General features: G+C 34.7%; 4 protein-coding genes and 1 non-coding gene across 5 annotated transcripts; 3 read left to right on the forward strand and 2 right to left on the reverse strand.

Moving 5' to 3' along the window:
* The first annotated feature begins 5,247 nt into the window (after positions 1-5,247).
* On the forward strand, positions 5,248-72,473 carry LOC132560872 (titin-like). Its single transcript, XM_060225576.1, is given in 13 exon segments — positions 5,248-5,603; positions 26,171-26,374; positions 33,037-33,280; positions 45,645-45,867; positions 53,701-53,858; positions 54,107-54,905; positions 57,181-57,348; positions 58,584-58,883; positions 63,124-63,255; positions 64,773-66,245; positions 66,248-66,277; positions 66,279-66,442; positions 67,839-72,473. Coding segments are annotated over 13 exon segments (4,293 nt in total). The 3' UTR covers positions 67,881-72,473.
* A 6,107-nt stretch (positions 72,474-78,580) lies between these two features.
* Positions 78,581-91,347, forward strand: LOC132560873 (mucolipin-3-like). The gene is made up of 14 exons (XM_060225577.1): positions 78,581-78,794; positions 78,888-79,060; positions 79,597-79,788; positions 81,004-81,160; positions 83,627-83,717; positions 84,398-84,494; positions 84,974-85,074; positions 86,005-86,104; positions 86,284-86,454; positions 87,548-87,658; positions 88,259-88,381; positions 89,770-89,976; positions 90,231-90,321; positions 91,289-91,347. Exons 1-14 carry the CDS (start codon positions 78,581-78,583, stop codon positions 91,345-91,347), a joined length of 1,887 nt encoding a protein of 628 aa, XP_060081560.1.
* A 5,975-nt stretch (positions 91,348-97,322) lies between these two features.
* Positions 97,323-97,515, reverse strand: LOC132560877 (U2 spliceosomal RNA). Its single transcript, XR_009554675.1, has one exon. It is a non-coding gene; the product is annotated as a U2 spliceosomal RNA (small nuclear RNA).
* Positions 97,516-101,238: 3,723 nt separating this feature from the next.
* LOC132560853 (partner of Y14 and mago-like) lies at positions 101,239-103,411 on the reverse strand. The gene is made up of 3 exons (XM_060225557.1): positions 103,315-103,411; positions 102,392-102,488; positions 101,239-101,930 (listed from the first exon to the last, which is right to left on the reverse strand). The coding sequence occupies exons 1-3, from the start codon at positions 103,367-103,369 to the stop codon at positions 101,453-101,455; spliced, it is 630 nt and encodes a 209-aa protein (XP_060081540.1). The 5' UTR covers positions 103,370-103,411; the 3' UTR covers positions 101,239-101,452.
* Positions 103,412-103,575: 164 nt separating this feature from the next.
* LOC132560852 (SAP domain-containing ribonucleoprotein-like) lies at positions 103,576-119,648 on the forward strand. The gene is made up of 11 exons (XM_060225555.1): positions 103,576-103,624; positions 106,685-106,787; positions 107,983-108,047; positions 109,266-109,342; positions 109,926-110,013; positions 111,782-111,852; positions 113,280-113,334; positions 113,893-113,964; positions 114,192-114,263; positions 116,106-116,186; positions 117,292-119,648. Exons 1-11 carry the CDS (start codon positions 103,577-103,579, stop codon positions 117,331-117,333), a joined length of 774 nt encoding a protein of 257 aa, XP_060081538.1. The 5' UTR covers position 103,576; the 3' UTR covers positions 117,334-119,648.
* The last annotated feature ends 24,531 nt before the right edge of the window (positions 119,649-144,179 follow it).

Consider the following 144,179-nt stretch of genomic DNA (forward strand, 5'->3'; position numbering starts at 1 on the left):
AATGAAAATTTGTATTGCACAGTTACTTATTCTCACCTGTTTACCTCGAAATCATATATGCAAGTTGTATGTCAATTTTTTTTATCATCTACCACAACCTCAGTAGTTGATAAACAGCACACTCAATCTTTCAAGAATTCGAAGTTTTTGCAGTGAAGTTTTAAGATTGCAGGTTGCTGACAAGATGACTGTCATTTAATTGGCTTTTTTTTGTATGAAAATTACTCAAGAAATTGTAAGAGGTTTGTTTATCATGTCATGGTTGTGTAACTCCATACCTGTAGTTATAAAATGTCATTTTTACCTGTGTATTTGTTGTTTGTAAGTTAATATCTTAATTACATCAGTAAGAGATCAGGCACCCAAAGATGCTGACGAAAGGTGGATTCAGTTGTCATACCTCCGACAGTGAACCACATATTTATTGTTTACTTAATATACTGACAACTCAAATATATCTACATGGTGGGTACAACCTGGAGTTTATTTACAATATTTTTTTCCTATGGATAGGTCACAATTCAATGTAGTTTCCATTAGGTGCAAACCTCAATGTAACCATGATATGAGACATGTCATAATATCGCCATGTTACACCCACAGTATCACAATGTTACACCCACAATATCGCACCATGTTACACCCACAATATCACCATGTTACACCTGCCAATGTCACCATGGTACACACACAATGTCACCATGTTACACCCAAAATATCACACCATGGTACACCCACAATGTCACCATGTTACACCCATAATGTCACCATGTTACACCCACAATATCGCCATGTTACACCCACAATATCATATCACCATGTTACACCCACAATATCATATCACCATGTTACACCCACAATATCATATCACCATGTTACACCCACAATGTCACCATGTTACACCTGCCAATGTCACCATGGTACACCACTCAATGTCACCACAATTCTCCACTCAATGTCACCATAGTAAAACACTAAATGTCACCCTCGTTCTGTTCAGTGCCACCCTGCTACTGTTCAGTGCCACCCTGGTACACCTTCGATTTACCAATTATTTTGGTAAAGACTATATACATTTTCAATGACACTGTTTGAACCCTTGTGTGTGTGTGTTCAGAAAAGCATGGAACTAAACCTCAGTGATGTGGGCACTTGTATACTTAATCTCCAAACGAGCATCTAAAACATTAGTCTGAGTTAAGTTTATACTAACACAAGCTATAGTGAAGTATTGATTATCATAATCAAACTTATATTGTTTGGTGATTTTATGTGAACTATATCAAACAACCTGCAGTTGGATAGATGTCTTTTGGAAGCTGGTGCTGTTCTTTGATGGAATAGTCTTTGCCGCTGAAGATCAGAAAAGCTTCCAACAAAGTCTTTCTTTTGTTAATGTCTGGATATGACAACCGCTAACCAGCCATAAGAGATGTGAGAAATGTATCCTCCATCATCACTGCATGTCGGAAATGATATGGAGTCATTAATCAACGTGACAGACCCTAGTTTGTAGAACTAGCGCCATGCTTACTCTCAAACAGTGATATCTAAAAACTTTTAAAACTTTCGTCAGAACTTCATTGTAGAAATATCTCTGTGGGTTTTTATCATGAGGCAGTATACTTCAGCTACTTTACTAGAAATGGAGTTAGCAACTCAAACCTGACCCCTACATTTACAGTGTCAGCATTAATACTATGTGTTTGTCTGGTCCAAGTTGTACATGTATATAGTTTTTCTGTTTGTTATGGTCTGCATTTCCAGCCATTTATCTTAAGTGCCTTCCTACACAGGAACATGAGTATACTGTATTTACCCAACCCAGACAATGTTATGCTCCTCTTTATGTCGATGACTAGTTCTAATACCAGATCTATATCTGGCAGTGATAAAGTTATTGTCCTGTAATAAGCCCACCCATATGTATATCTGTTTAGTAGAATTATTAACCAATGCTATTTCATTGTCCTGTAATAAGCCTACCTATACATATTACTGTTTAGTACAATTATATTCCAATGCTATTTGATAAATGTCATTGTAATAAGCCATATATATTGCACCCATATATATCATATATATGTTTAGTACAATTATTATATACCAATCCATATATATTGCTGTTTGTACAATTATATAAATGTCATTGTAATAAGCCCACCCATATATATTGCTGTTTAGTACAATTATATACCAATGCTCTTTGATAAATGTCCTGTAATAAGCCCACCCCTAGTCATTGAGTGAAAATTAATGTAATGCCCCCCTGGGCTTATTGGAGGATGCATACAATATACAGTCCTTTCTAATCTTTTATTTTCCCTTTAACGACAAGATGAAAAAGACAAAAAACTTACCAAGGTAAAAGAGATGAAATAAATGTTTCAAGGTGTGTTAAATATTGCTCTGTGATAGAGAAACAAAAAAATGAATACACCTCTTCTAAACTTCTCAACCGTTATATTTATATCATACTATAAATTTTAGGTTTTTTGTTAGCCTGTGGCATATAAGATATATCAATTTATTCAAGAGCATCATAATTAACACTCTTTAGATTACGCTAGTCAACGAAAGATTTATGCCAAATATGTACACCAAAAAAAACTTAATTGTATACACATGTGCATAATTAATTAATATTCAGGATATTAGCCCTGAGAGAATGTTGGTTTATAAAAAGTAAATGTATGCCATTTTATAGTTAATGATTTTTTATAACGGTAAGAATTGTATATAAATAGGACATTGTTATAGATAATTATATATACATAACGTGACAGAATTTCACGTATAGATAGACAGTCGCCTGACATTCCTTCACAGATCTGGCTTACTTAATAAACTTGTGACCACACTCCATCCCCATACTGCTCTCCTGCTAATGATGATTTTGTGATTGGACATAGACACCATAACACAGTTATTGGCTATGATGGGTGTGGCTGTATCTGGTACTTAACACTACTGCATGACCTCTGTACTATATATATATCCACAACATCTGTTTGGTATGTCTTCTGAGTCTGTTTGATGACCTTGAATGGCAAATGCTGATGATGTTTTAACATTTTTTCCATAGATGTCAAAATCCAGAATAAATTCTACAATGTAGTTTCCATTTTATCAATGAATTTACAAATCAGTTGTACGATTTGAATTACAATGTTTCTATAGAAAACATCGGTTTGATCTTTTATGCAGTGACTTGTTATGATCTTATTACAATAAGTACAGGTAATCTGATCTTTGTTTTTACTTACATGTAAACATGCATATATAGGTACAAATTTATCTACAGTTATGTATTTTGTCTCTGTTGGCAAGGTTACAGTAGTTTTCTCTCTGGTTTGACTTTGCATATTATATAGCAAAAACTTGAAATGGATGTGCGTGAAAAGAGAGTGAGAGGTGGAGAAGGAAAGCCACAACTGGTTTGTGGCTACATTTTTGTACTGTTCTTCGGTACATTTTCTTTTTTTTTTGAAAAATTTGATGTCGGTTAGTAAACTTTTAATTCCAAATCAGCGTGGGTTCAGGTGAATATGGTCTTGGGTAATATGATTTATGTTTAAGGCCTCCAACAGATCAATGCATTAAATTTTTCTATGTCATGTCTGCTTACAAGAAACAGGGAAAAACCAAACACTTCACTTAGCTGTCCTACTAAAATTTAAACTTGGTCATTCTTCCTTTTTTCTGCCTCATCGTCACTGGACACGGTCTTTATATGACCCTTGTTAGGTGTGAAAATCGTAGACAAACAAGCTATTTATTAAGATATGTTTGAACTAAGGACGGGTTTATCATAATGATGACTTGCTAACTATTGACATTCTTCAAGAATGTATTGCTGAAGTCGTTTTTCTTAAGGATAGATCGATGAAGAAATTTCAAATTTTGGAAACATGTGATCCCTTCAGCTGTCAATAAAAGTAAATTTACATGGTATTTATAATGAAATGAAAACATCAAACAGTGAATTGGAGCTTCATTTAATGTTCTACCTGACTAGAGGAGAGATATTTGTGGACAATGAATGAAATTGTATACATACACCTGTGGTTATAATCCACCTAGATTTCTATTGGCAGGAATGCCTGAATGACGGACATTGGTCAGTCCAGATTGTTACTTTACAATGAAACATGATTATGGTAAATTTACAGGTGATACCCAGTGTCAGTTTCGTCATAAACGAGGTATTGTAGGTGTGGCTATTTTGAATAAAAAGGAATATGCATAGTTTGGCTGATGTAGTGGAAAAGATTGTGAGGTGGATGTGAGAGAATGATGAGTTTGGATGAGTTAATGGGTGGATGGTTGGCAGACTTGTTACCGTAGTTATCCTTCAATAATACCAGGATGTCAAACATGTCCTCTCACTCCAAGTCAGGGTGTGTGGGCTTATCAGAATACCATGAAATTTGAGTTTGTTTTCAATATGTAATACTTACCATAACTTTAGTATGCAAATACAGTAACTGTACCCATTTTTTTAGCCCAAAAAAATGAAAAGATTCAAACATCGTGCCCTCTCTGACGTCATGTGAGCCATAACCAAATGACAGAGACAGAGTGATCTCCCTTCCCTCTTGCCTTTATGGGGCTCACTGACTCTTGAAATTAGTATATGTAGGTGGGCTTAATACCAGGCATAGGGCTACAGCTGGATATACAGTAGATAGATTGGAGTTGTGATGGGTGCCAGTTTAGGCAAAAAAGCGTTTGGAAAGGTGCACATTGACTATAATACTTGAAATGGATAGGAGCTGAAACAAATAATAGTTGTGTTGGATATAGAAGTTGAGGTGAATAGGAGTTGGAAGTGGATAGATAGAAGTGGATTGGAGTTTAGATGGATGGGAGTTGAAGTGGTAGGAGTTGGAAGTGGATTGGAGTTTAGATGGATGGGAGTTGAAGTGGTAGGAGTTGGAAGTGGAGTGGAGTTTAGATGGATGGGAGTTGAAGTGGTAGGAGTTGGAAGTGGATTGGAGTTTAGATGGATGGGAGTTGAAGTGGTAGGAGTTGGAAGTGGATTGGAGTTTAGAAGGATGGAGTTGAAGTGGTAGGAGTTGGAAGTGGATTGGAGTTTAGATGGATGGGAGGTGAAGTGGTAGGAGTTGGAAGTGGATTGGAGTTTAGATGGATGGGAGTTGAAGTGGTAGGAGTTGGAAGTGGATTGGAGTTTAGAAGGATGGAGTTGAAGTGGTAGGAGTTGGAAGTGGATTGGAGTTTAGATGGATGGGAGGTGAAGTGGTAGGAGTTGGAAGTGGATTGGAGTTTAGATGGATGGGAGTTGAAGTGGTAGGAGTTGGAAGTGGATTGGAGTTTAGATGGATGGGAGTTGAAGTGGTAGGAGTTGGAAGTGGATTGGAGTTTAGATGGATGGGAGTTAAAGTGGTAGGAGTTGGAAGTGGATTGGAGTTTACATGGATGGGAGTTGAAGTGGTAGGAGTTGGAAGTGGATTGGAGTTTAGATGGATGGGAGTTGAAGTGGTAGGAGTTGGAAGTGGATTGGAGTTTAGATGGATGGGAGTTGAAGTGGTAGGAGTTGGAAGTGGATTGGAGTTTAGAAGGATGGAGTTGAAGTGGAAGTGGTAGGAGTTGGAAGTGGATTGGAGTTTAGAAGGATGGAGTTGAAGTGGTAGAAGTTTAGGTGAATGGGAGTTATAGTAGACAGATGAGATAGCTAGGAGTTGAGGTTGATGGCAGCTAGATGAGGTAGATGGAGTTTTAGAGATAGGAAAGGTTTTGATAATTTCTTAAGAAGGCAAATATATCTCTGTTAATTTGTTGTTTTAGAGACTTTAAAACATCTAAAATGTAGAATTTTATCAGGTGATTGCTGCTAACGAGTTTTCTTACGCAGATGTAAATGCAACGAAGTCTATATAAAACAGTGACAACACTACCTCACTTACATATTGATGGGTCTCCTAGGTATTTAAAGTGTTTCATACCAGGAAAGTGAAGGTGTGATATCTGTAAATGTTTTCACCTCCACTCAAAGGAGAATTCAAATGTATAAAAATGAGGAGTCAATAAGCGTGAAGCATTTCCCGTCAGTCGCCACAACAACCTCGTTCAGTCTCCTGGACCAGGTAGATATGGAGCCACACCGCGGGCGACACACAGCGTCAAGTGTATAGGGATGAATTTCAAATGAACACATCAACTGAAACCTGACACCAGGTTAATTAAATAGGAATTTCCTAGTTTTCAGTTGGATTGTAATCATTTCGCTCAGGTAGGCAACGATATTTATACCTGAAGACAGTGATAAATATATAGATATAACTTCATAAGACCAGTGTGTTCATGATAAACAGCTCGTTGTATTGCTCGGCTAAATAGGCTCTATACAGCTAGCTAGAGGCTATATAAGCTTTGTGTTTACAGTCGTCTCTATCTAAATATGGCTGTAATTTCACTTCAGGTTTCCTATTGGACTGGAATGTATATATACCTATACGTACAGTGACCAGTTACTAGGATAATAGAAACTGCAGATGTGTGGAGTAGTAATTGTTCCTAAGTTGAAACTGTAGTACAAGATTTTGTGTTCTTGCTATAATAGGTGGACAATTTATGACAGTCGATATTGTTATGTGGTGATAGATGACGGTAAATTGGATTTGTTATGGGCATTTGTGATCCAAGCTTTTGTGATATTTTTCAATAGTTGAGGTAAGTACATATTATTTGCTGACATGATTTGGAATGAAAAAAATATTGATTTGTGAACTGAAGAGTGTTTTCATGTACTGTCATCAAAACAAAAACATGTTTTATGCATCGGGTATACAAATATTTGCTCATTAGTTAAATATTAGTTGAAAAATTGGCGATAATACAGTCTTTAAGAAAAAAAATATAACTTTTTAATTAAATTTAAATTCAAAAGAAGGCAAGAATTTCCAAGTGTTCCTTGAAGGCAGATGTCATTCTAGGCATGACACCATTTACAAGAGGTGTCATTACCAAGAACTATTTCAGGCAGGTTCGTTCATAACACTTGTCATATTAATGATCAGGATCCTCATTAACATGAAGAATCCTCTTCAAGGAAATAATTTTAAGGTCTTGTTAATTTAAAGTGTCTTGTTACCACCAATTTTACTCTTTTAGGAAAATGTCTTCCTAATAAGATGATGTTTGAATGAGGTTTTCACCCTTTCTAATAATTCTTAATTACAAATTCTGGTGTCCTTGGTTAGCAATAATAATTAACTTGTGGATAATCAAGCCAACAATTTAGTTTGTACAGAAATACAAGGACAATACATAAAGGGGCTTTTTATTATATTTATGAAAGATACATTATTTGAAAATTGATTCAACAAATATTATTTATTTTGCCTGACAATACTAAATTGATTTCTCTTTGGTTATTCATAGCTATCCCTGAGGCTATTCAAATGAAGGTCAGAGGTCATTGGAAATCAATAAAAGTCAAACTCAGAGCTTTAGACTTGAAACAGTGTTTGTTTATTTGTTATTGATCAGGGATATTGAATTAAAAGTGTTGTGTTATGAAACTTCTGTGTATTCACACCTGTATTGAGATATAGAATTCCATGTTTTGAAATACCTGTTCCTCAGAAGTGCTGATAACAGGTTTGTATTGGTCCAAAAGTTTCATTGAACTTACAACAGATTTCATAAATCTGTCAAGTTTTCAATAGACGTTTCCGCGCTGCATACATGTTGATTTCAAACCCAGACGGCTTTGAATGTTAGGTTTATCAGAGATTTTCAAACACATTTTGAAATATTTGATACCAAAGCTTCAGAAAATATTGTTGATCAACATCGCAGAGCTCGTTATCGTTGTAATTGTGATGTATTTTATAGAGGAATAATAGAGCTTTCTGTTTCTTTACTGGGGTTATTGATCAGTGTCAACAGTCAAGGTCATTCTGAGGTGGGGTCACTTTGTGGTTACCTCACTGAACAACATCTGGAAGGCCTGTCACATGTCATTCTAACCAATTAGGATCAAGTGACAAGTCTTTGCTGCAGCAACCACCTCAGCAAAGACTGGTCTATTTCACGGCTTCCAGATAAAATGTAAACCATGACAGGAAGGTAGTGTTGATTATTTCACATCTCAACTTTATATTGGAGGTTGAATTGTTAAACGATTTGCTTATTGGGCTGTCAGCTTCGGTAGAGTAAATTTGGCAAAACAGATACCTCTTTATATCTTACTGCTAAGAATTTGCACATTTATACCTAGAAATTGCATTCTATAGAGAATAATTGATAAAAGTTTTACAAACAGTTATTTAACACTTTGAGCTGGAAAATTGTTCGCTCATTTGATAATTAGAATCTAAATCTACCGCTGCAGAGGGATAATGTACAGTTTATAGTATATATTGTTATTGTCATGTTCATCGTCTGTTATTTAATTTCATTCCAAATTAATTAATTAAACAAATTTTGGTTCCTTAGTTTCTCAGAAATGTAGATTATAATCAATTGTTGAAATCTTATCAGTATACTGTGGTATTGCTCATGTTATTTCCTGTGTGACTTTCGTAGGATTTCATTATTCATACATGGAATGTAATATTGACAGACTGTCTCACTACCTGGTGGGTGTGAACAAAAGAATCTATACATCTACAACTTATAAATGGTCAAGGTTATTTACTGTTAAGTCAAAGACATCAACAGAACAGGATGTTAAATAGATCTTAATGGGTAAAATCTCGGGTATACACATCAGGTACAGGTAGGTCTTAATGGGTAAAATCTCAGGTACACGCAGGTCTTCATGGGTAAAATCTCAGGTATACAATCAATCAATCAATCAATATGTTTTATTTGAGTGTCACATATCACAGTACATAGTAATAAAAACAATATTGAACAGTTATTAATAAAAGTGATACCCAGCTGATATCGGCTTATGAGACACTATATAGTTAAGCATTAAAGTTATGGTTAAAACAATAAAAGTTACGATTATAATGTCCTGTATTGATAATTACATGTAGACCTAGTCAAAATATGTTTATACACATCAGGTACAGGTAGGTCTTAATGGGTAAAATCTCAGGTACACGCATCAGGTACAGGTAGGTCTTAATGGGTAAAATCTCAGGTATACACACCAGGTACAGGTAGGTCTTAATGGGTAAAATCTCAGGTACACACATCAGGTACAGGTAGGTCTTAATGGGTAAAATCTCAGGTACACGCATCAGGTACAGGTAGATCTTAATGGGTAAAATCTCAGGTATACACACCAGGTACAGGTAGATCTTACTTATAGATTTTATCTATGAGACAATAGATCATTTATGTATAGGTTTGTACAGGTAAATGTTCACATAGGTTTGATCTATTAGGTATGTACAGGTAAATCTTCATATAGGTTCGATCTATTAGGTATGTACAGGTAAATGTTCACATAGGTTTGATCTATTAGGTATGTACAGGTAAATCTTCATATAGGTTCGGTCTATTAGGTATGTACAGGTAAGTGTTCACATAGGTTTGATCTATTAGGTATGTACAGGTAAATCTTTATATAGGTTCGATCTATTAGTTATGTACAGGTAGATTTTTTAAGTATTGATCTGGTTACAAATAAGCCTCCATATCAGGACTCACCCCAGGTAAACATAAATATTTCTTAGTTTGTTTTGTAGATCTTGATCTCTGTAATACAGTGAGGTAACACAAAGGTCAGATTTAATATATATTATACACAGATTGCAATTCTCTGAGTCACAATTGTCAATCTAATGTTTGTAAAGTTTGTGGTTAAAATGACCGGTGGTCAGTATACTTTTAACAATAGACCTGTGTATATAGTTTGTGTAGTCGGTTAGCAGCCTTGTATTAACAATCAGAGACACTTTTTGTACCATTTGTAGACCCTAGATCATTAGACTATCCTTTGTTGACTTTTCAGATTCTTGAGTTATTTAAAATTTGGAAAAATAACCTACATAATCAAGGACTTGTGACTTTGAAATTTAAGTGTTTGATGGTTATTTATAGACATGACCTTGACCTTCACTTCATCTTGCAAGTCTTTTCATGTGATGACTTTTTGTACTGTTCAGAACAGAGCAGTCATTGACCTTTGAACTTTTTGTCTGAATAGCATGAAAAGTTTGATCTATATGTATGCAAGCTTTCATCTTGATATATGTGAGCGTATGCAAAAGACACAATGTGGCCAGAATTGTTTTGTTGTTTGGGTAAAGTTTTTCTGTTACCGTGACTCTTACTCTTTCTAGGCGTTGTCTCGACAACAAACATCCTTGTTCTAGTGACATGCTGTTAGACATAACTCAATAATGAATCTGAACGAATAAGTATTATTGTGTACATTTTAAACGGTATGTAACACTGTTGTGTGAGAAATAACTGAATTAAGTGATTTTCGTTCATTTTAGTGAATTAGAAGTAAGCATTTGGGGTATTTAATTGTTTAACCATAGATGAACTATATAATATGCAAATATATGGAATTGGAGAGGATTGGGCCGTGTCGTCATGACTCTGGGAATTTCAACATTTTGTTTTACAATATACTTAGGGTTGATTGGGTCTTTACTCTTTGAAATCTGAAAACGGCATCAACTGCAAGAATTGTTGAAACCTTGACATGAAAATAAGTTACAGGGATATCAGTATGACCGTCAAATTACAAAAAGTATACATGATGTATTCACACCTGAGATACAGAATCTGCTGGGATTTACAACAAATCTCAAGATTTATATCGTGTGGGAAATCTACAAAGGAAGGTCAAATCCCTTTTGTTAAAAAGTTTAAGCTATGTAGGTTAGAATGTTTGGAATGTCTGCACCAAGGTTCATGGTAAATCTCTAGTTTATTGTCCATAATCTTGTAGGTGACATATATTTTATGTTTCTAAACAATGTATAAAGTTAATGTTTTTGTCTTTGCTGTAGCATGCTTAAAACACTGGTAACAGCTTTCAGAGATACGAACATCGCCATTAATGTTGCTTATTAACCAAATATACATCTATTGATTAAGGGTTCAAGATTCCTGGTTGCCAAATGAGAAGCTAATGGGTACATGGACAACTTTAAATTTACATATATATTTTTCAGGAATTGAACAATAACAATATTTTATTCGAATTTTTACATTGTAAGGCCATCAGTGATGGATATTTCCTCTGGTCGTTAAGCTAACTTGTGAGATATATTACAGGTAGATACCATCTGTTTCCTACACTGATCAGGCATGATACCAGGAAAATCCTAGCCCAGGAATCCTATTATAGAAGGATTAGGTTTAGGTCCTGAATCAGGCTCATTGTTAAAGTCTATATACTGTATTGTACTGGTAATATAATGGGCTGTCTACAACTCCACAGCATCAGCGTGATCTATCAGGTCAGGATAACGCCAAAGATGTCTAAAGGTCATTCATACAGTCTATTGTATATACTTCATATCAGGATAGAGTTAGTTTGGGTATAATTGTTACATTGGAAGGAAATGCCTGATATCATAAAAGAGGATTTTTTGAAAAATATTTTTCATCCTTTTTTTATCTGGAAGAAAAAGAAGATCAGACATATAAAGAAATTGCTTTATAGTATAGTATAGTGTAGTATACTGGTAAAAACAAGCACAGATTTATCTAGTTAAGACTATGTTGAGTTTCGTTGTGAAAGGGCAGATATGGCCAACTCATGGCCGGAGAGTGGGACAGACTCATTGATATTGGATAGATACTGTGACAACTGGAGAAGTAGTGGCTGTAATATAACTAGGACAACTCAATAAGTAGTGGCTGTAATATAACTAGGACAACTCAATAAGTAGTGGCTGTAATATAACTAGGACAACTCAATAAGTAGTGGCTGTAATATAACTAGGACAACTCAATAAGTAGTGGCTGTAATATAACTAGGACAACTCAGTAAGTAGTGGCTGTAATATAACTAGGACAACTCAATAAGTAGTGGCTGTAATATAACTAGGACATCTCAGTAAGTATTGGCTGTAATATAACTAGGACAACTCAATAAGTAGAAGAAATAGGAAGAGTCACAAGGCAGAAAACCTGTAGCCAACCAAACAAACTTGTTAATAATGAATTACCTCCCCTGTCTTCCTTATTGTTAATTGTGATACGTGAATTAGAGTATTAACATAATCATCTGATTCACAATGGCGAAAAAATGTTTTCATTCTTACGGTTAAAGTGGTTTCGTAGGCTAATTAACCAAAAGTCCATTAACATTAATTAAGAAACATTTTTCTGTCACAGGAAAGCAAAATAACTTTTAATTTATTGTCGGGCCGGTAGCAACCAGAAGTGTCTGTTAGGTCAGCAGGTCTATTCTTTATTCTTAATAGTAGTATTTTAGTAAAACTACATCACTTATAGTGAGGAATCCGGAAACTTAAAAAATTAGTAAGCCTTTTCCTGCTTTGCTGTCCCATCCTTCTTGACAAACATTTGATCTTCACATAAATACATTTTAATATGAAGAACAATTTTCCTGCCAATTATCATTAGAATGTAGACTTTGTCACAGATAATTCATTTTCATTCAGCTAGATCTGATTGAGAGATGGTGATATGAAAATAATGATAGTCTAGAATCTTTGTTTTGGTGCCTGTGCTTGACTTGGAAGTAAAATTAGAATTGTTAAAGGTATAATATAGAGTAAGTTATACATATTGTTTGCACTGGTGTTACAGAGAGGCTGTTTTGATTAGTCAATATCTCCAACCTGTTGTATAGATTCTCACAGGTATTAAAAATGTTGATTAAATAATAGTTATAGTCTGGTTGAGGAAAATTCTTACTAAATGTGAGATTCATACATGTTTATTTGGTGCGACGAATTCTACACCTGGTTACCTCATCCTCCTGGCTCCCTCTCACCTTAATTACAGGTATCTTTTAGGGGTAATTAATTATCTAGATTTAAACTACAATCCATCACAGGTAAAAAGTACATGGTAGATATCAGTCTGGGCATTACAGGTGTTTGTGGTTGTAGTATGTCGCAGGTGTCAATCTGGGAAATATACAGATATGTTGCAGGTGTCAGTCTGGGAAATATACAGATATGTTGCAGGTGTCAGTCTGGGAAATGTACAGGTGTGTTGCAGGTGTCAATATGGGACAAATATATATATATATATGTCACGGGTATCAATATGTGAAATATACAGGTTTGTCACATGTGTCAATATGGGAAATATCAAAGTGGGTTACATGACTATCAGCTGTGTCAGCTTGGGAAACATACAGGTATGTCAAAAGTGTCAATATGTGTGATATACAGGTTTGTCACAGCTGTCAATATAGGAATATACAGGTATGTCACAAGTGATAATGTGTCTATGGGAAATATCCAGGTGGGTCACATGACTATCAGCTGTGCCAGTATGAGAAACATACAGGTATGTCACAGGTGTCAATCTTAGAACTAAACATGTGTTTTACAGGTGTCAATCTAGAAAGTCTGCAGGTATGTCACAGTTCCTTTTTTTGGAAATAAACATTTTTGTCACTTACAAATTGTATGTCACAAGGGTCTGAAGATATACTGGTATATATCAAACAATAAACAGGTAAACATGTTAAAAATAACAACATTATGCATATATCCTGAGATATTAGTTGTGAAATGTGTAAATGTTAAATATATCCCAGCGTATCCCTTCGTCTCCAGCTGTGTGTGATGATGAGGTCAAGTCAAACAGCTTGTTGTTGACCTTAATCCTGTCCTCTTCATGTTTCATCGTCTTGCCTGTTCTCGTCAACAGTGCATCCGTGATAAATCTCATGATATGCTAGAAATTTGTGAATATATTAATATTTACTGAATATTCCATAAAAATTCTTCATCTCTGTTAAAGATTTTATCTTTTAACGTAAACCTATAGGATGACATCGGAATGATTTGAAACTGTAAACAATATTTTGAAGCATTTATTATAATCATATCTTGTTCGGAATGGAAGCAAGAGGTTTAGGTATGGGAAGGCCATTAGATCAAGGGGCAAACTCAGCGATGGTTCAGGTAGGTGACCCTTAACACTTTAACATCTTAGCAAGTAAACAATACCTGGTTGCCATGCTGACCACTCTTAACAGATTTGTAGCTTGTATTTATCATAATTACTTTAACAGCGTGCATTAAATCGAGAATTGAGGAAATGAAGAAACAAACTATTTAGATGTCTAGATATTTTAACAAATTTCTAAACTTTTGATGAATGGCATCACCTTTTTTGTCTTTGTAGTGCTTTATGGCCCATCAGCAATTATTCATACAGGGTTAATCAACACATTAGAAAACACGCAGAAAAAATCTACATATCGCTCATAAAAAAGTGAAATATTTTTGTTTTCTAATTAAATTTTATACAAGAATATTGTAATTGTTTGGCTCACAACACACCATTGTATAATGATACAGTGTCATTGACCAATGGCTCTGAGTCGGTAAATGACCCTTCAACGAAACATTGACCTCTTCAATGTCAATTTGTAACCTGTGTGTCTACCTTAGTGATATACACATGTCTCCGAGAGGATATAAAGAAGGCAGGAAATGTATCACAACACTCAAACTGGTTAATTAGATGTAAGCTGGTTAATTAGGTGTAGAGTAGAACATTTTTTTATTTGAGAGTCACACAGAAAGTAAGCTGGTTAAATTTGATGGATTTTTTTGTTGAGTTTTAGGCCAGTTATGACAGCTCCACAAATTGCCATTTTGTTATCTTGCCACAGTAAGTGGCATGGCATTTATGAACTGGTAACTTTCATCAAGCAAATTAAAGTATATAAACTGCAACACCATTAGAAAGTTTGTATTAACCAACAATAAGCTTGGTAATTAGCCCGTTAAGGATTGGTAATGAGCCTGTCCATGTCTGGTAATAAGCCCACCCATGTCCTATTGCTGATCAGTGGATCAAGGAGGAAGAAAAAGTTTAATTAGAGTTTGAGTTGCAGATCAATTTCAATATCTTTGATAAGTTTGCTAATACCCAACAAAAACTCTACTCCTACACAAGGCCCTCCAGTTGTCTTTTTATAAGGTTTATACTGTGGAGGAATCAGAGGTATATAAACATAATTGCTAGGTTGATTGAAACTATTTGACAAAAAGAAGAAATGAAATACAACCCTGAAACTTCATGTTTTAACCAGACTTATGAGTGCTATGGTGGTTACCTAAGTCACTACCATGTCCAATAAACGCCTCTCCTACATGTATTAGAATATATATTGTGAAGTACCCGTCAAACACACATTAGTGTTAGAGGTAATGAGTAACAGTCAGATATTGTCTCTGTGGTTGCTAGAACTACCTTCTTGACCTTTTTCTGTCCCACTTGTCGCATAGAATTAAATTAAATACCTATATATTATAGCCAGTGTTGATATAGTCCTCAAAAGGTTACTCTGTAATTGCTTTCAACTGACTGATTTCCATTTGTGTCCAAGTCAGTGAAGCAGTGGATGATGGGACATTGATAGATAGTCAGAACGACAATTAAGATGTTGATTAAATCCGAATGTGGTCAAGTGCTGGTCAAGGTGCCCGAGGCTTAGAGGTCAGTGTTGTGTAGGTTGGTCATTATATCCCAGATCAGGGCAGATAAATCTATATCTTAGATGTAAAACAGTGTTAAATTTAAAATTCAGTTTTATCTCGTTTTGATGGTATCATTACAGAAACCACTGTCAGCCACTTTATTCAGTCCAGGTGCCCTTGACCTTGTTCTGTGAAACAATTTAAATGGACGCACAATTTTAAAAGTTTTCATCCTTGTGGATCATACCAGTAAAATAACTTGGGATTTCTTTAATGGAGATTGTGCTGACATCAAACCTTAGAAAATACTGGATTTATAGACCTCAATCCTCATTGATAAATTATTTCCTTAAAACAAGATATTAAACTGTTTACCATTCTAATGAACTGGTTTTATGTTAAAAATTATGAACATTTTAGTACATTTATACTGATGATCTCAAGTCTAAAAGTTTGGGAGCCAAAATTGACGTACTCTCCACCTTTGTGTTGGAAAGATGGAAAGTGCAATATGACAAACAACCATTTTCATGGAATGATGAGCACCTGTTTTTGTTAAAACAAAATTACATCTTTTTTGTTCATTATATGACAAGGTTGTGTTGAGCTTCTTGGACTCTACCTGTTAGAAATAGTTGGATTTGTATTGTAGAGACAGCTAGGATCTCTCCACGATTCAGGGACTCAAGTGAGAATAAAAAAATCTGCAATGAATGTAAATATGGTTTCAACTTCAATTGATTCCTCAACATAAGCTTGTTGATCTAACAAAACAACTTGATCCTCTCCTAGCAGCCCACAATTACCGCTGTCACTCAACTCCACCAATAAATTGAAATCTGTTCTCTTTATTGGGAAGAGCTGGCAAAGTATTAGGCAGAGCCCCCTGACCTCCATATTAGGTGGGTATGACCTTGACCTTAATAACTTGGTCTTAACCCAGTACTTGTTCTGTTCCAGTTCTTCTGTCAGACTTGTTATGGTTTACATGTCAGTATCTGTTGACAAGATTTCAACATCCAATTTCTGCCGTCCACTGTATGGTATGGACATCCATAACCTTATACTACTCCCTGCATAAAAATGCTATTACAGAGAAAATTTCACTTAAGGAATGAATTAACCAATGAGAAAAGGGGTTAAATCTGTCTTTTTTTGTTTTTTTTTTGTATTTTTGGTTTATGATTATACAAAAATGGAAATATTAATTATAAGCTATTGTTCTAGTTAGGAAAAGACTAGTGAATATAGGTATCCCATTGAATGATGCTCAGTAGTGGTCACACATCTTAAATCTAACAGACTAAAATGTTTTGATGTACAAGTATGTATAGATACACAATAACACTTCGGGAATGTTATACTTAAATACAATGTTGGGAATATCTCCACAGGAAATAGGTGCAATATTATATGCAGACCTATTTTGACGGTATATTAAAATACCATTGACTTTTCTCCCTCAGTCAAGGGTAGGTTTTTAGGTTTACCGGAAAAACCGCCTTCATCGCCCTATTGAATTTAATTTAATTCCCGACTATGACTGAGGGCTGATCAAACTCTTTTCTGGGTATCACGGATCTCCCTGTTAGTGGCTGGGTCAGTGTTAAAGGGTTGATTCAGAATTTCTGTGAATGGGGAATGTTTCTGGTTGGGGAGCTATCAGGCAGTGTATTGATTAGTCTCAGGTGGGCGTCGCCTGGATAGATCTTCATGAACAAAGTAAATAGGCTACCATCTGATGGTGGTCATATAAAGTTTTACTGTGTATAGCCGTAATGAATGCATTTCCTATATGTGACTAATATCTTACAGGTGCGTTTCGGAAGTAACAAGAGACAGGTAACAATTCTAAATTACTGAAATTTTTTTACAAATTTCACATCGGTATATTTAAGTTTTACAGTCACCTTAATGTATCAGCAATGAAGTATTTGATATGGCATGAGTGTGAGTTTGTTTTAGTTACTAAATACAGATGTAAAAGAAGGTATCTATTTCTGTCAAATTCAAAATGTTTTGTTATATACATTTTGTAGAATTATAGACAATCATTTATAAACAGTTCCTATTACTGCCTGTATCGGTGATATGACATCAAATCTAGTCAGAATTAGATGAATTTAATGTATTGGCCTGATTTTTTTTTTAACGAATATTAAGTAGATTTCATTTTACTAACAGATGTATGTTTATATGTTGGTAGTTTAACGATATCAAAGATCAAAATTGTTGTTAAAAATGAACAAATTCCTTACCATTGAATTTAATAAGTTTTAAAAAAAAATAGTATTTTGAAGACTTCTTAAGGTTGTGTGTATGAAATACCTGTTAGACAGGTGTCTGATTCTGTACTTGGTGACCTTCCCTTGACAGACGCATTCAGTCGGAACTGATGGGGACTGATCAGATATCGAAGTTTGATTCCTAGACAAATTTATCATAGGACGGCAAGTGTCCTGAACATGTAAAGTGTGAAATCTAGCCGCCATGTTTTTTTAAGGATGATTGATAGCATAAATAGCCCAGACATGCTGATGTGATACACTTGTGATGCTTTCTTTGTGGTATTCAAGTTTTTAGAATCTCTGTTAAAAAGTGGGAAACTAAATTATATTTAAGACTCAGCTTGTTAGCTTGCTGTCAGTATGAGGCACTGTTAACACATTCCTAATAAAGTAATATTGTGTGTTCTTTCACTTAAATATATGTTAAGTCATATTGTACTTTTGAAAAAAAAAAATTTTATTTTTTCTTTATTTAACTGAAAATATTTATAAATTTGAATAGTAAGCAAATTGGACTGTGGAATTTGTCAGGTTTATCACCAGCAAACAATAAGGGCCTTTTTCAACACAGAGTCCCTTTATACTGTATTTCTGTAAAACGAATGGGAGATTTGTTGCATTCCGTCCAGAGAAAAGTACCCATGGACATAACCAGATGCTACCATGTCATCAAAAACCACTGTTTCTCAGATTCCTGAGAAACACAAACTGCCACAGCTATAATGGGCGTCAAAAAACATTTCAGATCTTCATTCGAGGTTAAGTCGGCCAACGCTTAAACTAACTGCACTATTGGTGCCCCGACATTTGGTTATTTTGGTGCCCCTGAACGATGTACTAAATCACAATGATAGAATTATCGTGTAATTGACAGAGCAATATTGTTATCAAGTTTCCAGTAAGTTTGTTTTTCACGACAACATAATGATGTAAACACAAGTTATGGTAAAGACATTGGTACGAAAATTAGAACAGAATACTGGAAATGTTTTACACAACAAATATAAGTAACGCACTTCAGCCTAGTCCAGCTTTCATTCATTTTCTGGGAAAGGGGTTATGTCCAGTGTTGTTAAACTGGACTAAATATGTTGGTACATTGCGAGACCTTTCAGCTCTCAATCTTTGTTCATGATATATTTATCTACTTATTAGCTAACATTTAAGAACAAAGGTGGTTTATAAAACATTTTGCATAAATACAGAACTTACAAAGATAGGTTTACATAATAGCAATTTGCTTGTATCTGTATCAAATTTTGTTGTGCTCGTAAATGGTTTTACATTAGAAAATTTGATGTTTTATATAAAAACAATCTGTGTCAATGCATTCAATTTGGAAATTAAAGTCCATGCCTGGTAATAAATGCAGTCACATCTAGTGCAACTTCAGGTAAAAAGTAATTATTGTCGTCTTCGGGTTAAGAAGTCTACTTTCTTGTCGAACATTTTGATAATACACTCGATACTCTAATTCTAAATTTGGTTGATCGGTTTTACATCCACTTTCACCTGTGTAACCAGTGTAACTATTGAGCAGGAGCTAGGAGATAGCTATGTTGAATATTCCAGGGCTGTGTTCATTCAATGCTGCAAGGATAGAATTAATGCAAGTCTCGGACTGGAAACAGCATCACTCGGGAGTCCGGGGCTGTTTGGATCTGGCAAGGCAATTCGTGATTTGTCATAAAAATGCTAGTCCAGAATCTTTACCAGAATGTATATATACCTAGATATAGCAGGGCCAGAACTGGCCTTACCATACGACTCTCTATATTTACCAGGGACCTGTTCATTATAAATCTACAGAACTGATTCCGCCATGTAATAACACACGGCCAACAGTCAGCTGTTTGATCAGATTTATTTTCTGTTTATTCAGCAGATAAATGTAAACTTGATGATTCGTCCGACGTGTATATAGGTCAACTTTACAGAACTATACCTGAGGTATTTTCTTACCTTATATATACCTGAAGTCAGATCTACCAACAAAAATATACTTATATCATTGTTGATACGGAAGTCTTAAATGCTGCATTGCACGAATATTTGTTTGGCCGATTGTATTCTGCCACTTGACAGAAAAGTTTGGAGATTATACTCAAGCCTTCTGATACAGTTTCTGCGTATTTGTGATTTCTTCCAAGGATCTTAAGTGATTCTGCCCGCAGACACAGGAGATTATCAGAGTTTTCATGTGGCCGTTTACCTTTATATACATGTTTTTTTCCATGGATTGTAATTCTGCCTGCAGACATGACATCCAAGGCTGATAGTATTAAACAGATATTATCTGTAATCGGGTCATAATCTTGTCGATTTTCTCCATCCTTGGTTTGCTGGATATTACCTAAGAACGGTATTCAGTTTACCTGTAAATATCTCATTAAGGGGCCTTGTGACCTGGACAGGAATGTGAGACTGTGGTAATTAAGAACAGGTAATTAACTTATTATTGGCAAGTGCTGTACATAGTGTGTTTCCCATTACAGGTAGAGTGTACAAATATGTATACCTGGCCTTGTAAGAAGTGACAATGATTTGTCCAGGTAAATGATTGTTTCCCTAAACAATATCTACTTTTTTATTAATACAGTCACGATTTACTCGAGGGAATGAAGGTATGTAAAATTATTTGCATTTTTTTTTTATTGTTTTTTTTTTGAGTGAAGGATGCCAGGGGATGGGGGAAGGGGGTGTGTGTGGAGGGATGAGTCTACTAATTTTCTGTTGTGAAGGATGCCTGGGGATGGGGGAAGGGTGTGTGTGTGGAGGGATGATTCTACTAATTTTCTGTTTTAGAAAATTTTTTGTTTTGGTTGAATTAATACCTTAGTTTGTTTTGTTTTAACACAATATCTACTTTTTGTTTTTGTTTCAAGTGTCTCATTTGTTTATTGGTTGGTAAAAAAGCAGTATTTGATTGGTATTTATCCTAATGGAAGAAATTGATCTTTTTAATGGAAAATTGTATCATTTTAAAACCGAAAGCTGCAATTATAGAAAGAAGACTTTATTAGTGTTTGAAAGTTCATGATTAAAGTAGTTTCTGTATAATAATTTACATATTTTATTACACACTAGTATGATAGAATCCTTCCCCTTTTCTAAATATAGTATTAACCATAAAATCCCTGGCCTACTTTTGGAATTGATCTGATTATAGTAGAAGTATTAAGTGTATAATGAAATCTGTACAAATGATTATGTGTGTGCTGCCCGAGTTTCTACCTATTGCCCGAAACATTGCCTTAAGTAAGTCAGATTCAGGTGTGGTTGTGACCTAGCAAGCTACCTGATTTACACCCTAAATCAATTTCCATCTATAATGTATAGGCACTGTACCAGACATACTGTCTTAATGCTGTACCAGAAAAGTTCTCTCATATGTTCCCCTGAATCTATACCTCCCCACACAGAAGATGGAACAGTTACTTACTAGAACCAAGGGACGGCCATGTTTAGGTGAAGTCCATGGGCATTTTTTGGTTGAGAAACAGTCGTTTTGGGGTGAGGTCCACAGCCATTTTTGTTGAGGAAAAGTCGTTTTGGGGCGAGGTCCACAGCCATTGTAGAGGAAAAGTCGTTTTGGGGCGAGGTCCACTTCCATTTTTGATTGAGCAACAGCCGTTTTTGGTTCAGAGACAGCCATTTTGGGGTTAGGTCCACAGCCATTTTTGGTTGAGAAACAGCAGTTTTGGGGTTAAGTCCGAAGCCATTTTGGTTGAGGAACAGCCATTTGGAGTGAGGTCCACAGCCATTTTTGGTTGAGAGACAGCCGTTATGGGGTGAGGTCCACAGCCATTTTTGGTTCAGAGACAGCCACTATGGGGTGAGGTCCACAGTCATTTTTGGTTCAGAGACAGCGGTTATAGGGTGAGGTCCACAGCCATTTTTGGTTCAGAGACAACTGTTTTGGGGTAGGTTCACAGCTATTTTTGGTTGAGAGACGGCCGTTATGGGGTGAGGTCCACAGCCATTTTTGGTTGAGAGACAGCTGTTATGGGGCGAGGTCCACAGCCATTTTTGGTTGAGAGACAGCTGTTATGGGGCGAGGTCCACAGCCATTTTTGGTTGTGAGACAGCTGTATCTATGTTTTTGTTTGATCAGATGGATCCGAGGTTTATTATCCTGAGTGGTCTTGTTGTGCTTTCTGATGGCCATTAGGCATGCGTCTCTAAATCTGTACACCCACATCAGTTACTCCTCTGTAGGTAGTACATTCCTTTCTTCTGATCACTCTTTGGAAAGTTTAACCTGTGATTTTGAAACTTATCAAACTTAATTAACTCAGATTTTTATTTCGTATCATTAGGTGAAATACCATTATTCTATCCCAAATATTCTCTCAAAATCTGCATAATATACTATAAGTCATAAGAAAAGCGAAAATACAAAATTGATGTTTACTATTTACAACACACGCCTTTAAAAAAAATATGCTTGTATCTTGTATATATTTTTTCCCTGTTGAAACTGGGTTTCTGTTACAAGGAAGATGTGATGTAACGTTTAAGTTATTAGTCAGGAAATATGATTTATGCGTACAAGGAAATTCCTTTTCTGTAAAGTAAAAAGGGGGAACCAAATTCTTAGCATTGAATTTCTTTAAGGACAATTTGATTCAGAAAATTGTGAGGAAGTATTCTATAATAACATTCAGCCTTGTAAGAGTGGTTGTGGATTCTTCAGTGTAATAATTACCCAGGTTGGTGTTGTAATCGCTGTGAAAGGATTCCATTCAAAAGATTTCAAGTGACCACGTAATATTGAACTGTATTTTTACAAGACTTTTATTACTTGGTGCTTTTACACATGCAGTAGTTATATTCCGTAAAAAAGGCCATACAGATTTTATCATTAGTAAATATCAATTCATCATACAGGTAAGTATATATAGGTATATACCACAACATTTCAAACAGTATTTCTGAAGTTTGATGTCGTCATATAGATATATTTGTTATTGGTGACTAAAATGCTAGATAGAGTACTTTAAAGTAGAAAAAAATTTAACAAGTCATATAAAAACATGCAATTTCATTATGGATTTTGTTTTTGTTTCTTTTTTCTTACAATTTAATTAATTCCATTTTAATTTTAAAATCATTGCTTTTAAGATATCTGAAATAGTAATGACTGCAAAGGATATAATATAATGTATTGTCTGTAATGGTCTTCATTTAAACTAAATTACTTACACTGTTGTTGATTATATAGACAAAAATCCTTAGATATTCAAAACACAACTTGTATAATGATGAATAGTTTACTTTTAACATGTGTATGTTTCACAGGTAAAGGAAAACATCTGTTGATGTTGTTTTAAGTTAAACTAATGACAATGTCACACCTGAGATTTGATTACCTTTGTTAATGTGTGCACTGATTTAGCTGTAATTATAAAAGTTTACCTGGTATGTAGTGTAACATTGCTTGTCTTGCTGTGAGAGCTACTCACTGCCATCCAGGTGTTCAAGTTTCAGGATCAGAGGGATCAGGTATATATACATATCTCAAAATTGGAAATGTAATGAAATATTTATGTACTCACTGGATGAAAATTGGGTTCTGACAGCTCAGTACTCAAACAGTTTTTTCTGGGCATATTGATTCCAAAGTTGGGCGTGGTAAAAAGTCTTCAGTGCATAAAGAGAGGCCAGAGTGTTGTGGAAGCTAGGAAACAGCTAGGAAACTTATCACTAGCTCCGGAGATTATTTCAATTCTAAAACTGTTTATCATTACATTAAGGGCCGTTTTGCTCCTGAACAATTCCTCTGGATGGTTTGGTAGGTAAAACGCTAAAGTATTTTATCAAACTTACCTATCAGCTGATGAATGCTAGCTGTGTTATATAAGATTAGTTAAGTAAATAACTGGGGTTTTTTTTTTTGGTTGTGAGTGTAGTGTATAAACGAAATTTAACTTGTGTTGACATGTCTGTTATAAAAAAATTGCACACCTGAAGAAATAGTGATTCCAGATAAAGATGTAAACATACTCAAAAAACTTACCTGTCAAAGTGTTCAGAAAAAAAATGGCATCGAAACAAAATTTCTGACAATGAATGAGAAACCGAAGGAGTCATTCTGAAGTCATCAAGGACTTAATAAGAACGAGAAAAGGACTTTGATATAAAGTGCAAATCAATATCAGGAATTCATAGGAATGAGATAAGGACTCTGATTGGAGATAAGATTTTAATGCCACTTCTCAATAGTTTTCCTTCCTTAATCCAGCAAATGTTACCTATTTCACCATATTGGGCCCATAAAGTATTGAAGGCTCCACTTTTTTGAGATGTCTGAAGCTGGGACTTAGAATAACGCTAGATTTATAGATTAGATTATATAACAATTTTGATGTACTGGTAATTAGTCTAAGATGACTGGAAGGATCCAATCCTTTCATCATATATACCGTTTTATACTAGGAAGAAAAAATCAGCCCCTAATTATGTCAAATTTGCAAATTAGATAAAAAATTGCTTCCATTATTTCTAAATGATGAGTTAGAGTATTATGATTATCAGACAGTGGTCGATGCCTGTAACAAATTTGATGTGTTCCTTAGTGGTCGTTAAATCAATCTGATATTATCGGATGATGAATGCAGTATATTTGGAGTAGATTGTATCATGAGATGGAAAATTACCTTGCTTTGATGTAATTTGCCCCTTTACAGTTTCACTGTTTATTGAATAAATAAGGAAATTATTTATGATATATTGAAGGACATTTTTGTTTTACGTTACCAAATATCGATGGAAGTTTTTGTCCTACCAAATATCATTGATATTTTGACTGATAAAACATTTAGCAAATGTTGAAAATATGTTGTTTGATATCAGTTTAAATGGCACTGTAACTCTAAAACATTTTAACTCAATTAACCTGAATTTCAACTATTTGATCAGGAAGGAGAATGGATGACAGTTGCGGTAACTAACTTGTATCCACTCAGTCTGTCTGATTAACGATTTATGTATGAAGAAACACTTCGGGGATATAGAGGATTTCATATGTAAACTGTTATGTGATGTTTAACATACAAACTGCTTAAGGCTTTACATCGGCCTTCGATCCAGTGGAGTGGAGGTGCTTGATGGACCTTTATCTTATCACTGGTTAGCTTGAAATACAAACTCCGGTACTGACCAAAATAAACCTTTAAGTTGCCTATGTAATGCAAGCTGTATACCTGATAGAATTTTGAAAAAGAAAATTAAAAAAATAAATAATGCATGACACCAATCAAACATCAAATGATTTTACTAAATTATCTTTATGATAATATTTTGCTTAATATGGATTACATTTAAAAAAGAGCTGCATGTTTCCAGAATTTTTGTATTTGTATACAAAAATTCGGTGACAACTATCTTCTACACATTTTGACAAAAAAGGCATGCAATTTTGTCTGGTCAGAAAAGTGATAGGTTCAGTAAATATGTAGACATTTGCACGCAGGATTACAGAAAATGTCTAGATTACAGAGATTTAGAGTATTCAGGATTATGGCAATGTTTATTTTGACAAGTAGCACTTTGATGCATTTTTACAAGCGCTGGATTCTCATGGTGCACAAGCAATGTTGTGATTGTAATTACACGTGTCTCGAGCACATTTGTCATTTAAGGTGTCTGAATCATTGGGGTTGGTGTTTTGTTTATCGTGAGGGTGTGTGAATTAACACCATTTCCCTTATCAAAGAAATGCGTTCGACAGTAATGCCACCTCAAGTGCTTTGTTTAGCTTGTGTTGAAATCATCTTTATCAGCTAACAGAGAAATGCAAGGGGGATAACTCTGTTAGTGTTGGAATTATCTCCTACCATTTTTTTTAAACTTGTAGGGGAAAATAAAGTAATCAAATAATGCTCATTTCTTTTATTGTGTAATTTGAGAATTATCAATACTGTTTTATAACTGAAGTGGTGATTTGTCCTATCATTTAGCTTCCTTATCAATCATGGAATCTAATTTACACTGCAGTATAACTTTGGAGGGATTGTTCATGGGGATTAAGTCTAATTTCACCCTTCATCATTATCTATCAAACGTCTTTTATAAAATTGAAAATCTAACTAGTTAACGCAAAGAACAAATTCACATGTTTATATAAGGGTTAGCTGAAAAAATTAGATTTAAATCTTTTTGAGCACATAGTGCACAATCACCCAATAGAAAATTCTAACAGATTTGAATGCATTTTTAGTTTATTCATTCATTCATTCATTCATTCATTCTGTAAGCTAAAGGGAGACTATTCTTAAATTGAGCTGTTTTCTATTATAGCAGGGCCATGAGTGCCAAGACCAGTAGGAAAGAGTTCAGCCCGAAGCAGTTCATGAAACAGCCACAGAATAATGGCAATGTACCTATCACCTACCCTTCTGAACCTCCAGACGACGAGAACATGAACGAGATCGTCAGTGAGGATGTTGACTTGGCCGTGATTATGCCAGATGGCCGAGTCAAGCATGTCACTGTTAACTCAAAGTAAGTCCATCGCAGAAATTCAAGTTCTTATGTTCATTGTGTAACTGGTGTGTTTATATAGTAACAGAAAATATTAAATGTATATAGATATGGAGGAGTAGAATTTATCAATTGCCTATGTTTGTAAAAATAGTTTTTATTATTTCTTAAATGATTGCTTTAACATATTAAAAGTTACACTTAAAGTTGCTGTATGTATTTGCTGACCTGGGAGTGTATAGATATCAGATCATTCATGTTAAATGATTTTAACATGTTTATGTTGCTAATGGGGAATTTGATAAGTAATAAGCACAACACTGCACTGCTAGCCCTATTGTAATCTTGAATCTTTCACCAGCTAATGATTGGAGCAAACCCCACCCCCTTGAGGAACCACAGCCTAAATTGAGGAGCTAATAGGGGTGTTAGATTAGTATGTTCCACAGACCAGCCTCTGTATCTGTAAAGCTGTATGGTCAGGTGTAAACTTGTAGTGAAAGTCTGGTCAGCTTAATCACACATGGATATATAGCATTCAGATAAAGGCTGACTAATATAACTTTCTTTTCTGTAATAAGGGTACACAATATGCTCAGTCTTGTGATGAAATGTCTCATTAGGTTGTGTGATATACACAAATCAAGCACATACAGTATGTCATTAAGCTGACTGAAAATCCCTGCCTTCACAACAAAAACAGCTTCATGTGGTCAAGTACATTGGATGAAAAGCATTGTCAGCTTAATACACATGCAAACACTTATAATATTATTACAAAGTAAATTGGTAAAATCTAACATATCTTTCTAAGCTTTCGCCTGGCTCATCAATCAGGCTATATGTGTAACACAGGGCCATATGTTATATGTAAGTTTTTCCAGTGGAAATGAAAGTTTCTGTTGTATGTAACAATATGTTACTGTCGATATCACTGCAGACTGGGCGTGAGGCTGTTAGTAAGGCCACACTTATCAAAACTGTTTTACATGATGCTGCAAGCTCTTTTTTTTAATTTCGTTTAATTTAATATAGGCAAAGCAACAAAAATTTTGTGTTTTACACATATTTCAAAGTTAGAGGAGGTACTATGTCAGGTGAAGCAAATTTCTTTTACATGAAAGATTGTTAGAGGAGTTTGGCTAAGCAAACAATCGTACATTGTGTTCGTCTTGCTGTTTAATTGAGAACTGCTTATATCAAATGGCAAAAACAGAAATGCTGCCTAAACATTTTGTTCACTAGAAACAACACTAAATATATATTTAGCTATACCGGAAATCTTTTATGAATTCCACAAAAAAATTAACTGTTATCTATGTAAGAAATCATTAAATTGTAATATAATCAATTGCAGTACAGTGACATCTTTAATTTTTGTGAGGTTTCATATTCCTTGATTTCACGGGTTCTCTTGAGGATGGTAATTAGTTTAAGGACATTTATCTAAATAAATGTCCACAAAATCAAATATTCATGAAATAATGCTTTTTAGGAAAACCACGAAAATTTAACCCCACGAAAATATATGATTTTACAGTAAGCATTTATTAAGTGGTAGATAACATTTTCTTTGTACACATATATTCTTGATTCTCTTTCTCAAGGAAATTTTATGTGTGTTATATTTTACAAGTCTCTGAAACTGGCTCATTGTAAACTTGGCCATTAAACCATAGCAGAATCTTGTTACAGTGTGCAAAGTGAAACACAGACTTTCTATCCATTGTACAAATGAAAAAAAAAAATCTAATGGCTTAATTATGTAAATTATTCAGAAAGTGAAACATGTTTATTAGGCAGTGTAATTAAATCTAGTCACAATTTATGTGTAGGAATGGTTGTGCAGCACAAGATGAGTGAGGGAACACTGTCACCATCATATAACACTATAATAAACATGTAGTAATGTTCCATAAATTTCGATAAAGATAAATTCTTTTTTAAAATTTCATTATAAAAATTTAAATACCAAAAGGATATGAAAGTTTTTTATATCTTATTATATGAAACTACTTTGATTTTTTTTTTCTAATTTCAAATTATATTCATTTTCAAAAATTCAAAAAATTTTCAGTCATTATAAATGCTCTTCCGAAATTTTTCTTTAGTTTTTAATCTAAAGTAATGATTCAAAATATCCTAAAAACACTCTTAAACAATTTCTGAATTTTAAATCTAGTTACAAACATTCAGTCATATGAAAAAGAACAGGACTCATAAACATGTGTGGTCTATGAAATATATTTAACATCTTGAAGCAAACATTTCAAATGACCATAATTGATTTGGTAGTGCAGACAATCTTTTTTTTACAATATAGGGATGTGGACACAGTTACACTTGAAAAATCATACAGGTGCTGTGAAGGGAGGTAACTCCTGCAAGCTTGTATAACTCATGGAAGTTAAAAAAAAATCTTCCTCTTCTAATCATCTGTCCTCCAAATTGATTATAATACATAGATTTGTTTTGTCATGAAGGAAAGTTGTAGGGAATGGCTATAGTGATGACTAATCAGAATTAGGATTTTGGGGGAAATGTTTTTAAAGATTATTTTTAATCATATTTCATTTTGGTCACCAAGGTCCCTTGTCCCCTAAAACTTTATATAATTTGCTTCCTGATATGTTGTCATTAAAGAAGTATATTTCCCAGATGTTACCTATTACAAGGAAATAAAGTCAGTTTTCATGATAAAAGTTTGTGTTACAGAGACAGGGGTGTGTCAGCAGGGTCTGATATCTAGTTTCTTCATTGTTGTGTTTTATAAGGGAATACAGAACATCTGGACTGTTCTGCCTTAAGAGTTGTCTCCCTGTCAACAGTACTGTTATGGTTGACCTAATATGAAAGTCAAATACCTGGTATTGACAATGGTTGCACCAATCATACTGGTCTAGCATTTTCATAAATAAATGGTATAAGATATTCTAAACTGTCGTTGAACTAGCATTCATAATTGTCAATAATTTAGCTTTCCTAGGTGTCAATTGACTGACATTCTTGGTGTCAATGGAATTACAGTAAGTGTCAATAGAGCATGTTTTTAACATTCGGTATACTAGCATCTTAGACTTTGCATGGGCTGATATTCTTGACTTTCTGTGAATCATCATTGTTGACTTGTCATGGATTATTAGTTTTATCTGATTCTGAACTCAAAGTACTGGCATTCTGATTCTTAACTGTCAATGGATTATCACTCTCAGATTCTTAACTGACAATGGATTATCACTCTCAGATTCTTAACTGCCAATGGATTATCACTCTCAGATTCTTAACTGACAATGGATTATCACTCTCAGATTCTTAACTGACAATGGATTATCACTCTCAGATTCTTAACTGACAATGGATTATCACTCTCAGATTCCTAACTGTCAATGGATTATCACTCTCAGATTCTAAACTGTCAATGGATTATCACTCTCAGATTCTTAACTGTCAATGGATTATCACTCTCAGATTCTTAACTGTCAATGGATTATCACTCTCAGATTCTGAACTGTCAATGGATTATCACTCTCAGATTCCTAGCTGTCAATGGATTATCACTCTCAGATCCTTAACTGTCAATGGATAATCACTCTCAGATCCTTAACTGTCAATGGATTATCACTCTCAGATTCCTAACTGACAATGGATTATCACTCTCAGATTCCTAACTGTCAATGGATTATCACTCTCAGATTCTGAACTGTCAATGGATTATCACTCTCAGATTCTTAACTGCCAATGGATTATCACTCTCAGATTCCTAACTGTCAATGGATTATCATTCATTGTTGACTGTCCACTACCCATTGTCATCCTTCACTTTTTGTTGACTGCAACAATGTCATTTGACTCTCACTATATCTGTAGCCATAGTGTACAATGAACTGATATTCTTGTTTAGTATGGACTAGTGATCAATATATTACCAGGACTATCTTTATGAATTAGTATCAGTGTTTGACTGTGTGGACTAACGGATGACATGTATTCATGTGCTGAGGGAGATGGTAAATGAACTGCCAGTTTTTTGCACAGACAATTATCATGAGACCTTTCAGTTGTCCAAGAATAAGATATTCTTGTCTCAACCAGGAAATTTATTGAAGTTATTGAATTGAGCAGATATTTGAAATCATTTTCATTTGAAGCCAAAGTGAGGATCCTACAAATTATGTCCCATGGTTACAAGCATTTTTTTTCCTTCAAAAGTACAAAGCATCCATTTTTTTCTTCCTATTTTCTTTCTATAAGTCACTATACTTTGCATCAATGTCCCCATAATCCAGTCCATGAATCCAGCTCTGCCCAATTTCACACACACCCATTTTACCACAGGAATGTCGGAGGTATATTGTATCACTGGTCACAGTTTACCTACACAGACTGCCTCACATTTTATAACTCAATATCTTTTATCAACTTATCTATGGGATGAAATGAGATACGAAAAATGCCTCAATGGACTTTAGGGTACTATGACGACAACATATAAAATCTACACACTTGTCATGGAGCAATGATTTTATTTCAGTTTTAAAAAAAAAAGATTTGAAAAAAATTTTCATTATTTTTCTTAAAATGATTAAAAAAAATTTTTTGTTATTTTTTTTTAAAGCCACAACAAAGGCGCTTATAAACAAGTATTGATTTAGGATTGTTGTGAGCACTGTAGACAAGGTACTTGTATGTGGGACAGCAACAATTGCTTATCAATCATGCATAAAGTTACTCATGCAGAAGCTTATTACAAATTCATACGTTTTGCAGTAAAGTGACAGATGGATTTTTGACTTTAATAAAACAGACTATAAATATTTTTCAAAAGTAGGTGACAAATAACATATGAGAGCTGTTATCTTGATGTAAACTTGTTAGATAAAACTTTTTTTTCAAATACGAGATAAAACTTTTTTTTTCAAATACCAGACACAAAAATGTGATGGTAAGATTAATAACAAATGTTTGACAAAATAAAGTTGTAACAAAAGTTAGTGGTTTTGGAATTGTGGATTTATCAAAAATATGTTTTTAGCTTGTCGGTAATTAAACAAAGTTTAAAGTATTCGTTTTTACTTTATTTTATTTAAAATCCAAGGAGTACATTAATGTCAACATCTTGTCTTTAGCGTGAATTAGAAGAAATATTTAATTCAAGATTCCGTGCATGAACATGACACTATATATCTGAGGCAGTATTTAACCGTCGCATTACATCCCTATTGTCATGTTTGTGATCTCTAGGGTACTCTCAATTATTGTAAAGAATCATTACAGATTAAAATTTGTGACAATTTTCAAAGGGCTACTCTAACCCTTTCAGCTACTATTCCACCGTATATATATACTATAAATATGATTAACAATCAGACTAATTAAACATGCAGTGACCTACAGGACATTAACTGTGACAGCCTGACCTTACCCGTGAAGTATTAAGGATCCTGATAATATTTGGGGGCTAGTGGTCAAGGTCAATAGGTGATGGTGAAGCTGTTCTCATGTTTCCATGACCTTTAAATTTTACAAACCCATATATTTGTCTTTCTGATTACTGTAATTTTAATTGAGATAATTTGAATTGAACTCTGAAATTTTGCAACATCGTTCCTGAATATCTTAACATTTAAAGGTCAAGGTCTCAATTACCTTTGCACTTGTGTTGGAAATTGTCATTATATCATTTTTTTTTTGTTAAAGAAATAGATTTCGTATTCCCTGAACCACCAGCAACACTATGTAGGATTTTAGCTAGCTATGCCAGAATATTTCAATCATTAAAATAAGACTATGGAGAAAATTGATCATTCTTTCTGTACTTATCTTTATTCTTACTCTTTGGTCATGGGTGTATTTTTTTTTCCTCTTGGTCTTTGGGGGAATCTTCATTTCTCTTCCACAGTGGCCTTACAAATGTATCGAGCAGCTCAAAAACACCATGATCTAAAGATGTTTAAAGAAATTGGTATGCAAATTAAGGGTTTACCAAATAAGGATAGTTAAGTAGTGACTATGGAATTGGTTCATCTACTGAACGTCAATTTTTTTTATACTCACGGGGAGAAAAGTGTCTAGAGGTAAAAGTAAAAAAAAAGAGAGATCTTGCTGACGTCATATTACAAACCTGATTAAGGTCTTTGTAAAATTGTATTATAAACATATTTGTGTGAATTGAGTGTATTTATATGCAGTTCAATAAGACATCAGGAATGCCCACAGCAGAAATAAAGGCATATAGTTTCCCATTCAGTGATAAGCTATATTATACACAGAAAGTGTACAGTCTCCCATACAGTGATGAGCTATACTAAACACAGAGGGTCATGTGACTAGCAAGTGTGTATACAGTACAACAGCAATGTTACACTACCATAGGACTCCCTCACGTTACCTGTAGGGTTGTCAAAAGAACTGACCAACCGGTAGGGGCTGAAACTGACCCACCAGGGACTTTCATTTGACCCTTAGGATCTGTTCATACTACAAAAGTATTGATGGAAAATCTGTGTGGCAAATTGTAAAAACAAACATCATGTTCAAACGAAAAAAGAAGCAGGTGCTTGTGACAGGTGTAACAAATGGGACTGCGGATAGTGTTGGAAATGGACAGGTATGTTTGAGTAATATAATTATATCTTTAAGTCATCTGTACTAAATTCCTTTTTTTGTTATTTCTCATATTTCAGCATTCCAATGTTAGACCTACTGGTCAATTTAACGGCATCCAGTCGACTGAATCCGTCCGGATATTCTATCGTTCTGCTGTCAGAGGAGACAGGCAAATCTCGTGATTACAAACCAAATCAAACCATTGGATCTTTATGTGTAAAAAGCAGTGAAAGTTCTAATCGTGCAAAACGTGCCACCTTAGAGTTAAAGTCCAAAAACTCGGACAAGAAAACGTCAGTTAAACAGAGTCAACCTTTCGAGGTAAGGTAGCTTTTATTGACATATCAGTATTATTGTGTTTACCTGTTCTAAAATCGTCATCCAAATTAAGTTTATTGGGGTCAGACTTAATGAGGAACGGCTGGCGACAAGTGAAACTACTAAAATACCTTTACACTGTGTATTAGAAATGTATTCAGGTATTGTACATGTAAATGTGTACTTACAAATTGTATTACAATATATATTATATGTATGTGTGATAACACTTAATGAAATACCTGTACCATGTCCTGTAGGTGATATATAAATAATGTATTGTATAATTGATGCATAATTTGCTTTAATGAACGGTTGGTCAGGTTTTGTTTTAGATAATTTGCCTTCCAGCTCATTCTTTCCTTTCGCATGTCTGGGATTGATTGCTTGTGGGTTTTACATGTTGGGTCTGTACCTGATGGATTTTCATACTGGTGTGACCCCACTGTATATATATATATATATATATATATATATTCTCTATGTATCTCAAATCCAGTCTGTATTACATATAAGGAAGGAAGGATATATTAATTGCTTAATCTAAGGACAAGTTATAATAATAAAGCTTATTGTTTAATACTTATATCTCAATGACCTTCTGACCTAATTCATTCCATCTTCCATTCCCTCCATCTGTCAACTCCCTACTATCCATCACTAACTTACATGACCCCTTTTCATCACTTCCCTCCAAATTCCACACTTTTATGAATGGCTGCCTACACCTAAATCTTTTTCATCCCTTTTTCTCTTGTCTTCTCTAGTCACCATTCCATTATCCATTTCTAGAAATGTAAAATGATAAATTTTAACAAATGAATAATTTCCTTTTATTTCGAAGGTGTTCAATGTTCAAGAAAAAATTGGGTTTTATTGGGAAACCATGAAAATTCAGTCCCACAAAAAATATATGATCTTGCAGTCTTTATACTTTCCATACTGATCACCTGTTTTTCCATTATCCTTTCCTCATCTGTATCATTCAGCATTTCTTACATCTATAGATTTTCTGTTGGTTTTGTTCTCTTCAGTTTATCTTTTTCATCTTTCTAAGTCCTTCCTTTCCGTTGCCCCACCTTCTAAGTCCTCCCTTTCCGTTGCCCCACCTTCTAAGTCCTCCCTTTCCATTGCCCCACCTTCTAAGTCCTCCCTTTCCGTTGCCCCACCCTCCTTTGCCTTTCCTTACCCTTCCCTTCCTATTTCCCTTCTGATTTACATCATATCGTTTCTTCATATTTATCCCTCATTTTTTCTCCCTTTCCATCTATCTATCCACTTTGCAACTGATTTCTTCTTTCATTTCTGATCCATTTGATTTTTTCTTTCCTTTCCTTCTTCCTTTTGCTACCATCATGCCCTCGCTATTTGGAACTTTTTTACCCCCTACCTCCCCACCTATCCTTTATCCTCTATTGTAGGGATATGGCGTTGGTTGTTTGCATGTGTAGAAGTCATAGTTTCCTTCCTTACACAAGTGAACCTATTTGTCACTACATGGAAGTACACCTGATTGCCTTCATGTCCGTCAAATCTGGCATTTGATTTAAGACATTTAACTACAGTAAAGTAAACACTATATGTATTCAGAAATGTTCTAATAAAAAGATAAAATTACAACCTAAATTCACACTTTTTTCTTGTTGAACAAGTTTAAGTGAAAAAATATTGATTTTAAATTTTGTATTTAGAAAAGTGAAGTGTTTTGAAATTTTGAATTTATAAAAGTTATTCTTCTGTTTTAAATAAATAATATGTTATAGATATGTGAATTCAAATAGTAACATTTTTTCGATTTGATATGATTTTGACTTCTGGAATCATTTTGTGCCAAGAAATAGAAAATTCCAAATGGGATTCTTTAAAATTTATGATTTTATAAATATGATGTAAAACACATGAAATTGAATGAAGTAAGCTTCTTTCCTACTAAATACTTGAATCAGTGATAATATCTAGATTGACTTGATTGCATAGTGATGACATTTTTTTATGTAATCATGCAAATCTGCAATGCAGATGTTATGGGTTAAAAATAGAATTAAGGTCACCATATGAACAATGATAAAGAATTAATTTGAAATTGAACTTATTGAATATTCATGAGAACAGTTCTAAAACAGACTGCTTCATGAATAATCACGAGATAAAACGAGGAACATTGCTGTACCTAGTAATGACAGTGAACGGAACAGGAAATTGGTGTTGAATATTGATGTTGTCCTTTTGTAACGCTGTCGGACTATTTTCTTCTATTGTTTTTTTGTTTCATGAAGGTTTTTTTTACTTTTGTTTAACAATCTTATACTCTGTCGAGATCTGTGTCAGCAGTATTTAAAATTTTTTACATGAATCAGAAGAGTATGATATATATCAGTACATACTTAATAAATTCTTGTTTCCTTGAGTCAATAGAAGAATGGGAAGTGGTACCCCGATTTGAATCATATATTTTAAAAAAAACTTCCAGCACTGCAACTTGAAATTCCACATTTTTACCCGTTATCAGTTTTGATTTGTGGTGGAATAAGAGTTACGTCCCCTGAATGAATTGATCACACAATCGTCAGCAAATTTTGTTAGTTCTATATTGATCTAATGATGAAATATTTAAAATTTTGATAATTACGTATTTATTGCAAGTAAAGAAAATAGATACTTACCAATCATCCTATTACCTTGGAGGGAATTTAACCAGATTTTAGGCATAAACTATGTTGAATTTGAATTAGAATTTCCCTTTTGATAATTTCAAAAATCAATTATTCTATTAGATAAGAGTAGGTTAAATATGTTGTTGAAAATTATAAGCCTTATTAAAAACTCTTAAAAGTTTATATCATATAAAAATGCGCAGTAATTTTTACCATGGAAAACTTTAAGAGTACTAAAAGTTTTACCATCATGATTTAGGACAAAAGTAGCACGTAGACTCGCTATGCTTTGTGTAGAGCAGTACATTTTTTAATGTTAGTACCATAATGTTTTCATCAGAAAACAAGCCGTCAATCTGATTACACTACAGACATATTATCCTTTACTTATATACTGGATTAATTAGTGCAAACACAGAAATGTGCAATTTATATATAAACGTTTATAAATGGTTATGTATTCCATCTACATTTTCTGGCAGTTGACATAGTAATTTAAGTGTTCTGTCATTACAGTGTTTTCTATATCATAAAACTTAATCAGTCATATGGTTATTATTAGTATAATTATAAACATATTTGTGTAAGCTCATGTATGTAATTTCTAATTTTGAATATGAGACCAGTTAAGTATCGGTGAAGAATTACTGTAATGGATGGACTTTAATAATTTACATACAGTCTTGATGGGAATAGGAAAATGTCCAACAGCTACCGTAATTATCAGACAATAAGCCCATGTCTGGTAATAAGCCCACCCATAGCCATCAAATTCTGATCAGTCATTATATGAAACTACTGTTCTATGATTTCATGTTTCAATAATATGGGGCACTACAGTCCCATGAGCCATCATGGCAGAAACATAGAGTGATCTCCCTTCCTTGAAAGTCCTTCATGCAGCCCAACAAAAGGGACAGACAGACAGAGAAGGAAAGGGGAGGTTAGGGTGGGACTCCATAAAGGGAGGGAAGGATTTTTTATTCTTTTGTTTTTGGGCTGGGTCCAAGTACCATATTTGCATACTAAAGTTATGGTAATTATTACTGAAATGAAAATTATAACCACAGGTAGATAAGATTGAAGGTATGGTGTTTGCCCTGCTTGTTTTAGTTTGTGTTTCTCAAGAAGATAACATTACCAATCATCCTCTGTGCTATCAAGGTTGTGTCCTTGAGTAAAATATTATACTCTAATTAATCTGGACAGAATGTGGGTTGTCTCCTGCATAATCTACTTCGAGGAAGTCGTACAGAATACTACAGTAATTAAGCCAACCCCAAACAGATATTGACCCCCTGGGCTTATTACAGGATATGTACAGTACTACTATGAGCATTGATATTCTACTACCAGTTCCATACTTTGTACTTCAACAAGAGATTTTTTTCAAGCATATGTTGAGGTGCATTACTAGCCCATTATGTACCTAACAGCACGGCTTACCTGCATCCATTTCGCCTGGAACATGTGTAACTGTGTTTTATGTGATTCGTAAATGAAAAACAAATGTTTTCACTTGAAGAAGATTTCGACTCCCAGGTCTAGAAGTTACTAAGCTGCTTCTTACCATCTGTCCATCAGCTATGTTTATCAGTGCAACTCAAGATTGCATATTATAGAAACATTTCTTTTTTTCTTTCTTGTAAATGCCCTCAAAGTTTGAAAGCAAGAATTAAATTTTGAAGGTATTTCTTCATGCATCAAATTCAAGTATTGATTTTTCACATGTATGGAAAACAACATATTTTGCCTTTGATTATTGAAATAAGATACCCAAAAAATAATTAAAGTATAAAAGGACAGATCAATTCAAATCTTAGATCCATTATTATTGATTAATTTTATTGATATGGAAAAAAAACATCAAAACAAACAAAAGAAAAGTTCTGAAATATATGTTTATTGTTTTTTTGCAGATTGTGAATCAAATTTGAAAAAAAAAAAAATATCAAAATTAAATAACCATCAAAACTCCATGACATTTACAATATTAATTAGCATCTTCCTTTGTGGTAATAAATGCACGTACTAGTAGTCCATACACATACACATTAGATACACATACACACAAGGACAGGACATGTACATGCATACCTACGTTTTATTATGGGAAGTTGAAGCTGGGAAGGATTAAGCTGATGTTTCCTGATCATTAGTTTTGTGATGTCAGATTTGTGTATTCCGGATATTTGTCAATCTGAATTACACCAGAATGTCTTCATTTCTTGGTCAACTCTGCCAGGTAAAACAGACTGGTCATTTCTATAGACTATATAGTATTATAAATTAATTCTATGTGTAATGGGTTTCTGTCGGCAACCATCTTGACATCTCTGTATCCAACCTCACACGACACTCCATTGTTGTCTGTGTATATAGATAAGTGCTCCTCTTGTTGAAACTGTTATGACTGGTAAATGTTTTTATTTATCTGAAGGGTGATATATAAATTTATCATCTGTATATGATTTTTTTTTGTTTGTTTTAATCACAATAATGATAATCACACCGTTTTAATCTGTTGTGTGTGATAAAACTTTTTATCTCTTTTGTCATATTGTGTTCCATTTTCAGACAAGTTTAGAAATATCTAAATGATGTCACTTCTATGACATAATCATCTAAATTTGTTTCAATGAATAATCAATATGCTGATGATAAAATCAATTGTTTTAGGGAACACTTTAGTAAACCTGTTTTACTTTCATTAATATGAAGTTAAACATGTATACCAGAAAATAGGGTTAAGGATGAAATATACAGCTTTGCTTCGTCATCTGTCTTGATTCACACTCACCATGATATCACACACATGTACTTCATTATTTTAACATCTGAAAACTTCATCCATGGAATGTTAAAAGCTCTAAGTAACATCATTGATCAACATTTCTGGGATTCTGGTCATGTTATATGTACCGACATTACCTATATGATATATCTGTAGACTCATTTATAACTTTGATAAATCTGACTGCAAATGTATCAGTACGTACTTATATTGCTGTTCGGTAGAATTTTACGGCAATGCTATTATATTGTCCTGTGATAAGCCCGCCCCCTGACTTTTGAGTTAGAAGTTATGTGTAATTGGTCCTCGTAACTTGTTGCAGGATTATAACTGTATTTATTTTAAGGAGAAATTTAAATCAAAGAATTACACAGTCTCCTGGGATCTATATTGTAGTATGACTAAATAAGAATCCCATACCTGCAGACAGATGTTTGTCCGTTTTAGGTAGATGAAAATTGAAGGCCCATAAGACCTCTTACCATTAGAGGTAGATAAAAATTGCAGGCCCACTGGGCCTCTTACCATTCTAGGTAGATAAAAATTGCAGGCCCACTGGGCCTCATACCATTGGCATGGATAAAAAACTATTGGCTCATTGAACCTCTTTTCCTTAAAGTCAAAACTGAAAGCCCTTTTGACCTCTTTTTCACTGTAAGCAAGTAAAAACTAACAAATTGAAAGTTTTGATACACTTGTGAAACTGCGCTTGAAATCAAATCAAATGACGGAGTGCTGATAAAGACTATTTATAGCACAGCATGTGAAATGGAAGGGTAGACTTGCTATATATAAACATATCTATAAATAACTTTTGATGATAATCAGGTATTTACATATGACATACCAATCGATGTATTGATAATTATTCATTAGACTTTAATCAATTGTACATATTCAGCCTTAACATAGGATTTTTTTTATCACCGGTTCAGGTACAGGTATATTGTTGAAAAATATTTTGTCCTCACAGACAATGTGTTTTACCTGATAGGCTACAGTCAATGTTCCAAACCAGTAGTTCTGTATACATAGACCCTGATCTACCATCTCCGTGCGACCATGTCACATTCACAAGTTTTCCCTATGGACGGAATTCCTACCTATTTTAATTACGTCAGATAAACAGTTTAAAATGCTGACCTGTTTGGCTATAAGGTTGACATACCTGTAGTGTTCCGAGCTCTGATCTACCTGTGTCAATTTTGCCTGGATCAGAAGGACATTTGCCTACCAACATGTGCAGTATATGTTGTATAGACGATATGGTTTTGGAGAGCCAGGTAAGGTATACATACACCCCGAGTTATAACTCTGAAGGAATCAGATTTCAAATATTTGTGTTAAATCTACAGAAACCTTGAACATCTCTGTTGTTTTGTGTCTGAAAAACAGAACTGGACAGAACCAGGTCACTATACATTATACAAACACAAGAACGTGACAACTGAGTATGGTGATTGTATTTCTATGTGATAAGTGTTAGTTGATTTGTGTATAGTTACATATGTGTGTTGGATTCAAGTAAGGCAGCATTTGTAATTTACTTTAACAGAAGTTAACATGTAATAGGAGGACCAGGGAGTCAATTATGAGAAAGGGGCTAGGGGGAAGGGGGTGGGGGTGGGTGGGCTTAATTGGAAGAGTTATGAAGATTGGAAATGGCAAGATACTTAAAAAATATCTCTTGGTTATCTGGATCGTAATGCTTTCCTCTTTGAAATTTGTGAAGAATATTAACTCAGCTCTAGAGATGACCTTTGATATTCCTTCCCCCCCCCCCCCCCCCAATATCCTGTTTCCCCCCTCCTCCCTTCACCCCCTCCTTTTATCTAAAGATCAGTTTTACCATCTAAGTGACAGTGACCCATATTTTAGCCATTTTTAGAATCCACTTTTCTTGGAGATCACCATTGGAGACTACCTTTGTTAGTGACCCGGTTTCCAGCTATTTTTAGAATCCATTGTTATTCAATATCGTTATTTTAAGAGACCACCATTTTCAAAATTGCCTTTTCATGAGCCCATGCACCTTTCTTTTGATTGCTTCTTTGCCTGCCTTTAATTAATGCACTTGTCCTAGAAGCTGTCTTCCCTAATTGCCACCTTTTTACTGGTCTCCATGCAATTTTTTTGCTGGTTATTTGGCATTGTTTCCATGATTTAGAGTGTGAAGAATAATCCTGTTGATATGTCAGTATTCTCATGTGTTTTTTTTTTGTATGCTCAATATTTCAACATCAGTAAACTTTGGAATCGTGAAAATTAGGTTTCACTGTACCCGATATCTTGCATGTGAAATCTTACAGAATGTCCTTAGCCAGGTGTAGGTAAGCTCGAGTTTCATGGTATATGACATCTTTGCATACCAAATTCTACAGCTGTCCTTTATAGTCAGGTGTTCGTGAACTCATGTTTCACTATACCTGGTATCTCGCGTATCAAATCCTGCTGGATAACCTTAAACACAGGTGTCGGTAAACTCAGGTTTCACTCTCTTGAACTTCAAATTTGACAGGATATCTTTTTAGTCAGGTTTCCGTAGAAACAGATTTCATTTTGTACCTCAGAACTACATATCATTAAGGAATCTTGACAGATATTTTGTCAGAATGTTCTACCTGGAAACCGCATATCTTAACAGACAGGAGTAAAGTTTGGTATGATGAGGTCAGGGGAAGTGTAAAACCCTGTGGATATCATCTTGTTGTCGGACAGGTGTGAAGATTGATGGATGTATAATCATCTGTCTATTGATCCAGTGGTGTTGTATCTCGGTTGTATGTCACAAGTATCACATCGGTAATCACCAACATGTTTCTGGTCTATAGATTAAAAATAATTCAATCTTTCGAAATTTCTCGGTCGACACTTCTCGTGAGCCACCTGCTAAATATCTAGGTCAGCAGGTGAAATAAATGATGATAATTTGTTATGTCACAAAAGTTGTGGAATTAAAATAGATTTCTTCTTCTTTGCAATTTTTGAATTTATTATCAACTTGATTCATTTGAATGAATGCTCACCATTATTGAAAAGAAAAAAAACTTGTTCCATTTCAAAAATAGTTTTCAAATTTGAAATTTAAATTAAGCACTGACCCAAAAAAATATATCTGAAATTGTATGAGATAGTTAAAGAAAATTTTAATTTTTTCAGGTACTTTATAATCTTTATAAAATAGTTTAAGATTCTCTAGAAATATGTCCTAACTGTCTGGAATATTTTTGTTCGTTATCTGTATTTTATAAAGAGTTCTTAACCTATATGCCACTTTGAAGATTTAAATCGCTGTCCGTGACCTTAAAACCCTGCCTGTGTATGAATACAAATACAATAATGTTCTAGGCATATTTTTACAACCTGTTCAATCAGCTTATTGTATATGTTATATATCCTACAGTACAGATGTCTATATGGAACAGTCTTGTCTTTAACCTGGATTACAAGGCCCCTCTATAAGAGATCCTTTTGGCACTTAACATATCTGTATTGTCCATTCATAAAAACCTTCAACCGCTCTGGTTTCTACTTATATTCAGTAAACTAGGCTGCTTTGTTTGCTATGCTGAAATACTTGAAAGTCTTTTGTGTATTCTCCATCCCTGAATACTCCAATGTTTTGCTGACCTTAAAGATTTCCAATTGAGTAGGCTAACATTCAACCATCATAAATCTACTTGTATTTTAATGAATGGGCATTTAATTCGAGCAATTAAAGACTTTTAATTTTTCAACAAAATCATTATTATTATTCTTTTCCCCTTAAAAGGAAACTACTAAAATGATATATATTTAAGAGCTTGTCTTATTTTAGCATTTCTCACAAGTATTGTGCTGAAATATGGTTGTGTTTATTGCAGCTGTTTATGATATGTACATAGAAATTAGGACAATCTATTATTGTATTTATTTCAAAAAGTAATGATGCACTGGAAATTTGACTGTGCCAAATTAAGTACATTACACTAAATAACAGGTACTCGGGAATTAATATTTTACGAAAAATATCTTAACAGTTATATTTTAACAAGGTTCTGCATATAGATAAGCTATATATATATATATATTGAACACTGATCTCGGACAGGTGTTGATGCACAATATCATAGGTTTATATTTTGTATTTCTTTCTCACATCTTTTGCTTAATAAATATCAAACAAATCAGAGTTTGAAAAAAAATGCTGAAGGTGGATAAGTTTTGGAATAGTTTGGATAGAAACATGGAACAGAAAACGTCAGCTGGAAATTCTGTAGACTGAGGGATTTGGAATTGATGTCGGAAAAAACAAAATAGAGGGGCTGTTTTAGGAGTGTACGCAGAGTGGGTGGCAGGGAACAGTGGAGGGGTCCTTGATTTAGTTGATTGATTGGATGGTTGTGTGTGTGTGATGCGGAATAAGGGAGGGGTCCTAGAAGTGGGGAAGGAGTGTGTGGTAGGGAATAGTGGAGGGGCCCTAGAAGTGAGGAAGGAGTGTGTGACGGGGAATAGTGGAGGGGCCCTAGAAGTGGGGAAGGAATGTGTGACGGGGAATAGTGGAGGGGCCCTAGAAGTAGGGAAGGAGTGTGTGACAGGGAATAGTGGAGGGGCCCTAGAAGTGGGGAAAGGGAATGGAATGGTAGGGCCTGATAGATGTGTAGGTGTTAATTGACATACCAGAACAGCCCGAGGCATTGGGGAGGTCATGGATGGCAGGACACAGTGGAGTGGGGAGGGGAAAGTTGTTTGGGACACTGTGAAGGCGGTGTGGTAGTATATATGTTATTGTGTGTGGGAGGATGTTATCTATATAGATTCCTATATCCTCCATTATCAGCCCCTGCATGCAGTAAGTGTCTACATATGTGTTGTGTTAGCTGCTGATAATGTCTCCCCTTATCCTCTCTGTCTGTTGTGATCCTGCACAAGGTTTTCACTAAAAAGGACCCTAGGTTCGAGTCCATTATCTATTGATTCACCATCTGTTACTGTTTTTAACTTCATGAAGAAATAAACCAACACATATCTTTTTAATGTCTTGTACAATTTCCTAAAATGTTTTTGTCTCTATTTATACTGCGGTAAAACCTGTGGGCCAAAACACATTCTAACCCAAAGTCAAGAGTATGGGCTTATTAGCCAGATACGATACCTGCGGTAATTTCATTTTTTCCCAATGAATTTCAGCTGGTATACCAAGTATAAAAAGTATAAGTAACTTTTCTGGAGAGGAGAGGAGGGATATTTCTTCAATGAGTTTAACTAATTACTGACCTTTCATATTAGTGAAAGAAACAGTATGAGTGTGGCTGTTATTGGGCCATTGTAGGCCTCTCTTACCCAATCACAAATTTTCCTTAAATCTCTGCATGGTTAGGAGAATATAGCAGTTTGGTTGGAATTTAATTTCTTGGTATTTCCAGTTGTTGCACAGTCTTTTTCTGAACTGGTTCAGGGTTAGATGTCACAAGTTCAAGGATCTGGTTCCAGTTTTTTTTTTTTTAACTTTACCATTAATCATAATTAAGTCGTACCTATAATATGACCTTGTGCTGGTGCCAGGAGTTAGCACTAATTTGATAAGTACAAGATTAGTAAAGCATTTTTACTCCAAGTATAATGTTCCCTTTTACAATTTCTTTGTGTCTGTTCAGAATGGTTCACTACATGTGTAAATTGGATTCAATTTCTAATTCTGTTGTGTTAAGGCTAGAGGTGAGGTGGGGTAAGTGTGAGGTGAGATGGACCAAGTACACTCTTTTTTTTGGAGATTCATTGTATAGCCTTTCATACAAGTTTAAATGGCCTAGATTTCTCGTTATTTTATTCTTTCAACATTTAATTAAATACCTAGCATGAAACACATTGCTATTAGAAGGCCATTTATAGCTTGCTCTGAAATATTTATTCAATTTTCAAAATTGTGTGATTTACAGACCAATATTAAGCAGAAATACTCCTCCACCAGTTAATAGGATGTCAATAAAAAAAAATCTGCTGAAATATCCCTGCAATTCTGTGTCAGCTGCCACCCAAAAAAAGGAATCACAACACATATTTATTTAAAATCCAAACCTTTGTATTGTTTTTTATGGAGGGGAAGGGGGTTGCTCTCATGACCAGAATCTCAATTTATGATGTTTCTAAAAACTAACTTACAAAAATACACACAATCTTCATCAGTAATTGTAATGTTCTACACTCTACTGTATACTTAAGTGTGGACAGGTGATGTTTGTATACACTGAGCACCGAAATGTCATAGTGGAATCCTTGTATCTTATGAACGGAAATGGAGTTTTCTCTTTATGTTTTACAGGGAGGAAGTAGACATAATGTCATGCGAGACAGTTGTATTACATGTAACAGCGGTTACACATCTGTTTATATTTCGTTAGGACCTTCAAGCATCGCAAACTTGAAAAAACAAAGTCTTGACACAATGGAATTTACATAAACAATCTGCGATATAATGCTTTTAGGAATTCTTATTACATCTCACTGGAATATTAATTCTGAAGATTTTAACCCTAGGCAAGTAATTGATCGAACACAGGTCCGTGTGCAGACTTCAGTTATCAAATTGTCCTGGCAATATTTCCTCCTTTCACTGTGATTATAAAATCTTTCCACTTTAACACCTTTTGATACAATAAATAAAGATCTTCTTTTAGATATCAAACTGTATTAAAAGGTATTTCAGATTTTTTGTTTTAAAAATTGTTGAATTTAGGAACAAAATAGTCAAAATGTCATTAACAGTTCTTTTTTTTTTTTTTTTTTACAAATAGGAAGTGTTGCCAAAAGGCTAGTTCCAACTGGTATTGCTGGTTGTCTTATTTAATTTCACACAAGCCATTGTTTACCATTAAAACAGACGTGTGAAATTTATTGAATAAGATTGTTTCATTTTCACGTCTCCGTTCTATATCTGCAGATGACGTACCGATTTACGGTGAACCTGCCCCAGAGTCAGAAAAAGGTTCTACGCATCAGCCAGACGACGCCTCTGGAGACAGTCCATCGTCAGATCTGTGTGGAGAAGCGTCTAGACCCTACACGTTACATATTCCAGCTCCCTGGGGACCCACAGGGTATGGTGGACATGTCAAGGACAGTAGGGGAACTGGGAAGCAATGAAATTAACCTCATCACCAGGAGTAAGTAGCTGTTTTGTGGAGTCAGTTTGGTACAGTTTTGTTTGTTTCCTTTTCTTTTAACGCACAAAATTTATTTAAAAAGTTGTAATATTTTGTATTGAAGAAACTTCTTTGACATGACACTTTTATGAATGCAAATGATATACATCCTTGAAACGAGCTTGTAATAGTCTTTCTGGCATTGTTTGAGGGGTAGGAAGGGAGCAAGATTTTGTTTTGCTTTACGTGCGTCTTGGGTCGTATCAGGTCAAAACTGCCTGTGTATGTAAGGTGAGCAAATGTGTCTATGGCAAGATGTAATATGATTGTGGTAGCCTCTTTGCAATAGTTTTACTATGTAAGAACTGATTTCCACTTTATAGTGCTGTCACACGGAAATGTTAACTGCTGAAGGCCCTCAGCAGGTTAACCCCACATGGTCATAAATTTTCACTAATATACTGACACATGATATAGATAAGTGGCATTCATATCTCGTTATGAATATTAATGTAATGCTCTTAATTGTATACAAGGGAAGTAACTCTTGTCTATCATGCTGATATAATTTCTTGACAATATGTTTTAACTTGCAATGTGCTTTATAAGCAAGCATCTTTCAAACTTGTCTAAACTGAACCTGTTTAGTCGGGTGTATATAATGTCCAGTCATCAGGAGGATCCTTTTTCCCTAGATGTTCTGAGGTTTTACATCATGTCCTCCTGAGGTACACCGACTAGGTTGATGAGGCTCAACCAGAAAATGGTCGAGTCTGTAGGCAGTTTGTTGTTGTTGCAGCAGCCTGTGATGCCTCGATGTCTTGTATCACCTTGTGCCTAGCACTGTCTCGTGATCACCCCACAGTTCTTCCCTCTTCCTCCATATCCAGTGACCTCTGCCTGTCTGCTTGCTGCCCCATCAATGCTTCTGTCACTCCTTATTTACCTTCTCTACCCTGTCTTCATCGGACACTGTTAGCCCAACCATTACTACCTGCTTGGAGCTACAGGGCTATACAAACTTGTCTGGAGGAGGGAGGGAACAGTGTTGAAGACATTAACTGTGAAACTCGTCCTCTGTTCTGCTGTTGTCCTCCCTACAGTCTTAATGCAAACCAGACTGAAAGCATGCATGTCTCTTAGTATCAATGTAACCAACCCCCCACCAAAGTTCTTGGATAAATATATCAGGGTTAACATTTTCATTTAATATGTATTGTGCAATCTTAATTGGATCTTCAATAGTGTATTTGACTCAGAGTGCAGCTATTCATGGCATGGCAATTTTCTTACACTTCGTTTTCCTAAAGCTATCTAGATTGACATTTTACTGGCTTAGACACAACAAGCATGTGACGGTTTCCTTATGTAATGTTCTACTAATCTGTCTACCTGTACAGGTGTATATTAATAATTCATTACCTCCCCTGACTCTGAGGTGACAAGTAATGTTCTGTCATGTTTACCTGGTGTTGTGTTACACAATTTGTATGGTCTAAGCATGTCCACTCTCCCAGAAAGTGTTTACTTGTGTAACAGTGTGTAAGATTGCTCCCGGGTGCCCAGAGGGGTGGTGGCACTGACCTACAGGTAGAGGATATACCTGTATAAATATATATATGTATGTATGTACAGTTGAGTGATTGGTCATGCTCCACTGCTCGCTGATTAGGTGTAAGATATACGTGAACACATTCCTTATCTCCGAGTGTCAGCAATCATCTGAGGTTGATAGGTGTGGTCAGGTACAAGTCTTCCGACACACTCCTCCTCCTTGTGTCCAGTAAGGAACTGTTTTCCTCTGTGACAATTCACTATCATGGATTAAATGTGTATCAGAGAGAGAGTGGACACTCAAGTTAAAAATTCAAAGTGACATTATATAGAGAGCAGTGAGGTATGTGCATGAAAACTTTTGTTAACCTGTATTGGTTTAGATGTTAGACAGACCAAATACATGCCATGTAGATATGTACTTTTATATACCTATATTGTAAAACAATTTCCGTAACTTTCAAAAAAAAAGAAAAAAACCAGTTTTGTATTTAGGTATTCGAGTTTATTGGATAAATATTTTATGTAAAGATAAATATATGTTCTCTGGCATGATAGAGATTTGTCTTTTAAAAAATCGGATGGGAATGCCTTTTCACTACCAGATTTAGGTCAAGGGTTCAGTATAAATATTGACTACTTATATACACATACATGTATATATACAGGGTATGTACGTCTGTGGAAATGTAAACCTTGTTTTGGGTAGAGCTGTGTATACATGTCTTTATCATACCTCTAACAGTTGTATTGTATCGTATAGTGAAAGCAGCTCAAGTCATTGATCTCGGTGACAAATATTACACAGGTGGTACCTATATATATATTTTTAAAAAACATCAGATTTAGACATTTTTTTTTAATTAACTGGAGAAAAAAATGCAGTGTGTTCAATGCATGCAGTCCAAGATAATTGGAAATAATTGTTTGACAAATTAAAATGTTAAAAATTCTGGTAGAAAATGGTGATATACCATGTAATGTAATATTCTCAAGTTTCAATTGTGAACTATTCTCCTGATAACTTGAAATAAATCTGTCACAAAATAACGTGATAAATGATAGTCTTTGACCTTGATGTGTACAATTCAAAGTGATCCTCCTCATTTGTATGATAATGAATTCCTACATTAACATCTTTGACAACAGCTGCATGTCCATTGGTCAGTCTCGGCCATTTTAATCAGTGATCCTAAGCTATGTCCATTGTTTACAGGTCAATAATGAGTCTGCATTTGCTTTGACCAGTATGCTGTGTCCAGTGAGGCCACTGGTGGGTCAGTTTCGGACATCACCCTGTCACGAAATGTCTTGCTGAATGAATTACGTTTGAATTCATATGTCAACCATTTAGCTCCCTTACTTTGAAACACTTTCCTAAATATACATTAACATCAATCAAAAATTGCTAATGCGTACAAAATAATTACATTCAGTATTAGCACTCCAAATAATAGTATATACATACCTTAACACTACCAAACCTACTTCCCAGTAAATGAAATACCCAATTTTACATCTGGGTTGACTGGACCTGATGTGACATAAAAGCAATATTGAATAACGTTGCAATGTCTAACAAAGTTTCAGGAAAGCTCTGATATCAATATTCTAACATCTTTTACTATATACATCCCATCACATTGTCCCATGTTAGGGGTAAGGAATTACTTACAGCGATTGTCTACAGTGAAATTGTTTATGATAATAATGAACAGCAATGTCTCTAGCTGATTTCTCTTTTTCCGGAAAAGACAAAATTGTTTTGTATCTCCATAAAGAGTGTGAATAAATGCAACTCATGTACTCAATAGTACCCGAAAGTATATGATAATGTCAGTGTGTTTTAGCTTGATGTACATAATTTACAATTACTTCGAAATTTAATTTTCATTTTGATAATAATTACCATAACTTTAGTATGAATATTTGCCACTAATTCTTATTTGTTACTAGTTATTTGAGCTGGTTTCACTCACCTTTGCTATTTCAAGTCAAAAGTTGATTCAGTAATGAAAATATTTATTTCAAAAGAAAGTTTAATGAAACTGAATTGAAATAAAAACAGAAAACTAGTCTTCGTTACAAAATTTTGTGTTGAAGGAGTTTGTAAACATCTGAACCCAGTGTCACATACCTGTAACCAGCATATGGGTCTTTGGGAGTTTTATGACACAGGTATATTGATGAGACTTATGATGTAGATAACAAAATGCCTACAGCTCCTGTCACTGACTTGTTGTAGTCAATTTGTACCTTTGTAACTAATATGCACCTTATCTGAAGGATGGTCAAGATTTTTGTCCTGAGGGTGGCCAAATCAGAATAGAATAAAACCATTAGGAAGATTTTATCAGATTACTTTGTCTGATTGTTGACCAAGCTGATATCTTAATAACCTGTCACTGGTCATTCTTCGTCCACTTTCTAAACGTTGGTGTCTGGTGACTTGTCAGAGGTGTTGAAAAGGAATGAAATGAAAATGAGAACAATTTGAAAAATGCTGACCTCATTCATTGGTCAGTGGATTTTTACAAGTGGCAAACGATGTCCTGTGGATCTGTAAGCCTATCACTGGCTGTATTTATCTAACAATTAATCAGTGGAAAGGGTTATCACATTTAGGTTATGGCTTCTGTGGTTAAATACCATCAGGCAAATATGGTTTACTTAACACTTTATGCAATATAAAACATATTTATTCATTTTGGGAAAAAATTATAAAACTCTTCTAAAAAAATATATATCAGTTTAGTACAAGTGTGAAATTTTGAAAATTGGAGGTTTGCAACATCATCATATTAACAGTTGACCAGGAATCAGAAATGACCTTAACCCTGAGGTCAAATGGAATGACCTTGACCTTGTACACTTAAAAAAGTTGAACTTTTACAGAAATATGTGTTACAAAATCACCCTGGTCATCTATAGTTATAGGTCTGAAGGTCTGCATGGTAACCTTCATAATGACACTTTCAGGTAAACTTTTTCATAAATACGTAATAAAATTGCATGCGACGTACAAGTAGAGTACACAAAAATGATTGGGGAACATATTTTTATGTGGTATGATAAATAGTTTATACATGATGTTGTGAATAAAGAATGAACTCTTTAGTAACCTAAGAGAGATATTTTGAGCCACTAGTGATACATGACCTGTACAAGTTTAACAAATAGTACATTCTTATCTGTAGATGGCCCTGAAGGCCTTTAATCCTTCGAAAAAAGGGACTATACAGTATACCAGTTAAGTCAGCAACGGCTAGGACTTATCCCTGATCTACACACATATAACAATCTTGTGTAACATTTCCTTATTGTACATATTAGTCATTGTTTATTCTCATTGAGAGGGAAGGGTTATCACTGAGCATGTATGGGCTTATCAAGGCATACTTTCTATGTTATCATTATCATAGGAGGGAACAATAATTTTGGTCTGAATTTGAGACCAAATTTATTGGTTTATCTTAGAAATTGTTTGTAATTTCAAAATCTAATTAATTAGTCCATTATAAAAATTAACCAAAACTCTCGTTTTTTTTAAACAGTTTTGTTTGTCTAAAGCATGTTTATAATGTACTTTAGCAATCTCCACCCAGACTTCAAATTTCAAAAAGTTGGCATGAATTTGATGTAGACAAATGGTTCTAGTTTGGTAAACTCTAGATACATGAAAATTTGATTAAGATATAAAAATGAAATAAGGATATTCTCAGATTAATTACCACAACCAGCGTAAATATGTTGTTGAATATCTCGGTCAAGAAAAAAAAAATATCCATGGAAGTTCAGAAATTTGTGAAGAAATTTAATTATGTTGATATCTTAATAGTATAGATATGCTTAATTACTAAAACACATTGATTATTTTTCAAATAATTCCGAAACAATCCCACACCCCTACCCTTCAACAGAAGTATGCCTTTGTAAAGAGTCACAACTTTATGATATTGGCTGCATATGAAACATCCAAACAACATCTCCAGTGGGGTAAAGTGAAATGTTTTCGTTAGAATCTGGTTGTGTTTAGTGCAAATCTCCAGGAACTGGTGTGCCGGAGAGCTCGTTAAAATAATCATCTGTTTTGTTGTGTATGGATCTCGACAGAACAGGTTGATTGTTATACAGGGGTGTTGTGTTTGATGTTTCAGTTTGATGGGTAGACTAAAGCCTTTCACTGATGATCATCTCTTTACCTAGAAACATTACCTTTGTAAGCTAAACATGTGTAGCTAGCTTAAAATGTTCCAAGCGGTTTGATGTTGCTCGGAAAGAATTTCTGTTTTTATTACATGAATTTTAGCATAAAACATTGAGTTTAGACGAACATTTCAGTGGTCTGTAACTTGAAAAGAATTTCTTAGTATCGTGTATGTTTGATGTAACTATAGTTTAGGTATTAAGTACAGGCCTGTATCACACATGCTGGAAGCATTGTTTTCTGATGAGAAGAAGCATTATAGAAATGGCCTTATAAGTGGTATATCGCACAGGTATACATCTTCATGACTGCCAAGGCCTTGTAAAAATTGATCAGTGCATTGTTGGACAAACACAAATTGTTATTCCAATGTAATTTTAAGTCTAGTGGTGGGCTTAATAGGGAATTGGTTGGCAAATTTACTGAAAAGCAAATTTTTGACTGTTTATTTGGACAGTACCTGTGTTTACACTCTTAGATTTACTGGTGTCACAGTTATTCAGTTTCAAAGTGTCTGAATCGGCATTGCAAATATCATTATTTCAATAGTTTGATAAATCATCAGGATATTTGGGGTTATTTGTTATTTGTGTATAAAGCATTTAGAAAGGATGTATCCTAATGCATTCATGTCACCGTAAACACAAAAACACAGTTCTGTATCCTAATGCATTCATGTCACCGTAAACACAAAAACACAGTTCTGTATCCTAATGCATTCATGTCACCGTAAACACAAAAACACAGTTCTGTATCCTAATGCATTCATGTCACCGTAAACACAAGAACACAGTTCTGTATCCTAATGCATTCATGTCACCGTAAACACAAAAACACAGTTCTCTATCCTAATGCATTCATGTCACCGTAAACACAAAAACACAGTTCTCTATCCTAATGCATTCATGTCACTAAAACACAGTTCTCTATCCTAATGCATTCATGTCACCGTAAACACAAAAACACAGTTCTGTATCCAAATGCATTCATGTCACCGTAAACACAAAAACGGTTTAGTCCATATTCATTATATTTTGCAAGATCTGTGTAATATTAGAAAAATCTAAATTGTGTATAGAACCATGTAGATATACAGAGCCAAAGTTATAAAAATTTCATTTTTATGTTTGTGATGTAAACTGGGTATGTGCCATGAAAATGCAACAAGATCATTAAAAATATATAATTTTTTTACCCAATGTACCAACATTTTCATACCAAATTTTCTTGTCATGAACATTGTGTAAAATCAGTTACCATGTCGCGTATCAGACCTACATAAAGTGGTGTATTTTACATGTTTGATGGTACGTGGGATCCTCCATGAACAGAAGTTTGTATCTCCCAGGCAGGGATAATAAAGTAGACACACTATTATGGACTGTTGATTGTGCCACCAGTGACCTGAAGATAGGTAACTCTAATTTGTCTGTCTACATTAATGACGTCATGGCCGGAGATAAACTTACCACGATGTGTTTGAATAATGTACAAACAAGAGCTCTGTGTGTCACTGAGTTGTCCTCCTTGTCCCTGGCAACAAATCCAACAACTTACGTCATTATGTCCAGCCTCGAAGCTTTCCGTCTCCACATCCCTATGTGTCGGGGCAGCGTCACAAAGTCTGCAAACTGTCATCTTCCACATCCTTCAAGCTAGACAACAATACTATTAATTGTCCAAGTTTATTGACCAATAATCCTCATTAATATTCTTTGTAGCAGCAACCTGAGTTATGACAAAAATTTTTTTTACAAGTTATCGGTAAAATTTACAATAAAAGCTAACAACAAGCAGACAGATTTTTATCGTTCAGAAAAGACAGTTTTTCCTAATGTGTAGTTTTATTGTACACAGAAATTCTATTTAGAACGATTTTACAGGTCTGACTTATTAGTTATCTAAATTATACAGCAACAACAGCAGTGTTCAAAGAAATATTGTGTTGAGTCTTGGATATGATATTGTGCATGTTGTGTAGTTATTCATGAAATACCTATAACCGAACACTATTTTAATCGATGGAAAAAGATGTGTTCCAAAGTTAGCTCCCCTGATTGTGTACTTAATTTGATATTTTCTCTGTGGTACAGTGACCATGGACAGTGCTAAGTCAATGCCGGACCTGTCTGTGGGACGAAGTCAGTCCGTTAGAGTCGACCCCTCCACAGCATACATGCCTATGGCTGGTGAGGGCAAGAAAAAGAAGGGGTTCTTTTCATTCCTCAAGAAAGATAAAAAGTTTAATGTGGTAAGTGTTTCAATTCATTTGTTAGCAGTTCTAAAAACACATGACACTATAACAGTCTTAATACGTAGAAAAACTAGACAGATTAAGGAATCCTCATTTGATTTGACCAATTTGCAGAATCATTTTATAATGTCTAACTTTAGATTCAGTCGCTCTCCCAAGTTTTCTGTTTTACATCGCCATTTTCAGTCTAGATTATCAAAGTGATTGTCAAATATTTCATTCCTGTGGCGTGTTTTCTTATCCAGCAAGCCGTACAGATGGATGTGGATCGTGGGCCACCGCCAACCCCATTATCTGGGGGTAGTCCTCCGTTACGCAGAAAGTCCGATCAACAGGTGGCTCGCCCTCGGACTATGTATACCCCCTCCTCTGCCATGGATGTAGACACACGACCAAAGTCAGTGATGGTCTCTCAGACTGAGGCTATACCAGAACCAAAGACTAAAAAACAGACAGCAAAGGAAAATGTAATTCCACCACCACGATCGAAAAAGCGAAAAGCACCAGCACCGCCACCTCCCCCTCAAGCTCAGCCTCCCACGAAAACTGTTCAGGTAGAAATAAGTGTTGAAAAACAAAACATTGAAAAAGTGGCTGTGATGTCGGAGAGGTTGCCTAGCGTCAGTGAAAATGAGGCGTCAACGTCAGTGACGGTCACATCTGATAAAAATCGCACGGAACAAATAGCACAAAAATTACATTCACGAAATAGTTCAGATTCAAGTGGATACCACGAATTAACACTTAGTGGGGCGGAATCGCCCGACGCGGGACGAATAGACGAAAATTTACAAATTATTATAGATACTACATCAATAGATAGTGGGGAACAAATGAATGGGGATAGTGGAATACGCGATACATCTCCGCCTCGACGAAAACCACATCCAGCTCAGGCCATGGATGTTGGGGCGAGCCAAACACTGCCGTTACATAAAGAAAACAAGAAGGGGCCTCCTCGGACTAGGTCGCTGGAACGGGACGAACCAAAGAAAAAACTTCCTGGAAAGAAACGAAAAGCTGCCCCTCCTCCACCGCAAACAGGTACGCTTTGTGGCCAGTTTCCCAATCCCCCCACTGACAGAGTTAAATCAATTATCATTATCCAGTTGCACTGTTAACACATTTACTTAATTAGCAGCACTCGGAGTATTCAGATGGGGCCCTAACTTCCACATCCTATAAGTAGAGAAACTGTTGCTTACTATCAGTAGACATTGCTTTTAGTTCCGGGTGTTGGACATGTTGATGGCTTCATGAACACTAACAGGTGTGAATTGAATTTTCATTTGTAACTTGTCTTAGAGCTATTTTTCGATACAATTTAATATACCGCGTAAACCATCAGAGAATTATGTATCATTGATCTGTACAAGTTAGTTTTGCTAGAGTAATAATGTCCACTCATTTTTTTGTCTTGTAAAAATTTATTATGAATTCATTCAAAACTTATATATTATTTTCTTTTAACTCTTAAAAAGTTTATGAATTGATGTCGCTGATGAAGTTAGAATTGAAATCGCATATATATTGCTCATTATATCTCAAACAAAGGACTGAGGATTGGCTTTTTTTTGCTTTTAGTGTGTTAGTGTGAGCTAGCATTGAGTATTAATAAGTCTGAGTTAAGAAGACTTTTAAGCCATAAAGCACCACCTGTTGGAACATCTGCGAGTCTCAGCATCATGTGCCAGATATTTGTCACCTATAGTTACCAATGTGAAATATCGATACATCAATATTGCCTTGCATGAATGAGTAAACAGATTGTTGTCAATTTTGCAACATTTTTTTTTTTTTTCCCCGTTCTGTTTTTGGAAAATCATTCCACAAATTTATTCACATGAATTGATCTCAGTTTGTATTCAGGTGTAGTGTACTAGATATATAGATAAAAAAAGAAAAAGGTCACAGAATTATCTCACTTTGAAGTGACAAACTATGGTGTGTACTTTAGGAGAGAAATTTTACCTTTAACAAGCAGTCTGCCAGAGGCTAACATTGTTAAGTGGTGGTACATTTTATGGCGATATAACAACAACATTGAGATAGGTTCACGGTAAAAATTGACGAAAATTGACTTTTTTTAGAGGTAACATTCTAGGCTTTTTCATTAATAGTGGTTTGTTCATGAAAACATCATTTACAGCTATAAACTTCAAATACTTAGCATACAAGTGAATTTCAGTTTTATAAAGTTACCTCCCCTGCCATGAATTAGAAACTGAAAATCATGATATTCTATAGAGACTGGAAAAATTAAGTTGGAATGGAAAATATATTTATTGTGTAATCTACTGTAGCAAAAGTTTTGTTAATTGAAAAAGGTTATCTTAATCCTGTTTCAAGGTCCTATTTATATTGAAAATAAAGCTGAACATTTTTATCATCTTTTGTCTATAAAACTATAATACTTAGGCTATAAGATTTGTCACTCTTTAGGATGCCATGTTTGTTACTTAAGAGTCTCAGGAGGTCAGGATTGATATCATTTGTACTGTAGGGTAGTATAGTCATTTCTTTTGAACAAATGCTTTGAAAACTTGTATACAAAATTAAACCACTTTCTTAAGGTCAAAAGATTCCAAATGTAAATGATGATGTCTTCTACGGAGTCAAACGGCCTATAGTTATTGTATCTTGTTTTGTATTTTGCAAGTGAAAAAAATATTTTGTTATTGAAACAAGCATTGTGGTTAAAATAGATAAGCTTGATTTACAAAAATTCATCTTTAGAACCATAATGTTTGAGTCATGATGATGTGCCTGTGGGATTTAAAAGCATTCGGCATCACTTTTAAATTTGGTAACATGAATATACTGATCTGTGGTCAATACAAGTTATGAAAGGTCAGTGATATGGAATTATGATAAAAATTATGATAATGAAGAACATTGGGCTTTTCAAACCAGATCCTTCACTTAGGGGTAAAATTTGGGTTTTACAGTTTGTCTATATTTCTTCAATAAAAAGTAAAAGGTTAAACTTAAGTGTTTTCTAGCATAACACATTTACCACTGAAATGAGAAATAAAACTAATAATGCATTGAGCCGGGGGACTTGATCCTTAAATCTGGCTTGTACCAGTAAGGGTGTGGGCTTAATACAGAACAGCAAAATTACACTAGCTGGTTGTTTACTAAACATAATGAATAGGCCTGCTACCAGACATGGGCTTGACGGAAAAATCTATTCAGCTTTCCCTTCAGTAAGACTTAATAGTTTATTGTAGATATTCTAACCAGATTTGTTTGCTTGATTGTGTGACTTTCCAGCAGGATTTGACTGCACTTTTTTTCTCTGCTTACCTCACAACAGCTATCATTCCTTCATCCTCACCTGGCCAACCCTCACCCTCAACAAACTCCCAATCAACACCACCTGTGGTGGCCATCACAGTGACCTCTGACCCTCCCCATCCCAGTCCTCCTGTAACAGAACCGATATCTGAGTCACCACGCAGCATCAAAGACGCAATCACCACAGGTAAGTGATACATTGGGTTGGTGAACTTCTAATTGTATGATATCAAAAGGGTATGTCCAGGCAGAATACAGCAAATTTGTACCGACATGCATCGCGTTGCATATCATCACAGGATTATACCTCAGGGAGAAGTCCTTGTTTCTGTTTTTTCCATTGTGGCCAAAAATGATGATTATTGAAAATTAAAATGAATTCTTGTATATTTCATTCCTTCTGAATTGTTCAAAAAAGTTTAAATGCAACAATATGATTTATATAAAACTTATTTCAATGAAGGTAAAACTGTAAGGGAGGCAACTCCGTCATCTATCACAAATGAAACTGCATTGGTAGTGTGCATAACATAATCATGTATTGTGTTCACATTCATTCTGGTAACTTTAACTTAAATAAGAAGTTAACTTCAGGGAGGTCAACAATCACTGTCTGGACAACTGTGTGTACAATGAAATGTCAAGGTCAAATATATCTCAAGGGAGATAACTCTATGATACAACACACATGCATGTTATCATGTTTTACATGTTTATTTGGTATATTATGGTAAATGTCAACACAAAAACAGATTTACCTGGTAATACAGTATAAAACCCCGTACCACCTGTTTGTCGTGTGTGATTGATAAGTATTGATGTTTTGCAGTTCTTGCTGTCAGCTGCTCCTATATCACTATACTTAGTCTAGTCTGTCTGTAGCATTCCTTGGCTTTGAGAAATGCCATGATCAATTATGTGTGTATTTGATGTTATTAGCATTTGTAGAGCGAGACTTATATGAGCAGACTTAACTGCTGGAGGGGAATCCCTTGACTCATTATCAGAAATGTACTTTTGTATTTTGCTGAATTCTTATTATTCATTGTGAGATCTCATTGCAGTATACATTCAGAAGTAGTCCAAAGGATTTTGATGATTCTAACAGATCTTCTGAATTTACAAAATTAAAATCTTCTCTTATCGATGGAATTTTTTTTTTGATATCCATGTTCATATATGTTCATGTATTAACTTCTAAAATTATAAATAAAATGGATGTTTTCACATACCAGTAGATAGATGTTTTTTACGTAAGAGAATCTTAAAGTTAAGACACTAATCATTAATATTCCTTGTAAAGTAAATTACAGTACATTATTTTGTGAGTATTAAAATCAGTACGAAATTCTGAAGTGATCTCCTGACATAAGTTTGATAATGTGTAATCTGTGATATATACATTTATTTCTACGATGACAGATGACGAGGACGCGCTAGCTGTGGCTGAGGTGATGGCAGAATTCGACCGTGGCCTTGAAAGTCCAAGAATGATGATGGTGGAGAATGATTCCATCAAAACCGAGGACATTGAACTAGAGCAACCAATCAAAAATCAGCGGCCATGTTCTTTTGTAGCACCACCTCCTCCTGTGGAACCTCCTCCCGCAGATTCAGAAATGGTTGACTACACCGCTCTTTCGCGGGTGGATATGGTAGATGTTGGTGTAGAGACCAGTGACGACAGTGGTTCTGAGGGCCCAGAGAGCTCTCCTGTTAGCAGTAAGTAATTCAGTAAAAAATCCTTTTACTGTGAATAATTTTTAATGTCATTTAGAACTAAGTGTTGGTGACTGGATAGCAGAATGGAATCTTTGGGATTCCATTTTAAATTCAACAGAAAAAAAAACTATAGGAACAGTCTTCATAGTAAATTTAGAAAGATATCTTTTCTGAATCTTTTTCTACAAAAAAAGAGCCAGATCTGAAAATATCTACACTGTATGTTGCAATTCATAATTTTAGAATGAATCTTGGAAGATCCCTGTAGATATTAATCATGATTAAATATAGACTACAATATAGAAATGGTGCCTTTTTCAATCTTTGCTAAAATATTTGTTTCAATAGAGTTCATTTTTTTTTTTACTTTATTCACAATTTATAGTCTAGTGAAAAACACAACTCTATATTAACACTTCTTTGCTTGATCGGTAAACATATAAACAATACCTAAGACACATGTGGCTGTCTGGTATTTCAAAACCCGATTATTTGTTATCCGAGCGTAGAGATTGTGCTGAATTGTGTTCCGTGATAGATCTGCAGTCCTTTTTTTTAATTTAGATTGACAGCACATAGTTTCTTGCTTTATCTTCATTTTGTTTTTCTTTCCTCATTTTCGTGTTTAATTGGTGTGACTTTTAACAACTTGTGTGTTTCACAATATATATCGTTTGACTTGTGTGATGTGTGGAACCCTCAACATTGTCTGTGGAATATGCTAGACCATGTGCAAACCAGGGTTATAAAGTCACCTAGATGTGAAGTCGCATACCGGAAGGCTTGTGCACCAGTCAGGTCACTGAACCATTATAAATCAGTTATACATCAGCTTGTCTTAAATCAAGTATCTGATACCACATCTTTCACCTGCAAGCCTGAAATTTTACTGATGTAAGACAAAGTAGGGGGACAGGGAGAAAAATAACAGAATTTTGCTCGAAATTGTTAATTTTCCCCTTGATGGGATTTCTGCATTTTCATTACCCATAAAAGGTTATCTTGATTTTGTTTAAGTAAATAGGTCTGAGATTTAAATGACTTGTGTTGTTATTCTCCATCATACATTATGATATACCTTAGAGAAATATATCTGAATACTTGTAATTATTGATGGATGAACAACGGTAATACAATACTAAATAGTGTTGAGGAAAGACAATAATATCTTTTGTAGAATTTAAATGTATTATGATACTTTTATCATTAAAGTGTGTTAAATTTAAATCTTATGTAAATAAATGAGTTTATCCAGTTTTATAATTTCGATCAAAACAGATTCCCTTAGAAAGTGACCCTGATCAAGTATGAATAATCAACACCCCCAGCTCCGTATATATCATGTACATGTAGGTTAACACTTACTTAAAAAAAAGTTACATAGAGATTGTTTCCAAAGTTTTAAGCTTTCAATTACCGGGTATTATATGATTAATTTCTTATCAAAAGCCAAAAGCCTTAAAATAGCTAATCGTGCCCTTATTGACATTTTCTTATCTCTGCCCCGCCCCCCTTTCTAAACGCCCTCAGGCCCTCAGCCCTGCAGCCCTGTTTCAGTTCACCATCCACCCAATCATGGCTGGCTTTTGCATGTACTAATAAACACACTATAACTGCATGACTTTTGCAGTTGATCTCTTAACATAGATGAGCTACTTTAAGTGATTATCTGCATCTTTAAGATGAATGTCAATTTATTCAATAAAAATGATGAATTATTGTCAAAAATAATTAATTTGATCATTCAAAGAAGCATTCTTTTGTTTGTAATTCCAAAACTAAACACACAGTAATTTGTCATTCTCTTTGGACAACTCACTGCTACAGTATGTACATCACAAAAAACGTGATGACCAGCATGATCTGAGAATCAGTTTCATGTGTTGAGTTTAGAATTTCTCTGACAAAGAAATCAATATATATTTTGTGATAGATTTTGTAGAAATTCATGAACTGAAAACAATTCTTGACAAAATACCTGGTTTGGGGACAGCAGTTTTAATTCAGAAAGAATTAATATCTTAAGATGCGGAAGTAATCATTTATACCACTGTTTCAGTGTAATCCTAATCCTCACCATATATTTATACCACTAACACATTAACATCAATACCTAAACCACATTAATATCTACTTTCTTGAGAAGTCAAGCATGTAGTCACAGTATTTTTAGTTTGTTTTGGTTTTTTAATATAAATTTTGTTTTCCTTTTACCATGCATATTTTATTTACAAAATAATTTCTAATAATACATGCTATAGATTTTTACTTGATTTTTGGTTTTGAATTTTTTTCTTGGAAATATTAATAAACAGATAGTTGATTAACCTTTTCTGACTGTGTCTGTGAATTCTGTTAGTTGTGAATCAATTTTGAACTAAGATTTTAAAGAATTTTTGATCACATAGTAAGATTTATCTGAATTGCAACCTATACTTTACTACAGGCTAGGAACATAACATATCTTCACATTTCATTGAAAAGATACTTATAAGTCTTGCTATAATACTTATCTACTGGATCTACAAATGTAGTGAAATTATTTCAATTCAGACTGACTTCCCCGAAATTGTATACTTAACTGTAATTATTTCTAAAAAAATTCAGAATATTTTTTTTCATTGGACTTAAGGAAATGAATGTCTGGATTAAGAAAATTTCACAACAATGAATTATCTACCTCTAATATACTTACCCCAATGGTGAATATACTATTGTATGTTGGTGATGTTTACATACTGCATGTTTAAATGTATACTACACATACTCAATCTCAGTTTGGAAGACCAAAGGAGTTACCTCCCTTTGGACTGAAAAATGTGAACATTTAGCATGTGTTGTTTACATCTATCAAAACTGTCTAGAAAACAACAGTTTTCTTGTGTGAATCTGTTGTGTCAGTCAGTTTTGCTTTAGAAAAGATTCAATATTGATGTCTATATACTGTGTTTTATATAATGCAATGCAATGAACACATACCACAATGAGAAATAATGAAATATATACACAGCAGTGCTAAATTCAATATCCTTTTCACCTTGGATAGATTTGTTTGGAGTAATGATCAAAATGATAAAAAGAATAATTTACAGGAGGTTTCTTCAAAATTGTTATGTTTGAATTATGAAAGACGGGATAATAAAACCTGAAGACCCTGTAATATTTCAATATGAAGATCGAGATGAATTACTACCAAGAAATACATGACAGTGAGTGATATAATAGAACTAGGGTATTGAAAAGTACTGCTGTGATGTGGGTAAGACCTGTTAGCTTAGAGATTCATGACAAAAATAAATCAATGGACAATAAACACATTAACTGAGATTGTGTTTTCAATATTGTCATTTGGAAAAAACAAATCTAAAATATTTGGCTTAATTATCTTGAAAAAATGTTTTGAGAATAAACATCTTATTTATGTCTTTAGTGAATTAAGCTAACATGGTTTTAAACAATTGTATCGAAACACGGTAGCAGCCAGTAACCTTTTTCTCCCCTACAGCATACAATTGTAGGTGATCGACACTACTGGGTCGGGCACCCCCATTATTGTAGAGTAGGGTTGACAGGTTACTAGCTGCTTTCTGCTGAGATTCGCATAAGAAATCATAATTGTAAAAAAATAAGAAATTGGTTATTTATCTTTTACATATTTTTGTTTATATTTTAAACATTCAGTGAAGATTTATGTTAATCTCGGCAATATTATCTAAAGATAACTCATTTATATACATATATAAGTATATATTTACACCAAATATGCAATGTATTCTGCATATTGGATTGCATGTGCAGTAATTTCTACAGTAAAGGAAACAGATTGATTGTATTAATTTCAAAAATATCACCTTAGAATGAAAATTGATTTTAAAATATGTCATTTTTAAAATTTGAATAATACGCAGATAATGTTTTGATAAATTACTTTCTTGCACGAAATATTTGAAATATTCGTTTATTCCCTATTGTATTTAATTCACGGAAAATGACCCATCATTGAATATCCGTAAAACAGCAACTTAAAAGAATTTCTTTTTCTTATAAATATAAAATGTTAACTTGTCTTATTTTCTTGCCTAATTGATTAATGGAAGTCAAAGAATTTAAACAGAAGAATTCTGTTTTGAATTGTTTTCCGTTCCTCTGCTGTAGAATACATGCTATACATTCCCATAACCACCCCATGTTGTTAAAGCTATGCTTGTGACCACGCTTACCTCCCCTTGTCTGTCTACAGTCCACAGTCGACCTGAGAGTCGCAACAGCTTAAGCTCTGTAAATACTATAGAAGACATTAATATGGCCTTTGAGCTCACCATCGCAGCGGCAGAGCAGGCCATCATGGACGATTCTGATACGGAGGAACAAGGTACAAGCGGGCAAAGAGTTTCATCAAAATAACAGTCACTTTCATAACGTGTTCAAGTTATGTGGAAATTGAATTCATCAGAGTAATCAAAGAACATTAGATTGCCTGAACTCATTTAAATTCATGTACAAAACCTTATATTCACCAAAATTTCAAAATTTATCGAAATAAATAAATGGTGTTTTATCAAAATCTTTCAACCATTGATACATATAAATTGATAACTTATCCAAACTTATGACTAAATTTTCTGATTATCCATAGGTCCTCTCTACAATGAGTCTGGGTTGAAATCTAGTCTTATATGTACTACCTAATGAAAGTCAGAGTTCATGGTGTAAATCTAGTCTACATACTGAGGTTCAGGGTTCAAATCCATTCTTTATGTCTACCTACTGAAGGTCAGGGTTTAAGGTTCAAATCCAGTCTTACATACTGAGGTTCAGGGTTCAAATCCAGTCCTATATACTGAACGGATTTAAAAATGGTCCTTCATACTGAGGTTCATGGTTCAAATCCAGTCCTACAAACTGAGAGACAGGGTTCAACTCCAGTCCTACTTATTGAGCATCAGGATTAAAATTCAGTCCTACTTACTGAGGGTCAGGGTTCAAGTTCAATCCTACATGTACCTTATAGTCCTGCTGAATAGTGAGGCCTTTGAAGACGGAATGTTTCTCAAATCAAACCTTAAAAGCAATGATGTTCTGATCCAATACATCATTGGTCGTTTTACCTCTGACTATGACTTTGTGATTAGGATTGTTCTGCGATTGATCTTAGTCTGATCCTAACAGGAAAACTTTCAAGAGTTAGGAACGATAGCCATCCATAAATTTAAATTGATCCTTAATGAAACAGTCGCAATATATTTTGCCCATTTTAGTTAATTTTGTAGTCACATTATTCTGTTAGTTACAATTTGATCAGCAATGGGAATTTAGAGTGATTTCCAACCCAGGTAAAAAGTAATGTTTTTTACCACCTTTCCTATGATACCAGCTTTATAAGAGAAAAATGTACATCTATCCTTGGTGACATTTCTGTTTTTCTTCCATCAAGCCATATTCTTCAATTTGTTTCATTATAAAGTAATTCTCATAGAGTTAATAATTGGTATTTACCATTAAGATATGACAGCCTTACACATCACATTTTGTTTAACATAATTCAAACAGGATCACAAAACTAAAAACAAGAATAACGACGAAAAAAGCATAAATTTTTCAACATGTCTCCAAATTTGTCTATTTCAATATTTATGATCTTTGAAATGTTAATTGTGTAGGATTTTGAATCAATAAAATCCATTAGGATTATATGAAATGGCTTACTTTACCAATTTTCTGTATAACGGTGGCTTTATTGACCCACAGTAAAATAAGTTAAATGACTATCCCATGCAAAAAACTAAGCTCATCAGATTTTTTTATTGTGTAAAGACTTACTGGTGTGTTGTAACTTAAATTCTTTGTAGTGGACCATTGTTTCTTAAAACTGAATACATTTTCTTTCAGATGGAAAGACTTATAAGGAGGAAGTCTCCAAATTTGTAAAGGGCATGAACAAAATGAGCCAAGAAGAAGTGCCAATACCGATGGAGGATGTTGTTGCCAAGGAGACGGTTGTCATGGAGGAAAGTGCCCCACCTCAAAAAGAAAATCATTCCTCAGACAAGGTAGATGGTATGTCAAAAGATGAGAAGAGGAGGAGCAAATCTGAGGACTATGAGGTGTCGGAAATCACCTACGATGTCACAGTGGACAGTGTTCCTCCGGAATTCCAAACCAGTGAAGCTGTGAATGAGAATGTGGTTAATTTCGATAAGGAGGAAGAAGAAGAGATAGTAGAAACAATTGAAGTTATTTCGCCTTTCGAGTACATGAGGTCAGCGAGTCCTCAGGAATTATCTGAAGAACATTCCCAAGAGGTGGAAGAAGTGAAGCAAAAGGAAGTTTTAGTGTTCAATGTAGAGGACCTTAAAAGTCCAGAATCTCCCAGGACTAGCGAGGTCAAGTCTGTGGCTGAACCTTCTCCACCTAAAAAGGTGGAAGTGATCAAACGACCTCCTACTCCCCCCAAGGACAGACAGCCAGAGGCTCTTGTGTTCACTCTTGATGACTTACAAAATGTTAATTTCTCTGGTGCTAGAAGGAGGGACGCTCATCCTCCTCCTCCTCCAGTAGCGGAAAAGGCAAGTCAGCCTCCTGCAAGTGGTTTGGTCAGTAAGGAGGTAATCAGACTAGATGAGGATGAGGAAGAGGTTGTGGTTCGGCGTGTATATACAGAGGACAATGATGGCTTTAGTAACCCTATCATAGACATAAGTAGTCTGGATGTTGAGGACCGAGGTGAGATCAGTGTGAAAGATAGGTGCACAGAACTCTCCTTCTCTCCTAATTCTGAAGGAGAACAAGAACATGTTCTTGAAGAGAAATCCATATCCATGATCAATCTTCCGGCGAAGCGGCAGCCAACAGTCGGACAGACGGAGGAAGTCATTCAACCCATGGAGGAAAAGAAATCTTTCTCCCCTCGTGCTTTATTCAAGGAAAAGTCAGATGAAAATTCACATAGTAGGCACAAAGTTAGTGTGAATGATTCTGGTCTGGATATGGAGATGAATGGGTCTGAGGTTAATGAGGAAGATATTAGTGACGTTCATAATCAACACCAGCTTGAGAACCAATTTTCACAGTGGCAACAGCAGCTGATTCAGAACCAGGCGCTGCTGTCTTCAACTGATGACCTCAGTAAAGACGACAATTCTGCTCAACTCCAGGCTCAACTGCAGGCCCAACTCAAGGCCCAGCAAGAGATGATGATGCAGATGCAGCAAAGCATGCAACGCCTTGCAATGCAGCAACAAAAGATGGAACGAGATTCGCCAGTACCAATGGCCAATGTTGATCCTGTACAGACGGAACCCCAAAAACAGTCTGTGGCTGCACCTGTGGCCTCCATCCCAGTGGCACCTCCAGCTCCACCTCCTGCCCCGTCTCTGCCCCAAAATGGCAGTGTAAAGACAGGGGGCAAGGTGATATCTAACGATACTAAACCAGCTTCCTCTGTGGTTGTGAAGCCTAAGGGCAAGGGACGAAGGATTATTGAACCCCCAAAACTTGACCCCAGAGAGGAGCTCATGATCGCTATCCGTAATTCCAACGGCATGCATTCACTGAAACAGGCAAGTAAATGAGGGACGCTTTACTTTGTGTAAAACTATAGAATAATCATAATATGGTGGCTTGTTTCAAATAATTTCTCTTCAACAATACCTGTTATTTAAAGAAAAATAACTTCTTGACAATGTAAGGTATTTTCATTTGAATAATAATTACCATGAATTTAGTATGCAAATGCAATACATCTTTATAGCCCAAAGACAAAAGATTAAAAAATCCTGTCCTCCCTACAGTTCCATGAGCCATCACAGCAGAGACAGAGTGATCTCCCTTCCTCTTTCCCTTATGGTGTGGCTGTTTTTTGTCTACTTATGTCATGTATGGTGACCTTGAAATTATTAGTGACCTTGACATTCGGTATGACCTTGGGATTTAGTGTGGAGACCTCAGATTTATTATTTTGTCCTTGAAATTTTGTCTTATCAGGGGATACAACATATAATGATATTCAACTGTAAATAATTTACCTAGAGTATGGGACAGCAATCATTTTCTTCTGTATGTCAGCATGCTCAATAGTTACATGAAAAAATAGAGATATTTTTTTTAGATCTTTGAGGAAGATTTGAACATGTAAAATATTGTCCCAGTGAAGTACAAATTTTTAGACCAGTGTCCAGTAAACTGATACCTAGTTGACTAAGTAGAATTCTGAAGTACAGAATGTAATGATTAAAGAATTTATTGATGGGTAATTGTAAATAAGAAAATATGAATGGTAAGTAAAATTTCATTGATTTAAGTTTCTTAGATTTTCCATGAAAATACGAACATAAACTTATTCTTGTAGGCACTTGAGTTGAGTATTTCTTGAATCTTTTATCGAACTTCACACACTTATGAATGAAAAAAAATCCCGGAAGACATACTCAAATTTCAGTGCTTTAAGGTCAAAGGTCAAAATAAAGGTCACTTTTACAATTTCTAGTAAACCTCTTCAGCACTCTAGCATCATCACATCTTGCGAAATTTTGAACAAACTTCATATCCGTATAAAAGACCCTAACTTTACAGACAAGTAAAAGATTGAAGGTTTCAAGGTCAAGGCCACCACTACCAACTTTTGAAAATCTTTCACACTACAGTGGCTTTATTCCTGATTTAACAATCATATAAAGGACATAACATAATGTTTGAGTTACAAGGTTGTTGAATCAAGGTCGTTGTTCCTATTTGAAGAAAATACTTGTCAGTACTCAAATAGGGTCATTTTTTGAGAGGTTGATGAAAATAATACAGACAATTGGTCATCTGTTTATTGTGCTCAAGGGGATTGGTACCGTTTGTTTTGGCTTGTTTGAAGTAATGAATTTACAAATAATTTATATATTTATAGTGTAGAATTATCTTTGCTCTTTATAGGAAACTTTGTTATATCTTTATTTCCCCATGTTACAGGTCCCAGTAAAGAAAACTAAATGGCACAAAGCACTGCATTGAACAGGAGCTTGTTACAGTGGTTTTACTACAGCCAGAGTCGACCTACATCCAAGATAAAATGCCTGTTTCCAAGGCACAGAATTTCGTCATGTAGATATGGTTGTTAAGTTCTTGTGTGACTAGAATATATTGATCATGATAAAGATATCACATGACGTGGATATGGGTGTCACATGATCTATAAAGATATCACATGACATTGATGCATGTCATATCATGTGAACACGGATATCACGTTATCTGGATATAGATGATACATGACCTGGACGTGGATATATTTGTCAAATGACAAGAGACAGGTGTCATATGATATGGATGTAAATTACATGATTTAAAAAAGTGAGCTTAATAGATAGATTGGTGATTATGTATATTGCAGTCGAGACAAGATACATTTCAAGAGACCAGGGAAAAAAATATCAACCCCATAACTACGAAAGGTTCAAGATGATGTCAGATGTTTCTTTTTGTGTTCAGGTATAATGACCTGGATTTGGATATCATGATTATAAAACTCAATTGGACCTGAACTATTGCATGGATAAAGTATGTTTGTATAAAGGCCAAAAGGGCCTGTATATGACCAGAGTAATACTGCCTAGAATTGATGATTTACTGTCTAGTTTTAATTTGCAAACTATGACAATCTGTTCTTCAAATTAGCCAGTCATCATGTAACTAGGTAGTCATTGTTCAGAGTAACACATCGTTGGCCAATGTGTTCATGTCTGGGAATACATTTCAGTCATTGCTTATTTGGTTGACCATTCAGCCTTCAGATTTCTGGAGTGATCTTAATAGTGACTGTATTAAAGTCACTAGCAGAGACGAATTTTAATCAATGGTCATAACATGATTGATTTTAAGAATTCTAGTACTGATATTTATATTTCAATATTTTGATATAACAGTCGGTCATAAAGATGCAATATTTAACGTGAAGTGTACTTAATCTTGTGAGTCCTTATGTAAATTGTATGTTTCATGAAATTTTGTACCGGGTCAAAATAAAAAAAATGTTTTTTCAAATTTTATATGAATGTAAAATGAAGATTTTTGGTTTTTATGCAAGCACAATGGTTCTATATTTGATGAGGAAAAATAAGATAAAATTGAAAAAAAAAATGATAATGGCCAACAGTTAAGTTATATTAGAACTTTGGCTTTATTGAGTTTTTGAACTTACAATTTCAAATGAATAAAAGAAAAACAAAAATTTATAGATATCACCTTAAGGTTTAAGAATTAAATGTTTTATATTTCATCACAAGTGCCAAATACACAATGATATTTGTACATTATTTTGTATTATTGTTGGAAACATTTTGTTAAAATTTCATGCAGGGGAGATAACTGTTACTCAGTTGTTAAAGTAAAATTAATAACTGGCTTGAAATGATCAGCAATTCTGATGTTCCAGAAAAGAAATGAACTTTTTGGTAACATTTTCTGATTCATTAATGTGAGAAAAGAGAAATCACAAATTTTCTGGAATGAAATGAGATAAATTCTTAATTGATATCGGAAACAAACACTAACATAAACCATTTTTCTTTCTAAAGTCTCATACTTAAAACAAGGACTACTAAACCATAAGGATTTCATCGCACACATTTTTTGATATTATAGCTACAATGGACAGAATCTGTGCATTTTTTGTGTTGTTTCTTTTAAAACATTCTAAAAAAAAAATTTATAGCAATTTAATTCAAATTCCAAATACATGCATCATAAAATTGCCATGGAAGTTTGCAAAATACTTCCGTTTTGATATCTTTTTGTTCATAAAAAAAATTAAAATATCGTCGTACGAGTTTGACTACCTGGTTCAAATGCCGGTCATTCTATTGCAGGGGTGTAAAAATAATGTGTTATTTGTTGTATCTTGAAATAGAACAAGTTGAAATAATGACCTAAAAGAGCCAGTATTTTGTGATGTAGCTAGATTGAATTGAAAGTCAAACATATTTGCATGTACATTTTCTATATCATGGTTAAGTGCTATTTTTATACGAAATTTGATATTTGTGTAGAATACAGTTCATTTAGTTCTTGTTGGTAATCAGGGTATTACCTCTATAACAAACTTATCAAAATCCAAGCTGTACAAAGGTTTCAGATTATTTACAGATGATAAAATATGTAAAAATGTTAAATGTTCTGATATCTGTAGGGAAACCATTTATCAGATACCAGGGTTCCAATTTAAAACACAACACCTCGAAAACATATTTAATAGTCAACGTGTATTAAAGACTGTCTTCGATATCACAACTTGTTCCTGGTTTTTCAGACGGCAAAGTGATGTTGTCTGTGAATCCAATTATATACATATCATGCTACTTATCATATGTTACAACTTAGCAAGTGCAATGTTTATTTCATACAAATGTTTATATATTGTTTTGTACATATAATATTTATGCCCCTAAAGACATACAAGTCTTGTTGTAGTTACAAATGATTCTAACCTGTACATACATGTAAGTCTTCCCTTTATTAAGATATTATAAAAAGATATATAAACATTCATCTGCCTATGAAATGTCTACTAGATTATTGAAATTATATTTTACATCGAGTCTTTTTCACTTAATAATGTATTCCCTTGAACTTTGAAATTGTGCTCCAGAATTGAACTTTTATTTCAAATTCCAAAATATTTTCATAAAAGTGCATGCATTTGTCAAGATAGAACAAGCTGCCCATTCAACATGTGATCTCTGACTCCAGGAAAGGGACAGGCTTATCACAACACAAAGAATGAATGTGTTTTGTATTTCTATTCAGTTGCAATATTTAAGGGTGGGCTTATTGTCAGAGGCTATGAATGAAGAAATATTGTAACATTGAAAATTTATTTAAAAAAAAAAAAAGAAGAAAAATTATTCTCAGATTTGGTTTTGCCATCTGTGTGTAATAATAAATTCTTATACTCTAGAGGATTAAATTTACACAGGTATTTACCTTGTAACACTTGATGAATTAAAATAAATGCATTTTCACCTGCATATATGAATCCTTCTATTGTTGATCAGAATTTCTGATTATCACATAGAGGACTACCTCCTGGTATGTTGTCAACATGATGCATACTTAATACCGTAAATTTGAAACATCTTAATGAAAAACGGTTTAAAAATTGATGAAATTTGATTTTTATGATTCAGTCTTCTGTCATATTGAGATAAGCCAAACCAAAGCCATGCACTTGTTTGTGGAGTGTAATCTGTGTAAAGAATATCCTGTTTTAAATATGCTGCAGATTAATTGTCTTTTGAATGGATACCACAAACATCCTGAAGATGTTTGATACTTAGATATCTCTATAAACTACTGAACTATTTTCCCATATGTTACAGGAAGTTGATATATTTTCAAAAGTCCGTATAAGGGCTTATCTTATCATCATTATCATTATTTTGTCTAGTTTTATTGAACAAAATATATTTTATCAAAAACACTACATCAGGCAAGACACAGTCCATGAAATAATATTCTGTGTTTTAGATCGGATATGCCTGTTTGAATTACCAAAAGAAAGGTCATTATTTTTTATGGTTCAAATTTTCATAGTAGAAGCAAAAAGGATATATTTATCACGGAATAATGAGTTGAACTACAGATTGCTTAACGTTATCAATTTATTTTTTGAGGTATCCAATTTTAGCGATTTGGTTCATCCGTGAAAAACCCTTGACAATAATGACCTTCATGGTACACTTTTCAACTGTGGGCAAGTGATACAAGATAATGATGGAACCTTTGCTGTGTACACAGTCCATATTGACTAATAAATAGAAGCAAGGAATGTTTATTTGAATTAAGGAATCGAGTCTATAATGTATGTATACCAAATTGTGTAAAGTATATGTATATAAGTATGTACATTCCAACATGTATCTCAAAGTTTACATGTTTTGTGACAGCGGTAATATATAGAGAAGAGAATGACAGTGGGTCACATCAACACAAGTACGGGATCAGGTTTTTGTAAACATTTGTTGGTAAAGAGATGCAATTTGTCATAATCCAGAATAGAAGAGATTTTTTTTTCATAACCAGGGAATTTCTTATTTGATACGATCAAAATCTTCATACATGTTGTCTCATCCAAATAAAAAAAGAGGACATCTCCAAAAATCCTTTTAGTGATAAACAAATCAAATTTGAGTTTTAAAGGTTCCATGGATTGGCCAGGGGGAAAATTATATGCTGTCAGTCATATTTGTTCTTTTATTCTTTTTATTTTGAAATGTAAATTATTATAATTACTTCAATGATATTTTAATGAAATCATTTGACAAGAAAGAGCCCTATTTAAAGTGGAAAAAAACCGTAAATTGTTGGAATAGTTTTGTCAGTACCTATCTTTATCGTTTAGTTTTGCCTGTAGTGATCTTGTTATCGTTATTTTTGCCTGTATCCTCCTTGTCCAGCCAGTGTGTCAACCAGGCCTGATCCTGTACATGTTATATTGGACATATACACAGATTACTATACACACTTATTGTACAATAATTATATTATATCCACCAATGGTTATCATTAAAATCTGGAGGGCTTGTTACAGAACCTACAGATAAAATATAACTCATTTCTTTGTTATCTTTTAACACAGATATGTATGTATTCACCTCAATTCTTTTAACCAGAGACATATATAACATGTGTTATATACGTCTCTGTTTTAACTAACAAACAAAAAGGCATGTACCCCCAGGTCACATCTGAAAACAAAATGGAAATGGAACAGTGATGCCAGCTTAATTGAAATATTTTCTGTTTGCAGAATACTATGTGACATGAAAAAATGTTAACTTTACCAGAATTTAAATGATGTTCCTAACGGAATATTGCATTGCGGGGCAAATGGTTACATTCATATTGCGATGATGCTTGTTATGCTCTCGCCGCTGTAAGAACAGGGGAGCTTTCTGTGTCCCATTTTTAATCACGATCCAAACTTGAGAAAATCAAAAGATCTGCAACATGTTTACCCTCAAGATATCAAACAGGTTCTAGACCATATTTAATTAATATGGTAATATGTTAACGTTAAAAGGTCAAAGGTTCATGGGTACACGTCTTACAGAGGGTTTCTTTTTTTAGAAAATATATAAATATCTGTAAGAGATATTTACAACTCGAGAAGTCGACTTTCATGATGACTCGATACTGTAATAAGCGTCGGAAACGGCAATGCAGTTTTCATTCACGGATCCAGCGTCCTTAATGCTTTATATTAAGCTTGTTACTACTATTATTTCTGTCTATACATGTGAGATTCAAATAAAATTCCTGCACTTGTTAATTACAGACGTATATCTATATAATTATGGACAACTTTTCCTACGTAAGCGTTATCAGACGATTGTATTTTGATCAAACTTCCCTAATGACTGAATAACTTGACCACTAACGAGCCTGAATATAATTTATTTATGTGTACCACTTGAAGCAATGCCAAATATTTAATTACTTTCTCGTCGTTTTTTGTGTTCCCGTACTAATAATACTTCTTTATAAATCGGTATCTATTAAAATTCCCAAAATGTCAACCAGACACTCTCAAATGAATTAAATTAAATGCATTCTATATTGCGAAATTATACACTTGTAAAGCCATTACAGGCAGCAATAACAATTTTTTCAATGATTCGGTTGAACTTTTCTACTTACAAATAAATCTCAATGTTATAGCAGGGTTGTATTGACCTACTTTCGTATCCTATACACGCTACCCGATAGGACCTGGGCAAGTTGTAAACACATTCCAGAGAGGTAACAGTGATTTTCGTCTGTTGTAAAGCACTTTCCAAGATTTACCAACACACAAATCTCGTGCCATTGTAGAAGAAATCTACCTCCGTATCTTGGGTAGTCGAGAAACAGACCGAGCTGACGAGGCTGTGTTATTGTGCATTACACCGTCCCTAGTTGCTTTGGATGGCATTTGATGGGCCTCTAATACTTTGTTCAGTGAGGTAGTCACCAACAAGTGGAAGGAGACGTTACCTCAAAATAACACTGGCGATAAGCGGGAAGATAACCCCTACCATACAAAAAGGCTGATCTTATCCTCTTTCGACACTCAAATGTATTAACATGTGGATCAATGATATAGTGACAACTGTAACTATTTTTAAAGGGGGAAACGTACAGATAGAATTTACACATACAGAAAGTGATAATGACAATCCAAGTACTTTAAAGGTCAAATAATGAAAGATAGTTGCCTATGGTTATTATCCGTTCAAAAAAACTGACACGTGCATTCAGTGAAAAAATGTCGAACTTGATAAAAAAAAAAAGGGGGGAGGGGGGCGCTATTATCAGCTATGTTGTTTTCCTGATAAGTCGACAAATTGAAAACTTCATCGATCTTCGATTTCTCATCAAATAGCGATAAGATATTTTAGGTGACAGAGGAACGGACGGATTGGCGGACCACAGGAAGCGAGGTGATTTGAACAGGTTGGCCGTACAAATGGCTAATTCGTTGGTTGGGTATAAAAGTACAGGTTTTCCGCCTCGGTGACTCTTCCTATCTCTGAGGTTCTGGCGACGTGTCCCTGGCTAGTCAATAATCAGGTATGTGTATTGTGTTGACTAACCGGCTACACATGAGAAAATTTGTCGATTACATGTGTAATTCTGACGTAAACTTGATATTCATGAATACAGCCTTATTTCTCGGAACTGAAATGATCATTTCCAGCCGGGTACTTCACAACTGGCAGTCAATTCAAACCAACAGAGAGACCAGATTCACCGGTGCAAATTGTCAGCAAAAATCACTCAAATCAAGGTAGGACCGTAACTATGTTTATATAAGGTAGTTAGCTGTTGTCTATATATCTATATATAAACACAGAGAATGCAGATCAGCACTTTTGTGTGATGTTACGTGTGTTGGTTGCTAACCGGATGTTGTGAGACAGATTGAGCTGTCCTATATTATCGGCGTCCAATCTTGTTTAAATCTTTATTGTCTGGTGATGTAGATATTCCCGATTGTTTTTAGCAATATTTTTTGTAATCATGTGGTATGGTCGATTTCGAATCAACAACGGTTCCGGGTATACAACATACATAATTTTATGTACAAGTTTTCACTGCAGTTATTGGTGACGTATCGATTTGAGCAAAATTTCAACATGTATAGGTATCTGGGATTTTCCTGACATAGAAATGGGGAGACAAGAATGTTCTTACGTTTTACATATATGTTTGATGTCGGATATAATTCAGCTACCCTTTGCTTTAAAGATATTTATTGAATTTCTTGGTGGCAGAATCATACCTGTGCATGTGCAAATGTTTTTTAAGAGAGAATCAGGGTTAGAAAAATGTATTTTCAGCTATTGGTGTGGTGACGTAATAGGTTTTCGCGTTTTCGCGTAGTCTGAATCAACAGGTACTACATCGATGTATTTGATCGACTATCGGTGGATCTAAATTAGATTTAAGAGTGTTTAAGTTAATAAACGTCATTTATTATGGAATATCCAATAGTCAGAACTACAAATTTCACTCGCCCGCCGGACAAGTAGCTGAACCAAATCACTCGCCCGCAAGTAGCTTTGACCAGAGACGTATATATATACGTCTCTGCTTTGACTCGTCTATACGAGCGGACAAGTTGATTTTTCTAACCCTGAGAATATATTTTTTTGTAGTGTAAACTTTCCGAAACATGATGTTTTAAACTGGCACTTATGTATGAGATAGGATTAAGTCTTCTTAAAGATATGTGACACATATTTGTTGATTTAAAAAAAATTACATCACATTGATAAATGTTTACACAAGGAACGGCATGAGTGAAGTTTCAGTTTTGAGTAATATCTCGAAAGGTAGATATTATGTCAATCTGCTGTTCGGTTATCTCGACATTATGTCGAGTAGAGATTTTCACGACGTGTAAATAATCGTTATTAGGAGATCGTTTAGGTTGTCTTCCATAGATTATCCACCCGTAGAAGTTTTATATACTCCAACTTACTGTGCTCATTCTCTCGGCTGACAGTAATAACCGTCACGAAATGCCGTTTTGAATTCGTAATATTAAATAATAGTGTGCAACAAAGACAGTATGCGTTTAGACGTGGTGCGCCGATTCGCAAACGAAGCGGTGTCGGCCTTTTCGTTTACAGGCACCGACGCGGAGAGCAAGAAATATCTGGCTTCAGTCTCTTCACATCTTTTGAAACGTAAAGTTACAGTTATCAAATGTTGAATTAAATTTTTATTTTGATGTTTTTAAATCTCATACTTATGGTATATTGCTTGTCTAGTAGAGACTATTATTTAAATTTTCATTAAAGTTGTCGAAAAATATATCGAATTTTGTTCTTATTTAAGTTTCATTGAATATTTAGTAACCACGCTGAAATATATTTCAACCTGTCACAATAATCTGTCTTCAAATGACGGACTATTTGCTTGTATGACGTCAGACTATATGATGACAAGAAACAAAAATGAAAGTAGAAGATAAATTGCGTCAGTTCCCATGCTATAGAAACAAGAAGCGTGAATTGAAATAAAAGGATTGAATCATGTTATGTCGATTTCATGGGATGATGAATTGAGTTGGTCTTGAGACAAATTCGCAGTTCATCAAATTTGTCTCAAGACCAACTCAATTCATTATCCCATGAAATCGACATAAGCAAGATTCAATCCTTAAATGCATTGTAGCTGCAGTGTCACTATCTAAGTATATTTAATATTTGTTATCGTTTAGACAATCTGTATTGCAGTTTCTTTAATGATATATATGTGTACATACCATGTAATTGCACTGTCAATATATATCTATAACTAATACAGAGTCTGGCTGACCTCATGTAACGCTTACATGTGTGCCTGAGTGAAATAAATAAACTTCAAACTTGAAAACCGGACCGATCCTTATCAAGTAGAACGCACAATTTACAAAAATTCCTATTTTAAATCAAACGAGTTCTTAGAATTTTGAACAGTATTGATTTTTTTCCATCTTACATACCCCTCTCGATTTTGACCCCCAACTAAGATCACACACACGTTCTGACTTAATGGATAAGTAAACAGTATGCAGTTGATCTTGAAGAATCTCCGTGCAAACTAACACTGGATGTCCACAGAGTAGCCAAAACTATACAACTTCATGTTTGTGTGATGACACAAGTACCCAGATCCGTTAAATACATATCGCCATTTTAGGTCGGCCCTTGTGCTTGAACCGTTCACTTTGAAAAGTTTAGCTGGTAAGCAACCAAGAGCGACTTTGCAGACAATGAAAACAACAGCAAAGTATTTACACGTTGAGAAGATCTTAATTAAAACTCGAAAGCGGCGAATCGACTACCGAATATTGTCATATAAGTACAGGAAGCCCAGGTGTTCCGGAAGGGTAGGCATATTATATTTCATTGATGATACCCGCTAAAACAGCACTTTGTATCAATGAGAGAGTCTTGGATTGCTTAAAAATTCCAATGATATTCAAATAATCATTACTACATGGAAATCAAGATTTGCGGATTTTTTTTAATGAGGGAATACTTTCTTATAACTGTAAACATTTAGAACGACCGGCAGTTGGTTGAGTCCATACGCTATCTATCCATCAGTGTTGGTACAATAACTGTTTGTAATTTGTTTCTTTATCGTTTTTGTTTACCGTTTTTGTTTATTTTCCCCATGTGTGGTGCTGATTATGAAAAATCGATGTGTGTATTTCAGGCGTTGACACTATTGTATTTTGTATTTGAGTTTGGTTGTAAGATCTTCAAATAGACTATTGGTATTTTAAACTATGCACCTCTTTTAGATTACAAGTTTTTGTTCTCATACGTCAATGAATTCATTAGAGAGCCAGATCACAAAGACCGGCCCAAATCGTTCAATTTCATTTTGAGATATATTGGCGAGATATTGTCTTTAAATAACAAGAGATAGTACTAATTAATGTTTTAGTGTATATGTACTGGAATTTGATATCAAGGTCACGACATAATCTGACAGCCACTGACTTTTACCTAAAGCGAAACCAACAGGGACGATTTTCCAGTTAAGCTAGGGAAGCATGACGATTGTAATGTCCCTGTTGTGAATTTGATATCCGACATTCAACAGATTAATTGTTCCTAATATCACGCAATTTGCGTGTCAGATGTCGCCTGTTGCAAGAGGCAGATTGATGAACATGTTGGAGAAGTTTTACGGTCGTCATAATGATCTCAGTGAGAAATATTCTATTTTCTTGTGCGATATAAAGCAGGACGTGTTTGATAATCGTTTGCCTTGTTATCATTTATGGAAGTGGTGTCATTTGGAACCAGGTTTAAATGGCGGGATGAAAAAGAAGACATCTTCCCTTCTAACACACGCTGCCTTATTAGCCTGAACGTTTTATGGGTCTCCGCGTACATCTTTCATTTGTTCAGATTTTGACCTGGTTTCATTATCTTTGAGTTGAAAAGAAGATTTTGTTGACATTTCAAGGAAAATCCGTAAGTTTATCTACAAAGATTTGGTTTTGGGTTTGAAATAAGATTTCGAGGTCTGGTAAAACGAACGTGTATTGATGACTAAATTAAAAAAAAAAAACGCTTGTACTCTGCCGGTTTGTTGTCTAAAACTGATGCCTTTTCATCAAATTTATATAATGAACAGATACCACTCTCTCAGACGAACCTCCAAACAAAATGAATGCTGAACAAACACAAGAGGAGTCACCCGTCAGACCTGCAAGACAGAAACACATTGCTGCTGCTGACGTGAAGGATGTTTCTGTTAACCTGTACGCGACTGATGACGTGTCGGATGCTTCTACGTCACAACAGCACAGTGATGGCGTCAAGGAAGTGAGTGCAAGCGCCAAAAACGAAATCGTTAATGTGCAACAGGAAACCACAACAGATCGGAATTCTGCCGGTAAAAAGGATGGTGCAAAAATGGAGGAAGGCGGTGCTGGTGTGCAGAATGAATCTGGGGATCAACAAGATATTCAACAGGAATCACGATGGTGTTGTGATTGGAAAAAAACACAGGAGGACTTGCGAATACAACTGGTGTTACATTTTAGTCACACGATGGCTCGTTGTTGGAGGAATAAAAAAATTTATAAGAAAATCCCTTCTAAGATGTTGCTGCTTATAGTTAACGTGATTCTTGTCACTTTGCAGGTAAATTATCTTCATTTCATATTTTTTTAAATCAAATATGTATATTTCACATTTGTTTCCTAACCATGAACAACGATAAGTCTCACGGTGTTTAATAACAGGAGTTCGTACATTTTATTCAGCAGTTAACGGGAGAACATTCTTTGTTGATGTAGTTAAAATGGAGGTTTATCGTTGTGACTTCAATGAATATGTTTCCATCGGTCTCGGTGGTTTTATACTAGTTGCTGAATTATTCTCGCCATTGACTGTTAGGTTTTTTCATTAGAAAAAAAAATACAAAATCCATTGGAAAATATCAAGAAAAAAGTGGCAAGATTTTTGTGAAATTTTTTTTTTAAATAAATTGCTCGACATTCATAAAAAATTATACTGAGGAAAATAGATAGGTAAGAAAACGAAAAATTGAAATTAACTAAGTAGATATTTAGTTTAGCAATGAAAGACGGTAACTTTAAATTACAAGAAAAAAACTCACATAAAACAAAAGACACAATTATCAAACAACGTATCAGTTATACTGTTTTGTTTAACAGCTAATCATCTTTGCCAACGAACGGTCCCACTTCGCTACTTTTCTAAACCGAAACAACATCGCCCTGAGACATCTGTTGCTGAAGAACTGGTCCAAAGATTACGAGACGATGCCGTACCCACCGACAACGGGTACCTACGCTGTCTACACCATTGACGATCTCAAGGACCACGTAGAATATGCTGTTAATGGTGTATGTATGCCATTTTATAAAAATTGTAGACACCGTTTCTAACAGTCACAGAGGTATTAATTTGGCAATTTGTCAAAATTGAACGGAAATGTTTTTTGATTTACTTGTTTTACGCCCAATCTACAAATATATCGATTTAGAGAAGGTTTCTCGATGTATGTGAGATGAGTGCGTGTAATTTTGGGTGATTTTTAAAAATCGTACTGATAATGTGTGTGTGTTTAAAAAAAACAGTTAAGAGATTACTATAGGTTACTTATGCCCAGATATATTAATTTATAAAAAAAGGATGCCAAATATGCATTTGAAACATTGAATGTCAAAACAATATGAGTCTGAATAAAGCAAATTTCATTTTCAAAGTCTATCGAGCTTGGATGGGGTGAAATGGGGATTGGTTGAAAACTGAAGATGACAAGAAAAAAATTTAAAAGAACAAAGTGCAAGAATTCTTCAAAACTAAAGTATGTGTATTACGTTTTAAAAAGATTGGTCAAAAACTGAGAACAGAATTCTGGTCAAGACTATAGTGACTATATAGACATATAAGAAAAAAGCGCCATAAGTTCCTCGAAATATGATTGAATAAATATGACATTTTAGAAAACCAAAACCATCCAAAACCATTGAAAGACAGGACACCCACCCGGTCACAGTATACCGACATACTAACAAGCACTTCCAGGGACCAAGACTATCGATAACAAGAATTATTTTGGGACAGTTGGTTGGACAGCGGACTACGAGGGACTTAATATATCATTTACATTGCTGTCCAGCTGGTACGATAAACGCTACCAAGTTGAAAGATTATGTGCAGTAACTTTTCCGAAACTAGTAGATTTAAAGCTCGTACAGGAAAGCACAACGTCGTGTCACGATGATAAAACTTAATTAGTTTGAAAAAGACCTGATGAAAACGTCAAAACATACAATGCATAACATTGCAGATATTTCACATTAGTTTGACTTGAAAAATCGTTCTATTAGTATTACTAAAAAGGTAGCTTGATGTATCTTGAATATCAGATTATGACTTGATCAGGGAATGTGCACTGCGCGTGTATATTTCAATTGCGATAACTATTACACATCGTTTGTCTAGCCAGTCTACCATGACCACAAATGTGCAATCGAAATTGTCACACTGATTTTTCATTGATCTGTACGTGTTTGGCTCAATTTGTATACACTGTGGCGCACTTAACTTTTCAGATTCATTCCTTACCCACGAAAGCCGTTGGAACTTTTCTTCTGAATGCTAATAACTCGACGGTTCCACTTCGAATATGTGCTACTTATTTTAAATCTGGAGTCTTTAACAGCACGTTTGATCCTCCAGTTATAAAGATTGACCGGACAAGGGAAACACGTAAGTATCACTGCTTATTATATAAAACCTGACCTGACTAGGGAAACACGTAAGTATCACTGCTTATTATATAAAACCTGACCTGACTAGGGAAACACGTAAGTATCACTGCTTATTATATAAAACCTGACCTGACTAGGGAAACGCGTAAGTATCACTGCTTATTATATAAAATCTGACCTGACTAGGGAAACGCGTAAGTATCACTGCTTATTATATAAAACCTAACCTGACTAGGGAAACACGCATCACTGTGCTTATTATATAAAACCTGACCTGACTAGGGAAACACGTAAGTATCACTGCTTATTATATAAAACCTAACCTGACTAGTAAAACACGTATCACTGTGCTTATTATATGAAACCTTACCTGACTAGGGAAACACGTAACACTATGCTTATTATATAAAACCTGACCTGACTAGGGAAACACGTAAGTATCACTGCTTATTATATAAAACCTGACCTGACTAGGGAAACACGTATCACTATGCTTATTATATAAAACCTGACCTGACTAGGGAAACACGTATCACTGTGCTTATTATATAAAACCTGACCTGACTAGGGAAACACGTATCACTATGCTTATTATATAAAACCTGACCTGACTAGGGAACCGCGTAAGTATCACTGCTTATTATATAAAACCTGACCTGACTAGGGAAAAACGTATCACTATGCTTATTATATAAAACCTGACCTGACTAGTAAAACACGTATCACTGTGCTTATTATATAAGACCTGACCTGACTAGGGAAACACGTAAGTATCACTGCTTATTATATAAAACCTGACCTGACTAGGGAAACACGTATCACTGCTTATTATATAAAACCTGACCTGACTAGGGAACCGCGTAAGTATCACTGCTTATTATATAAAACCTGACCTGACTAGGGAAGCACGTAAGTATCACTGCTTATTATATAAAACTTGACCTGACTAGGGAAACACGTAAGTATCACTGCTTATTATATAAAACCTGACCTGACTAGGGAAACACGCATCACTATGCTTATTATATAAAACCTAACCTGACTAGGGAAACACGTAAGTATCACTGCTTATTATATAAAACCTGACCTGACTAGGGAAACACGTAAGTATCACTGCTTATTATATAAAACCTGACCTGACTAGGGAAACACGTAAGTATCACTGCTTATTATATAAAACCTGACCTGACTAGGGAAACACGTAAGTATCACTGCTTATTATATAAAACCTGACCTGACTAGGGAAACACGTAAGTATCACTGCTTATTATATAAAACCTGACCTGACTAGGGAAACACGTATCACTCTGCTTATTATATAAAACCTAACCTGACTAGGGAAACACGCATCACTATGCTTATTATATAAAACCTGACCTGACTAGGGAACCGCGTAAGTATCACTGCTTATTATATAAAACCTAACCTGACTAGGGAAACACGCATCACTATGCTTATTATATAAAACCTGACCTGACTAGGGAAACACGTATCACAGTGCTTTTTGAGAAGTCTGTGGGACCATCAAAATTACTTCGTAGAAACCGAACTTCCGTGAAACACGACACCAGTTCAGTTTTCACCTGGTCAATGTGTAGACCTTATTAGCAAGTGTATTCAGGCGGCAAAAAAGTATTTACATGCTACTGTATGTCAGCATAACTACAACCAAGGTAAAATGTGAAGTTTTACAATTCATTAATAAAACAACTTATTTACACATAATAGTATTCAGGTAGTACACTAGACTCGTTCACTATAAACGTTAGCTTAGTCAGAACAGATGCAGGTCCGTGATTTAAAATCATGACACAGTTTTGCAAAGAAATCAGTCATGCGCGGGGACCCTCAAATCACATGGTACAAAGCAGTACATCGTAAATACAGGTAAAATTCATATAAGTTTACAATGGGTCCAGAGGGGGGGATTTTATTACTTCGTGAAATGCAGAATATCGTTAAATCCGACTACACTGACATTGATATGTCTGACCTTCTAGTAAGTTATATCAGACAATAATACGTGTATGCACAATGGTACTTGATACTTCAAAGAGAGAAGCACGAATTTCTGTGCTTTTTGTATAAAACCTGTGTGAATTAAAATTATAGATAACGCTTGTTCCTAGTGCTACAGCGTTGCTGATGTACGGGCTTCAGGGATAATGGTGCCACTTACGGCCATTTATGCAATGTCATCGGTCTCCAATGTCGTAGCCTGGACACGGTAGCGTGACACCTTTCCTCATCTCATAGCTGCCAAATCACATGAAGCTGAGCGTCAGAGAACAACAGATATTGATTGTCAGAATTTTTTCGTTAAGACAGTGTGGGAAATGAGCATTATCTGTTGTAGTAACATGGTAAAAGAAATCTTTTGTTTACGTGGCGAATTCGACCTTTCACATTTCAATAGAATTTAATCATGCTAAAATTAACTTAATGATCATTTAAATCTTTGCAGAATGTAAGGATGTCGGAGCCAACACTACAAATTACGGTCTACATCCTAGCCTTGATGACCTGATAACAAGCGAGAATGGCGTTTTAGTTCGGTAGGTATTAATCTATACCTGGAGTCCTCGAATCTACTTGAACTTATCTTAATAGTTCGTGGACATATTAATTTATGGATGAACTCCGCACACATGCGCAATTACCTAATCTACAGTAGATTTTTCGTCGCTTTTGATGCCTCTTGGAAGCATTTTCAGCACAATGTTGCTTTTTTGGCATTTCAAATTTAAAATGTAATGTCATCTCGTTGTTATAGCTCAAATATGACGTAAAATTTGGAGCAAAATAAGCCAAACTTTGATTCCTCGCGTTTTCTTGAAACCAATGACATTGACACCAGCCTCCACTTATTCAAAGAATGTAAAAAAAAAAAAAACCAAAAAAACATTAAGTGAATCGCACCATTTAATGCAAATTTAGTTAGGATACCATAGAGCCAAACAATGAGTTCAACTGAGTTTTATTTAGTGTATATATGAAAATTTAACTAATCGCTGCTTATCCCTGACCAGCTTTTGAACAACCGGAATCAGTTGTTAGATCACGTGAAGGGTAACAGTTCATGCATTGCACATGCTTGTTTAAATAAATATCAACTTGGTCTTTCCGTTTGCTATGGTATCATAATTTTGAACATCCTTCTTCATGAACATCGGAATTTAGGATCCCGATTAAAACCTGTTTTAAGCCTGTTTACTGTTCACTATGTTTTTTATAGACTTTTAGAGCTGACGTTAGACTTCAGTATATCGTCAATTCATGTGGATATGAGACGAGAGGAAAGGCCTCCGGAATGCTTTGAAATAATCGGCAGGGTAGGTTTTCCAGATTGCGTACATCATTCAACAGTTGTGATTCTAAAACGAGTTCCAACTCGACTTAAGAATACCCAGCTTAAAAGTGATGTGGACTTTGCTTTTGTTTAACATACTTTTGAAGCCGTTTGAGGACGAGTGTATGGACTGAGACCGACAGACAGGGTAAACTAAATAACGAAAAGAATTAAAACTTAATATCTTTAGTAGTGACATCGAACAGAATACGTCTTTTGAGGTCGTCTCAGAAATGAATCTTACGCAAGTAGGGGACCTCTTGTAATTTAAAACTTAAGAAATGATTCAATTTCCGCGATAACGCGGCATCCCTAAATGGTCTGATAGAAAATCTGAGCGGCAAGGTTTTCAAATTTTGGAAATCTGACGAATCCACAACTGGCTAATGTTTTGTAACCTGATTAAGTATATACCAGGTATTGTATTCTATCAACTGAATGTTGTATATCAATTCCGAGTAGGTTACCTTTGACAACTACGAAATCCATGGCCAGATTCCAGTTACCCTGACAACATCCATTAATGGTTTCGAGTGTGAAGGGGAATCTGCGAACAATGGTGGGTATTCATGAATTTTAATTCTTTATATACATGTATATAATCACTACCAACTAACCATAATTTGAAATCAAAACTACTTGATAAGACGACAAAATAAAACAAAAGACTGACATGGGCAGAATTGTAAAAGTAGATTGACAAAGTTTCCTTACATAATACTTCACTGAAACGAGCAGCATCGAAAGTATATTTATTACATATATTACAGGATGATTCCGTTTTTCCTGATGAAAAGATAACTCACTCCTGTTAAGAAAATGACAGCTACTTTAGATAGGATCGTGTCATTCATCTGTTGTTGCGTAACTGTGTGATTAGACAGTGTCTCCGACTCACCTTTTTAATGACGTGTACAGTTCATGACAACATCTTCCTAAATGCGACTTTTTTCACAAGAAGGAAAAATAATAGATCGTGTCCGGTGAATTGGAACATGGCGACCCTCGTTTAAGAGTTTGGTTAGCAAACCGAACTCTCTGTTCGAAATATCAAACATTTGATATTTTCTTATCAGGAAGCACAAATTCCATCCTTCGCACGAGCTCTTCCTCAGTGCATGGTATCTTTGACTAGTTTACACTAAAGGTTCTGACGATCTCTGTATCGTCGATAAGTATTCTTGGATAAGACTGTGTAGGATGTTATTAAGACTTGATTGCCCATGTTAGAGTGCTACGAAGCCCTGAAATAAATCTATGTAATGACACTATTGGGGGTCATTCTATAGAACGTGAGCATTTTTCAAGCGTAAATCCCCATGCAAGCAAAACAGATATCCGATAATATTGTCATTGTACATAACATGGTTTCATGTTGTGGTTTGAATTTGTTTCGTCATCGATATTTGTCATGTCCATTTCTTTATGTTATATCCATTCAGCCAAAACAAACCTTTATCCCAGTACATATATTTTCTTACCATAACAGACAGAAGTAAAGATATTCCACTGGTAGTGCTGGTGATCGTAGCGAATTTGCTCAGCATCATAGCCAGTGTTCGATCCTTCGTAACATCCTGTATATTATGGCTAGTAAGTATAATTTTAACCGAATTCCCATGTGGAAGTGCAGAAATTGAAATATCAAGCGCACAACTAATTTATTATGCAGATTTTTTTACATTATACATATTCAGAATTTCATTTTTTATTACACATTGCAATTATATATACATATACGTTGATGTGTACATACAATATTTGTTTTTTAGGAAGTGAAGCACTTTTTCCAGCTGAGAGCACAACAAAGCGAAAACAAAGAGCACAAACCATTGTCAAAAAGGGGAAGTTGGGAAATACTACGATTCCGTGACGTCATGCTTGTAATTAGTGGTCTTTTAACCATCCTTGGTTCATTCATCAAGATACGTTATGACGTAGGGGTGAGTAATGAATAGGTTACGCTCTATTTTGCAAAACCTTGATCACGTTTTGATTCGAATGTTGTTTGAGGTACGTACAGAAAAGTCCTGATAGTTAAAAGTTATAAATATCATACTGATTGAGCCATTGATGTTGTCAAATGACATTGGTAATAGTCACACCAATACGACTCGGTAGTGTATAATGATCGCAATTGCTACAAACATTTTTCGCGCTCTGGTTGTGAGTCATGAGCGGGGAGGAGTATGCTTACTGTACCTCAATGCGCGTCGTAAGAGCGAGCTTATTTAGAGAGTCAGACAAATTCGGAAATTTTTTTCTTCTTTGTGTTTTTCTGGGGATAACGGGAAAATGAAGAAACTCAAATTGATACACTGTTCCGATTGCAGCACTTATCTCATTTTTCCTTTCATTAAGACATCCGTTTTCATATGACCTTGACTCTTGGTGTTTAATTAGACATCCGTTTTCATATGATCCTGGCTGTTAAAGTATCTCTAAACAACCGGTCTCATCTTACCCTGGCTGTGGTTGTTTTCACTGACGACCGTTTTCATATAACTTTGGCTGTAAGAGTCTCTCTGGACAACTGCTGTCATGTGACCCTGGCTGTGGGTGTCTTTCCAGACAACCGTCATCACCTGATACTTGCTGTGAGTGTCTCACGAGACACCAATTTTCATATGATCCTGACTGTTTGTGTCTCTCTAAACATCGGCTTTCATATGACCCAGGCTGTTTGGTGTCTCTCTAAACATCTGCTTTCATATAACCCAGATTAATCGTTCTTTCATATGACTACGTCTTTTGGTATCTACCGAGACATCCGCTTTCATATAATTGTTGGTGTCTACCGAGACATCCACTTTCTACCGAGACATCCACTTTCATATGATTGTTGGTGTCTACCGAGACATCCGGTTTCGTATGACCCTGACTGTAAGATTTTAAACTTCTAAAGAACATTTTTTAAGTGATAAGATTAATAAAAAAACTTTCTAAAAAGAATTCTGACGTATTTCGAAAATGTCTCAATTAATACTGTATCTTATCCTTAATTTGTGTGTATTTTGTTAAACTTTGACGTTCCAGCAATTGGCCACATCTGAAAGTTTGGACGCCTGTGGAATCCTGCTTGGACTTGGCTGTTTGATGTTGTGGATGCTATCTCTTCACTACTTAGCCTTCAACAAGGTCTTCAGTGTAAGTCCCAAGATAATCTGTACCGAGATTATGTGTTAAGAATGTGAAGGGTTTTTGCTTGGCAACAGCTAAGTTCATGTATAGACTGTCCACAAATTATGGGTTCATTTCATCGAATTAAACACGAAATGTTCGAGAAATGGATTTGCAAAGTGAAATTGGGAAACAATTGAAACCTATGAATTTATAAATGCTACGGTAGTTTGAAATTTCTTGGCTAGGCGTTTTGGTGCTGAAGATCTTGAGCTCGAGGCCCGGACAGGATACTAGTCAAAAATTGTCTTCCTGTGTCAGTTGTATTACTATGTCAAATATAAATAAACGGGAAAATGTCATTATAACTCCATTAAATAACTACGACAAAATTTAGCCTGGATGTCACTTAGAATTAAGGCCAAAGTAGCCACGCTGACAGATTTTAGACTTCAAATAGTTTCGAAATTTTAAATTTTCTTAATAATTCGATAAGTATTGTTGACAGCGAACTAATATTCTTATTTAGCAACTGAGTTGGTGTGTTAAAATGAAAGCAGTTGTTAAGCGATGCTATTCAGTAAGTCAATGTGATATTCGACTAAATCTGTATTCGATTTTTTTCAGCTGTTATTCCTCGTGTTAGACAGATCAGCCACGTCTATACTGCGTTTCCTAGTCTGTATTTTTGTCATGTACTTCGGGTTCGCGTTGTGTGGATGGGCGGTGCTTGGGCCATACCATCTGAAGGTGAATCAAGATATTTTCAGTAATTTTGAAAGAAACTAACTATTTGACGATGGTATTTACATGTTCAGTTATTTTTAATAATTCAAGTGAAAGTTTCGTTCGTATATTATTTTGTTTTATACTACTTAACGGCCTGTTGGCTTCTATAAGTTTAAAGCAGATTAGATATTCTCCTTATAACTTTGGTCCATCTGCGCACATCTAATAACTGGCGACTTAAGCATCATTCTTGACGTTAAGCTAAGTGCTTGTTATGAAGGGTTCAAAGTATCGTGAACCCTTCTCATAAATTGGAATGTGAATTTCAAAATACAAAATGCAAAATTGTGGCAGAGAGTGGATGAAACAAAAAAAAAGGAAAAACATCAAAAAATAAGAATTAAACAAAAACTAAATAGACTGAATTTTTTATTTTTCACTTTGCATACTACCATGCCCCTTTCCATTTTTATGAGAGCTTTCTACAACGATATAGTGGTGAATTATATAATGAAGCGTATTTCGTAACAAAATCTACATGCATGTCAACGGAGAAATACAGGGAAGAAAACATTGTAAACATAATGTTCATAACTGATCACGTTTTGAGCTAATATCTTCCAACAGACTTCTGGAATGCTTATGGAAACACAGTGTGCAAAGCTGAATTTATCGAAGAGCTTATTGCAAGTCCGTCAATTTAACTTTCACATGTATTGCTGATGTCTTGACTTTAAATAACAATAAATTGCAGGGACAAGCTGTATAACAAGCGCGATTATTTCAATTTCCCTTTTTAAGAATTTTCCAGTTTCTGGAGAGCAGCATTCCTGCATCCTCAATCTTTGTCGCAGTTGGTTAGATTTCAATGGATTGTTTTCACGATTTTCATGCAAAATGTCAGCAACCGACAACCAAAATCTAAACAAGGGTTTCGAGAGAATTAGATCGATGGAAATGATTGGAAAGTTTTCATAATGATCTGGTTGGAAAATGATTTATTTCTTTATGTGGTTTGAAGCTGGACAAGTTTGATGTTATTAGTGTGCAGTTGGCACCTAATATTGTTAACTTGGTTCTCATTCGGAATTCGGAATCGACCATTATTTACATGGCAGCTGTCGTTGATGAAGCAAAAGACGCTCACTCTTCCGGAACATCTGGTTTTATTCTCCTTGTTCTTTTTACTTGTCTTATCTTAGTTTTATTGAATCTGAGTTTGGATATAATAGTGTTGCCATTATGATGTTTTCTTTGATGTTGTTTATGTATGATAGTGATAATCCATATAATAACATATACACATTTCTTTTGTAGTACCCTATTTGACTAGCAACTACATATGTATATATAAAATCGACAGTTGTAGATATCTCCATGACTTACCTTGGATATGCTATTTTCCGCAGTTCTTGTCGTTTACCGCAACATTCCAATGCCTGCTGGCTCTTATGAACGGCGATGAGGTGTACGTTACAATGACCGCTGTTGACGAGGAAAGCCAAGTCGCCTACTGGTTCAACGTCATATTCATTACTCTCTTCATCTTCCTCTTCACTATCATCACATTGAATGTGTTCATCGCCATTTATAACACAACCTATGAAGATATCATGGTAATAAGTTACATGTATACTGTTATATATAACATTAAGCTTATGAAAAGACATATATTTCTCAAAAGTAATTCTTTACAATTATTTTTTACGTAGATTTACGTTGGTGCCAAATTTCAATTGTCTTGGGAAGTACGCTATGTTTTGCACGAGAAGAGCATATTACGGTATTGACCAGATTTGCAGCTAGTTAAAGTATAAATTCATAAGACCGTTACGCACATGTATCTTTAAGAATGTTTAATATTTTCCAGGAGGGAAAAAACAAGAGTGATCTGATGACGTTTATTGGGGGCGAGTCCGAGGTACTGCTGTATTCCCTGAACTGCGAGGCGTGCACTAAGGGTAGCTGTTGTTGGTAAGATTTCTACGTCATATCGTGTGAGGTTTCTTTGCAGAAATTATTCCTTCTTTTTATAAAATCATTCGAGTTTCTATCTTGAACTGTTAAGTAAGAATAACTAATGAAACAGATTGCAATCAATACAGTAAATTAACATATGGAGATAAATCCTACATTCGTCTATTGCAATAATGCAATGGGTTAATCCTGCGATTTATTTTAGAAAAAATGATTTTGGCAACCAGTTCGGTAAAACATCAGGTTTGTGTTTATACCAAGATAATCTCCTTACTATCCTTCATTTTTACAAATTATATTTTCTTATGAAAAGAAATTGAATATGTTGTATATCGTCATATCATGATTTTCTCTGTAAATGTGATATTTAAAAATTTCAAAATTTTGGTTTGTGGCTGGTAAAAAGATGTGAATTACTTACTAATTTATATAGACATTAAAGATCATTAAGTCATTTAACCAGTAGTCTTCAGTGGTCTTGGGTGGCTTTGAACTGTGACTATGAATCAGTCCAAGTTGAACTGACGTTAAAGATTGAGACAGCCCTGATATAAAATAGTGGCCAGCTGTATGATGGAGTTTCATTCAACGTTTTAATACATTTTAGTATTCGCACTAGTCAGAATGTATACTAATGAAATTATCAGGTGTTTCGAAAATTACGATTGTATTTGTTAGTCTATCTCACCTGTTATATTTTTCTTTTCATCTTCCCTTTCATTCATTTTTATTATTATCTTTATATTAAGTTTTTATTATCACAGACAAGACCTTGAATCACGACAAAACTGTATGGTGATGTTTAATTTTCTATTGAAAGGCGTTATTCTCCTGTTTATTGTTTATGCCTCAATATTGTATTTTTACTTCCATTTTCTTTTCCTTGGTCTCGCTGGTTTCACCGGATAATGACACTAGAATATTGATTATTGTTTTATATGTATTTTACAGTTGCGCCGCCTATATTTGATGCGTCGTGTAATGCAGACGAGGTGACTGGATTGCAGTAAAACGGTTAGATAAAAACTATGCACGTGACATTCACAAAAATAAATTCGTGTTGCAAATAAACACTGAAAGCTGGGTTTAAAGCTAGAAAGATATTTTTCTTAAGGTAATCACCTTTTAATACATTTAAAATGGAAAAGAACTGCATGATTCAAACCAGCCACCGAGGATACTTCTTGCCAAATAACACAAGTTTGTGTTTTCATGTTTGATTTTCTTTATTCTTCATAAAGCATGTTTAAAATATATGTTTATTCTGCGATGTTTGCTGTAAACTTCCACACAACATCTGGATTTTTAGAGATAGTGTTTTGTTTTATACATGACAAAAATCGTAGGAACATGTATTCATTATATACTAAAAAAAACCAAGTAGATGTCTGCTAGTTATGTTTGCTGTAAACTGTAGCCACACAACATCTGGATTTTTAGTAGATAGTGTTTTGTTTTATACATGACAAAAATCCTGTATGTTACCTTTAACATGTATTCATTATATCACCTGTTACAGTCCTGTAAAAAAAACCAAGTATGTCACCTGTAACAGTCCTGTATATCACCTGTAACAGTCCTGTATATCACCTGTAACAGTCCTGTATATCACCTGTAACAGTCCTGTATATCACCTGTAACAGTCCTGTATATCACCTTTAACAGTCCGGTATGTTACCTGTAACAGTCCTGTATATCACCTTTAACAGTCCTGTATATCACCTTTAACAGTCCGGTATGTAACCTGTACCAGTCCTGTATGTTACCTGTAACAGTCCTGTATATTACCTGTAACAGTCCGGTATGTTACCTGTAACAGTCCTGTATGTTACCTGTAACAGTCCGCTATATTACCTGTAACAGTCCGGTATATCACCTGTAACAGTCCTGTATATCACCTGTAACAGTCCTGTATATCACCTTTAACAGTCCTGTATGTTACCTGTAACAGTCCTGTATATCACCTGTAACAGTCCTGTATGTCACCTGTAACAGTCCGGTATGTAGCCTGTACCAGTCCGGTATGTCACCTGTAACAGTCCGGTATGTCACCTGTAACAGTCACCTGTATGTTACCTGTAACAGTATATCCTGTATATTAGTCCTGTAACAGGCCTGTATATTACCTGTAACAGTCCGGTATGTTACCTGTAACAGTCCTGTAACAGTCCCGTATATTACCCGTAACAGTCCTGTATATTACCTGTAACAGTCCGGTATGTTACCTGTAACAGTCCTGTAACAGTCCCGTATATTACCCGTAACAGTCCTGTATATTACCTGTAACAGTCCTGTAACAGCCCTGTATATTACCTGTAACAGCCCTGTATGTTACCTGTATTGTTACCAATATTACATCAAATAATAGCATAGCTAGTTATATTCAAGTCGGATTGAAATTATCTCAAGTACAATAAATGTGTATGTAGTGTAGCAGATACACACATATATTCTTGTATATGTTTTCGCTATTTTCTTCACCGGATGGTTATTCAGGATTTAAAAGTGACAGACATATTTCCAGAATTTATGTTGAGATTATCTAATGTCTGTAGGAATGGAATTTTCATCTTTTTCACAAGCGCGAAACTATTTCGTCGTGAAGATTATTAATCCAATACTTTGATTTAGTTTGTACTTTTAACGTCCTATCAACAGCCAGGGTAATTTAAGGACAAATCTTCCGGTGGTATATTGGTGTAAGCATCCTTGTGATTATACGGAACCGTGTCCTACTTTATAGTGCTACCACACTGAAATATATTGTCGAAGGCCTACAACAGGACAAAGTGGTCCCTCCAAGTCACATTATACCGACATCGAGCGAACCAGTCGTTTAACTACCACACTACAGAATGTGAAGCTTGGAGTATAGAATAAGGATTGTTTTTGCCTAGTTACAGAACCCAAAGCCTTTCTCACAGGGGCATTGCGACATTCCAACAGCAGAAATCAATGAAATGAAAGTGTTTGATATTCTTGTAGCATAAAGTTTTATTTCTTTGATAATAATAATGCTTGAATTTGTCCGATAATGTGAAATATCATCAATTTCCGTTTTCTTGATATACATTCAGGGCTTGTACGTATTGATTAACTTACTGGTCCCATCATTTATTCATATATATTGATTCAAACTTAATCAAAATACATTTATCCTAATTCATTAGTTGAAAAAAGGCGAACCGGGAGGGATGCTTTCTGATAACTGTCACATGGTAAAATGAATTCGCAAAAGTCAACTTTTAACCTTAGACTTAAGTATTGAATTTTTTAATTTGTTTCTTTTTACTTAATATAAATTATCCTTTGTTAACAAGAATGAAAAAATATAATATCTAGTCATCGTTATGAACTTTTTTTGTTTTGCTCCCCTTACAGTACGAAATGAAACAGAGCCATGTATACACATTCCTGTACACTGCATGTAATTTAAGTATCTCCTTATGAATTTATCCAAATCTTTTCGGTCATACAACATCAGAGACGACAATCGTTACAAACAAACAAAAAATCGTCCGATACATCCCGTCAGCGAAATCAGTTGTTGGAACTCGAGATCAAAAGAGCGAAAATGTACCTTAATAAAGATAACTAACAAATAAATCGATAATATGAAAACAAAGTGTGTGCTTTACTTTAAGATATCTTACCCGTGTAAATAAGGTTATCTCAAGTGACAGTTTACCGGAATTAGTAACCTCAACACAAACAATTTATATAAAACAATTTTAAGGTACGATGGTAGATTGATAAATTCTGTCAAATTCTATAGATATGAAAATAACGCATTGTCGATAAAACATTTAATATTACAAGTTTTGTTTTTTCTAACATTAAGATTTGTGTCCAAGATGTGAAACTAGATTACCACTGGAGTGCTGACTGTACACAACATAAGTTGTATATTAACAAATATGATTAATTAGGCAAGCGCATTAGGCTTACAAAGGGATATGATTTTTCCTGAATGCGTTAACAAGTCTGGCGGCTATCACATGATTCAAGCGGTCGCTAGTTAAATATTTTTACATTCAGAGAAAAGCATTCCTATGTGAATGTAATACGCTACCGTAATTAATAGAAAACCTCTTGTCCCTGATAACCAATACCTGTATTAAATCGATTGAGGTAGACATTTTTTATTTGTTTTTATTCGTGCAGTTTCTAACCAACGGAATGAATTATAAACTATTTTCGTCTAGAAACAAGAAATGCCCTCCCTTTCTTTAAGTTCTGTTGCAAATAAACTATACCCTCGTTCAGTTTGAGAGTGATATTTTTCCAACCAAGCTAAATGATTTTTTTTCAGTTCTCGTCAATTGTTAATATTTAAAAAAGGTGACATCATAAATCTACAAAGTAACGGTTAGAATGTTTAATGTATAATATGTTCTCTACTTTACACCGTGTTGGAACATTTTTGTAGAATGGCAGAGGGACAAAAAATAGAATTATATATATATATATACTTATCTTCATTGTATAGACATTTCTGTTTCATCACCAAGCGAAAAATGTTAGGTCTCCTAAACATCCATTTTTTTCGAACTTTACAACTAAAGTCTCTCCTATTTGATGTGGTATATTTACAAGACATATTTCATAAGCAGAATAACTCGACATATGAAATCAACATGCTGCTAACTGAGCTTCGTATTGAACCTTTGTTGAAATTGTACTCACGTGATTTTTACCAACACAAACACCGATGTTTTCGTGGTGAAAATAAGGAAAAAGTTATCTCGGTCAAAAACTTACCCTAGAAAAAATATACATACACAAAATCTGAAAATAAAGCATACATTTAGATTGACAGGACAAAGAGCAATTAAGACTATTGCTACAATTTGAAGCACTTCATTGAAAATGTCTTTGATTTAAACGAAACGATATCCCTCGATGGATTAGTGGCACTGTGTAATATTTACATGGTACTGATGAATTAATCGTTTTTGGAGATGCTTTCAGCAAAAATCGTTTCTTCTCTGACAATTCGACTTTTCCACTCTGTACACCGACATACCTTTTTCATATACTTATTGAACTCGTGTTTCGATATCCACCTGGAACTGTGACCACCCATAGCAGGATATCGTCATGAGCTACAAGCCGACTGAAGTATATCTTGTGAGAAAACACCGTGTACACCGAGGATGAAATCGTTGGATAAACTTGATTCCAAGCCGACGATGTTCTGTCTATCGACGTGTAGTATAAGTGCGGTCATCTTTTGGTATAAAATCATAACATAAGTGCTTGTCAGAGACAGAATCTATCTTCGGGGACAAATATAAAAGAAAAGAAATATTTTGAGATAAACAAAAGTATTATGTTGCAACGACGAAGAAAATTTTGGTTTCCAGAATGCAGTAAGCACTACCTCACGTTAACCACCTTCCTTGGGATACATCGAGTTATATTCGAGGGTTCTCCCGTTTTGTTTGAGCTGGAGCCGACACGAGGTAGCACCTCAGGAATGTTTACCCATAGCATGCACAGATTTAAGGAATGAAAGAAAGATCCACAGTGATTCAATAGGACCAACAAACACATTGTCTGGTGAGATTTTCTGTTGTTGTTGTTGTTGTTGTTGTTGTTGTTGTTGTTGTTGTTGTTGTTGTTGTTGTTGTTTTCTTTTTATTGTTTATCCCCATATCACCTTATGTCATACAACAATTTAATAAGTAGACAAGTATATCTAACCGTTGCCGAAACTTTACCCGCATTGATAAAATATTCGCAAGTATTAATTTTCTTTGTACTTATTGTAAATCTCTTAAAAAAAAAAGAAACGCCAAAATAACTGACTAAACACTATATCATTTCTGTAATTACTAATAAACATTTTTGTTAGGTTTTACGTCCTCGATACAAGATGTGTCTCACCTTAATATGACCTTGGATGGTTGCCAGGACTTAACACAATAAAACAAAACACTGATGTCCTTCGTTCTCTCCTCAAACTTTTCGTCAACTGTTAAATGCTAAAAACTTTACCGAAGGGAAACAACTCTTGCAAAACTCGTCTCAAAAAGTCAGGAGGGAAACGTCGTGATAAACGATACCGAATTTGAAAGAGAACGGTCAAACTTTTAGAGAATAAAACTTGGGTTCAAAACTAAACAGGACATTAATATGAAATACTGTACTTGTATAAAATGAGATGATTAATTACATTTAAGATATTTCCACACATACATCACATTGAAAATTATAATAGATATAAGATGTTAAATTATTCAAAATCATTGAAAACTATCCGCACATGGGGTGATTGGTTTTAATATGAAGTTGATATTGTCATTATAATTCATCATAATCATCTGACACAAGGCGTCATCCTGCGAGAAAATAATCCATCGTCAGGTACCGTATGTTTAATATCCTTTAAGAAAGAGAAAATATACCAACTCGTTATCATTATATACCTTACAATGCGAAGCATCTCTGGTGATATTGTATATCTATATTAAGCACTATTTTGGCCGTGAGTGAGGGCGTTTTTGTTGTGTGCGTGAGTGTTATGTATGTGTGTTACTAGATGTTTTCTGTGTGTGTGTGTGGAATTGAATTGAATTGATTCAAATATATTTTGATTTAAGTTATTGTGAAACAATATCGCTTGTGTGTGTGCGTGCGTGCGTGTGTGTGTGTGTGTGTGTGTGTGATTATTTTATTTTTATTTTAGAAGAATAGGATAGAAGGGAAATGAATGGATCTTGAAAAAGTTTTGTGAGCAAGAGAATTCCTTTTTAAGACTGAACGGGCGATGAGACAGTATCTTTTATTTGAGCGATCGTTCTCAGTTTGTGCATGTATATATCTAATATTTCAATATCTTCTTTATATTGGTGTGAAAAAGATAGAACGTTATTTTGCACAAAAGCATCGTGTTTCAAATGAATTTGGGGGAAATGTAAATAAAACAACAAGATCGGTTCAGTATATTCTAATGTTTTAGTTTGATTTTTACTCTCCTAAGGGAGAGTGGGCCGTTCCCGGAGGTACTGCAATACCGGGCCAACCCGTGGCAAGAGCGGAGCAAGCCCCTGACATCTCACCTAAGTCCAAAAATCAGTTTAATATCGAAGTGCCCCGGTGGGGCACGTATCAGATATTAAGCTGATAAGAACAGATACTACACTTTGATCTTAGCCAAAAGGCCGAGAAGCGATACCAGGAAAGGAAACTCTTTGGATTATAAACTATTGTCAATAAATTCAAGCGCTGGTAGAAATTGATTAGAATAATCAAAATACAGAGTCAAGTGTCTCTTTATAACCTTTTTTGTAAGAAATTTATCTGCACAAAAGTGAAATGTTACTATATATTGTAGAATATGGTAATATGAAATAGTATGTATATACAGCAATTTATCTAAAATATAATAAATTTTGCATTATTATAATTCTAACGTCATGCAGTTGCTTCCCCTTACTTGGTGAGGTAGGTGCATGGACAAACGTACGAACACTATCGGACCAAATTCAGGGACATCTTAACAACAAGGGGGCTTTCAGCTTGAACATGAAATGTTTGAAGGAGGTTTATTCGTTCATTGTGTTAACATAAAAACAGACGAGTCCGGCCAATAATAAATACAGCAGAGTCTGACATTGCACATTCCTGAGTAACCCTTGAATAAATTATGGTTAACTCCCTTGGTTTACAAATCGCTGGATTGGTGTTTAATCCATCTCTATTTCATGGTTGGCCACATATGTATGTATATAATTCTCTGTGTTACACCGAAAACCATTTATATCATTCCTGTTCTCCATATAAACATCATTTTAGTACAAAGATACAATTCAGTAAAAGTAGCGTCGAGACATCGGCTCCAGACCGTTATATATTTCGGAACGGTCAATTTGTCAAACCGTATCACTTGAACTATTGATCTACTTGGCCTCGCATCAGGAGAATTTTGGTTGCTAGTACATGTTGTAATGAAAGACATTCGATCCAAACAAGGACGTCTTATTTTTAAAAAGTGGTGATTTTTAGGTTATCACTTTTGATGACTAATTTCTGATTTTTAATTGACCAGCGAATTGTAGACCGACCGATGAAAATTTAACCATCATTTAAATAGTTTGTATTATAAAAAAGGAAGTTTGCCAAGAAATACGGTTTATTTAATAAATAAAAATAAAAAATGAATCTAACCCTTTAGAAAAGATGCACACATCAACCATTTTCACACCATTATGTTTTTTTGTTAATTTTTTTTTTCATCAGAATATCATTCCCGTTTAAATGATTATTTTATGTAATGCATTTGTATATGTACTTCTGGATCACCGTAAGTTATCTTTCTCTGTGATTTAGCGATGCGTCAGAAATGGAATTTCTTTCACACGTCCGATACACATGTCGATCATTTCAGGTGAGCAAACTTGAGGTCGGATTTGTGGATTGTTTTTTTTTTTTTTTTTAGAAAAATACTGGTGCTTCACCGATGATTTTTTTTATCATATAATATGAACACATTTAAATTTATTTATGTATTTGTTTTGTAGCACTTCGTTGACATAGAGTAGCTAGCTAGCGAGAAATGATTCTTAAGGGGTTCAAAACTAATGCGCCAAGGATGCTGCTGATTGTATTTAACTGTCTTCTATTATTTTTGTTAAAATTATTAATACAATCAGGCTTTTCAAAATAAACCAACGGTAGAAAGTAAGGTAATTTTCAAGTTGATCATACTAACTTTTGTACAAAAAAAAATCAATTAAATCTTGGTATTTTGTGAGAATGCGTGTTTAAAATGTACAAATTTCAGCCCGAATATGAAAGTCTTTATTCCGTTGAATTTGTTTTTTAAATCAGGATTTTGGCCAACATGTATCTTTATAATAAGTACGTAATGTAAATGAGTCAATTCTGCGTAGTTGGTTTTTCAGCTGTATACTTTACAAAGACGTATAATACATGTACCAGGTACTTCTCTGATCTTACAATTCAAGAACCACGAGAGATCACACAAGTGTATCACCATCATGCACATATATAAACCATACGTATCATAGCAGCGCTGTAATACTATAACATCGAATAATAAAATCTGAGTACGTAAAAACCTATGTCAGTGATAAAATATACTTACTGCGTTCTTACTCCGTGAAAAATGAGCTATAACCCTGTGTCATTTTGTAGGAATTTACTCAGAATGCAGAGTATCATTTTCAATTTTTTTAAGAGACCCATGATGACCAGTTACAAAGAGATATAATGAGTTCTCAAAATTTGAGCGAGTTCGACAAGAAAATCACTAATACAGGACTCCAATTTCTTTTTAATCCCTCAAAAAACAAATCAATGCTTAATATTGTATATACATAATCTATTTTGCGATTCAGCGCAATATTGTTACGTCGATATGTTAAAAAATAAATCATTCTCCCGACTTCTGTTGTAATCTTTTTTCATTATAATTCATATATAAAACAGCCAAGGACCCTGTATTACACACCTGTTCTATTTGGTCACAATTACTTTTTCCTAAGTGATGAAAGTGTAAGTTAAATTATAAATAAGAGGTGTTGCAGAATAGAATATTATATCTCTACCAAAAGGGAATATTCTTGGTCTACAAGAGTTATTTCCCTTCATTCAATTTGATGTGAATAGGCAAGATAAAAAGTAAGATGGCGAGCATACAATTTTTAGCTCATTTAGCCTGAAGGTGAAATTGATGAAATTGGCTAAATTATTTGAAATCCTACTCCTCCTGTAAGAATGGTTGGAATATGACCAAATTTGGTCTGAAGCATTCTTTGGTGAAAGGGAATCAATTTTGTCAGGTGAGTGATACAGGACCTATGGACCTCCTTTTTCAAATCTATTTCACATTTGCTATGATTTTATACTATCAAATTCAGAGTTGAAACTTGAAACAAGAATCAGTGGAACATGGCTTACCATTGGCCTCTTTATCTGTATGTACATGAACTACACTTGTGTATGAAATGAACTACACTTGTGTATGAACCAAAATGATATATAGGATATAACAAGCAACATCCATCAGATAGACTTATGAAGTTTATAAGATTCTAATCTATAGACAAAGCTCCCTCAGGTTGACAGAGGGCAAGTTAAAGAGTGATAGGCCCCATGCTGAAGGCTAATAGAGCTAGGATTTTGTGGGTATATATGCAGATTACTCTAGACGGATCCATTCATTACAAATGTAAGCAATGTTCTTGATGTGCTTATACAGGATATATAGAATGGAGGCTGTTATACATTTGTCTCTTTTAATTCAAGTTTGAATTAACTTGTTTTCCCAATGTTCATTATGTTTCTGTAAGCAAATCACCATCAATATTTGATATATAAGAGGATACAGTAATAACAAGTTTTTGTATCCATGATTTATTTCGGAAAATCTTTTTTTTTTTTTTTCGTTTTGCTATTATTTTTGACATGAAAACTTACATAAAGTTCATATTTTCCTTTCATTTCTCATCAATCTAGCATGCATGAAGCCATTCTATAGCAAGAAAAGAAGTGAGAGGTTTGTGAAAGCAGAAGTAAAATTGAGTGTGAAAGAAGCTGTGATGATGACCATCAGAAGCCATTAAAAGCATTGAAACAGGACAATATTTGAGTATAACTACCAACACCATGACAAAGCTTTATAAATCCATATTTATATAAGTGTGATTGACAAATGAACACTTTAACTTTACAGAATATAAAAACAATGTATACCACATTATATTTTTATTAAAATCTTGACCAGCAATATTTAATTTCATTGAGATATTTAATGCATTGTACAAAATCAGGATCTGCATTGTACAAAATCAGGTTCTATACCTTGGAATGAAATACAATTTAATGGTATGGTATTCTTCACAGGAAAACTGGCATGGATATTTTTCAGTAATGATAATTCATGAATTTCGATTTACAATGAAAAATATGTGTTTCAAATTGTCCTTCAAAAACAAGCTAGTAATAAATAATTACCAAGGAGCAAAATGAGATTGTATTATACAGTGGACCTAATGTAAAAGGTTAGTCCTTTGTAACTGAGGTTTTCTTGAATTGTCTTATGACTGCCTATACATATAATTCAAAATGAATTACACAACCCTATCTTCACACATCAACTAAGTCTAGTTCTAGGTCCTCAATATCACTCAACACAGTTGCTTTCTTCGATATTTTTTCTAACTGTTCCTTTGCTGGTTCTTTAATTTCACCTGATTTAATTTTACTCTCAAGATCCTCAATCTGTCTTAATTTCTTCTTCAGGTTTCTTATTTTCTTCTCAATGTCAGCTTTATCTTGTAACGGCGTCTCTAATTGGTTTGAACTTTGTTTCGATGATTGTGATTGGTCATTTGAAAGTACGGTATCAGCTAATGACCTGGTCACAGAGTCAACATTTTCACCATGACCCTGCTGTTTCTTCTTTTCTTTCCGTTTAGCGTTTTTCTTAGCAGCCTTAGACATTCCAGCATAGGGGTCGGCGGCTTGGGGTGTGGCAGTTTCCTTAGGGGTAACCTCATCTGGGTTCAATCCAGGAGGAAGAGATGATTTACTTTTCATCCACTGAACACCACGGTTTTCATATCTGTAATTAGGATACACATGGCAACATTGAAATGAAAAAGAAACCGCTCTCTTATTCAATAATATAGTGGTCATTACTTTTGCCGTTACCTAAATGAGACCTTGAACTAAGACTGAATAAGCTAAAGAGAAACTCTACCTATCTGAGTCATGAGGAAGAAGCTTCAGTGCTTTTACTGGGGCTGGTATTACATATAATTTTTTTCTACCTGATAAGAAACAGCATAATTTAGTTTTGATGCTTACATGAAAAAAAAATCCACTGCATAACTTTGTGAAGCATAAAAATTCATAAATAGGTACTAATTGGTACAATATGTATTCAGAAAGGAAACATATTGTACCAAATGCATAAATTTATCAGCATATAAACTTAATAAATATTATGTTAACTGATAGTATTTCTTTCAAAAGAATAAAAGTTTCATAAAATATTAACACAGCTATATTTTGTTTACTCACGTAGGCATTTCTTCCTGGGGTACATAACCATCCTTGACCTTTCTAGGTTTCCTCCAAGTACCGTCAGGCCTCTGAGATGCTGGTATATAATACTCACCTGGAAAAATAAAACTTTCATATCAATCATGTAAGGAGTTTGGATCAATACAAAATATCTATTCATTATATGTTCTGATTACCCTTTCTTAAAGTAGTCGTATGGTAGTGAATTCCTTGAGCTGTGATCTAGTGGGTGTGTTGGAGCTTGATGTATGTACTCTCAACTGAGAAGATACTTTCTATCAGTTAGTAAATATAGAGACAAGTTTTGAATATCAAGACACCAGAGAGGAGGCATTTGAACTCCCAACACATCACAGAAGATTAAAAGTATCTCAATATGGACACATCAGTGTTAAGGAATAATATTTATCATAATGACAATCCTGTATTACAATAGCATATCTGTGTTCACTAACTGATAACAAGTAACGACATACAAATATACATTAAGAAGCAAACAGCATGTAAAATGTGATAATCAACCTTTTAACTTGACTGATGACTGATTTGATATAATCAAGAGTAGAATATGAACCAAAGCACTATGTATACACGTACACTATGAATGACGAACAACAGAATGATAATATACACAAATGTGGTATTTAAATCTTGGCAACATATATTTAATTTCAGTTCGGACCGAATGTAGTTTATATAACTTCAACATATGTAAACATTTATATATGCTATATATATAGATCCATGGGCGTACACTGTTTAATGAGATTAAAGATAACACACAACAGGACTAACTGCACATGTAATCCAATGCTAATGTAATTATTTGCAACCTATTCCAAACATACATTTGTGTTTACATGTTTGTTGGAAAATATCAGCTAAAATGTCGTATCTGCAGCTGATTGTGGCTTTCATACCTGTCTTTTCATCTCGGACTATACCGTCTCTTTCTATATGTCCAGCAGTAGCCATTGTTTCTATACAAGAGGTTTTTATCTTCCTAAATTTTCATCTCACCACCAAAAACATTGTACATGCACATGTGTTTGTGGAGCTCTTCTGTGCCAAAAGGAAGCATAACTAGAAATCATCAGAATGTTTTGATTTTAAGTCGAATTACTGCTAGAGCGTGAGCGTGACAGTGATCGGCATAAGCGGCAGAGAACTGCAGCATTCAGCATGGCGAACGCTTCAGAAAGTTTACTCGCTGAATTAGCAAAGATGAAGGTAATCTAATTGTTTATGCAATTTAAATATAATTACTATCTCATCCTGTAACTCTCTGTACGTCAATACGTTCGACTACAAATTTGCATTCAACATGGTTACAGCTGTACCATGGATCCTAGGTGCATTAGTTTCGGACCCCTTATTGTGAGATCTCTCTCGATCTCAATATCTGTGGTATAGTACATGGTTTTATTTTACCTATAAGCTGTCGATGAATTGCAACAAAACAAGTAAAGTATTGAAATGCGTTCATATTCTAAGATTTATTTAACGATTTGTTCGGTATGGCGGACGTGTATCGTCTTGACATCGGTTCCGGTCCGTTATGTATTTCGGTACGGCCATTGTGTCGAGTTGCTTTACGTGAACAATTGACCTACATCAGTTGTAATGTGATTTTGGTAACTGTAACACAATTAAATCAATTTATCATAAAATATTAGGAGTATTTAATTAATTGGCTTATTTGGGTACTTTTTCTTAATGCACGTTGTTTATGTGTCAAACATCCACCCAGATATCATAAAATAGTCCATCAATCCTTCCTCGGATGCCAGTATTTTGCCATGGGAATAACAAATCAATTACAAATGATAGGCCACGCCTCCTTTCATTTTTTCTTGTTTCGAAAGTCTAAACATGCACATCTTATATTGAAAAACATTGATGTTAGAATTGTCTCATTTGAAGAGTGGCTCATTGCAGAAAAAGATAAAAAAAATCTAAAAAAACTTTTTCTTACCCTTTAGTGAAATGTGCACACATACACACATACCTTTGCAATGTCATTCCTGTTCTGAAGAATTATTTTATGTCAAAATCTAGGCCACTATCATAGACTAAATCAGGCATCTCTGTGATGTCACTGGAAATGAAAGTGTGTCATTTAAGGTGAGCAAGTTTGAGATCATATTTATATATATCTTTCAGAAAAAATACTTGTTTCACTGATCATTTATAAAATAAATTTCAAAATATGAACACATTTCAATACATTTATGTATTTATGTATTAGTTTGGTTGCACCTCATTGACATAACATTACTACAGGGATGTAATTCTGAAGGAGTCCAAAATGAATGCACCAAAGACAATATAGAGGAATGAGAAAGTGCCTGTGTCTATTTTTAAGAATACAGGGAAGAAATTGGCCTTGCTTTGTACATAATTCATATTTCTCCAAAAGCACATACAGTATTCGATCCAATAAGCGCCCAGGGTGCTTAAAAAATTGCAATTAAGAGGGGGGGGCGCTTTTTAGAGACCGTCTTAGATGTAAAAGAAACACATGCAGTACTAAAAAATCTACTGTACGGTTCATGTATTTATTAAATCACTAGTTTTTTTACATGCAATAAAACCATCTTAGTTATACATTTTTCCTGGAGTACATCTCCTTATAAACCGACTTAAAACAATTCTTGATCATGACTAAAAGGTAAGTAAATCTAGACTTTTAGGTATCTGAAGGGGGAGGGGGCGCTTATAGGGACATGGGCACTTATTGGGTCGAATACGGCAACTGATCTTTTCAAAATAAACACTAGTAGACAGTACTATACATTTCTGAATGTGAGAACAATTATCCACAGATTCCACACGCTTTCTCATCTGAAAATTGAAGATATGCAACATCACTTCTGTTCATCACTTCATCACTAAATCACTGGAACATTATAGAGTGGCCCAGAATTGCACATATATTACATAGAAATATAGTTAGAGTAAGGACTGACATTGATGTGAAATATTTAAAAAAAGAATGGTATATGTTGTGAAAGTGATGATAATTTGTGTCTCTGGAGTCACAGATGGCTAGGTAACATATTGAATTGCAAATTAGTTAAATGTTAATGAGTTAATGAATTATGAAGTTACATATTGGGCAGTCTCAGGTGTGAAGTAGCCTCCCGAAGATGGAATAATTCAGCCTTTTTTTTACCTCATTCGGTAGGCTGTATACCACATCCACAGCCTTTAACAGAAATGGCTTCTTAATTGCCATACCTGGATCTAGTCTGAAAGGTTCTGTCTTCTTGTTTGCGATTTCATTGTTTTGTCGTCGTAGCGATCATGGTCTGTAGGCAAAACTCCTCCCTGTATCAAACCGTGAAATTTTATAAGTTATCCATGCATGATCAGCATTCAGACTATTTTTTAAAATAAGTTACAAACATATATAATCTTTATAAATCAGACAATGATGGCATTGATAGTGGTAAGCTTTTAATTGAGAAACCCATTATTCTGTCATCTACAGTTTCAAGCGTATTTCGGAAATGGCAGCCAATGTCATCAGGGTTTACATTTCAAAAATGTTTCATTGGGACAACCTTTGTGAGATCTTACCATTACAATGGTAGCCATTTTGAAAAAATGTCCCTGGAACACAAGATGCCTGAAAAAACGAGTAGTTGCATGGGTGTCAATGTTTAACATGTAGATTAACATGTAGTTTCCTCTTTCATCTGGTGTATGATGTAGGCATTGTATTCTTGAAAATTATAGAAAAAGTTATCTGAAATCTGGACATTGCACAGGCCCCTAGGATTTTATTTTTTGAGGGAGGAATTCGAACTATTAATCATGACCTAGACAAAAATAAGATTGTGGATAGATGTTCAGAACCTGTAACACAGTAGATAAGAGCCCCTCTTTTGCAGAGCAAACATTTCATAATTGTGTTTTCATACCACCTGTAACTGGTGTAATTTTAAGGTGTGAAAAATACAGATAAGCAAATTCTAAAAATAGAATGATTCACTGGTCTATAGATAAATGATTTTAATGTGACTACCAGTAAAATTTTTAAAAAAAATAATTCAATCAAGTCAAATCAATGATTAAGAATGTGCCATTTTCTTGATCACAGTTTATCATGTGAAACAGAGCAAATATCTACTCAAGTTCTCATCTGGCGTCAATTTTCAGACTTAATGTCATAATTATTCTTAAAAAGTCATCAATATCTCTATGAATTGTGACCTACTGATTGTTTGATGCAACTTTGAATTTGATGATAAATAAAGTTAAAACTATTATGTTTTTCTGTTTCAGGTCCCAGACTTGAAAAAGGAATGCAAGTCTCGCAACCTACCAACCACTGGAACTAAGAAGGACTTAGTTCAGAGGTTAAAGGCTGAGATAAATCAAGGATCAGGTATAAAGTTAGAATGTATTCTTTATTCACTGTAGGAGATGAAATGAGTGATATGTTGTAAATGTACTTGTCATTTTTCATCTTCTATATATTGAAGTGACACTGGTGCACAAATTAGCTACAGTATACCAGTCAGATAGGGAAACTCTCTTTCCCTCAGTCAGTTTAGCATAAGACTATAATAAATCAGAGGTCCATGGATTGATTGATATAAATGGTAACCTCTACCACATATATGTACATATGAGTCCATGTTGGGACTACGGAATAATATTCAGCATTATTGCTCTAAATGCAACACTGTAACAATCCTTAAAGATCAGTATGTAGCCCAGGTAATTATATATCAGCTGCAATATACCTCTCGGTTAGAGAGGTCTTCTTTTCAGCTAAATCATTTTAGCATTAATGGAGTGAGCCAGAGGTCTCAGGTTCGAGTCTAAGCATTAATCTAGATAATGATCTCTGTTATACCTATTGTGGTATATAGAGCCTACTAAATATGTTCATGAATGTGAAACAGCACTGCAGTCTTCTGAAGCCAAATTTCCCAGCAGTACATTGTACATCATATTTTTTGCCTACATCTACACCTTTGGTTGCAAATATGTTTCATCAGCCATTGAAATATATAAAAGCCATAATATCAAAATTCTGTAATAAACTTACTATTTATCTTTAATGTAATCAGTATAACACTTGATACATTATATTTCATTACAAGGAGTGAACATCCTCTGACACTTTTGAGGTCTCTGTATGACAGCAAATATTTATCAAGTAAACACGATTCTTTGATATATTTATCATACACATATGTCAGTGGTCTCCTTTCTCTGTAAGACACGTAAAAAGAAATCTGATTGGTTGATTAAAGGATTACCATCACCATAGCTCTTCTCATTGTTAATTGTGTTGTCATGGTGACATATACACTTTGCTGTTGGTTGATTTCAAATTTTTATTCCCCATGACACTTCCTATCTTTAGTTATCCTGGTTACATACATACTTATCTATTGGTTGGTCAAAGGTTTTCTATCACCACGACTCTTCCCATCATTAGGCATTGTCACATTGATGTAAGTGTTCTGGTGATTCCTTGTAGAAAGAAATGACGATAGTTCCTGAAATTGGAATTACATTTATTGATGTTTGTTATAATGTTGACTGAGAAGCACATTTGTATGTAACAGGAGATGCAGAGGAGCCAGTAGATGAAGAGATTGCTGATGTTGGTGATGATTCTGTCGAGGATGCGGTATGTTAACCTAAAACAACTTTGAAAGGTGCTCTTTGATTATCACTATAAGAAATCTACCTACGGGTATTTGTGTTATTACTGTTAAGAAAAATAGGCTACTACAGAGACAAAATACAAACCACTTATGACATCTGGTTCAACGTTGAGTCATCCTGAGGGTTAGAACATACCTTAATGATCATCAATTGTAATGGATCAAAAGAGTCAACTAGATTTTGTCTACTGTTGCGACTTAAGCTATAAATAGAGTTTGCAGTGATTTACTTCTGCAAAATCTGAACCACTGCTGTAAATTCCATGTGCATAGTATCTGTTAAAACCCTTTGGGGAGCCTCATTCATGCGGTCGCTAATTTGGCAGCAAATGTGGTACAGTACCTTAATGAATTTAGCAGCCTAATTAACTTACAAATTAATTAAGTTTCTCTTGCTTTTGTTTCAATAATTGAAAGCTGTAGGGCTTCAAATACATGAGAGGCATTCATTGAATTCAAACACTAAGAAATCTTTTTCCAAACCTTGACTTCTCAGAAGTCATACAGCTGTATATAGTGTACACCTAAATTTAGGATAAACTGCTATTAAGGTAGATATAATGTCAGGGCTCTCGATCTGCCAGATTTGGGGCCGAATATCCCAATGCAAAATAGTATCATTTTTCCCAATTTAGACCCCAAGTTTTACCAATTCTAAGGAAAACACCATTATTTTTCCCAATTCAAAGGGCCCCAGTCCCAAAATGGGGTGTGAGAGCCCTGCATGTATTATAAATCGACAAAAATGAACCACGAAATCTGTGTTTATTATCTACATTTGTAGGTATTGATTTGCTGTATAAAAAATTGCATGATTTCGTGTCTGATTTATTTCTGATTTCAGTGGGTTACATGAATGTAATTCATACATGAATGTACTTTGTTATGTATCCAAATGAAGAAGGTGGTAGTTGTATTATGAAAAAGACTTTAATTGTTAAACAAGATTTGTGATGATATTCAGTGTAAGAACATTGTAGTTGCATTATGAAACAGACTTTTAAGTGCAATATAAGACATTCTTTGTTATAAATTCAGATTTTGAGTTAAGGTGGTAGTTCTATTATGAAATAGACCATAAGACATATTTCATTGTGTATTCAGCATACATTCAGATTTTGAGTTAAGGTGGTAGTTATATTATGAAACAGACTATAATACCTATTTTGTTGTGTATTCAGCTTGACCAGGTGTTAGGAGAAGATGATGCTGATGAGATAGCTCTGACAACAGAAGTAGAGACACCCCCCAAGGAAAGGTAACTCTCACTGATGGTAACATGAAGCCAAAATTCTATAAATATAATACTGGACTTTTTAAGACAGAAAAGGACATATTAGTGGACGACATCGCAGAGAAATGATGAAATCATAAAGGAGCTTTTAGGATAGTTGAATGACCAGGCCATCGGTTGACAGATCTGATAATGTTAACTTTTATCTGATCTAGCACCGTTTACTTAGATATTTCACTTTAAGCTTTCAAAGATTTCTTTGATGAAGATGACTTTCTGGTTGAAAGAGAACAACTTCATTAAGAAAGGTCTTAATTTTTTCAGAGATTTTGATCATAAAATTTGAAAACTGTACATGTTCCTTGTGCAGATAATTATAAATGATATGGAATATGAAAACATCATCAACTGACCCATTTAATTTGTGATTTAGGTTTAAGAAAAAAAAACCCATATAATTAATTTTTTTTTGTTCTACCATGTAATTCCAGTTAGTACCTTTCAGTATAATAGCCCATGTATTGATCTTCATAATTTTCATGTGTTTTTCAAAATGGTATATTGATCATTTTTTGACCATAGAACGCTTTCTTTCATGTACTTGCAGTGTCACTGTCAGCAAAGTAAAGACGCAGATCACTGCTCCTGTCACAGAAACCAAAGTAGTGTCTACAACAGGTGTCAGTGAAAATGATGTGAGTAAAAGTTATCTCCCTTTCTAAATGATGCTGACAGCCAAACTGTATGTCAGTATCTTTGCTATCCTTTTTATCAGAGAAGTTCTACCCATATAGATGGCTGTGATGGCTGAGGTGGTAGAGCCCTGGCCTACAAAGTCTGAGGTGAAGATACATGGTACGTGGTTCGATGTTTGCTACCACTGGCATCATGTGTTTCTCAGGAAGCTGTGAAAGAGACTGGTCTGTGCTGATTTGGTGGTGTCCTCGGGCAAGATGTTTTAACCATTTTTTTTGTTGATGGCAAGCAACTGGATTCCTGTATGTTGTTTAGTGAGGTAGACCCTGCCTCAAAAATACTGTTCATTGGATGATAAACCCAATCAAAAAACAAACAAACAAACCTTTTCAAATTTTGGTCAGTTTAAGTTGGCAATCTAGGCTGTAGGAAAATTCTCTGTCTTTTATGTCAGTTGAATCTGTAATGAAATAAGAAATTAATGTTTGTAGCATGGCAGGTTATCTCATCCATTAGATGCCCTCATATCTTATTGTAGTCTTCAAGATGGTAGTGATACACTGTCAAAATGGCTGTGTCATCTGAGGAATCGTCCTGTCAGTGGTACACTGTCAAAATGGCTGTGTCATCTGAGGAACCTTCCTGTCAGTGGTACAGTCAAAATGGCTGTGTCATCTGAGGAATCTTCCTGTCAGTGATACGCTGTCAAAATGGCTGTGTCATCTGAGGAATCTTCCTGTCAGTGGTTCACTGTCAAAATGGCTGTGTCATCTGAGGAATCTTCCTGTCAGTGGTACACTGTCAAAATGGCTGTCATCTGAGGAACCTTCCTGTCAGTGATACGCTGTCAAAATGGCTATGTCATCTGAGGAACCTTCCTGTCTGTGAAACACTGTCAAAATGGCTGTGTCATCTGAGGAACCTTCCTGTCAGTGGTACACTGTCAAAATGGCTGTGTCATTTGAAGAATCTTCCTGTCGGTGGTACACTGTCAAATGGTTGTTTTATCTGAGGAACCTTCCTGTCAGTGATACACTGTCAAAATGGCTATGTCATCTGAGGAACCTTCCTGTCAGTGATACGCTGTCAAAATGGCTGTGTCATCTGAGGAATCTTCCTGTCAGTGGTACACTGTCAAAATGGCTGTCATCTGAGGAACCTTCCTGTCAGTGGTACACTGTCAAAATGGCTGTGTCATCTGAGGAATCTTCCTGTCAGTGGTACACTGTCAATATGGCTGTCATCTGAGGAATCTTCCTGTTAGTGGTACACTGTCAAAATGGCTGTGTCATCTGAAGAATCTTCCTGTCAGTGGTACACTGTCAAAATGGCTGTGTCATCTGAGGAACCTTCCTGTCAGTGGTACAGTCAAAATGGCTGTCATCTGAAGAATCTTGCTGTTGGAAATGAATAAATGAATTAGTATAAATTCATTAAGAAGTTTTCAGACAAGCATTAGATGTTTTGCTGGGTTTTTTATACAAAAAACAATAACGATAATAAGAAGGGTTTAAATTAGAAATACAATGTAATAGGATTCAAAATGATTTTAAGAAAAGTTGAAACAGAAACATCAAAACATGGTTGAGGTGAAGTGGAAGTAGAATATGATTATATTGTTAATCATTTAAGCTTAGATTAGAAAATTTAGACGGAAATTTCACATTTAAATTTTACTTCAAAAAATGATTTTATGTAAGATATTTTTCTGCAACAATATTAACCATTGTGGTTTGATGTTGCTGTACATTTTGTGACTGGTTTCAGAAATTGAAGATGAGAGTACAGAAATTTGGTGCTATTAATCCTGACGTGCAGAAACAGATGAGAGCTGAGAGGTATCTATCAGAGTTTGGAGAAAGGAGACATGTATTATGTGATAACACCTGCTTCAGTTTACTTAAGTCAACAGTGTCATATTTTTTTTTATCAAAATATATGGAAAAAATTTACTTCTTGAAAGAATTGTCATTACCATAAAGACTCACTGTAATTTGTCAATGCAACTTCATCATTAGAACAGATATAGTTACAAATTACTAGTTGTCAAAAGTATGGTGGTGTTTTGACTGTATAGAAATTGATAGAATCTCATGTTGGGCTTTTCCATTGACAAGGATATCTCCACCCTCATGTAGGAAATTGACTGGTCAGCACAAGGGAGACTGAGTGCTGACTAGCCGAATTCTAACACGAGGGTAGAGATATTCCAATGAACAGGTTGTAAGTTGTGAGTACTCACCAATATTCAATAAATGTGCATAGAAATTGATGACAATATCAATTGGTGTCATGGTTACAGCAATATGCAATATAAAATGATGATGCAACCCCTTTTGAGAGTGGTGTCATAGTACATACTATCTGTCATACCCGAGTGAGTGACATAGGAATTACCCCAAAAGGGATAACAGGGATATTGTATATATGTAAATGGGAGACAAATCTGTATGTGGTGGTAGAAACATGTTTGAATTTGATGTCATTGTTCATCAATTTATTTCCTGATTGGACGAAACATCATGTGCGTGGTAATAAACATACTTTTCTGTTCATTCTCCTGTTTCTGACCGATCTTCTGAAATGAAAAACTAGGTCACCATGCTGTAAATAAAATTTGGTGTTATTGATTTACAATATGCATGTATAACTATGTTTTTAATTTCATCTCTTGTATGAATTTGTATAACATACTCGGGGAGGGGATAATAAACTTTTACTTTTTTAACAAGCTGAATCCCTGACATCAAATTTATCAATGAAACTTATTTCCTAGTTATCCATTCATCAGAAATTCATTTAAGGTAAATAAAAAGTCATTATAAGCTCAGGAATAATGATCCTTTCAATGGTCATGATATTAATATCAGGTGGAATTAGCAGTACTCTCAAATATAGTCAATGTCTACTGGTTATTTCAAATTTCTGCTGATGGGGGTCAGCTTATGAATTTTACAACAAAACAACAATATATTACATTGAAATCAACAACAGTGGTAGGACGTTATTGTTTTATTTCTGTTTATTAATTCAGTATTTTAATTGATTAAAAACTGTTGTCATTTCTGTTGCCATGTAACATTTCAATTATAAGTCATTTTGTTCTCCAGGACATGGATGTTATGCAAGAGGTTTATATTTTTACTTGCCAGTATTGTTATGTGTCTGACCATCAGAAGAAGAAAAATCATGAAATTATGGCCTTCTTTTAAGTATATCTGTAAATAGAAAATGTATTTTTGTCTTTTCTACCTTTCCCACCCAGGTTTGGCACAGGACAAGCCAGTGTGAAAGGAGGAAGTAAGCTTGCCCCAGGACCGGTAAGTCTGTCACTCCTAGATACAAATGATAACTTTACTCACTAGTCTTACAGGCGTTCAGATTTGTAGGGATATTCTATGTTAATACATCAGCAATCTGGGATTTATAATTAACATCATGCCAAGGAAAGTGTTCATAAAGCATGAATTTGTAACAAGGTAATCATGGTACAATTATTCTGTTATAAGAAAATTTATGAAGGGCAGCTGGAAGAATTCTGAGTTCTAATTCATCCCAGTATTTCTGTGTGAAAAAATAAAGTTTAAAAAACTATTGTGATTCCTGAATTAACTTTATTTTTACTTCCTTTGTGTTCGAACTAGCGACCCTCAACCGCTCAACTTAAGGAAGCTTCCCACTAGCCGATGCTAGTAAGGCGACCTGTACTCTCAACTTCTACAGTAGTAATTTGAGAGATAGATTAATTTGAGACATATAGGTTGTAACACTACATCCAATCTATCTTGTTTATAGGATATCAGATCATTTTGTGGTGTGACTGTCTAAAATGTCATATTTGATAAAAGGTAATATGTAAAAGGTTTTTGTTTACTCAGTCAGCAGACGTGGACAAACTGAAAAAAAGGGCAGAACGATTTGGAACAATCACTTCCACAGTGCTTTCAAAGGTTATGATTTATATCATTGAATTATGTTTTAACGGTCATGATTCAGAAACTTAAACATTGAAAATATATCTTCTCACTTTATATATACTGGGTGCATAAAATTGTAGACATTGATTTAATAGGAACATATGTTTTTTTTTGTTTTTTTTTTTTTGTAGAACCTAAATGTGACTTATTTGTTAATACTGAGAAATGTGTGAAACTAAATTAGTATTTATGTATCTTAGGTTGACGAGACCCAGAAATTAAAGAAGCGAGCAGAGAGATTTGGAGCCGTCACATCAACAAGTCTGTCTAATGTAAGGGGAAAGACCTGTTTAAGTCATAACTTCCTCACTGATAATACATGATACAGGGAAATCTTTACTTACTGGAAAAGTTGCTTTTTATGATGGCATAAATTTGTTTAGTGTGAAACATCAATTTGGTTAAAGAATCATCTATTAGATTCAGAAAGTTTATCTGGCCCTTAGGTAGTAAGGGGTGTGGCCCCAAAAAAGGAAGTTAGGCAATATTTTACTTCAAAACGCTTCCTCTTCTTAACTCCAGTGTGTAGATATCACCTTAATTTGGCCTGAAATATTATAGGAAGAAGCAATGATATCCAACATGCATAATGTGATTCTGATAACTTCTCTTTAACAAATAGAAATAGTCTGAACTACTTCTCAAGTTTCATTCACACCAATGAGAAAAGTATTTGGAGTTAACTTTGGTAAGGAAATGATCATGCAACCGTTTTTCATGAACAGAATCTACCATTTAGGAGTTTTTGATACTTTCTAGGAATGTTCAAAATCTGAATTCATCTGATGTGTTAGACCACCAGCAGCAAATTGTGAGGTGTGTCCATCCATTTGTCTATTGTCAGATTACCGTTCAGGGCCATGACCCTATTGTTGTATGAAAATAGTAACAGTATCGTATTGTCCGTCATAATCTTTTACTTATCTGGAGATCTCTTCTGACAGTTTGGAACGTATCTCTTTCAAACTTGGCAGCATTAATCACCATTATATGAAGCTTTGTCTCCTGAACAGCAGTTTGATTTGATTTTCTATGGAAAAGTTATTACCCTTTGGTTATTCACAATCCTATCCAAGGTTTATTTCTTTCAGCTTTAGGCATATTGCTTTCAGAAGTTGTAGCCTTCATAACTAGGACATGAAATTGGACTTTAACAGTGTTTTGATTCAGCAACTTTTAAAGGAGTTATTGCCCTTTACATTTTTCAACATTCTAATCTTGTCGTATGAACTCCTCCCTCAGTTATAAATCAATTCCTTGTTCTAATTTGCGGTACTTCATGGAAATGAAAACAGTTTCTCTTTCTTTTGTTTTTACTGTGTCTATTTTTTCATGACTTCATTCCATCCACAAAAAATAAAAGCCCATAAAAATTAGAATGATTACAGTATACAATGAAGATTAATGGTAGTTGTACAGGCTCGTGAGATTTACTCAGTAGGACAAATAATTTGGTGATTTACTAAGTTTTAATTAGAAACACAATTTCTAGAGGGTTAATCAGCATTTCAATTGCTAGCATGCGGAGATGAAGTGTATTCTTCTGATTATCAGCTGGTAGGTTGTTAAAATTGCCCTTTGTTCATGGCCTGTTCGTCTACTTTAAGCAGTTTTTGTTTTCACATCTTCTTGCAAAAGACAGGATGTATCATTGTCAAATTTCATATACAGGTCCCTCTTGACCTGTTGTTGTGCATGGTCCCAATTTGGGACTTATCTGTAAAATAATATGACTGAAAAGCAGCCATCATGGATTTTGACCATAAAATAATACTATGAAGGAGAAAGATACAACTTTTAAACATCATGTAAAAGAATGGTAATGATGGGCACCAGGATTCCTCTTAGACCTCCGGTTATAAATGTTAGAGTTAAAAAAGACCTTGTTGGAAGATATTAATAAGTAAGAAATAGTTTATAAAGAAACTTCCATGTCTTATTATATCTGAGATAATACCCCAATGTGAAAAATATATTAATACTGATATACAGAGAATAATCGTGACTTTGAACAAAGATGTCGCCAACTGTTAGAAGTTCACACTGGGTAAAGCCTACAAATTATGTCAACACTTAAAACACTTACTTAGGATCAGTGATTTATGTGATTACAGACAGAGAACCAAGAGAAGTTACTGAAGAGGAAGGAAAGATTTGGTGTTTCTACAAGTGCAACAGACAGTTTAGAAGCTGATGTAAGTATCATATGTCTCAGCTAAATCAAGGACCCCTTTAAGTCTGAGCTGAAGTCCAGGACCCCTTTAGATCTGAGCTAGTTGAGGATCCCATCAGGTCTGAGCTAAACTCCAGGATCCCTTTAGGTCTGAGCTTAGTCAAGGACCCCTTTAGGTCTGAGCTAAATCAAGGACCCCTTTAGGTCTGAGCTTAAGTCCAGGATCCCTTTAGGTCTGAGCTAAACTCCAGGACCCCTTTAGGTCTCAGCTGAAGTCCAGGACCCCTTTAAGTCTGAGCGTAACTCCAGGACCCCTTTAGGTCTGAGCGTAACTCCAGGATCCCTTTAGGTCTGAGCTAAAGTCCAGAATCCCTTTTGGTCTGAGCTTAACTCCAGGACCCCTTTAGGTCTAAGCTAAAGTCCAGAATCCCTTTTAGTCTGAGGCAAAGGCCAGGACCCCTTTAAGTCTAAGCTAAAGTTAAGGGTTCTTTTAGGTCTGAGCTGAAGTCCATGATCACTTTAGGTCTAAGCTAAAGTTGGGGGCCCTTTTAGGTCTGAGGTTAAGTCAGATACCTCTTTTAGGTCTGAGCTAAAATCCAGAATCCCTTTTAGTCTGAGGCAAAGGCCATGATCCCTTTAGGTCTAAGCTAAAGTTGGGGGCCCTTTTAGGTCTGAGGTTAAGTCAGATACCTCTTTTAGGTCTGAGCTAAAATCCAGGATCCTTTTAGCTCAGAGCAGAAGTCCATGATCCCTTTAGGTCTAAGCTAAAGTTGGGGGCCCTTTTAGGTGTTAGCTAAAGTCAGGGACCTCTTTGGGTCTGAGTTTGGAAACCCTGGGTGGCTTATGGTAGGATAAGAATGGTATATGATAAAACTGAGCAAACTGATGCATCATTACATAGTTTTGTATGACTGTGTGTTGTACACACAAACAATTTTATATTTGAGTAACACTAAGTAATACTAATTGTTCACTGATACCATTAACTTGTTCAGTGCAGTAGAAGGCTACACTTTCTTTATATAAGGGTACAATCACCCTCTCTAACAGCGATGTAAATCACCAAATCCATGTCACTTAATATATGTTAACCCAATAACCTGTATACTTATTTATTCTAATTTCAGGCAAAGAAAAGGAAACGAGCAGAACGGTTTGGATTGACGTGAATACTGGCAGCAACTTATAAACATTTCATTTCATCTGGTTAAGATAAAGTCATTTATTTTACACCCTGCATCTGACCTCAAGGAGACCTTGTTGATGTATATACAGAATAAGCTTAATTGTTATTTCAGTTTGTCAATGAAATTGTTTTTTAGAATGAATCAATTCCAAATAATAATATTTTTTTGAACAGCAATATCCTATATTCGAACATACTATTTTTTGTGTCATGAGACGTTTTGAATCGAGTAGGAAATGAAATACTAGTTACCAAATCCTTCATCTTGTTTGTAAAAATATTTTTAATCTGTCTTAATGAAGATACATCAAAGATATTGAGGCTTATCTTTCTAACTAGAAACAAAATCATTCATAATTCAAATTTTGGTGAGCTTCAATGTTATCATATCATCAGTTTTGAGCAGATGAGAATGCAGGTGAATGATCGGGTTATATTAAAACTCGTACATGTACATAGTATATCTGATGGGAACATTGATTGAATTTCTATTCCATTTAGATTTTTTAAAAAGAAAATTAACCTTTCACATTATCATTGGTGAAGGGAGGGAACATACTTCATTCTGAATGGTTATGGTAGTTCTAGAATTTCTGTATGTTGTTCTGAGTGCTTTGTAGATTTTAATGACAAATGTTAATGTATATGTTTATTAAAGAAAACCACAGTTTACATCTTTTGAAAAAATACTTCTTTTCTAAAGAGTTTACCAATGAAAAAAAGTATTTGATAACAGTTTAGTAGGCTCTAAAGCTGAAGTCATGTCTGAATTAAATCTCTTGTTGACAAAATAAAACTGTTTAATAGTCAATCTGTGAAGCTAAATCAATACATCAATATTTTCAATGCAAAGGTTTATTTTTGACAGAATAATTGGGTCACACATTCAGAATAGGCTCTCATATGTGTTATAGTGTAGGTGAATGTTCATCAGCTTGTTATATAGAACAAGTGATTCTTGTCGTTCTCAATACTTTAAAATCATTCATTTTTGTGTGGGTTTAATTTTTGTTCTTTAGATGTGTAACTTCCTGTGTAACTCTGTTCAACTGTGACAGATTTTATGTAAAGCATCAATTTTGTTAGGACTACATTTTAATCAAATCAAATGTAGGCAAATATGGAATTTAAAAAAAAATATCCCCCAAAAATATGACCCACCAAAAAATATGGTTTTAAAGTAAAAAGGGTTCGAGATTTCTTGGTTTGTGAAATTGCTCATGCATTTTAATTTGTGAATGAAGAGAGAATGGGGTTGATTGGCTGTGCATGCACAATTGAATGACGCGAGATGGATCTATATTGCATTATTTGTACTCCTGTAGATATTATCAAGTAGCCTTGTCATTTTATCTGATTTCTTGTTCATGTTGGATCATGTTTCTATTTTTCTTAGTCGTTAAAACGGTAAATATTTTTCCCTGAAAGATATTTTGTTCCACAAAACGTGTGGATATTTTTTGGATAGAATTAACAAATTAATAAACACTTTAGAGTAAACATTTTGTAAATTTTTTTGAATTCAGAAACAAAATTTTGTGTTAGGAATATATTTTTTTTGCCTTCTTTTTTAAGTAAGTGTCCTTATTACGCTGGTATATATGTCTGAGTTATCACAGGTTTTCAATTTTTCAACATATACTAAATTCTTAGCGAACTAAGCTACACTAAAACAAATCAGTGTACTTTTTCAAGTCAACACTTAACAGAATGGTGTAAATTCAGACACTCTAACTTTACACTGCCATTGGTACAAGTCATTACATTTTACTTTTGTAAGTGTGTGGGAGTGATTTGACCAGATTTTTGTTTCATTGATGGAGAGAAGATACAATATTCCATGATCTGAGGAAAAAAAACACATTTCTAAAGGACCAATGTAAAGTTATATGACTTAAAGGTCCAGTGTAATTTCATTTATCATATTCATGTTTATATTTCATAAATTGATGTTTTCGTTGTTATTTTCTCTGAAAAAAATCTAAATATTCACATAATAATTAATGTATAATTTTATTTCCTGATCATTGATTAAGATCTAATGATAAAGCATGTTCTAAATTCAAGGATGTGTGAACATGTATTTTTTAATACACATCATAAAATGATAAAACATATAGTTAACACTATATATCTTTACAGTGTTTGTTCTGGACAGAAAGGGAACAAATTGTTGTGCTTGTTTGAATGAAACTGATTGTTTGCTACAAGCAACAAGAAATCTTATTTACTTACAAATAACAACAAATACTCCAGGTTATAACATGATTTATGAAATAAACTTTCATTATAAATTTTTTTTTGATTTTGGAAGTTTTTACTTCAATTCGCAAGTAATTATTTGTCAATTAGATAATGCTATAACAGTGCCTTATTTGAATATTTGACAACAGAGTGACCAACTTGGATGGCTAAAATAGGACAATTTCAATGCCCTTATCTTGATATAACCATACTATCAGAAACTAAATAAAATGATAAAATTAGAAATATCTAAACACTGAAACATCCAAAATAATCGTTGTTGTTTTAATGATTCTGACAACTTTAATGGATTTAAATGAAATTTTCACAACTTTTTAATGGCTTTCAGCATTATGATTATTTCGTTAGTATTTTGAGAAACAGAAGTAACCAATTCCCATTGTTATACAATATTAAAACTGGTAGCCATCTTGAATGCGGGATCGTACCAAAATGTGAAAATGCTTAACTAAGAACCTATAGTGATTATGTTGAAAGTCAAAATGCAAAATGGCACCTGGCAACCATCTTGAAATTTATATCGTGCTTAAAGTGTGACATCCAGGACCTGCACCAATTTTTGATATGTTGCAACATTTCAGGATGGTCACATGTGACAGAACAGCTATCACAAAACCATTTGTGGAAATCCAAGCTGGCGTCTGGCACCCATCCTGGAAAATGGCTCAGACTCTACATCTAGGCATGTTTTAACAAGAATTTCTACTAGATTTCTTCATTAGTTCACGAGATAAAGAACCCATCATGAATAATGTATGTACCACGAAATTCTGCATGCACGTTAAAGAGGACCATTACAATTGTGTGGAGTTTCAAGATGATCCATGGAGTTCTAAAGAAGCGATTCCAGAATATAATTTTCAAAATGGCCACACGAAACTATCTTAAATATTGCATCGTATTCAGAGTAAGTCAAGCACAACCATGACTAGTTTGATATCTTAATGATGCATCCCGTGAATCCATTTTGTAGTTCTGGAGAGATAAAAAATGACAAAATATTTTTACGGACGTGTCATGTACAAAAAAAAGAGTTCCTAACAACAGCCATCTTGGTTCGATTTTGACAGTTTAATATCGCTATTTCTTGAGAAGTACTAGATAAATGTTTCTCCTGGACTGGCATATACTTGACTTACACTGATGTAGGGACGGGCTCCTTTTGTATATATACCATATCGTCACGTCAACGACTGAAGCATTGTGGAGACAAAAACACACCTAAGAAGGCTAGCAGAATAAAAGAATCTCGCTCCCTGTGTTGGTGAGATATGGTTGATATAGGATTAAGTTGCAAACTCTCAACAATCCTCTGGTGCTATTTATGCAAGTTAGTTGAAAACTGGTGAGGTTGTTATCGGAAAAAGTATGCCTTTTTCGACTTAATAAAAACTTTGACAGAACATTCACAGCGGCCAATTGTGCATGCATCGCTTTCCTGAAAAACACATGTAAACCTCTAGATTTCTATTCATTGGATTCAGCTCAGATCTTCATATTAATATTTTTCCCGTTGACCTCAAATCCAGTATGACAGTCATCTTAGAAACAGATTTCTGACATCCTCTCCGGGTCAAGTGAGTAGCATTGAATTAAAAAAAAACTATAAGCATGCTGACACTTAAATGAAATTTTATTTTTAGTGCAAGATCTGCAAAAAGTTTACATTAAAAGTGTCTAACAATGTAATGGAATAAAACATACGTACTGTAACACTTTTCAAATGTCGCTGATGTTGGATTTTTTTATCTTTAACGTAATTCCGGATAAAATACCTTACACGAACGTTTTGAAAAAAAAAAAAAAACTCGCTCTTCATTAATGTAAAACTAATTGCTGCTGATCAACACGACTAAAGGACTGTAACACTATAACAACTTGTATCTTTAACCTTCTTGGTGCACTAAGGCAGTATAACTGCTAAAGATGTCATCCCTATTCAGACATTCTTGTTCTTGGTGACCATTATGTTTTCGTCTTCACTAACGATTTAGATTAATACACGACAAAAATTCCGACTATGTCGACAGAGTACTTTTATTTTTCTGACTTATGGACAATCGATTTTGACTAGTTTATGTAACTGAAAGTAGAAAGTTACGTTTATACAAAATTATCACATTCAACAAAGTTATGTTTATACAAAATTATCACATTCAACAAAGTTATTTTTATATAAAATTATCACATTCAACCTAAAACCTAGAGAAGTATACGCCAATTTGATGATGAAGAGTAAATTAAAGTGAGAAAAAGGTAATGTTGTGTTTTGACGACTTTTTATTTTAAAAATGGCGTTTATTCTCAGTACATTCTTATTTTGAAAAAAAAACAGTCTTCATACAAAAATAGTTATATATAATAAACATTTTTTTTCAAACAAGAGTGTTGAACATTATTCTCCAAAAGGTGCACGTTATAATATTATGTTAGAATCTTGTTAAAAATCGAAGGAATTGATATTCTTACTGGATGCATTATGGAACAATAGATTTAAGATATTATTCAACAAACCACAAATGTGTCTCCTTTTCGTTGCTATTTGTATTGAATCTATAACCAACAAAACAAGCACTTTTATTACTAAGTTGAAATAGGTCTGGAAAGTGCAAACACGCATTGACCTAGCCGTGACAATGCATCAAAACGCTGATTAAAACACAGAGAAAATCTTAGTGATAGATTTATTTTTCATTACTCTGTAGCTTATTATTACATTTCATATTTTACTGATGAAACATGGAGAGAGAGAGAGAGAGAGAGAGAGAGAGAGAGAGAGAGAGAGAGAGAGAGAGAGAGAGAGAGAGAGAGAGAGATGTTGATGATTTTTATGATGGTTGTGGAATATCATGTGTTATATCATATTTATATACTTATTGTTCTCGTCTTATTTCGATCTCCCCTAACACCAGTCTTGTATTGAAGTGTCAGTGAGAGAGATCACCTTAGCCAACCTAATGATATAACAACAAGAATCAGAGATCGGAATAAAATCTGGCCAGTGCTGAAACAACTTCATAATGCTGCATGGATGTACGGAAAGCGAAAGTGTGCGTCTGGCACGTGGAAGAATTTTGAGTCTCAAGATCGTATTGACCAATGAAAACGTCAAAGAATAGGGACAACCAATGAGCTTGGACTATTATAAAATCTGCTCAGTGCTGCGACAAAATTTTAGCGTTGGGCACGAGACTGGTCATTCAGAAAACACCTGTTGTGAAACTGACATGTAAGTGACATTTTTCTAATATATATGTATGTACTAAGTGTAAAACTTGAAGAAATAAGAATTCCTTTATGTTTTAAACATACCTTTTAGATGTATGTTATTACTATAGCGTATACACGCACGAGAAAATGTACATGTTTGTCCCTTTGTGTGACCCGGTGTGGCCATACAAATCTTAACTGTACTCTTGTAGTGTCGATATCTCATTCTTTTCACGGGAATTTGTGAGTTCTTACAGCTAAAGAGTGTCTCGCCAAAGTCATGTCGTAGGTTAAATTCAAACATTACGAGAACCAGGAAAATAACTTAGGAGGGAAATTAATGTTTTCCGGTATAACAAAGAAATTTATAGTCCTGAAATGTATGAAACCCACAATTCTTTATAGGTTAATGGGCGAGATAATATCTGCTTAATGTTATAACAAGCTAAGAATGTATTTAGACAGGATTTCAGGGCATTTCCAATAGTTTAATGTGCGGTATCCATGGTAACTAAGAAGGAAAGTATGATTTTTTGAATTTTGGATAAATTCTCTGATTTGATGATTTATACTCAATAATGTGTGTGTATTTCTCATAGACTGGACATACAATGATGTTAATATTGTCATAAAATTATGTTTCCATAGTTACAGCTGTAAAAAATACAATTTTTCGAACAATATTGGAATGTCATAGAGTTTCTAATATTACACTTGAAGTTGAATTGATGAATTCATAGTACTGATGACATCAGCCGTTACCATGACATCATATCACACTACATATATGTAGTACCAATCTGCTTTTCAGTTATCTAAATTCACAGAAGAACAAACTACTTGATTCAGTTTCAATTGCAACTTTATTCAAGCAAATTTAAGACTTATTGAGGTTTTAATTGTTTCAAACTACCTCCCTTTCTTCCTAATTTGAGAGCAGAATTGGTCCAAATACACCATGATTTGTTTATCAGAAGGAATTTAATGAAATTCAAAAAACTAATTGTGATATATAAAGCACATTAAAAAATATTAATCTATTTAAAATGTGCTTAACTATGTTTGATTAAGTTAAATCCTATTCATAATTGCTATAAATACATAAAAAGCACACTGAAACTTGTTCATAATGATTTTATTTTAATTTCATCTGGAGTGCATAAAGGGAGGTAATTTGGGTGCCCCATGTGGGTGAGAATTTCAGCTGTTTTCAAAAAGGCTTGGTATCAGTTGGAAAACTGTTCTACAGTAGGTAACATGTATAAAACAAGTCAATAACAACCTTAGAATGTATTTAGACTGGATTTCAAATTTGATATTTTATAATTATGTGAAATGAAATTTGGTTGGCACTACCAAAATTGAGTTCCTTGGTTCCTTATCAAACTGTACTGCATGTGCATTCATTGATGCATAATTTGATGTATGGTAAATTTTATGTAGTACTGCTTTCCCTTATTTTATGCATTTATTGAATAGTGTACATACATGATTATGATTGCCCTGCTTTAATGATGCTTAATTGTTTGTCAGTGTTCCTATGAATGTATACTTAGTTTTATACCATTTAAATGTCATAATTTGACACCTTCATGACAAAATTAGGAGAATTAGAATCAATGGTGTCCTCTTTTCAGGAACATCTTTTCAGAACTGTAGCTTTTCAACTGGCAAATTGGAGATGTTCGTTCTAATTCTTACAAGAAAACTGCTGTGCATTGTCAGAACACACGAGAATCTGAAAACAAGACATTGCTTTATATAAGTGGTATTCAGGAGAGAAATGCAAGACCTTAAGGTCATGGAATTCGCCCATATTCTCCTAGGTGTTTCTTTTTTTTTTCTTTTCAAATTATTTTTATCAAAACTATACAGGCATCACATTTCAAATAAAATTCCACTTCCATAAAATTAACTACTAGATTTTTTTTCAACATTTTATAAAATTTTGATTTCAACACCATTCAAAAATATTTTACAGATGGATCCTTGAATGAGCTGACCTAGTGTGGATGTACTAGACCTCACATGGCTGCAATGGTTGGATTGAAGGATCATGGCTGTAGGTTGCAGTGATGTACATTTGTACCGAGTTTAAGTATGTTTTGATTAATTGAATAATTGGTGGCCTGATAAAGGTGTTCAATTTGATCGCGATGAATGTCAAATAGTGTGAATGTTTCGTTGAAAAATCTTCTAAAATCATTTGTGTGTGATTTTTTTTAGATTTTTTTGTCGAAATAATCACCATGGTGGTGGAGTATCACCAATTTCACCAAAACTGATGGGTATTCAGTGTTTTTGTTGATAATCTAAATTATTAAATCCTCTCAGAATAATATTGTACAGCTGAATCCTGTGATGAGCTGACCTCGCATGGCTGTACTGGAGCTGTTGTAGCCGATTACCTCTTACGGCTGCCCTGGATTGGAGGATCATGGCTGTAGGTTGCAGTGAGGTACATTTGAACCGAGTTTAAGTATGTTTTGATTAATTGAATAATTGGTGGCCTGATAAAGGTGTTCAATTTGATCGCGATGAATGTTAAATAGTGTGAATGTTTTGTTGAAAAATCTTCTAAAATCATTTGTGTGTGATTTTTTGTCGAAATAATCAATCAATATCTCAATGAGTTACTGTAGACTGGTATATGGAGCAAACTCAGAGTGACTGTTGCTGTAGATTTCCTTGTCAGGAAACAGGAAATTTCTGTTTTAAACTCAAGTGGACAAGAGCATATGCATTGGTGTTATTATTGTGTCCGGTGAACTTTATTCAACGATTTATACAGAGAAATATTGGTAACAAATTCTTGTAAGATCAACAAAAATTCACAATACTTTTCATTATTTGAATAATTTTATAAATATTTTCAAAAAATCTCAATGTTTTAACACACTTGTATATTTGCCTAGGCCATATATCCTAAACTGTAAAAGATATCTTCATAAAACTTGGTTTGAAGTTGCATCACCTGAAGAAGATATATGAAGTGCACTACTGAAAGGTCAATACTGTGACCTTGACCTTGTGGTCAAAGGTAATGAATATTGTTTGGGCCATAACTCCTAAACCATAAAAGATGTCTTTATCATTGAGGGAGATGTATAAAGCACTACCGAAAAGTCACTGACCTTGATATTGAGGTCAAAGGTCAAAATGCTGGGAAGGGGAGACGTACTGGTATGTTTTGGTCACCAAAACAAATTAAATAACACATGTAATAGTTTGAGTGTCCTTGGGTTGACCAACCTCAGCTTTACACGAAAGTTACTAATTGAAGGTGTTTGCATAGGACTGCTTTTCAATGTCAAAGGTCAATAGTCAATGTAAATAGAAAATAAATTTCCATGTGGTAACTCTAGTTCAATTATCACCTTTCAACCTGAAAGTACATAGTTTCAGAATGTAAACAAGGGTGGCCAGAAGAGTCGGTATCCCTCAACGATGAAGAGAGACTTCATCCTCAGAACATGACTGTTAAAGTTCAAATGAAAATTTGTGTGATGAGAATGCCATGATCACTGACCATGAAACAGAAACTGAACCCATCACTTTAATTGCTGAACAAAAAGAACAGACTTGTTAAGACACCATCTGGCAGAAAACAGTCATCTAAGAAAAAGAAACACAAGACTTACAAAAAGACACTAAGAGAGGCACTAAAACCAGCACCATAACCACCCTCGACAAGTTACTAAACCAAGGAACTCCGTCGATGTCTCGTGGTACACCACCGACTCCTGACAGAAATGCTGGAGGTTGGAGGAAAAGCAAAGAAAAAAACAAAGGACGATAATCAAAGTAAATAACAAGGTGTAAATGTAATGTAGATCAATGGAGAATAACTTTTGGGATTTGTATCCTTTTTCCCCTCCCAGATCTACAAATACAGTATCCTTGAGAAAATACAATCGTAGTAAATATATAACGGAGAAAGTAGAGATTAAGTTAGAAATATGTTTAATTACAATGTAGAAAATTTCACTAAAGCCATCAAACATGGTAATATATGTATGAATCACGAGATATATCCTATACAGAATGTATGCCATATTAACTACATAAATAGTATACATGTATTTACATTGTACATATATCAACGAAAAACAACACAATGTTAATTATGTCATACAATGCATAATGTACAAACAATGAAAGCAACACAAACATCAAAATGTTACATATGACAATCATAATATAAATATCAAAATATTAAATACATCTTGCAAGGTGTATTTGTATAAATGTATTTTACAGGATAAATCTCATAAAATTATTAATCAGTTAAAAACAGACAATATTTTCAAAATATTCAAAAATTAAAAAAAAAAAAAAAAAAAAATACAAATTGCACTGTATAATGCTAAGCACACAAGGTCTCAGAGAAAAACAAAAAAGAAACCGATTTTATGCATGGGCTAAGGAACAAGCCAATATCATGAATCCAAGAGACACATTTCATAAAAACAGACATCAATTATATCAATGCGGAATGGCGAGGAGATATGATACATAACTTCGGTACCAGTCAGAGCAGAGGAGTATCTATATCATTAAAAAATAACTTGAATCATGAGATAATAAATGCATGAGCTGATGAAAATGGTAGATGTATTGTGGTAAATTAAAATTAAAAACAATAGAAAAGTTTAAATAGGGCATGATGATAATTGGAGGGGACTGGAATGACATACAAGATAAAATTGACAGAAAATCAGTGAATAGAATACAGAAATGTGTTAATGGCCTTACTATATTAAAAAGAGAACTTGACATGTCAAATAATTTGAGATTAAAAAATCCTACAAAAGAACAATTTACATGAAGAAAAAATAACAAGAGAAGCAAGTAGAATTGGCTACTTTTTGACATCAAGGGAAATAACTCCGATATTGATTCAAACAGATATCCGTCCTGCTATAATAAAATCAACTGACCATCTTGCTGTTTCATTAATTTTAAATATCAAATCCTGCAAGAGGCCCAGTATCTTGGAAATTTAACAAGAGCCTACTAAACAATGAAGAATACAAGGATAGAATTATAGCCATTATAAAGACATGTAATACGAACATACAGCATGGGACATATGCAAAATACAGATTAAAGAAGAATCAATATCCCTAAGTAAAACATAGCCAAAAGTACAAAAAAGGAAATAAAGAGGATTGAGACAACAATAAAAACTCACACAATGAAAACGGTGACAAAATAAATGAACTGGAAGCTAGTCTAGATATGGTGTGCAAATCAGATCAAAAGTTAATTGGTTGGAAAAAGGTCATTTCAATAATGAAGTCACAATGGAAAGCAATATATAAAGTGTCCATTCAGATTTTTTGTATCAGTCTCATACATGCATTTCACGAATGTTTGCCAAATACCACTTAGTTATCTGAATCTTACACAGATATTCGTTTCTAATTTAGAAGGACGTTATGAAACTCGTGGGGATGTTTTTTATTTTCCGAGATGCTCTGTAAAATGAAAAAAAAAAAACCCATTTGCCTCATCTCATCAAACTCGTGAAAAATCCCCTATTCAATAACAAGCTTTTATCACAAAATCGGTCTGTTATCCAGTGAATTTAACCATGTGAAAATTTTGCGTACGTATGTCGCTAGTATAATTTACACTAGAGAGGGTTTCATTACTTGCGCCAGTTAAAAATCGATAATCAAAAATCAAAAATTAATTATGATATCACAGCACAGACATTGACGTTACGTCACAAACTGCAAATAGTTATATAAAAAAATAGCGGCCTCCTTTGTCCCACAAACCTCATTTGGAATACACTCTACGTCATTTTCTACGAAAGTACACTCGGTAGAGTACGCGAGGAGTTCCGAATGATGTAAGCTGTCGATTGTAATTTTCAGAAGTATGCGATAAAAACGATCTAAAGTTTGTGTCCATTTAACAGGAGATTTTATTTTCAATTTTTGCATAGGAAATCGTTTATTCCTACATACAATGAGTTGTCTTGTAATTTCGGATTATTGAAAGTATCTAGCTTAGAAAAATGTAAAGTAAAATGTCTGATGAAAAAGTACCATACAGAATGGTTGCGACACAATGAATAAAATAACTACTGCGGGAATATAAAATATTTTAATGGAATAATGTCAAAAATAGAGTGACGCCTAACCAAGACAGATTGCCACATATTCAACAGATATGATAAACAACAGCTTACGATGTTTTTCATTTATGACAATTTACAAGGATGATAATACAAAAAACACAGAATTATATACATACATGTGATTCATTTGCACACGACGGACTCACACTCTCAATAATAAGGTGCCACACCCGTAATATTCACAATACAGCACAATAACTTAACCCTGCTGCGTCCTTAAGAGCTCATATATGAGCTCCACAAGTGACCTGCACACAGTTAGGTCAGTACCGTTCTCCTGGTTAAGCACTGTGAAGACCCCTCCACCGTTCCGTGGTGACGAATACAGGAAACCGACTTCATCTGGCAGAAATCTAGACGCTGCATGGCACAATTCCTCATATATATAAACAATGAGGGGTATCGAGCGTATCAGCCTCACAGAAACTTCCTGATGAATGTGGGCGTGACTCAGCATGTCAATGACTAAATCGCAACGCACAGATGGGCCTCCATAGTGTTCTTGTAAATGTCGTGCAACACGACCTTATACATAATCAACAGTCCTGCAAAGTATATTCAGTAAACACCCCAGGCAACTAGACAAACATAGGTCTTTTTAGGTAAACAAACATCTGTATATATGAATGTTTAGGGCTTCCATATATAACAATGCAGTCTCGGCTCATAGTCTTTTCAGGTAAACAAACATCTGTATATATGAATGTTTAGGGCTTCCATATATTACAATGCAGTCTCAGCTCATAGCAATCGTACATGTATAGGGACATGGGCAGGGACATGAAGCTAAAACATACAATTACAAATCCCGACAGGAGTATATTCTGAGCATTATTATTAATGTATAGTTACGACATGACTCTATTTATTCAAAACAAGCAGTTTATACACTATAGCAATACACATCACTGCACTCGATATCAAGTACGCGTACCTGTTAGCTCAACACTGTCAACAACCCGCCGTGCATTCTAACTTACCATGGCCGTATTTCACGCTCCTGATAGCCCTTTTGGTATTATAAATGTTAAACCATCAAGATATCTGTTCGTTTACCTTTCTCCTCGTATATTGCCCATAAGTCAATATAGTTTAAACGTAAGGCGCGAGAAATCGGCGCGTGATTAAAACGAGATGAACTAACATAAAACATACTTCAAATCTACATATACCTTCACAATAGGTATGTGACGCTGAACACTAGATAATGGGTTCTATTCACGTTTACAACCGGTACGTGTCGCAAAATGCGTTCTCCCCACTGATACTTGAGATGCGTTCTCTCTTCACCGATAAGGTCATTGAGATGCGCTCTCTCTTCACCGATAAGGTCATTGAGATGCGTTCTCTCTTCACCGATAAGGTCATTGAGATACGTTCTCTCTTCACCGATCAGGTCATTGAGATACGTTCTCTCTTCACCGATCAGGTCATTGAGATGCGTTCTCTCTTCACCGATCAGGTCATTGAGATACGTTCTCTCTTCACCGATCAGGTCATTGAGATACGTTCTCTCTTCACCGATCAGGTCATTGAGATGCGTTTTCTCTTCACCGATCAGGTCATTGAGATACGTTCTCTCTTCACCGATCAGGTCATTGAGATGCGTTCTCTCTTCACCGATAAGGTCATTGAGATACGTTCTCTCTTCACCGATCAGGTCATTGAGATACGTTCTCTCTTCACCGATCAGGTCATTGAGATGCGTTCTCTCTTCACCGATCAGGTCATTGAGATGCGTTCTCTCTTCACCGATCAGGTCATTGAGATGCGTTCTCTCTTCACCGATTAGGTCATTGAGATGCGTTCTCTCTTCACCGATCAGGTCATTGAGATGCGTTCTCTCTTCACCGATCAGGTCATTGAGATGCGTTCTCTCTTCACCGATCAGGTCATTGAGATGCGTTCTCTCTTCACCGATAAGGTCATTGAGATGCGTTCTCTCTTCACCGATAAGGTCATTGAGATGCGTTCTCGCCAGCGCTATTTATTGTCACTATGATGCTTTTTCTACACCGCAAAATTAGAGAAACGTTTTTCTCTATCGCAATGACGAAACCGAGATGCGTTTTCGTCATTGCAAAGCCAATTCTGATGCGTTCTATTCAGCATTAAAGTAAACGAGAAGCGTTCTTTCTGCTATGACCATATGTTAAACCTGGCTTAATTGCGACGTCATTCAAGACTATACTTGTTTCGCTTAGCATGGACAAAGTAATATTCAACACCAAGGTCAGAAGCTGATAACACATAAAATGAACGAAACAGAAATATAAAAGAATATGAATTTTGTGATTTTGGGATTAAAAATGTGTTTAAAAAAGAATTTACACATCAGTCGCTTCCGACAATATTCTTCAGATGACCACAAATAACATAGTCACTGAATTTCACATCTGCAGAAAAGTCAAAGTAGGCGTGTGGAGATACTGATATTAACTAAGAAGAGGATTCATAATATGACTTAAGTAATCCTTTGTTGTTCATACGTTTCCTCTTAAATTGAACTGTATTGTATTGGTTTTCGACCAATAAAACAGAGCCTTTGTTGATGCAGTTGACACCATGTATCCAAATAAAACACATTGCACTTTGATAAAATGGGATAACATACGATAACCAAAGCTACAATATAATAATCAACGTCATTAGTTCATAAAGTGAAAAACAACGGGCCTACAGCGCTCACCTGGTATATATATTCCAGCCAAATATCATCCCTTTCGGCTTTTTACTTCATGAGAAGAAGTCGCTTAAAGGTTTTAACAAATTTGACCCCTGTGGCCTTGAATGTAAATCAAGGTAATTTCTTTTTACAAGTCAAGGTCATTCGTTTTCGGAAACTTTGTCGGAATTCATCCAAGTGAGTTAAACATATCCATTTTCAAACTTATAAACGTTCGTGAAGTCTCTCCTATCAACTACTCACTCATCTACATATAATTGTTCACAAAAACGAGCCTTGGCAGAGGACTTTAATTATTTACAACGTCTCGGTGAATATTTTATACCACCTTAACGTTAAAACTAAGTGCTTCAATATGGAGGATGCTCTGAAAGATGGAAGATTTTCAGACCATTCCCATAAACGATTTTTTGAATACTAACTTTAGAGATGGTTACATGAAAAAAGATGATAGAAATATATAAGTAAATAAAATAAATAAGTATATTACGGTTCCATCATGATATAGATATGCTTGGGTTACATTTCATATCTTATTACTAGTTTGAAAAAGAACAAAAACAAACCATCAAACAGCACGATTTTTTCAACTGATGTGGGTTTCTGTCGTTATGGTAATGTTTGCTTATGCCAGTTCTATAGACTGCATTGAAATATGCATGATGTTGCTAATTGGTTTTCTGAGAGTCTCTTTATATAAAAGTTTTCAAAATACATTGTCGGGAACATCGATTTATATCACAAGCGTAGTAATTGTTATCCATACCTTTAGATGCACCGGCCTCTTTCTTTGGCCCACAATAACAGTCTGTTGCTGCTCTGAATTCAACATGGAGACCTCTTTCGGAAAGGTTTTTAGTCGACCGGTTCATGACTCTATGTTTGAGTTCATCGTCAGCCGTGTCTCACTGCATTTGTTCCCACATTAGCTTCAACAGTGGTTTGGCACCGAAAACTAGCTATCCTGTCAGTCTGGCGTATTTTGCATACATGTGTGCCTGCCTTTAGTCTTAGCGATAATTGCACAATAAAGGAAAGCCTAGATAGCATTAGATGCATCCAGTACTGCAAGAAAATACTGATAGCAAAAATTGTTCACGGGCGGACGACGGATTTAGGACGATTTGAATAGCTCACATTGATGGTACTTTAAAAGTTAGCAGGTATGTAATTTTAGTCTGTATCAATATATTGGACAATTCACCAGGTATGTATTTTAGGATGGTGTCACTGTCAAAAGTTTCACCGAGTATAGATATAAAATCAACAGGCATGTGATATCGCGAACCAGTTGATTAGCTTTTGATATATGTCACCAGTGCGACAATGTCCGGCGCAATGATGACCAGTCCCACGACTACCAGGATGAAGATCGCTACATATCCGATGTTACGTGATGATGTCTTACCGTCGTCAACACTCACTAGCTTCCTAATGTGGGCGCTTGTCCCTTTCTTGTTGACCAACAGCCGTTGTTTCAGCTCCTCAACCAAACTCTCTATGGTACGGTTGTAGTATTTCTGCATGGCTAGTGTGTTGTTCTGGCATACACAGAGACATACTTTTGCAGGGGCTGATGTTGACTCTTGACTGCTTGTCTTAAACAATTTCGATGACATTGTTTTTTTATGTGATTCTCTTGTATATGGCTGGACCTCAGTGGTATGAGTTTCAAGGTTTGTTGTTGCTGTTGGTGGCATTGGAAGGGCCGGCGTTGTTGTTGTTATTGTTCTTGTTGTTGTTGTAGGTGCTGTCGAAACTGTCGATAATGTTGTTGATCCGAATGTGGTTGGCCAGATTTCGGTGGTAACAGACGTAGATTCTGTAGTATCAATGCATGATGGTTCACCGCCTGTAACATAAATCACGTGACTTTTTGCACCAATGAAGAGTAGTTCGGATTTCGTCATCTTTATTTTACATGTACAATCACCAAACAGCCACTTAAACATACTATGTGTCGCGACAACATCTAAATAATTATATCGACATATGACATAGATATACATGGGAAATGTTGAAGGAAAACCAACTGATTCAACATTCAAATTTCAAATTCAATACAGAAATTAATTAGCACTCTGATTGGTAATAACTACATACGTTATATCAGCACTCTGATTGGTCATAACTACATGCGTTATGTCAGCACTCTGATTGGTCATAACTACATGCCTTATATCAGCACTCTGATTGGTCATAACTACATGCCTTATATCAGCACTCTGATTGGTCATAAATACATGCGTTATATAAGCACTCTGATTGGTCATAACTACATGCGTTATATAAGCACTCTGAATGGTCAAAACTACATGCGTTATATCAGCACTCTGATTGGTCATAACTACATACGTTATTTCAGCACTCTGGTTTGTCATAACTACATGCGTTCTATCAGCACTCTGATTTGTCAAAGCTACATACGTCATATTAGCTCTGTAAGAGTACTTATATCCTCAAATAGATGACTCCTACATTTGAACTTTAACAGTCACAGTCTCCTACATTTTATAAGCAAAACTTCCGCACGCTACAGACATAGACTTAATAATACGGAAAATCATTTTTATTTACGTCCATAGGGTCTTGTATTGCACACCTAATTTAAATTGCTGAAATTGATTACTTCAAACTGAAGGAAGAGTATTCTAAACACTTGAACACTCGAGACGCGCCCCTCCTCCATTGTAAGCTTAATATAGAGTGTTTTCGTAATGTCTTTATAGTTGATATACCTTGAAGCAGCCTTCTGGCGAATCACATGAAACCCACCAGAAGGCCAAACCAAGACTGCCCTTTACAAAATATACCATAAACGAGACATATTTCACGTACATATTGTGAATTCACAGACAATTATCCCTGTCTAATTTCGTGCCACACAAACGATTATTGTTTTTAACAGTATTTAACTATGATGCACGTCCTGGAAATAAGGCCCAGTGGAGGCTAATCTGAAACTAGATTTGAAAATTTGTTCATTGAGCCATGGAGTCATCGAACCCCTCCCCACAGCTGTTATCCATTCACAACTAGGCTACAGTTAGGGTCAGTTGTTTTTATAAAAAAATTAAAATTAAAAATTAATTAAAAATTGAATCGAAATTTATAAAAAAAAAATCATCTTACCTTCTACAATGACTTCACATAAGCATAAAGGCTGATAATCAGATTTCCCGACCTTGGAGACCCTAACGAATCGTCCAATCACATCTTGAAGACAAGGCAGAGTTTTGAGTTGACTTTCTAGAACAGCATAGGGATGGTAAAAGCACAGCGTGGCATCGATGAGGTAACCATTCTCATCAGTACGGCCTGTTTTGGATACTTCTATAGTGAAGTTGCTCAACCTGTTACCTGAAAAGTACCGGAAGCCATTAGTTCACAGACTTTCACTTTTCATTCTTATACGTATTTCAATAACGTTTATTCTCATTTGTGATATGTTTGAGCATTCTGATTCTGTTATATGCAAGCAATTGATGGATACTGTATATTGTAATAATGGCAGTTTCATATTCTCTCTAGCTTTAAGGATATTTTTTGACGATTTCACGTATAAGAGAATAATAGAAACTACCAACAGAATATGTAGCATTCCTAGTATTTTTTTGATGTGACACTGTTCTTAGAATCTCATTGAAAAAAGTTATGCATTTATGTGTCTTTTGTACAATCTTCGAGATGACAGCAGTTAAAAGCTGCTGGTGGATCCGAGGTTTGCCGTACTTGCATGCCATGTTTAAATTAATTCGAATACTGGCACAGTTCAGAATATACACATGTGCTCTTCGTTGTTCCAATATTATCAGAAACATGACAACTACGACATTTACGGGATAAGTGAGATTGAGCCCCTCCCCATCTAGATTTTGAATTTTCTTTTGATTGCTTTGGGGTTTCGTTGCCTCCGAGGCTTCAAAATTTAGGCCCTTAGCATCACTGAATGATCCTAGAAGGACGAAACATCTGTATGCTACAGTTTACTTCATTGGTTGGCTCAACTGTATCTAACTCTAAATTTGAATTAAAAGGTGCTATGAAGAGAATTTAACCAATAATACTACTTCACTTCATAACATAAAACAGTTGTATTTTTGAATTTCGTTCGTTGGCGTTTCAAGAGCTAAAAATATCCCTGTAATCAAGGATATCGTCTAAAGCATTTGGAAAGAACAATAAAACAAAGTGACCACGTGTGTTGAGCATGCATTTTACCGATATATTCAGAGGTATGAAATGCGAGACTGACTTGACATACTGTCCTTGACGCTGAAACTAAGACAAGTTGGTACAATAGACCCAAGAATGAACAGCGATTTTCGATATGAATTTAGGTATTAGATACAGTGGAACAAATGATGAATTAAACTACATCACACAGCTGTTTCATCTTTCTAGGAAACATCTGTGACTGTGTCTTATTTATGATGTACGAGATAAAAAAAAACACATACAAACATGCGTTTACCCCTTCCCATTCTATTCGCGTTTTTTCTTTTTGCATTGAAGACTAAAATAATTTAGTACCATTGCATACTAAGCGCCCTAAACAAAATCACAAAGTAAAATCGTGATGTAAAAGGCGTTTTTGCCATATTTAAAAAAAAATTATAATAAATAAATTAAACAAATAAGAAAAAATCAATTAAATATAACGGTAAATTTATGGCTTAGTATTAACACAATTCAGAAAGACATAATACTGTTATTTCTCTTATTGATAATTAACTTTTTATCAATAAACAACAAAAATGATCAAATAAATGATTTTCCAGTTTTTTCTGGACTCTTTCATTAATCATAATAACTTTCAAATTAATTTTCACTGCGATGTCCTGGTATCTGAATTTTTTTTATATATGTACCTTAGCATATTTATAACAAATTTAGAGATGTTAGCAAAATCTCCAGTGGTTACAAAAAAATTATCCCGTAATAAATACCCAAAATGTTCCTGTTTTGGACGGACACTTGTTGAATGTGATAGAGTTTGCCAAGGTCGACCTGCCACCATGAATATTGGGCGCTGCCTGTTTGTGAACATGACATGTTTCCCAACATATCTGGCGAGAGATTTCCGTCCACAGCTAGCCTGGCCTTTGCATTAAACATGGAATTGTAGTAAGTGGAAGACTGAAAGGTGTTTTTGTTCAGAGCTAGGGAACGGTTGGTACACTGATCAGCTCTCACTGGAAAATAATAATTCATTTAAAACAATATCATAGCGGGAAATACTTGTCCTTTGAGATATATACAGAGTTACTGTTCTTGGCGAGTGAACAGTTTCTTGTGCATGAAAGCCCGAGTTTGTTGAGTTTTTCGTCCGTTGTTCGCTATCGATGAAAAATTAAATCTATTACTTTCGGCGAATTATAGTTGAAGTATTCATGAAAATGTACAATTAATTTATAATTTAAAAGCAAACGGAATTTCACCGTCAAAAAGGTTATCGTGAAGTCAGGAGATAGTCCGTGACTGTATACCGAGAGTACGCCTTGCAGGGGTTCGCGTTTATAACTTTTCTTTTTCTCAGCCAATCGCATATTACTTTTAAAATGACGTAGGACGATTATCCATCATCTTATCATACCAACCAATGAAATCGCTTGAATAAAGCAAATGTCGTCATTTCGATCTAATTTAGAGTCGGGAAATTCCAACAAAGGGAATTTCCAACCCCGGTATTTGTCACGACAAATCCAGAGCTTCGCATGCTAAAATATGAGCGCATATGAGTTTTGAATAATTTCTTGATATAAAAACAGTACACTTACTTCACAATAAACGAGAAAGAACTTACGAATAACATGAAACTGTGTCTCCGTCCGGGCGACGATTTCGGCTTGAGCGGGCGCCTATCATGCTTAGCGTTGTAGTCAAGAACGACAACTCAATACCGCTTCAAGTTCGCGGGAGTGTTGATATTTCACGATATGTAGAACTGATAAATGACATGTACCCGTTTAAACAGACACTTTATATGACTTCCTGAATCACTGGTGTATTTCAATATATGCGTTTAAACATTAAACGGTTTCGGTTGTATTTCAATGGCAATATGAATGACAGCTCAAAACGATACTGTAGCTTTCTTATACTGATATATATATATATACATACATATTGCGTACTGTTACAGCTATTTTCGTGGTCTTCTATTGTTGCCGTTATTTTCACGCACGGTTGATAATTAGTTACAGTCATAAGAATTGAACCTGCTGTCCCAGGCATAGTTTGTAATAAGCGCCGACTTTTTATTTATTTATTTATTTATTTTTGTAAACAACGCATTCTGAAGTAAATATTCCATGTCACTGCCTCATATCATGTTTGGTTCTGTCTCCAGGCCGAGACGAACTAAATTCTGTACAAATGGTGGATTCCATTCACTGTGAAACATGGCGATGTAGCGATTGGTCCGTCAGTTGTCAGTATAATCGGACCTGATTGGGTATCCTTCAGTGTGTTAACAATATAAAGTTGGTAGTAGTTCCTAAATATCACAAACATAAATATATCGTAGCCTCACGCACGCGCACACGCTTTACATTCTTAGGGCCATCCTTAAAATAGCCATAGCTGTAGCATTAAACCAAACAAAATTATCGATACCAAAGCTTTACGAGTGTTCTCAAAAAGCTTACAAATAAGATATATATATATCTCATTATCCATCTGTTATCAAGCGAATTCGTTCGTGTAATGTTTTAGTATATATTTCGATGGCTGAACCAGTTAGAAATTGATCGTGATGTAATATGAATGTTGGCAGTACTGAAAATGTCGCAACAAAAAAAGAAGAGGAAGAAAAAAAAAGAAAACAAATCTCAAGAATCGTTTCACAAAAACTATCATATGAAACGAAAACTATTTCATATCATACATAAGAAATGAAATAAACATGATCATTTTGTCCAAATTTTACCGACACCTTTTCATAGATATCATTTGTGTAAAGATTTTGCTCCATAAAATTAATAAAAAGGCAAATGAAATCACTGACATATACCCACGTCAATAAAATATTATTATCACAATATAGGAAAATTACCTTCAACAATGACTTCACATAAAACAAGTTTCTGTCGTTGAGTGCCCGATGATATTCTCACATAGCGTCCGTCTGTATTGTTGGGACATGGAAACGTCTGTAGTGACCAAGCTCCAAATGGATTAATTTCGTGCTTATGGCATAACTGGCTATCGCTTACATTTGTAAATACTTCAATATCCCCAGCCACTTCTATCGTGAAGTTAAATGGAACTGAAATGATTATTAATGAGTGTTTGTCTGGAAACTTTTTTCTAAAGAGTAGTAATCCCAATAGAATAGAAGTTTTTATAACACAACCAATAGAATATTAGAGTGTGACGTTTTGATGACTACACGGTCGCCTACCATCTTATAACACAACCTGTAGAAGATATGAGTGTGACGTTTCGATGACTACACAGTCACCTTCATCTTATAACACAACCTGTAGAAGATATGAGTGTGACGTTTCGATGACTACACAGTCACCATCTTATTACACAACCAGTAGAAGATATGAGTGTGGCGTTTCCATGACTACACGGTCATCTTCATTTTATAACACATCCAGTAGAAGATATGAATATGACGTTTCGATGACTACATGGTCATCTTCATCAAACATATGACCAGAGTGGAGCGTAATATCACTTATTGTACGAAATGGTAAGGAAACGACCAACTTTTTCGGCTGTACTATAATCTTATTTACACTAAAGTTGAAAATAGTGTGACGAGATGGTAAACAGATTAGGAAACAAAATTAAAGCAATGTACTGTGCGTTTCGTTTAATATTAGATCATTGATGTGCAAAGAGCCTAGGGGATGGGTAACGATATTGCTTCCGATAGGTCTCTGATGAATGGTGTGACTATTTGTCTTTTCGTTTTATTCTTTTCTTGGTGTTCCGTCTCTTAGTCTTTTTTGCTTTTATCAAATTCATTGTTAACTTTCCGGATTGCTCAATCTGGGTATCCACATGACTTCAGAGCGTAATGGGCGTGATTTAGTTCTCTATTTTCGTCTTGTTCTTCTATGACTATCATTTTATATCTTTTGAGCAAGATTCGTGCAAAGCCCAACTTCTGCTGTAAGAGGAGGTGGGAAGGGAAGTTGAGGTATTGGTCCGTGTGCGTCTTTTTCCTATAAACCAATATTTCGATAGTACCGTCATCTTTCTTTACTTGGAAGGTGTCAAGGAATAGTATAGCACCATTGGTTTTTTTTTATCACAGGTAAATTTGATGTTGGCGTATCTACGATATTAACACGCTTTATTACATTTTTAGCAGTGAAATATAGGGATATCTCAAATCAATAAAAGTGAATATCACTTTTTTTTAATATTTTTTACTAGTGAAAAATGTCACTTTGTGGATAGACCAATCAGAGAGCCCGATACAAATCTACTCCCATTCCAGGCAGGACTACGACCTGGTCACAAAAATGTGATTAGTCGGAATAATTACAGCCGATGAAACTCTGACCAGTGAAAGGGAATTTCAAATATATTACCAACAGGAGAAGGGAACAGAGGAGTACCTGCTAGTACTACAATCTGTCGGGAGAGTGATGCTACATTGAGGCCAAATCAGCAGCCATTCCCATCTGTCGGGGGTTTGTTCACTGGGAACATAACCTTCAACTCCACCGTAAATTTCCATTTTCATGGCAGTCAGCAGACGATGCAAGCCAGTAACTCTAACTATGTTATCAGTGGTCAAACCCATCCCCGTTCTGAGAGTCTTGAGTGTGGACCAAGGCATTTTAAAAGAATCCGTGCCATTGATAGTGACAGCGACAAGGATGGCGCCATACTTTTTCATGCCCGGAAGAATTTATCAAACATTGTTTTTATTTTTTCAGTTAACGTTTAAACCATTTTATTGTATATAAGTGACATCAATGAATTACAAAATTCATGTCCAAAAACAAATAAACATTCATTATGATTTATTTACGAGTCTGTATATTTTTACTGATTTTTCATAAAATGGACTATTTTTTGCCGCGCACAACATCGTTGTATAATGAGTGAGTAGTGTCTGGAATAAGCATGGTCAATTACCCATTTTATAGTTATTGTAAGTTTGCCATTGTTTTGGTTTATTTTTGCGATGAAAATGTAATAAACAGAATATTCAATATTGTCTTCATTAATAACAAATATATTTCACTCGTGTGGCTAACATTTTTGGTATCTTTCACTCGCGCTTCGCACTCGTGAAAGATTACAAAAAATTAGCCACACGAGTGAAATATATTTGTTATTACTGAAGACACTGTTAAATATCCTATATTTATCAAATCCTTCTGTGACCTCTTTTTGGACTTTTTCCAATATGTCATCAAAATATCTCTTCCACAGACAGGGTTTGCATTTTACAGTGGTCGTATCTATAACATTATTCTCAATATGTTTCATGAATATGTTGGATACAATCGGAGACACTGGGCTGTCCATAGCGGCGCCAGACAGTTACTAAGAGACGGTATCTCGGAGGACAAACTAGGTTTATGTTTTTGTAAGCAAAAATTCTAGTAAATCCATGATGTCTAGGATTTGGAGATTTGTATTATTTCGCCATGACCGTTCTTGCTCTAAACGACTCCGAATGATACCATTTGCTTTGTCCATGGATGTGTGGTGTATTTGCTTTACCTATGTGTACATAAGACTATAGTACCACCGTATACTACATGCGTCAGTGCTAGTGTCTGGTAGTCATCGAGACGTCACACTCAAATCTGCTGGTTGTGTTTTAAGAACTTCTAGTCTATACAAATGCATTTCATTAATAAAAAAGATATATTACAAAAGTGACACACAGATACTCACAGAGATACGATGACGAAATTATTTCATAGATTAATACATTGTTCTGTTGGACCTGTAGCAATGTTTATTGCCATCGACTCCTTCAATCATTATAATGTGGGCGGGGTTAGATGGTGTATATTTTCATTGAGAAATGAAAAAAAAAAAAAAAAAATCGTCGGATGAAAAATGAAAAATAAATTTTGCAACTGTAAATACTGAGATATTTTATTGCAACTTTAGCAAATATTGGCAAAAGTAAGATCTTTGCATTTTAATTATAGATGCAGCTAGTCTTAGCATCATTAGGAAAAAAATCATTGCATTGACAGCAAATGTTATCAATACTGGGAACATTTTATTACAACCGTGGCGAATATTAACAATTTTCGATAGTATCTTTCACTGGAAGGATTGTGCTGCAAACACACAAGAGTAAATAGCAAGATTGAATATAAATTTTGAATTAGATACCTTAGCGCAAAATCATATCTAAATTTGCATTATATAGCTTTTTGGGCTCGTCTGTGATACAAAGGCTTTTGTTTTTGTGTCTTTTGAAGAAATAATAATAATAAAAAAAAATTTAAAAATCAGAAACCAAATGACGGAATGCAGTCTTTCCCAGATATTTGATGATTTCAACACAAACGTATATCGATACTTACAATATTCCCAAGTGCTCAGAATCGATACACGTGTAACTTGGTACATCCTGCCCAAATCTACCTGCCACCAAGGTTTCTCGTACTGGTCGGTTGGAAATGCACATGATTCGTTAGGCAAATCAGCGTCAAGGACACCGTCCACTGCCTTCCACGAAGACCCTCCGGTTGTTGAAGAGAGTAACGACTGATTCGTTGGCTTGTCTAGTGCCACGTTATACATTGATCGGCTGATCGAACCCTCTGTAAATAAACACATTACTGTAGATCTGAACAAAACTTCCATTCAGTTATAATAATAAAATAAGAACATGAATTTGTATCTTCCATGTAAACGAAATGCGATCGCTTCTGATCGCAATCAGTTGTATATAAATCGGGTGTTACTCAGAGATTCCCGCATTCCTCTTAACAGAATCTCCGCCATCTTCATTCTTGAACATTTAGTCGTCGCATCCGATGTGTTTTCAGATATAGAAATTACAATTTCCCTGGTTTCTTGTAAAGTTTTATATTGCTTAACGTCCTATCAACTATTGTCGATATATATATTTTTTTCAGTTCAATTATTAAAATAGGAATTCACAAATTGAATAAATTGATCCAAATCCGCAACAAAAACGTTCAAAAATATGAGATACATTTTTCACGCGTTTTGAAATACTTGTATGTTGTAGGAATCTTACATATACAAACGAACGGATCGATATTTTAATTACAACTTACCGGAGATGACAACCGGAAACAGAACTTGGAAAATAAGAAGTGATACCATTAAAACGATGTTCATGATGATATACATAATGGTATTGAAATATTTCTCCTATCCTGAAATCTGTTAGAAACATGAGGATAGCTCCCCTATATACGTCAACATTACTTGTGAAAGATGAAGACCACGCACATGTCACGCTCTAACTTCATATATTATTCATACATCTTCACCACCATTCGTACGAACTGTGTGAAATGTATGATTGATAAGACTGGAAGTGAGCATATAAGATAGAAGGGAAAAATGACAGAAATAAGTTTAACTAGAAATTGTCATAGACAATTTGACGGGTTTTTCATCTTTTTTGGCCTGTAATTAAAGGCAATGCTTGCGAAACATTGGCACTCTGTATGAAATCAAAGTACCAAAGGAATCATCAATAGTAAGAGATCAAAGTACTGAGTGTACTGTTTTCTAAAATGATGTTGTATAACGTTAATTTTGAACTGTACCGAAAAAACCCAGAAGTTGAATTTTTTGGAAAACATTACTTATTGTGTGTCGACAGGACCACAGGAGGTGTTTGAGGAAATTTCACAATTGTTTACCTCTAAGAAAATGAAATTGAATTCTTAGGATTTTTTTTATATGATTGACGCCTGTGACCTTGATAGTGGGTCAAGTTTATCCATATTAACAACAGTTATAGGCAATTATATTAACTTTATGTATTAGATGTATTAGATATCAAGTCTCCCTGTTTTCCCAAACTTGAGAGAAAGTTTCGTATACGATGGTACCCTACATTGACGTTTTGAACTTTGACCCCTAAGAAAAACCGAAAGTTTGTCTTTTGTGGAAGTTTTGCTAATACCAATCAAATGCAAGTCTCCGCAGACGGTTGTTAACCAAATCACGTACGTGATTTCTTCTTAAAAAGTAAAACAGCGTCATTTAATGTTATTAATATAATTGACCCGTGTGACCGTAAAAGTAGGTCAAGGTCATTCATATTTACAATTCTAATAGAAAATTACCTTAGCAGTATGTGTGTGAAATATCGAACGTCTAGATCTTTCCAAACTTGAGAAGAAGCTTCTGGTACTTTTGGTACCCTAAATTGCACGTCATTATTGAAATATTGACGTTAGGGCAAAAATCAATGGCGGCCATCTTGATTTTTCGACAAAGTTGAAATTCACGTCAGAATTTAGAAACCTAGTCCATAACAATAGTTATTGCTGTTTTTAGAAATTCTGGTAATAGGGTCAATGCGGTC

The sequence above is a fragment of the Ylistrum balloti genome, unplaced genomic scaffold (genome assembly GCF_031769215.1).
Source record: "Ylistrum balloti isolate Yb309-2 unplaced genomic scaffold, AGI_CSIRO_Ybal_v1 Utg371124, whole genome shotgun sequence".
Classification (NCBI taxonomy): domain Eukaryota; kingdom Metazoa; phylum Mollusca; class Bivalvia; order Pectinida; family Pectinidae; genus Ylistrum; species Ylistrum balloti.

Coding starts and splice junctions, on each gene's coding strand:
- LOC132560852 (XM_060225555.1), top strand. CDS start 103,577: ATGGCGAACGCTTCAGAAAGTTTACTCGCTGAATTAGCAAAGATGAAG. Junction 111,853..113,279: donor AAACAGATGAGAGCTGAGAG/GTATCTATCAGA, acceptor TTTCCCACCCAG/GTTTGGCACAGGACAAGCCA. Junction 114,264..116,105: donor CATCAACAAGTCTGTCTAAT/GTAAGGGGAAAG, acceptor ATGTGATTACAG/ACAGAGAACCAAGAGAAGTT.
- LOC132560873 (XM_060225577.1), top strand. CDS start 78,581: ATGAATGCTGAACAAACACAAGAGGAGTCACCCGTCAGACCTGCAAGA. Junction 79,061..79,596: donor TGATTCTTGTCACTTTGCAG/GTAAATTATCTT, acceptor TTTGTTTAACAG/CTAATCATCTTTGCCAACGA. Junction 87,659..88,258: donor CCTTCAACAAGGTCTTCAGT/GTAAGTCCCAAG, acceptor GATTTTTTTCAG/CTGTTATTCCTCGTGTTAGA.
- LOC132560853 (XM_060225557.1), bottom strand. CDS start 103,369: ATGGCTACTGCTGGACATATAGAAAGAGACGGTATAGTCCGAGATGAA. Junction 102,489..103,314: donor AGTCCGAGATGAAAAGACAG/GTATGAAAGCCA, acceptor TTATTTTTCCAG/GTGAGTATTATATACCAGCA. Junction 101,931..102,391: donor CCCCAGGAAGAAATGCCTAC/GTGAGTAAACAA, acceptor TCCTAATTACAG/ATATGAAAACCGTGGTGTTC.